Genomic DNA, 144,179 nt, shown 5'->3' on the forward strand with positions numbered 1-144,179 from the left:
TATATATTGTCAAAACTCAACAAATTGTATATTCAAATTTGGTGAAATTTCTTGAATGTAAATTATACCTCAGAAAAGCTGATTCAAGTTTTAAAAGCTATGGTAGCATCTATATGCAGTAAGAGTATATTAGGTATTTACGATTAACCTCTCTATCAGAAAAAAAAAAACAAATTAAGTACTCAAAACATATGAAATGAGCTTTTGTCCTGAAGGCATTTAGCAATCCAGAAAAATAGAATTTTAGTCTTTCCAGTCGTAGAGGAGTAGATATGAAATCCCATGCCCTACATAATATGGGGGTCTAACAGGAGCACCCATCCCACCTTCCACAATAAACTGGATTCCCAAAGGGCTGCATATCAGAGTGAAAGGATATACTGAGTAGAATCCCCATGTAGCCATTTTCAAGTCTTCCTGAACTAAGCATTTTTTCAGAATATAGAGGGTTTTGAAATGTAAATAACAAGAAAAAAAAAGGATGAATCAAGTAACTTAAATGATGAAGATATTTATCATTTCAATCTGCATGTACAACCATGGAATCTCTCATAAGGACACTTTGAAATTTGCTTGTAAAATACTTAATACTGTCAATGAGGATCTAAGTATTTTCCCATTTCTGTCTGTTGACTTCAGAGTGTTGGTTTTGTTTTCAGGATTAATCCTCCTGCAGTCCCAAAATGGGCCCAACATTTCCAGAGTTCATATTCAGAATTGACAACTTCCCTGTCTTCAGAAGTGGGATAAGTATTCCCTTACAAATGGAAGGAGAATTGCATGGAGGCAGAAGTGTGGGTCTATATATCTGACACCTGAAAGCTTCCATTTGCTTTGTAAAATAGGAGATTAAGTCACCTGCTGAACGTGAGGAGGGAGTTTATGCCAGCTAGGTTCAGAGTCTTCTCTGAACTTTTGAGTTACATCTGACTTTTGAAATAGCCATTGCAGTGAGTAGGAATAAAGCTGAATAAAGAAACACAGTAAAACTGTTGGTGGGCCACTATGGAGAACAGTATGGAGGTTCCTTAAGAAACTAAAAATAGAACTACCATATGATCCAGTAATCCCACTCCCAGGCATATATCCAGATAAAAACATGGTTCGAAAGGATACATGCACCCCAATGTTCACTGCAGCACTGTAGACTATAGCCAAGACATGAATGCAACCTAAATGTCCATTGACAGAAGAATGGATAAAAAAGATGTGGTACATATATACAATGGAATATTACTCAGCCATTAAAAAGAATGAAATAATGCCATTTGCAGCAACATGGATGGACCTGGAGATTATCATACTACATGAAGTAAGTCAGACAGAGAAAGACAAACATCATATGATATAGCTTATATGCGGAATCTAAAAAAAATGATACAAACTTATTTACAAAACAGAAACAGACTCACAGACTTAGAGAGCAAACTTATGGTTACCAGGGGGGAAGGGTGCAGGGGAGGTATAGATTGGGAGTTTGGGATTGACATGTACAAACTGCTATATCTAAAATACATAACCAACAAGGACCTACTGTATAGCACAGGGAACTCTGCTCAATACTCTGTAATAAACTAAATGGGAAAAGAATTTGGAAAAGAATAGATACTTGTATATGTATAACTGAATCACTTTGCTGTACACCTGAAACTAACACAACATTGTTAATCAACTACACTCCAATATAAAATAAAAATTTTAAAAATAAATTAAAAAAATAAAGAAACACAGTAGAATAACTGTGAGGTGAGGACCAAGTTGAGGTGAGTGATTATGAAGTTACTGAGAACAATTTGTCATGTTCAGTAATTCTGTCTTCCAACAGCAATCAGTACTCAGGTGTGAATACTGAGAAAATAAACAGTTGTAATTGTCCACATTGAGGGCATTAGAGGCACATGCAAAAGAAGAAAAAAGGGGCGAGAGGACTGATTACTAGAATGACTGAAATGAAGGACCAGGAAATCTAAGCTGAATGGTGCTGTATTAGAGAGAAGTAAAGAGAACACTAACCTGATGGCTGAGTGAGACACAAGAATGGTCATGGAATAGTTGAAAGAATAAGCTAGAATAATAGAAGATTGTGCTCAGGAAGCACAATGTTTTAACTAGTGTTTTGGTGGCAGAGCAGCTTTTTAAAAAATTAATTCTTTAAGGGGAAAGTGGGGGAGTGAAAATTAGGAGTTTGGGATTAACAGATACACACTACTATATACAAAATAGATAACCAACAAGGACCTACTGTATAGCACAGGGAGCTACAGTCAATATCTTGTAATAACCTATAATGGAAAAGAATCTGAAAAAGAATATGTGTGTGTGTGTGTGTATATATATATATATATATATATACACACACATACACACACATATATATACATACACACATATATATGTATAACCAAATCACTTTGCTGTATACCTGAAACTAACACAACATTGTAAATCAAACATACTTCAATAAAATGTTTTGTTTTGAAAAAAATTAATTCCTTATAAAGCATGAAAACATGAATGCATTCTTCTTTAAATTTTAGAGAAAAGCCAAAATTCTTAGATGCTCTTGAGTAAAAGCTAAAGTTGCTTTTGGCCACCCATATTCTCTCTCCCTCTCTGCAAAGGTAAACCATGATAATAGTTTGATGTCTATTTCATGTACAAACATACGAACCACAGAAAACACATTATTGGTTTGTGTACGTGTATATAGATATAGGTATACATTTGTTCTTTACCCATAGTCTGCTACTTTCTTTTTTCATTTGATACGTTATCTAACAATCATATTTGACTTTGTTGATACATGGAGCCGTTGTTCATTCCTTTAACTAGCACACATCATTTCATTTCATGAATATATCATACTTAATTTTGTCATTTCCTTATTCAATGTATGGATTTGGGGGGACACAATTCAGCCCATATTAAGTATGAAAAATTTTTATTTGCTAATTACTTATGAATTGCTTTTTTCTAATTACTATCAAATTGAACTAAATATATCAAATTCTCTAAGAAACAAAGTTTGAAAAATTTTAAAAACTGAGATCTTAGACAATTACATAGATAGAAATTGGAACTTGAGAATTTTATGTATATTTTTTATTATTGTGTTTGAGTGTTTTTTATATACTTAAAATCCATTTATATAAATTTTTTTCTGACAGACATGAGTGACTGAGTTGAAATGGCCAAGAAAACCTTCAGCGTTGAAGAAGATAAAGAACTTGGGAGTCATTATGAAGAACAGATTCAATCAGGATGACTATAGGATTTTGAATATAAGGAAAGACTGTGGACCTAAAGCCAAAAAGGTTATGTATTTAGGGGAGTGATAGAGAAGTAAGTAGATGGCATTACCAAGAATGGGAGAAGTATGCTACTATCCCAGTGCCATATGCATCAATGGCATTTGATATGCAAGTTCAACATTTCAGCAGCTAACAATACTAAAATAGTAACAATACTAACAATACTAATAGTACAATACTAATACTAATACAGACAATACTAATAGTAACAATACAACAATACTAACAATAGTTCAACAGCTAACAAATACTCTCTAGATTCTTATGAAAGATGAAATGCCAAGGTTTCTACCTTCAAAGAGTGATATAACCATTCAAAAGAGAGAGAAACATTTTTATCTGAGACTTCTACATATTAAAGTCTTCTTATCTTTAAAAAAAAAAGTTCTACTGTATAAGATCAAACATTTACATAACATGTTTGGAGCAATATTCAGTCTCATAATAATAACTGCAATTTTTTCAAAAGGATAAGGTCAAGGTTAAAATTGCTGTTTAATACTTATAAATATTCAACACTGTTGCCTCTATTCTCAAAGTATATTAATAATTCACTGCAAATTTTTCTCTTTTTCCTAAAGATATTAAATGTGGGAGTTTTAATGCACTTATTTATTTATCCCTCTTCTATATATTTATTTGGCAACATTGTTATTTATAGCCGGGGTATTTTAAAGAGTTAATTTTTTAAACAAGAACTGTTTAATTTCCATAAACTGTATCTAACATAGATCATTTAAAATATTTCTCCAGGCCAAAGTGTTGATACTAAGTTCCAGTCCTAAGGAAATTGTGTGACAAGTTTCTTTTTGAAACAAAAATGCAATTTTAATTAAGAAAAATTAAAGAAATAAAAGTTTTCCCTGGGATCACACTGCATTACAAAAATCGTATCTTCCAAGTTCTGCATCATAATGAAAAGGAGTAAAAGCTACTCTAGCTCTGAGCAATTTTCTACATGTTTTGTTATTTATAGAAAGTGAGCATTAGAGACAACTTCCAGAATGGTTGTATGAGGAGCTCCATAGAACTGCTTCCTAGTGAAACTATTGAGCCCATGTATGGATTCCATCTCTGCTACCATAGTCACTTAGTTTATGGGCCCATCAAGCAAGGAATGTGATGGCTAGGAAGAAAGGACGACTGGCATCCCCAGAGTTGGTAATTTTATTTACCTGATCATTACGAACATCCTCTGCAGTAATGGTCCTCTGGTAGACATTTAGCATTCACTAATATCTCCACAGTCTGTGCCCATTCTGAAAAGTCCATCCACATACTTCTTCTTCCTTAAGCTCCCTTTTCATCAATTTTTGAATATGGTTCCTTTCAAATCCTTCACTATTCCAACCAAACCATTTGCAACTACCCATAAATTAATATAGACCTATATTTTTGGACATTTCTCACTCCAGAGATAGTAGATGACTAAATGTCACACTTGAAGTTCTGATCACTAGCAGGATTTTCTTTTACCACTGTCCTCAGGTTCACCCTTGAGTGAGGGGGGCTATAGTGCTGCAGCTGTTACTTTCAAGCAATACTAACATATCATGAAGACCACTCGGTAAACCAGGCTCAGGAGTTTTCTTCCTCAGTCAACTGGTTCTAAGGACAGTTCCAGAATGCCATTTTTGCACATTTTTTTTTCCTGGGACCATTCCTGGTACCAATTCTGTATTGTTTGGGGTCCAGTCAGGAGATAGGACCACATAGTCATTTGAACAGGGAAAGTTTAATATAAAGCTTTATTAACAGGGGCTTGGAGTAAGGAGGAATTGGCTAGTGAGAGTTAAAAAGAATTCTAAAGAATCCAGGAATAGCAGATATAAGATGTGGTCACTACCCCTAGGGCTGAGATAAGTACCCAAGGAAAAGCCTTCCTTCTATGGCTGAGATGCAGATGCCATTGGAAAGAATACCACCTTGGCTTCCTGAATGTTGAAGTCAATGAAGTAGCTCAGTAGTGGGACCTGCTGGAAATCTACCCTCTGGGAAGTGCTGAGCCTCAGAACTTGTTAGGTACCAGGAGAATCTACTGGACACTGTTGGAACCAGGAGCTTGACCTCTCTCCTCTCCAGGAGGTTAGTGCACTTCCATGAACAGCTCAGATTGGGTCAGCTCTGGGCTGGCTGTTCAGGACAAAGGTTAGGGGATGGCTGACCTCCAGTTCCCCTGGTGTGTGTCCATGTCCTGGACTGAGGAGAGGATATGGGGTGCAGCAACCTGGGCCGGGGACAGGCCCACAATATCTGGGTCTCTAGACTATGCCTCCGTAGCTGCATGAGTTTGCTCAAACATCATAAAAAGTTGTGCCCTGCGGGAACCTTACACTAGAGAAACTATGCAAGGGCTGAACAAAGGAGAAAAAAAGAGCTTTCTGCAGGACACTAGTAAGAGAGCACACCTGAAACAGGAAAACCCGTCCTCCTCCAGTGTTCTTCCAGGCCTTCTACTGACAAGGCTTAACATCATGCTGGGTAGCAAAGGAGAAATATTTATAAGACCCAGCACAATTATTACAGAGCAGGCAACAAGAGCCAATTTGAAGTGAAAAGGCAAAATAATCAACCATCAGTACAATGATTATGTTTTTTCATTTTTGGATTTTTGGTTCTTTTTTTTTTTTGTAGCATCTTGTAGTTATTTTTATTCTTTTTATTCATTAAATAATTTATATTTTTGGCATATTGTTTAAAGTTCTTTGAGGTTCTAATCCTTTTAATAGTTTTGTATAGTAATTCTGGCATATGGTAGACCATTTCCTTCAATGTTTTTCATTTGGATTGTGATCTAATCTGCAGTATAGCTTTATCTGTAGTGGCTCTGCCAGAAGTGGGTTGAAGAGATTTTGTATTTGCTTGTGCCAGATATCCCAGGGATATATCGTTCAACTAGGGTCACTTGTAGTTTTTTGAATTGTGACTTCCTGAACCATGGTTAGGATTTTGAGGGGAGAGATCTCTCCCACTTTGAGCCTAGGCTGATCCAGAAGAGTTTTATTATTAACTGAATATTTTACAAATTTCCATTTCCATTATTCTTTCATGATAATTCAAACTCACACTTTTAGATTATTTAGGCCAATCCTACCATCCCACCCTGGGGGCCGGCAGAGTATCAGCTCAAATGTTTAGTGTCATTCTCTCACTTAAGCTTACTTTGTTTCTTGCCCCTGGAAGTCAATTAACTTCCTTGAAAGCTCATCCATGCATTTAAAAGATTCTTGATATAGTTTGTCAGTATATTTAGTGGAAGGATTGTAGAATTATCTATTCTGCTAAATTATAAGAACCAAGAATACACAAGTATCTTTATAAATCCTCTCTTCTATTTTTTTAAGGCAACATCTATAACACTTCCTTTCAGCGAGCCTTAAATTACTTACCCCTTATTACTTACCTTGGGTAAGTTATTAAACCTCAACTTGCCACAACTACTCCTGGTCCTCCTGCAGCCACATAATCTGGAGGATGTCATGATTTGTCCTTAATGGAAAAGACACACTGGGTTTGCTTTTCCTGCTCAAGAAGTTTCTGCCAACACGATCATCCATGAACTTACTGACTGGTTTATTTCCCATCAGATTTCGCACATAACATTTTTTTTTCTTATCAATTAAATCACCTCCAGCAAAGGAAATAAAGCCATTGGGCAATGCCCATGGGGTGACTTGTCTTATCATGAGTCCCATTACCAGAAACAGCTGACTTTATGGATGGTTGACTGGCATATTAAACACTCAGTTATGGTCTCAGGAGATTCTATCTGGAAAGTGTGGGAGAGAGGGAGCTTTTTGACAAGATGTGTATGCTCAGAACCAAAAATTAATATATGATATTAATCAGAATAAGAGTCCAAAAACCAAGGGACAGGACTGGGAAGGGCTTCTCTTAATATTATACCTGTACTTAAAGTTTTGGACTACGACGATTGAGAGAATTTAGCACCCAAATAAGAACTCTTCCATTAAAGAAGCCAGTGATGATCCCATTTAATGGGAATCTGGGACTGTTAGTGGCAATTTAGTATTTTTCATACGACTGAATAAGTAGGCATGGCAAGTTGGATGTTAAATTCAAAAATTTAGTCCATCGATTATAAAATATCAACAGAATTACAGCAGAACTACAGGAGGAATAGACATATTAGACTTGGAGCTGCACAAATAATGATTACGTTTGGATTTTCTTCCTTTGGGGAGCTGAGGACTATATTCCCAGGTGTTTGAGGCATAGCTGAACTATATTTAGCAGGAATGGGAAAAAAAAACAAAGTATGTGAACAAATGTGATTTTAATGTTGGGTGGCCAAAGGATTGAATAATAGTAAGGGGTTTTTTTTTTTCCTTTTTTTTGGCTGACCGGTATCAATATGGCCATTCTATGCTTAGAAATCTAATTTGCCTTCGAAATCTCTGTGGGACTTAGCCAGGTGGGTCAAGCAGATCTACCCTTCAGGGTTTTGAAACTAGAATGATTAAAACAGAGAAACAGGACTGTGGGTACTTTTGTGGTAGTGATAGCAAAGGCAGTTCTCAGAGGCAGCTGTGGTACTGATGTTGGTGTCAGCACCTGGAGTCCAGTGACATCACTATCAATGGCAGTATGTGGAAGGGGTGTGGCATCTGGTGCTCAGTAATGGTGGCAGCAATGTCTGCGCTATTAGTTCTGTGGCATGGGTGTGGCTGTGATACAAGCTCTATAGTCTTGGTTTGTTCTGCCCATTTTCTGAGCCTGTCTCTACGCTTTCTGGCAATTCTGTGAGTCACAGTATCCTTAAGAATTTCCTGGTTCAGACTGCAATTCGAAAAACTTGAATCTTCCTCTCTAGGCAGAATGAGCTTAGAGAGAAAAAAATAGCCTTTTAATAACTTGTATTTTTTGTATACCCTAGCAGAGAGCCTTTTTAAGTGAGTACATCTACTACTGTGGTTTATTAATAAATAATGTGATCCCTAAGCTTAAAATGTTATAATTTACTAAGGAATGTAAGGCATTTACATGAAATAAATACAATCTATAGCATGGAATAAAATTAAATGCTAAATTGGGAACAGACTGTGTCAATCAGAAAGTCTTCCTGAAAGACATGGGATTATAGTTAATTCCTGAAGGACAGGCAGAAGATGGCATTTTGGGTACAGGAACTATAAAGCATAGGAAGGAGCCTGGATATTCACCCCGCAGAGAGACCAGCTTGACTGAATAAGTGCGTTCAGGAACTGAAACCAGTATGAACAGTTAAGAGGGAACATATTATTAAGGCCTTGTCCTCTAATTGGAAAGAGAAATTCTCTTACATACGTCTTTTTTCCCCAAAGGTAATAGCTTTAAACATCAGGCTAAACATTTTGCCAGGAGAGGTTTTGGAAATCAAGTCTGAATTAGCCTCTTCTCTATGTGCAAAGTTCTTAGATGTTCTTTCCTGGCTGATGGGAGAAAAGAGCTGGGGCTGAGGCGAGTAAGTAATAAAACCTGAAGATAGTTCCAAATATATCAATTTGCATTCAATTATCCATTATTTTTGGAATTTAGTTTTTTTTTTTAAATAATAAGCAGTGAACAACTAAATAATTAGTTTTGCATTGGCAGCGTAAGGACTGAAGATTATTTCTTGGTGTCAATGTCCAGTCCTGCTCGCTGTCCTCGACTCTTAGTAACATTCTTGCTCATTAACTTCAGGATGACCTCCAGGAATAAAGATACATTTGAAAGTGGCTGAAAATAGTTTTTAAATCCAACTTCCCTGGCTTGACAGTGAAATGACCACACAGTCCGGTCACTGGGTCAAAAATCAATTACAAAACAGAGGAGGTTTTGCATTGGCCTTAGTAAAAGACGGACTCGAAATCCACAACCAAGAAAAAAAGGCAACCATTAAAATACAGGAAATACAGTATTGGCTTTTTCTCTTGGCGAGATGGGTCGGCTGCTTTCCAGCCCCGCTGTGGATGCTCTGAAGTTCATGGTTCGCTCCGTCGCTTCTGCCCAGACCCCCGCCCGCGTGGAAGCGCTCGCAGGGTAGCCCCGCAGCCAGGTCCGCACGAGGACGCCCCCTTCCTACCTTCAGGGGACAGCGTCCCTGGCCCCACCCTAGCCAGAGTCCGAGAGTCCCACCCCTCCGCCTCCGGCAGGCCCCAAGCCAAGTGGGGATGAGCCCGGGCCCCGCGTTCGCCCTGGCAGTTCCGCGTCTGCGCAGCGGACGTGGGGCTGGAGCGGGGCTGGCCTGGGAGGCGCAGGATGCGCGGGAGCCAATGGGCACGCTCGGGGGAGCCGGGCTGGCTGCGGCGGCCGGCGGGGCGCGCACTCTCGGGATGGAGGGCGAGTGCCGGGCACCTCAGGCGCGCTCCTCGGGCCTCCCGGCTGGGGGCGCCGGCGGGGAGAGTCCGGGGGGCGACGCCCCCCTCTCCGGCAGCAGCGGCTCCTCCGCCCTCCTGCAGGCCGAGGTGCTGGATCTGGACGAAGACGAGGACGACCTGGAGGTGTTCAGTAAGGTGAGGGCGGCGCGGCGGCGCGTCCCGGGAAAGTTCCAAGTCAACTCCCGGAGATGGCCCCGCCGTGCGGCGGCCGCCCCAGCGCGCTCGCTCGGCCCCGCTGGAGATTCGGAGCCGGGGCAGGGTGGGTCTCCCCCAGCTGCCCGACCCCGCCTGGCGGCTCGCCGGCTCCGGGACTGCGTCCCGGCGGGTCCAGAATAGCAGCCGCTCCCTCGTCTGCACTTTGACCTTATGTTTGGCAGGGCCGTGGCTTCGTGGAGTCCGCAAAGTTGTGCTATTTCCCCCTTTTCTCCTCTTACCTTCTTTGACGTGGACATTTCCAGTGACAGTGCCCGAACCTGGGAGGCAGTGGCCCAAAAGTGCCCCCGCCCCTGGCAGCTTCTTTTCAGGCGCAGCCAGCCCTGAACTCTGGGAGCGAAATCACCCGAGTCTAGAAAAATTATTCTTGATTTAGTGTTGTTGCTGGTTGTGGATTGGAGACTTGGGTGTCGCCGGAGGTGAGTCTCAAAGTCTAGTGAGAAGAGGCGTGAGGGAATCCCTCTTCAGGAGAAAACGTTTCGTGTGTCCAACGGGGAAGCTGCTGCGCTGCGGAGCTCAGGATTTTTCAGATAGTCAGCTCCTGCTACCCAACCCACAGACAGCGCTTTCGTTTTTAAACGTTACCTGGGGAAATCGAGGACCAAAGGGCCCTCTGAACTTGTAGGATAGTTGGAGAGAAATTGACAAGTGTTACTGGTAGACTTGTGCGTGTAGGCTGGTGGTTGTAATTTTTTTTTTTTTTTTTGGAAAAGAAAAATACCATTCTTGCGGGGCCGTTCAATGCCACTGCATTTTCTCTCGTTGCTGTTGGCAGAAGCGTTGAGTTGAGATGGGAACATTGTATTAATTACTAAGAAGCCTGTACAGTAGGTAAATGTTATCTTGAGCTGTTAAGTAAAGCCAACAAACTTCACCACTGCTTTATTCTGGGAAAGGAGTTGGAAAGTGAACAAGCATACTCTGACCCCAAAGAGGAATATGTAAAACTCCCCTTTTTTTTTCCTTCAGGATTAAATGAAATGGTAGGAACAGTTGTATTTGGGAGGTTCAGAGAGAGTATCAGTTTTGTACTCTTGATGAAGTCACTTGACCTTTCAATGTGTTTAAATTGTAAAACAATGGAATTATTTTATTTTATGTTCACTTGTAAAAAGTTTACACTTTTATGTTCCACACATATTTTATGTTCAGATCAAGGACAATTGGCCAGTTCTTGTTTATATTGCCTTCTAAGATACCATTAGGCTATGGTATTAGTGTATGGGACTCTGCACTGTGAATCTTCGGGCCGGGGGGGTACGGGGAGAATGTAGGGAGTGGCAATTGCATATCAGAATCATCTGGGATGGTTTAAATTTGTCATGTGGTTTCTCTTTCCCCAGATTCTCAGTGTCCCAGCCTCAACTGAGAATCACTGTTTTAATGAGCCTCTTTAGTCAGAGGCGGATTTTAGGTGAAGTTAATGAAATTTAAGCTTGGGCTGTTTGTTGGCTTAGGCCTCTGTAAAATGTTTTAAGTTACTGGGAGTTGTACAGGTTCTAGGTGGAAAGGGAATGACAGGTTGTAGCCAGAAGCATTTCTAAGTAGGCGTTTCTGGTGAATTGCCTAAAGCTATCTCAGAAGAAAGGAATCTAGAACTCTATGGCTCCAATCAGTTGTTGAGATTTCTTTTCTCATTCTAAATAAAAAAATTGTTTTTCCACCTAATTTTGTGTTTGTAATTTTGTGTCCTGTTTTAAAAGGATGTAAGCTGTAGCACCATACTTAACCTCTGCTTTATTACGCAGGGCATATAATAATGTGCAATATTGTATCTTTACCTTAATCTGTATGGCTGGTTTCTATAGAATAGGGTCTTAACTTTTTCTAAGTGTCCGACACATGTAGTTATACAGCACTAGCAAGCAGGGTGGATCCAAGTGTATGGGCCCTGCCTGATTCTATTTCAGTAAGTTGAATTTTTCAACCATTAACCACAGGTAGACAAGCAAATTTAAGAAAGTTGTCTTCATTTGGCCTACTCTCTCTACTACTCCCTTTTTAGTCTGCTCCTCTGTAGAACCCTGCCACCGTCCAGCCTACCCTAAGATGGTATCAACCATTACTACCAAAGTGTACTAACTTTACCCTTTAGTACTTTGAGGTTGACCATTTTCATATTCAGTTTATATTTACAATTGTAGTTTCTTATTTCCTTAGATTATTTATGAATATATATACCGTGCCCCCGTCCAGAAGCTCTTTCTTTTTCTCTTTTTTTAATGGAAATATAGTTGATATACAATATTATATTAGTTTCAGGTGTATGGCATAGTGATTTGACATTTATATACATTATGAATTGATCACCATGATAAGTCTAGTAACCACCTGTCACCAATATAAAGTTACTGCAATATTATTGACTATATTCTCTACACTGTACATTACATACCTGTGACTTAGTTGTTTTATAACTGGAAGTTTGCACTTCTTAATCCCCCCAACCTATTTCCTCCTCCCTCCCCCAAACTACCAGTTTGTATCTGTGAGTTTTGCTTCTGTTTTGTTTTGTTTGTTCATTTGTTCTGTTTTTTTAGATTCTACATATAAATGAAATCATAAAGTATTTGTCTTTTTCTGTCTGACTTATTTCACTTAGCATAATATCCTTTGGGTCCATCCATGTTGTTGCAGGTGGCAAGATTTTATTCTTTTTTATGGCCGAGTAATACTCAATTGTGTACATATACACAACATCTCTTTGTCTATTCATCTATCAATGGACACTTAGGTTGCTTCCATATCTTGGCTGTTGTAAATAATGCTGCAGTGAACATAGGGTGCATACATCTTTTCAAATTAGTGTTTTCACTTCTTCAGATAAATACTCAGAAGAGGGATTGCTGGATCATATGGCAGTTCTATTCTTAATTTTTTGAGAAACTTTCATACTGTTTTCCATAGTGACTGCACCAATTTACATTCCCATCAGCAGTGCACAAGGGTTCCCCTTTCTCCACATTTTCACCAACACTTGTTTTTTGTTGTTCATTTGATAATAGCCATTTGGATAGGTTTGAGGTGATATCATATTATGGTTTTGATTTGCATTTCCCTAGTGATTAGTGATGTTGAGCATTCTTTTCATTTGTCTTCTGGCCATCTGTATGTCTTCCTTGGAAAATTGTCTATTCAGTTCTTCTACCCATTTTTTAATTGGATTGTTTGTTCTTTTTTGTTTTGTTTACTTTCTTTTCTGTGATTGTTAATTTTTTATTGAGTTGTATGAGTTCTTTATATATTTTTGATATTAACACCCTTATCAGATGTATCACTTGCAAATAACTTGTCCCATTCAATAGGTTGCCTTTTCATTTTGTTGATGGCTTTCTTTACTGTGCAGAAGCTTCTTAGTTTGATGTAGTTCCATTTGTTTAGTTTTGCTTTTGTTGCCCTTGCCTGAGGAGACGGAGCCCCCAAAATATTGCTAAGACTGATGTCAAAGAGCAACTGCTTTTATTTTCTTTTAGGAGTTTATGGTTTCAGATCTTACATTTAAGTCTTTAATCCATTTTGAGTTTACTTCTTTTTTTGGTATAAGAAAGTGGTCCAGTTTCATTCTTTTGCATGTAGCTGTCCAGTTTTCCCATCACCATCTATTGAACAGACTCTCTTTTCCCCACTATATATTCTTGGCCCCCTTTTCATAAATTAATTGACCATATAAGCATGGGTTTATTCCTGGGCTTTCTGTTCTTTTCCATTGATATATATGTCTGTTTTTGTGCCAGTACCATACTATTTTGATTACTGTAGCTTTGTAGCATAGTTTGAAACCATGGAGCATGATACCTCCAGCTTTGTTCTTCTTTCTTACGATTGAATTGCCTATTCAAGGTCTTTTGTGGTTCCATACAAATTTTAGGATTATTTGTTCCAGTTCTGTGGAGAATGCCATTGGTATTTTGATAGGGCTTGCCCTGAACCTGTAGATTGCTTTGGATAGTATGGAAATTTTAACAATATTAATTCTTCCAACCCATGAGCATGGTATTGTCTTCAATTTCTTTAATCAGTGTCATATACTTTTCAAAGTGTAGTTCTTTCATCTCTTTGGTTAAATTTATTCCTAGGTATTTTTTTTTGTAGTAATTGTAAGTGGAATTATCTTCTTAATTTCTCTAATAGTTCATTATTAGTGTATAGAAACACAACAGATTTCTGTATGTTGATTTTTGTATCCTGCAACTTTAATGAGTTCATTTATTAGTTCTAATAGTTTTTTTTGGGGGGGCATCTTTAGGGTTCTCTATATATAGTATCCTGTCATCTACAAACAGTGATAGTTTTACTCCTTCCTTTTCAATTTGGATGACTTTTACCTCTTTTTGTCTGATTGCTATGGCTAAGACTCTCAATACTGTGTTGAATAAGGGCAACCTTGTATTGTTCTTGATTTTAGAGGAAAAGCTTTCAGTTTTTCACCACTGTATATGTTAGCTATGGCTTTGTTATGGCCTTTATTATGTTGAGGTATGTTCCCTCTATGTTCTACCCACTTTGTTGAGAGTTTTTATCATAAATCGATGTTAAATTTTATCACATGCTTTTTCTGTATCTTTTGAGATGATCATATGATCTTTATCCTTCATTTTGTTAATGTGGTTTATCAGTATACATTTGCAGGTCAGAAGCTTTTTAAAGAGTAGGCTCTTTGGCTTATAATTATTCCTTTTTTTCTCACAGTACTTTACAAGTACCTGGTAAATACATGTTAAGTATTTTTGTGTAAGATTCTGTGCTAAGGATTCTTTGGAAAAAAGAAATGCAAGATTCAGTTGTTGTTATCACAGTCTTGGAGTCCGGTTGGAAGATGTGACAGAAACTCTAAATGACAGTATAAATCAAGAGAGATGGAAAGTAAAACAAAGTATTGTTCTGAGTTTTCAGATAATCCAGTTAAGAGAAAATGATGCCAACTCTCAATAGAGCACAGGGAATGCAGAGGATATTGACTTAAAAGAACAAGAACAGATGTGGAAGGTAGGAGAACATAACTGATAATTTGAAAAAAGGAAAAGAAAAAGGATAAAAAGTGTAACAATAGTGTAATAATTGTTTTAGAACTGGGCCAAAATGAGATGAGGCTTGCAAAAAATTTACCTAGAGAAAAGGAGCAAACTTGTCTACATTTAAAAGAAAAAGTTCTTCCTTTTGGGGAAAAATAATATATTAAAATAAATTGCCTTTTTAAAAATTAAATACTGTAATGTGTAGAAGAAACAGCCGTTGAAACAGAGCGTAGGTAAACAGGTCATAGTGAAACACTGAGATGCTTATTTGTTACTCAGTAAAGTATAGCTCTTATTATTGGTCTTTTAAATGGTATTCAGGACCATAAAGTGAGATCTATATCATTTAGGATAATCAGGGAATTTACAGATGTAATTATCCTCATCACCACTAGTCGACTTCGAGAAGTCATGGTATGCAGGCTTGGTGCTCAAAAGCTAGAAATAGGTAAAAATTCTTTTCAAAAATAATGGGGAAGAAAGGAAGTTCTGGAAGGTATAGACAAGTAGGCTTAATTTCAAGCTCTGGTAAAGCTATCAAAGCAACAGAACTACTTCGTATATTTAGTATAAACACTTTGAAAAGAAGGAGGTGATCATTTTTAATAAGAATGGTGGAAAACTAAGATTGTTTTTATGGTAAATCAGAAATATAACAATGTATATGTTTATTTGAACAAGCTTTTGAAGGAATCACTTATATTTTTGTGGAAAAGGATATTTTTGAAAGAATAATGAGCTATGGTTGTGGAGACAACCAGCTCATATATATATCAATATGTAGAGATATATATATATATATATATATATATATATATATATATATATATAAAATCTCTATCAATCTGGCAATTCAGTGTAGTGATGGAGGGACAATTATACTATTCAACAATTCTCTCAAATACTTAGAAGATATTGGAAGTCTGGTTATTAATTTTTCACATTTGTTGTCTGAACCATCTTTATTTAGTTCCTATTGTTTGCATCTATTATTCATGGCCATGATAAGAATCAGAATTCTCTTCCATGATTTAAATGAAGAGAGTTTAATGCAAGGACTATTTATTTATAGCATTTTGGGCAAGTTTCAGGAACAAAGAAAGGATACTGAAGCACTTAGAGACTTGCTGTAGCAAAAAGCCTTTAGCACCCCTAGTTCTAAAGGGAAGAGAGATGGAAATAGTGTTGCTGGAACCCAGTGAGAGTTGGAGCTGTGGAGAAGGGGCCATTTCCACATGAGCTGTGTTTACACAGAGATGTAGCTAGAAATGTGCCACTGCCTGAAGTGTGGCGCCAAAGCAGGGAGGAAATGGGGGTGTATTCCCTGAGCTCCTCTTCTCCTGTTCTTGGATCTCTGCTTTTGGCCCCCACTAAGCAAGCAGCTCAGGTGATGGCATCCATAGGGGTCAGTCTCATAAGGGACAGAGAATACATGGATGAGAGCTGGAAGGGTGGGGGTGAAAAGAGAGAATAACCAGCATAATACATAATACTACAAAAGTGTGGAGAATAACTGGTTAAAGACAGCCACATCACCACCTCCCATCCTATATGCTCTTCTATAATGTGACCTGCCACCTACCTATCAAGAGGTGGGATCTATGCCCCACTCATTGAATCTGGCTAGGATTGTGACTGCTTTGACCAGTAGGGTATGGTAGAAATGGTGCTTTGCAACTTCCAGGGCCAAATCATAAAAGGAAATTCAGGCTCTGATTTTTTTCAGTGGGACAGTGTGCTTTTTGCCATGTAAGACATGCAACCTAAGGCCTCCATATTGTGAGGAAGCCCAGGCTACATTGAGAGACTACACGTAAATATTCCAATCAGCAGCCTCAGCTGAAGTCTCAGGCACCACCAGCATTAAATGACTAACTTGTGAGTGAAGATGTCTAACATGATGTCAGCCCCCAGCATTGAGGCATCAGATCTCAGCTGAGGCCACACATATAATGGAGGAGAAACAACCCATTTCTGCTGTATCCTGTCAGAATTCTTGACCCAGTAAACCAATGTTCATAATAAAATATAAAAACAAATTGTCCTGGGATGGTTTGTTATACAACAGTGGAAACTGTACCAAAAGCTACTAGTCTGTATAACATAATCAGTCTTCCAGAGTTTTGATAAATTGGAATACTGGGTTTAAAAGCAGACTATGAAATTTAATTGGGATAAATGTAAAGTCTTGAGGGAAGCTCTACTCATTACTGTAAATTAAAATATAGCAAGACATAAGCTTAGTATTTAGGAGCAGAGACTCTGTAGCTACACTGCCTGTGTGTGAAATCCTGTCTCCACTGCTTACTAGCTTTATTTCCTTTGGCAAGTTACTTAACCTCTCAATGCCTCAGACTTTTCATCCATAAAATGAGGGCAAATAATAAATATGAGGATTAAATGACTTACTAAATGTAAAGAGCTTATAAACAGTGCCTGGCCCTTAGTAAACCCTCTTGAATGTTGATCAGTTATGCACAGCCCTTGTAGGATCCTGCTGTACAAAAAGAACAACAGTGATGGACATGTTCCAGCTCTGTCTGCTTAACGTGGCAGCCACTGGCCACATGTGCCGTTTGAGCACTTGAATTGTAAACTAGTACATCTGAGGAACTGAACATTTAATTGTGTTTAACTTGAATTAATTTACATTTAAATTTAAGTAGCCACCTGTGGCTAGTGGCTACCAGTTTGAGGAGTACAGTTCTAACCAAATTAATATTTTATTACTAGCTTGGATTATGATTACTCAAGAAATATCCTTGAATCAATGAGTGGTTTCCTACCTTGGTAATCTGTACAGAAATATATAAAACACACACACAGTATTTACATATGTACGCATGTGTGTAGTGTGGGCATATATGAATGTGTATGTATACACACACATGTATGTGTGTGCATGTAGAGTGTGTAAGCATAGTGAATGTTTCTGTGTATGTATATATGTAGTGTATGTGTATATGCATTCTCAGTTGTCTCACTTAAAACCTAGAATACAGGATTAAAGCAGGCAAGTCATGTGTTCCCCTTTCTCTGACCTTCATACTGATCCTACCTCAGTGGGTTTTACCATTTCGATGGTTAAAGAAAAGAGGAACCGATAAAGTAAAGGAAAATAGGGCTGATCCAGGATTCCTCCCACTAGAAGCTCCACTACCATCACAGCCCTCTTAGATGTTAAGTATTCTTATATTCCTCCCAGAGGAGGAAGAGTAGGTGAGTGAAGTAGAAAGAAGATGAAAAATCCTCAAGTTCTCCTGATGAATGAGCATATATGGTCAACAATAGAATTAAAACCAACAAGAAGGAACTTCCCTCGTGGCGCATTGGTTGGGAATCTGCCTGCCAGTGCAGGGGACGCGGGTTCGGGTTCGGGCCCTGGCCCGGGAGGATCCCACATGCTGCGGAGCGGCTGAGCCCCTGCGCCACAACTGCTGAGCAACCCCCGGTCGCCACAACTAGAGAAAGCCCGCACACAACAACGAAGACCCAGTGCAGCCAAAAATAAATACATAAAAATAAATTTATAAAAAAACAAAAAACAAAAAACAAAAAAACAACAAGGAACTTGCAGGATAAGTTTGGAGAGACCTTGTATAAGACCATTTTATGTACAAACATTCCTAGTGATTTTCAGTGAATGAATGAGCAATATACCCAAATGACAAGGTACCTATTGAATCTGAACAAACAACATATTTTCAAGATCATATGGAGTATTAATTGTACTATAATTTGAACTGTTCGTGCAACTTAAGTTCCATTCCACCCTCTGTATTTTAAAGGGGGAGTTGATAGTCTGTGTCAGAAAATGGCAAAGGGATATTATATCATCTATGGATACCAGTGCCCTGATCCTTGGAATGCTGTTTTGAGATAGAGCCTTAGATCTAGTCTGGGCTTAGCAGAAAGAGGGCTTGGATCTATCAGCACTGTCTTCCATTGGCACAAGGAGTGGGGAGGGCTGCAATAGTAACAGTCTTGCCATGCATTTGCTATCATGAAGGAGAATAAACTAAGGGATTCACTGATGATATGTCCTGGCAACTGTGAAGAAAGGCTAGGAAGAACAAAATGTAGTTTAGCTTGGAAAAGACTTGGGCTGATTCTTTTAACAACCTTTACGAAGAGTTGTTATGATCTAGGTGGATTAAATGTTTATAGTTTTGAAGGGCAAAAGTAGAACCACTAGGTTAAGAGTATGTGGAGATCAGTTTTAGGTCAATTTATGGAATAGTTTTCTAATTGAAGGTTCCAAAATGAAAGGGATTACTCAGCTAGGCCATAAATTTTGTCACTAAAAATGCTCTGGCACAAGCTGGATGACTAACTGTCCCAGAGGAGAAGAGGGTGTGACAGTTGCACTGTCCCTTCCCGCTATTAAGAGGGAAATGAAATTTTAGCATGCTAAACTTAATCACAGGAGCAATGGAAAGCCTTAATTAGGTGGTCCTACTCATCCCCTCAACTCATCCCTACAGTTTCATTCCCAAACTGAACTATGTTTCTCCATTCCCTAATTCTTATATTTCTCTTCCCACACCTGTTATCTTTTCCATCTGATTCTCTGCTAATGATGTGACGATTTCTTAGATATCTAGGATAAAATACTAGGTCTTACCTTCTGTTTATCCCTTTCACTCACTTTCCCTGCCCCCTGCATATCTGAAATGTCCCAGTTGTTTTTATCTTCTTGGTATCTCTAGAATTAGTGCCTTCTTCTCGTTCCCACTGCTCCAACCCCAAACCCCAAATGTGTTTACATTTGAGAACCATTAAAATAGCCACACAAGGTCTTCTTTCTTGTGATGTTTTGCCTGTAGTCTGTCCTGTGTGCTCACAGAAAACTGATGTTTCCAGAGCACCCAGCTCTGAACATAAAGAACATATTGTCACATTGTGTCATGGAAGGATCTTGGTGATGAGACTACACCGTGTTTCCCCTCACCTCTCTCTGGCGCGCGCGCCTTAGTACTCAAAGTATGTTCCATGAATCTATTGGATCACCTGGGAGCTTGTTAGAAATGCAGTTTCAGAATCCACTCCAGAACCAATGAATCAGAATCTGTATTTTAACAGGATTCCTCAGTGATTTATTTGCACCTTACAATATACTGTTGGGTCAACAAAACAAAATCCTTTCTGTTATTTACGGCCCGTTGTAAAGCGACTTCTCCCCTAAGAGCTTCTTCATTCTCCAGCTAGAATTAATTTCTTCCCACTCTGTGCTCCCCATAATACTGTTTTGAATCTCAGAATACTTAATACAATTTGCCTTATAAAGAGGTATTTGTTTCTCGTCTCTAAAATCTTAATTGCTTGTTTATCTCCAATAAATTAAACTCCTTGAAGGTAGAAGAGTAGGAACTCTAAATGTTAATGGAATAAAAACATTAATGAATGATATGGCCTGTGCCTTTTTTCATATATATGGACACAGTTATTGCAGTAATTTTCCAATCATCTGTTTTCAGTAAATTCAGTTTGTATTGTATTGGTCTTTCCAATCAGGTTACTAGACCAAATAGAATTTAAAACAAATTTGTCTTGACAAATGGTGAGTAAATATTATTGATGGATGACACAGAGCTATGTTAAGCGTCAATTCTGGACAAAAGCTCCTATTTAGATTTCATTAGAAGAAATAAACACAAATCATAAGAAAACCCAAGGGAATCATTTAGAAACCTTCTTACTTGGGAAAAATAAATCCTTTGAAGCCAATAGCACCTGTCTCAATCAGGGGGCTTGGTTGCAAGCAATGGAAATCAACTCTGGCAGGAAAGGAGTGAAATAGTAGCTCACAAAGCAGATTTGAAGGCTGGAAATGCAGATGCAGAAAGGGGCAGGCACTAGCAGAAACTATACCCGGTGTTATGGTTGGAAACAAGATTGGATGTTGTATAGCCAAAAGAAGAAAAAATCCATGAGAACCTATAGGAAGAAGAACTATAGAGTTCTTTTGTGCAGATGGCAGTATTTTATTTATTTGTTGGTCAGTGGCAATGGGGAAAATTATTACAAGTATTTAGGGAAAATAATGTTAAAAGACTTCAGATTTGAACTTAATAAAATATGTTCTGTTGGGTTTTGAAGGTGGAGTTTTATTTTCGCATTTTGGGGGTTCTGATAGGATGCTCTAGTATAACTCTGAGAGCCTGCTGGTTTTGCAAGTGGCTAGTGTGATCAAAAGGAAACACAGATTCAACAGTTATGCAGTTGTAATGTTCATATTTATTTTATTCATGTATTTTTTAATTGTATCCCACACTTTTCAAAGAGGATATTAGACTAAAAGTTAAAATAAACATTTTTACTCATGTTAAGAATATACTGGGCTTCCCTGGTGGCGCAGTGGTTGGGAATCTGCCTGCCGGTGCGGGGGACATGGGTTCGGGCCCTGGTCTGGGGGGATCCCGCATGCCGCGGAGCAACTGGGCCCGTGAGCCACAATTGCTGAGCCTGCGCGTCTGGAGCCTGTGCTCCGCAACAGGAGAGGCCGCGGTGGTGAGAGGCCCGCGCACCGCAATGAAGAGTGGCCCCCACTCGCCGCAACTAGAGAAAGCCCTCGCACAGAAACGAAGACCCAACACAGCCATAAATAAACATAATAAATAAATAATAAATTAAAAAAATTAAAATAAAGAATATACTTTAAAGTTGTCTCAATAAACAAATGAAGAGTTATGTGCTTGACAGTTTTGTCTATTTTAAACAGAATATTTGATTAACTCTGACACTTCATATATCCAATCATGCTTGATAATGCAGTGCTACTTATAGTATTAATAAAAAAGGATGTAGTTAGACAATCAAAATTATTAGCAAATACTGATATAAAAATCAGTAAAACACATCTGTGATAAAACAGAACAGAAGGTTAAATCAGTAGTTTCTAAAATTGAAACTGAAATAATTTTTTTTGACCTTGAGAAATGCTTTGGTATAACATACCCCTTTTTAATTGTTTTTAACTAACTTTATTGAGGTGTAATTATATACCACAAAATTCACCCATTTTGGGTAGATGATTTTTTGTAAGTAAATTTACTGAATTGTACAACCATCACTGTTAACCAGTTTTAGAACATTTTCATCTTCCACCCCAAATCCGTCATGCCATTTCCAGTTAATATCCATTCTTACTCCCAGCCTTAGACAACTACTAATCTACTATTTTCTGTCTTTATAAATTTGCCTTTTTAGGACACTTCATATAAATGGAATTGCAGTTTTTGTGTGTCTAGCTTCTTTCATTTAGCATAATATTTTATTTTTTTAAATCATTGTTCAAAAATTGTTGCTAGGGCTTCCCTGGTGGCGCAGTGGTTGAGAATCTGCCTGCCAATGCAAGGGACACGGGTTCGAGCCCCGGTCTGGGAAGATCCCATATGCCGTGGAGCAACTAGGCCCGTGAGCCACAATTACTGAGCCTGCGCGTCTGGAGCCTGTGCTCCGCAACAAGAGAGGCCATGATAGTGAGAGGCCCGCGCACCGCGATGAAGAGTGGCCCCCGCTTGCCACAACTAGAGAAAGCCCTCGCACAGAAACGAAGACCCAACACACCCATAAATAATAAATAAATAAATTTTAAAAAAGAAAGAGAGAGAAATTTAAACAAAAACTCCTAAAGAAACTCAACATTAAAAAAAATTTTTTTTTGATATAAGAAATAAAAATTTCATTTTAAAATGAAAAACAGAGATTACTCATTTACAATGAAACATTAGGAATAGAAATTCTGTTTACAGTTAAAATGGAAACCTTATTATGTGTGACCAAAGACAAAAGGTAAACTCTTGGTTTGTGAGTTTTCAGAATTGGGGGGAAAAAATTCCTATTTTATTCTTTTGTATTAACTCTGAGAAGGTTATGTGTGTGTATCTGGGTGCATGCATACATAATACATATGTACATATATACTTATATGTATTTAACCTGGTTGAAAGTTGAATGGTATTTTTTTGTTAGGTTTCACTAGATAATGCGGTAGTACAAACAGCCTCAAGATCTTAGTGGCTTACCTGCAATAAAGACTTCTTTCTCAGGTATGTACCGGTCAACTGTGACTGAACTGAGAGTCTGGTCCAGGCTTTGAGTCTGCTTCTTGTGTTTTCTTCATTTTGGGATCAAGATTAAAGGAGTGATGCGAATTGGGACGTGTCATTCCTGTGGCAGAGGGAAAAGAATATGAGCACTGGTGGACACAGGCAATGGCTTCCAAATCTTCTGCCCAGACACATGACACCATGCAAAGCAAGTCACTGGTCAAATTAACTGGGGTGGGAAACTTATTTTCCTTCCATAAGGAGGCACTGAAAGTTACCTGGTAACTGACCAGGAGGTGTATTCCTTTCATAGAAAGACAAGGGGTCATTGGGAACAATCATACCGGCTCCCACAGTGGTTTTGTGGCAAAATCATATGCAAATGGCATGTTGAACCTTTCTGAATAAGGAAAACTAATTTTTTTTCTATAGAGTGTTAAATACAAAAAAGAAAAATTTCCACCAGATGAGAAATTACCCAAGCATAATTGAGATAAATGGAAAGGCATTAGTCATGATTAATAACCTCTTATTGGTTAATGCTCGTGAATAGTCTGAGTAGGATCATACAGATCCTTAAATACCTCTAGCTGTGCAGCAGATATCTTACTTCGGATTTCAGGTGCAACGTTCATTTATCATGGAGTTCTCCCTTCCCTTTTTTCAAGACCTATAAGGTAAAAATGTGAATACTTAAAATTCTGCCACAGTAAATGTCAAAATGAGTTTCATTGGTTATATCTTCATCAAAGCCTGTGTTCTACCCATTTGCCTCCTTTCTGGTCTCCCAACATCCTAAGTCCTTTCCTGCCTTAGGCATTATTGGTTCCCCTGACTGGAATGCTCTTCCGTCAGTGTTTTTCATGGCTGGCTCCTTCCCACATCACCTCCTTAAAGACACCTTCCCTGACAGCTCTCTCAAAAGCATTCGTCTCACTTCCTGCCTTAACCACTTACTCCAGCAATTCACTCCACTTTATCTGGAATTTACTCCCCTGTTTATCAACACTCATTTATATCTGGACTTACCTTGTTTTTCTATACTTTTATCTGTTTATCATCTGTTACCCTCCCCCCTAACTATTGTGTAAGCTTCATGAGAGAAGGCACCATGCCAGCCAGTCTTGGCCACTGTTGTATCCCAGCCTAGTGCTTGATACATAGTTGACATTCAATGAACTTTTGTTAAATGAAATAAAGGTGCTATACTAGGTGCTTTTTGTGTGTGTGCATGGGTGGTGGTGATGGTAGTGGTGGCTGAGTCTTGGCTCTTCCAATTAAGAAAGAAGTGATTTGGGGAGAATTATTATTATCCCTATGGTACAAGCTTATTTATCTGTAAAATTCAGGTGATGATCATTGAGCTTTCTTTCATCAGATTGTTGAGAGCATTAAATGAAATAATGCAAGTGTATGGTGCTAAGGTGCAGTCCTTGGCACTTAGAAATGTTGGTAGCTGCTAACTGATCAGGGAGGTGGTTTCTTTGCCGAAGGTTGGAGCGGCTGTGGCAGTTTCTTAAAATAAGGCAACAAAATGAGGTTTTCTGCATCAGTTGACTCTTCCTTTCACAAATGATTTCTCTGTAGCGTGTAATGCAGTTTGATAGCATTTTACCCCCAGTAGAACTTCTTTCAAAGTTGGAGTGAGTCCTTTCAAACCCTCCTGCTGGTTCATCAACTAAGTATATCAGTTTATGTAATATTCTAAATCCTTTGTTGTCATTTCAACAATCTTCACAGCATTTTCACCAGGAGTAGATTCCATCTCAGGAAACCACTTCTTTGCTTCTCATCCATTCAAGTTTTATCATGAGACTGCAGCAATTCACTTCATCTTCACACTTCTTATTCCAGTTTTCTTGCTATTTCCACCACATTTGCATTTACTTCCTCCACTGAAGTCTTGAACCCCTCAAAGTCATCCATGAGGGTTGGAATCAGCTTCTTCCAAATTCCTGTGAATGTTGATATTTTCACCTCTTCCCATGAATCACAAATGTTCTCAGTGACATCTAGACTGGTGAAATCCTTCCAGAAGATTTTCAATTTCCTTTGCCCGGATCCATCAGAGAAATCACTGTCTATGGCAGCCATAGCCTTGTGAAATGTATTTCTTCAATAATAAGTCTTGAAAGTCCTTAATCCATGGGCTTCAGAATGGATGTTGTATTAGTAAGCATGAAAACATCAGTCTCACTGTATATCTCCATCAGAGCTCTTGGGTAACCAGGTGCATTGTCAATGAGCAGGAATATTTTGAAAGGAATTTTTTTTTTTTTTTCTGAGCAGTAGGTCTCAACAGTGGGCTTAAAATATTCAGTAAACCATGTTGTAGACAGATGTGCTGTCAGCCAGGCTTTGTTGTTCCATTTATAGAGCACAGGCAGGGTCAATTTAGCATAATTCTTAAGGGCCCTAAGATTTTCAGAATAGTAAATAAGCATTGACCTCAAAGTCACCAGCAGCATTAGCCACTAAGAAGAGCTTTGAAGCCAGATATTGACTTCTCCTCTCTAGCTATGAAAGTCTTAGATGGCATCTTCCAATATAAGGCTATTTCATCTTCATTGAAAATCTGTTGTTTAGTGTAGCAACCGTCATTAATGATCTTAGCTGGAGCTTCTGGATAGTTTGCTGCGGCTTCTACATGAGCAGTTGCTGCTTCACCTTGTACTTTTATGTTGTAGATATGGCTTTTTTCCTTAAATCTCGTAAACCAGCCTCTGCTAACTTCAGACTTTTCTTCTACAGCTTCCTCACCTCTCTCAGACTTCATAGAATTGAACAGAGTTAGAGCCTTGCTCTGCATTAGTTTTTGGCTTAAGGGAATGTTGTGACTGGTTTGATCTTCTATCCAGACCACTAACACTTTCTCCATATCAGCAATAAGGCTGTTTCACATTCCTATCATTTGTGTGTTCACTGGAGTAGCACTTTAAATTCCCTTCAAGAGCTTTTCGTTTGCATTCACAGCTTGGCTAACTGTTTGGCACACAAGACCTAGCTTTCAGCCTATCTTGACTTTTAGCATGCCTTCCTCATTAAGCTTAATCATTTCTAGCTTTTGATGTAAAGTGAGAGTCTTGAGACTTCCTTTCACTTGAACGCTTAGTGGCCATGGTAGGGTTATTACTTGGCCTAATTTCAATATTGTTGTATCTCAGGAAACAGCGAGGCTCAGGAAGAGGGAGAGAGATGGGGGAACAACCAGTAGGTGGAGCAGTCAGAACACAAACATTTATCAGGTTCACCATCTTCTATGGGCGTGGTTCGTGATGTCCCAAAACAATCACAGTGTAACATCAAAGATCACTGATCACAGATCACCATAACAAATATAGTAATAATGAAAAAGTTTGAAGTCATATTGCAAAAATTACCAAAATGTGACACAGAGACATGAAGTGAGTAAATGCTGTTGGAAAAATGGCACCTATAGACTTGTTCGATGCCAAGTTGCCACAAACCTTGTAAAAAACATGGTATCTGTGGAGTGCAATAAAGTGAAGCATGATAAAATGAGGTATGCCTGCATTCCCTGTGTGGCCCTCTCCCAGATTCTCTCTCTCTCCTGCTTAAAAGAAGATAATAATTTGAATTTTGTTTTTATCATTCATTTGGTTTTCATAAAAGTGATGGTCCTTAACTTAAAATGGTTTGACTTATGATATTTAGACTTTATGGTGCAAAAGCAATACACATTCAGTAGAAACCATACTTTGAATTGTGAATTTTGATCTGTTCTCGAGCAGTGGTAGATAAGCTTTCCTGGTGCTGGGCAGCAGCAGTGAGCCACAGCTCCCAGTCAGCCACGCGATCACGAGGGGAAGCAACCGATACGCTTGCCACCGTTCTGTACCCATACAACCATTTGTTTCTCACTTTCAGACAACATTCAATAAAGTACATGAGATATTCAACACTATATTGTAAAATTGGCTTTGTGTTAGATAATTTTGTCCAACTGTAGGCTAATGTAAGTGTTCTGATCACATTTAAGATAGTCTAGACTAAGCTATGATGTTTGGTAGGTTAGGTGTATTAAATAAATTTTTGACTTATGATATTTTCAATTTACAATGGGTTTATTGGGATGTAAACCCACTGTAAGTCAAGGGAGATCTGTATATGTATCTTGAAGCACTATTTGTTAAGGATTTATGTGAATTTGGACCTTGTATGTTTTAGGACTTTAAAAAATGATGTTGTCCTTTGTGAATTCTTCTCTGATTTGATCTTTTTTCTTCTAATATTTAGTTTGTGATATTTATCAATGGCCTTACATGAAGTTGTAATTGATTTTCATTGCTGTGTTTTATATATATATATATATATATATATATATAAAGCCTTGTATGCATATACCACAATTTATCTATCCATTCTTATGGGCTGCCTTGAATGCTTTTGTACTTCCTTAGGTTTTGTCCACTACATGACAATATTTTAACCATAGAAATTGATTTATTCTTGCTTTAGATTTCTATTTAATTTTGTGGGAAACTGAAAAGTGAATTCAGTGACAACTCCCAATACGTTTGACTTACTGGCAGTTAGGTGGTGGTCAAATGCTGGTTCCTCTACTTAATAGCAGTTAAGAGTTTGAACAAGTGGTTTAACCTATTTCCTCATTTGAAAACAAGAGGTAAAAGAGTACCTACTCAATAGTATTGCTAGCTGGTTTAAAAAAGGGAAAGAAATAGAACATACTCTATGGGGTTGTGGTAAGGTTTATATAACTCACGTCAAGGTTTCAAGGAGACAATGTATACCCCACATTTATTCATCTGTTTTTATCCTCTGTGATCCAAGGTGAGATACAACCTCTCTGATGTTACTGAATCTCAGAAAAGTAACGTGACTTGACCAGGTTCACACAGCTGTATATATATGTAAACTTGAATTAAGTTTAGCTCTGCCTAACTACAGAGACTTTTTCTTTTAATATACCAGGTTTTTTTTTTTTTTTCGGTCAGAGTGGAAAATTATGTCAAATAAAATTATGTGAAACATTTCTGTGGTCAGTATATAACTTCATAGTGCACAAAACCTGAACAAGTCCAAGTATATTCAAAGTAACACTGTTAGAAAATAGAAACAGAAAAATGAATAAATAGATTATGATATATGCATACAAGGGTATATATACTACATAGCACTGGAAATTATGTCAAACAAGATTATTGAGTGTTGTATGCCCCTTGATAGAACACGACATAGGCTGGCTTTTCCCCCAATCACATTTTCAACAGTGTTCCACAGAAGGCCTTTCTAATTTTTTATTATTATTATAAGCAGGCAGATTGGAAGGAGTTGTAAACCAAAACACAGCTGGTAAGTCTAAATTTAGGCCCATCAAGATGAGTGTCCCTCATAACAACATGATTTCTCAAACTCCTTCCACTTTAAGTTGCTTTTTACCAGATGTCTCTTGGTGTACATGTTTCTTGTACATCAGCAATTTTATTTGCATGGCCTTTTCATGCCAGTATTCTGATTTATCACACTTCTCACATTGATTTTTTTCCCTCTACTTGTAAAAAGAAAATAGCTGTTTGTGCACAGATGGTGGTTGCAATTTAGCATTATCAGAGTAATTCATGTTATATTCATGAGATGTTCCCGAGTAGCATCTTAGTGCTTCCTATGTTAAGGAAGGACACCTCTTAGAGAGGTCATATCTCACCTTTTAACCTGTTTCTTTTGGAGTTTATCTCCTGAGCACTCAAATATTGGCAAGTCATTGTTTGTTTTAAATTTCAGCTCTGTATTTTATTTATTTCAATAGTAGAACTTTGGAACCATCTAATAGCATTAAAAGTGGGAGGCAAAAAACATTTCTTAGAAATTACTGAAGTTGATTGTTAACCTGTAAAAAAATTTATGGAGCAAGGATGAAATATTTTAATTATAATTCCTTCCTTCCTTTCTATCCTTGTTTCCTTCCTTAAATATTTATTGTGTACCACTCTATACACAGAAATGCTGTTCATTGCTAGGGCTACCGTAGCGAAGTACCACAGACTAGGTGTCTCAAACAGCCAGAAATTTATTTTCTCACAGTTCTGGAAGCTAGAATCTGAAATTAAGGTGTCAGCAGGATTGGTTCCTTCTGAGGGCAGTGAGGGAAGGATCTGTTCCCAGTCTCTCCACTTGGCTTGTAGATGGCTGTCTTCTCCCTGTGTCTCATGTTTTCCCTCTATGAACGTCTATGTCCAAATTTCCCCTTTTTTATACAGATGCCAGTATATTGCATCAGGACCCACTCCAGTGACCTCATTTGAACTTGGTTACCTCTGTAAAGACCTTGTCACCAAATAAGGTCGCATTCTGAGGTACTGGTGTTGGGACCTCAGCATATGACTTTTGGGAGGACATGATTCAACCCAGAACAGATGCTTATAATAAACCAAAAATAAGAACAAGGAAAACTTACCCTTAATTTGTAAGTGACTTTGTCAATAAATTTCAGTATTATGCTAGCACAGTGCTAATGTCCATTCATTTCAGGAGAGTCACTTAAATGGTTTCTCTTAAAGTGAATGTGTTGGTTTGGAGTAAGGATAAAAGACAATGACTTCCTGCAACAATTTGGCTTACTTCTCTATTATACATATTCAAATCTCAGCCTGAAACCATCCCAAGATTTTTTGGTGCGTGCCTGTGTGAGTGTGTGTTTTCACTATGCTAGCTATAAGAGAGGTATTCAATGTTATTTAAGAAGTGGAGATTTACCATGCAAATAATTTCCCTTCTGCTTTAATCTCTTGAAGAAAAAAAATGAAAAGATGTATTTCCATTGTGTGAAATATCATAGGATAATGGATGTATAGCCAAATGCTAAGAATGAATGAATGTAAAAATAAGGTTGAGGACGGGGAGAAAGACAGAGAGAACTAGCAGGAGAAAGAGGCATGCGTTATTGTGGAGGTAAGAACTTTGTTTGGAAAGAACAAATTTTAACGATCCATTTCTCCTGCAAAGTATCAACCACAAAAAGTTAAATGAAGTTCTTTTTGGTCAGTTACTTCTTTGGATCTTCTCAAACACTTATTTTCTTTACTTATTCGTGTCCAAATGTCAATCTTTTAAGTATTGTCAGTATATTTTCTTTCCTTTTTTTGAAGCGAATATAAAACTCTTTGGATAGTCACTTTTATTGAGGTTTTAAGAATGTTTTAGAGTGATTCATAGTAATTTACATCCTTCTACTGAAATCTTGGATGTTGCTAAATTTCAGCCTGTAATTTTCTTCCTTTGCTAGATATTGAAGCATATTTTTATGACACCACACTACACTCATTGGAATTGTGAGCCTTTATAAATTCAGGCAGATCTTTTCCACTCTACAAAAGGATGCATTTTAAGCAGAAGAAATAGAATGCTAAATTATGTAGTAGGTAAAGGAAGTGGGTTGTGGTGGGTTAAGAGGGTGACTACAAAGAACGCCAAAGCACATGGTTGTATGCACTGTCAGTGAAATTTAAAGCACATTTGCCCATCAACTTAAAAAACTACTGTTTATATGAAACGATAATTGAGAGAGATTTTTGTACTTGCTGATTGCACATTTATTTGAAACCTCTAAATTCTGTTTTTAATGGCTGCTTAGTATTCCATTGTGTTAGCATCCCATAATTTATTTTGACAATCCCATTTTCATGTGATTCCGGACATATTTTTAAATTTCCTATTTAACTATACAACTTTGAATTAAGAAAAAAAACACAAATAATCAAATATGTAATCCAAGGTCTTCTGCCAAAATGGCCCTAGACAGCTCTTTTCACTTACTGGGTTTTTTTTACAGTAGTTTTTTCAGTAGTTTTTACTGTTTTTTTTTTTTTTTTTTTTACAGTAGTTCTTACTGTTTCTGAACACGTTAGATACAGTGTTGACTCTAAACAATTAAAAATCTTTTTTCAAAATGATACACGTTTATTTTAGAATATTTGGAAATACAGCCACTCAGATAGGAAAATATTAAACTCAACAGCAATCCCAACACCTGGAATAACTTCTGTTAACTGTTTGGTATAGCTTCTAAGTTCATGAGTGCACACATATCATGAGTGCGCTATTTCTTACTTTTTCTCTCCTACCCTCTGGCCCCCCTCTGTCATACACACACATAAATAAATGTACATGCATTAGAATCTAGTTGAATACAAATTTTATAAGCTAATATTTTCTCTTAATACCATACTGTGAATCTTTTTCCAAGTTACTATATATTCTTCTAATATATTAATCACTTTATTATATTCTAGTATATGGATAGACTTTATTGTATCCTATTGTAGGTATATACCATAATTTGTTTCACTAAACTTTTGTTGCAAGACATTTATTGTCTCCATGTTTTTGTGTGTCTGGTCAACTCAGCTGTAATTTGTCCTCTATTCCTTGGTCTAAATCATGCCTAATATACATATATTTTCTAGCATTTATATCTTGTTTTCTAAATACCAGTCTCCTCTAAAAGAAACCAGAGCTCCTTGAAGAAATGTCTGATTCCATAACTGGGGCAGGGAAAATATAACGTAAATCTGAAACATCTTGCTATGCCAGAAAATAAAGTGCTCAAGGAATAATGAAGACATATCAAAAACACACAGATGCCAGCTTTAAGGAGCTCCTACTAGGCAAATTTTGGACACTTAGAACATCAAAATAAATTATATTAATGGATTATAACCCATTGAGTAAAATAGGACTCTGAGTCTATACTCATATAATTAATTGGCTTAAATAAATACTCTTCATCCTCCTTAGTAGGAAACCTACTGATAATATGAAAATTGAAAAATTAAAAAAAAAAAGAATATATATATTATTTTGAAATAAGGAAGGTAACAAGGAACAAAAATAGCTAATAGAGTCCTGAATTTGCTTCTGAGGAGCATGAACTGGTAATAGCAATAGTGGAGCACGTGATGCTGCTTTTTTATTTTTAATTTGTTTCGTTTTATTTTAAGCCTTGTTGGATGATTTGACTTTTGAAAACTATAAATATACTTTTTATTTTGAAATAATTGCAAACTTGGAGAAGAGTTGCAAGAATACCACAAAGAATCTAGATTTCCCAGTTATTACCATTTCACAACATTTGTTTTCTCTGTGTGTGTGCAAGTTGAGTAAATTAGAGACATGTTTTATTACTCCTAATTAAATCTGTGTATATTTTTTGAAAACAAGGACACTGTCCTACATAATCACAGTATAAGTATGCAAATCAGGAAATTAACATTGACATAATACTATATTCTTTCTAATCCACAGACCCTTTCACAATTTTCAGTTATCCCAATAATATCATTTAGAGAGAAAAAACAAAGGTTCTTCTCCTTTGGAACAGAATTCAATGCCAGATCATATGTTGCTTTGGCTCTTGTGTCTCTTTGGTCTTCATCAGTCTGGAACAGTTCCTCATCTTCCTTTTCCATCATGGTATTGGCATTTTTGAAACTGTTTTATAGGCAATGTCTCCTCCCCTCAAACATATACATATGTTTTTCCCCCTATTATCTTAATATAACTATATCACCATTTTTAGTTAAATTCAGTATTAAGAACAATTTATTTTTATTCACAGTCAAGCCATGTAATGAACTACATCTTTCATTCTTGTACCTTTTGTTTTCTTTAGAGTTCATCATTCATTCATTCCTTTATTTTAGGCCCTCCCTTTCTCCCTCTCTTGTTTTCTCTGCCTCTTGGCTTTTTTGCACCAATTCATCTACCAAATCTAACATAGCATGCTTCCTTTCATTATGCTTAAATGTATCAGGTATTCTGTCAGCCTCCCTCCCTCCCCACTTCCCTCCTCCCTTCCTTCCTTTCTCCCTCCCTCATTCTCTTTCCCTTTTTCCTTTGCTCTTTCTCTTTCCTTCCTCCCTCTCTTCCTTTATTCTTTCCTTCTTCATCTCCTTGCCCCCCAGAGTCTTTCTGCTCTAGTCTGTATAGGTTGTTCTCTAAGTCTGTTGCAAAGCTGTCAACCTGGAACATTCTTCCACTGTCATCCAAGGAATTTCCTTTAGTTCTCTGCTATGTTGAATCTCTTACTTTCAGATCATATTTCTTCTTTCTTGGCATATGCCCTTATTTTGGAAAAATGAAGCGTCTTCCAAAGAATGTGTAAGAATGGGTACATGGAAAGTCAGTTTTTGAAATCTTTCCTATCTGAAATGGCTTCATTCTACCTGTATACTTGAATGACAGTTTGGCTATGTATAATTCTAGGTAGGAAATATTTTCCTCTAAAAATTTTGAAGATAATATTTTATTATCATCTAGTTTCCAGTGTTACCACTGAGAAATCTGAAGCCATTCCTATTGTATTTTGCCTGTTTATAGTCTCTCTGGAAGCTTTTAGGAATTTAAAATCCCTACTGTTATGAAATGGCACGGTGATAGATGCTTGTAGGGGTACTACCCACCCCACTACTGTCCTGTTCATTTTGAGGAGGCCTGCTAGGCCCTGTCAACCTGGAAATACTTCAATTCAGAGGACATTTTCCTTCTTCATTTTCTGGAATTCTGTTCATTCAGGTACTATCTACCTGGATCCTTAAATTTTTAAAAATACTTCTCTCTCCTTTTCCATCCCATGTTCTTTTGGTTCAGCTTAGTTCTCAAGTTAAATCTTTTGAACTTCCTGTTGAGTTTTTATCCTTCCATCATACTTCAACTTTCATGAGCCTCCTTTTTCATTGGTTTTCCTGTTGTTCTCTGAATTTTTTTGAAAAATAACACCTGTTTTATTCATGAATTTGATATCATTCTTATCACTAATGATTTCACCTATTTTTAAAGCATTATATTCTCTATTCTGTCTGCTTCCTGTATTCTCTTTGTTTATTTGTGACTCTTTCACATCAGAGGCTTTCCACACGTTGAGATGTTCGGTAGTTCCCGCACCAGGTACTGACATTCAACATCTTGCTGCCCACGTTCTTGGGGCCAAATGAGGGGAAAGGGCTGGATATCTTTTCATCTAGTATGTAGGACTTTCCCTTGATAACTGTATTTCCATAGGGCCTCTCTCTCCCTCCATCCTGCCTGGTGCCCTTGAGTTCAGAGACACTCCAGAAAGCAAATTTCCAGGTTTTTTGCAAAATTGAGGAAGAAAAGTCACCTGATTGCATGGGGTAGGTGAGGGAATCTGAGGTACTAACTCCTTTTTTGTTTTATGAGCTTTTTAACCAGTCCTCCGGTTTAACTCTTCCAGCATTCTATGTCCACAGGTTTCTGACACCTCTAACTCTTGAGTGTCTCTGTGATCCTGTGTCATAAATGTGCCTTCTTTTTCCTGGTCTGCCATTCTCTCCTATGTTTACTTTAGCTCTTTCTGCACTGCTTTTCAGTTACCACTCAACCATCAGATTTCCAGTTTCCAAAAAAGTAGTTAACTTTGTTTGCTTAGTATCTTCTTTTTACCTTGAGGGTTTATGGCTTTTTATGACTTTTTGTCTTGTTTTGTCTTTGTTTCTTTACTGTCATTTTTAAAGTGGGATTTTGAGATGAAGCAGAGATAAAAATACATGTTCCACATACCTTATTTAAGCAGGAGTCCAGTTATCCTTTTTGTTCTTGACATATTTGATTAGTATTTGTCATGCCTAAGAAAAAGAGGATTTTAACTTTTTTTTCCCTATAGATATTAATTTTTGATTGTTTTATTCCTAGGATGCCTCATTGATGGACATGAATTCCTTCAGCCCTATGATGCCAACATCTCCTTTATCAATGATAAACCAAGTCAAGTTTGAAGATGAGCCAGATTTGAAAGATCTTTTCATTACAGTTGATGAACCTGAAAGCCATGTTACTACAATTGAAACGTTCATTACTTATAGGATTATTACTAAGGTAAGTATTCAATGAACATTTTCTTGAATATAGTTGCTTCTTTGAACTTTTGGAACTGCTTCTTGTTCACTTTGACTCTCAACTTAGAGAATCTTAACTGAATTGTTCACTTTGACACTCAACTTAGAGAATCTTAACTGAATTGACTTCTAGTTTTTCAGCCATTTTGAGTAAGACATTGCATCTTATCTATCCTTCACTTGTTCTGTATGAATTCAATTTAACCTGAGTACCAGTCACTTGTATTTTAGCAGTTGTGCTTCTTAAAATAGGAATATTTTAGGTTTTTAGTTTAAAAATTATAAAGAAATATATTTGGAAAAGAAGAGCCTCAGTTTGCTAATAAAGAAAACAACTAATTAAAAACATGATACAGTAATTTGTGTTCACATTTCTTCTGAAGATTCCAAAAAAATAATTTCATTTGTTTTCCAAATAAGAGCAAATGGCCACTTTATCTTATATCAATATATGAGATACTGTTAATTGTTTAATGATGCAAGGACAGATCTAGAATCCGAGTCTCCTGACTCCTAGGACAAGGCTCTGCAAAAAGACAGTTTACTCTGAAAAAGTAAAAAAAAAACAAATAGTATAATCTTTTTTTAAAGTCCTTTGTGTAATAGCAGCCTTCAAGAATTCTATTTATAAGTTATAATATTTTGTTTATGAAGCCTCACTCTACATCTCTTGTAGTGCATCTCTTTTGTAGCTGCAAAGTTTTTGGACCCTGTGCATATAATCACTTCTTCCAGTGCAGCCTCCACACTGCTGCTAATTATGTTGCATAAAGATGTATATATCAGATCTCTTTACTCAAATTCTTAAGATCCTTCCTTGGCTCCTCACTTCCTACAGAACAAAGTGCAGACTCCTTTGTATGATATATAGACAACTTCTCAGTCTGGGGCCAGCATACCATATATGACTCACCTCTTACTCCTGACTTTTAATAGCCCTGCTCTACACTTGCATAGAACTACCTCTTTTATCTGAATATTCTAGGCTATTTCTTGCTCTCATGACTTTGCATATGCTTTTTCTTCTGTCTGGTATGCCCTTCCCGCTTTCAGACAGAAGAGTTACTGTTTGTTTTTCAAGATACAATTCAAAATGATGCCCACCACCTCTGCCCCACAAGCTGAGTCCTCTTTCTTCTGTTTGCTCACAGTGTTCTAACTGAACTCTTAAAGAATATAAGATACCACAGTCAGTGTAGCAAAGAAATCAAAAGGCTATATTTAGTCCTTCTAAGCCTCAGGGTTTTTTTTGTTTTTTAATTTATAAGACTGAAATGATAATAGAACCTGGTTCTGTAGAGTTGCTGTAAGAATTAAGCTAGGGTAACTAATCAATGCAAAACACTTAGCAAAGTGCCTAACATATAATAAGTATTCAGTAATTGTCACCTACCTGTGTGTAGGTCATTAGCTGTGTGTTTATTTGTATTTATTCCCAATGAGTCTGTGAGCTTCTCAAGGAAGGTAAATGTATCTTAAGTTATCCATAATTCTAAACAAAATCCTTGGGATATAGCAAGTTAGCAATTTAACCTTTTCGGTGAGTCAGTGAGTAAAGAAATTTATAGTATCATAGTCATATCAAGAGGCTGTAGAGCAAGAGAGCATGGAGTTGAATCTTGATCGCCCCCCTTCCTTGCTATTTAATTAACCTCTCTATACTTAGTTTCCTCATTTGTAAATAAGATAACAGTACTAACCTCGTACGGTCTTTGTGAATATTTAGTGTGTTAATACAGACACATTGCTAAGAATAGAGCCAGATTTCTCCTATTACTACTGTTATGATTATAATCATCCATTTTCATTACCCTTTCTAGCAAAGATTTTGTGAAACTGAATTATTTTCCCCTCATTTGTTTCTTTCAGAAAGACACTTTATAAGCCACCCTATGGACTTCATTCTAATCATAGACATACAGTTCTTATGAGTTATCCATATTACATCATATTTTAAATGTACTGCTCTTGTAGTAGTAGTAGTAATAGTGATAGTGATAATATTATAGTGTGTTAAACTAACTTTTATTGTGGGACTAATTTGTGCCAGGCAATGTTCTAACCACTTTATATGTTTTAACTCATCTGAAGCTCACAATAATCCTGGATCTTATGATTTACCCTCATTTTGTGAATGAGCCCACTGAAACTCAAAACTTGCCAAAGGTTATAAAACACAGTCATTAGCTGAGCTAAGATTTAAATCTAGACAGTTTGCTTTACTTCCTTACTATATAGATTTTCATTATACTTTTGTGCATCTGTATACGATTATGGCAAACTATCTTTTGGCTTAACTTTTGTAAACTAAGTCCCTTTATTCTACATCTGATTACTTTTACTGCATCCTAGTATATAGACTATACCTATATATACTAAAATATGCATTGCAGAACAAATTTATAAACATTTAGTAGATGTATATTGTGTTATCAAACATAATATTTTCTTTGTTATTCACTTATTATCACTTATTCATTTACTCATATATTCAATAAATTTCTGTTGAGTGCCACTTATGTCCCAAGCACCAGACTGGTATGTTGAGACTACACCAGCAATCAAGACAGACATACCCCCTGCCTTCCTGGAGTTTTCAGTATAGGGGGGTGATGGATCTTAAATAGTTATATATTTAATTAATTAATTATAGTTATAAATACCGTGACAGAAAAATACAGAATTTTATGAGCGTGGGTACTCCATCAAATTAGGGGGTTCAAAGATGGCTACCCTGGGAAAGTTTTAGTTTTATAAAAATTTATGGACTTCCCTTGTGGTGCAGTGGTTAAGAATCTGCCTGCCAATACAGGGGACGTGGGTTCGAGCCCTGGTCCAGGAAGATCCCACATGCTGCAGAGCAGCTAAGTCCGTGAGCCACAACTACTAAGCCTGTGCTCTAGAGCCCACGGGCCACAACTACGGAGCCCGTGTGCCATGAGTACTGAGGCCCGTGCACCTAGAGGCCATGGTCCACAAGAGAAGCCACGGCAATGAGAAACCTGCGCACTGCAGCAAAGAGTAGCCCCCGCTCGCCGCAACTAGAGAAAGCCCGTGCGCAACAATGAAGATCCAATGCAGCCAAACATAAATAAATAAATAAATAAATTTTTTTTTTAAAAATTTACATTCATGGACACCAAGATTATAAGGATAAATGCAGGAGGAGCTTCAAGATGGCGGAGGAGTAAAACGTGCAGATCACCTTCCTCCCCACAAATACATCAGAAATACATCTACATGTGGAACAACTCCTACAGAACACCTACTGAACGCTGGCAGAAGACCTCAGACCTCCCAAAAGGCAAGAAACTCCCCACGTACCTGGGTAGGGCAAAAGTAAAAAGAAAAAACAGAGACAAAAGAATAGGGACAGGACCTGCACCAGTGGGAGGGAGCTGTGAAGGAGGAAAGCTTTCCACACACTAGGAAGGCCCTTCGTGGGCAGAGACAGGGGGTGGCAGGGGGGGAAGCTTCGGAGCCATGGAGGACAGCGCAGCAGCAGGGAGGCAGAGGGCAAAGCGGAGAGATTCCCACACAGAGGATTGGTGCTAACCAGCACTCACTAGCCTCAGAGGCTTGTCTGCTCACCCGCCGGGACAGATGGGGGCTGGGAGCTGAGGCTTGGGCTTCTGAAGTCAGATCCCAGGGAGAGGACTGGGGTTGGCTGCGTGAACACAGCCTGAAGGGAGCTACTGCGCCACAGCTAGCCGGGAGGGAGTCCGGGAAAAAGTCTGGAGCTGCTGAAGAGGCAAGAGACTTTTCCTTGCCTCTTTGTTTCCTGGTGCACGAGGAGAGGGAATTAAGAGCACCGCCTAAACGAGCCCCAGAGATGGGCGCGAGCTGCGGCTATCAGCGCGGACCCCAGAGACAGGCAAGAGACGCTAAGGCTGCTGCTGCAGCCACCAAGAAGCCTGTGTGCAAGCACAGGTCACTATCCACAACTCCCCTCCCGGGAGCCTGTGCAGCCCGCCACCGCCAGGGTCCCATGACCCAGGGACAACTTCCCCGGGAGAACACATGGCACCTCAGGCTGTTGTAATGTCACACTGGCCTCTGCCGCTGCAGGCTCGCCCCACACTCCGTACCCCTCCCTCCCCCTGGCCTGAGTGAGCCAGAACCCCCGAATCAGCTGCTCCTTTAACCCTGTCCTGTCTGAGCGAAGAACAGATGCCCTCAGGCGACCTACACACAGAGGCGGGGCCAAATCCAAAGCTGAACCCCAGGAGCTGTGCGAACAAAGAAGAGAAAGGGAAATCTCTCCCAGCAGCCTCAGGAGCAGTGGATTAAATCTCCACAATCAACTTGATGTACCCTGCATCTGTGGAATACCTGAATAGACAACGAATCATCCCAAATTGAGGAGGTGGACTTTGGGATCAACGATATATATATATTTTTTTTACCTTCTTCTCTTTTTGTGAGTGTGTATGTATATGTTTTTGTATGTGATTTTGTCTGTATAGCTTTGCTTTTACCATTTGTCCTAGGATTCTGTCTGTCCGTTTTTTTTTTTGTTTGTTTTTTTTAGTATAGTTTTTAGCACCTGTTATCATTGGTAGATTTTTTTTTTTGGTTTGGTTGCTCTCGTCTTTCTTTTTTTTATTAAAAATTTTTTAAAAATTATTCTTTATTTTAATAACTTTATTTTATTTTATTTTATTTCATTTTATCTTCTTTTTTCTTTCTTTTTTTTTTTCTCCCTTTTATTCTGAGCCGTGTGGATGACAGGCTCTTGGTGCTCCAGCCAGGCGTCAGGGCTGTGACTCTGAGGTGGGAGAGACAAGTTCAGGACATTGGTCCACAAGAGACCTCCCAGCTCCACATAACATCAAATGGTGAAAATCTCCCAGAGATCTCCATATCAACATCAAAACCCAGCTCCACTCAACGACCAGCAGGCTACAGTGCTGGGCACCCTATGCCAAACAACTAGCAAGACAGGAACACAACCCCACCCATTAGCAGAGAGGCTGCCTAAAATCATAAGGCCACAGACACCCCAAAACACACCATCAGACGTGGACCTGCCCACCAGAAAGAGAAGATCCAGCCTCATCCACCAGAACACAGGCACTAGTCCCCACCACCAGGAAGCCTACACAACCCACTGAACCAACCTTAGCCACTAGGGGCAGACACCAAAAACAACGGGAACTGCGAACCTGCAGCCTGTGAAAAGGAGACCCCAAACACAGTAAGTTAAGCAAAATGAGAAGACAGAGAAACACACAGATGAAGGAGCAAGGCAAAAACGCAGCAGACCTAACAAATGAACAGGAAATAGGCAGTCTACCTGAAAAAGAATTCAGAATAATGATAGTAAAGATGATCCAAAATCTTGGAAATAGAATGGAGAAAATACAAGAAACGTTTAACAAGGACCTAGAAGAACTAAAGAGCAAACAAACAGTATGAACAACACAATAAATGAAATTAAAAATTCTCTAGAAGGGATCAATAGCAGAATAACTGAGGCAGAGGAAAGGATAAGTGACCTGGAAGATAAAATAGTGGAAATAACTACTGCAGAGCAGAATAAAGAAAAAAGAATGAAAAGAATTGAGGACAGTCTCAGAGACCTCTGGGACAACATTAAACACACCAACATTTGAATTATAGGGGTCCCAGAATAAGAAGAGAAAAAGAAGGGGACTGAGAAAATATTTGAAGAGATTATAGTTGAAAACTTCCCTAATATGGTAAAGGAAATAGTTAATCACGTCCAGGAAGCACAGAAAATCCCATAGAGGATAAATCCAAGGAGAAACACGCCAAGACACATATTAATCAAACTATCAAAAATTAAATACAAAGAAAAAATATTAAAAGCAGCAAGGGAAAAACAACAAATAACACACAAGGGAATCCCCTTAAGGTTAACAGCTGATCTTTCAGCAGAAACTCTGCAAGCCAGAAGGGAGAGGCAGGACATATTTAAAGTGATGAAAGGGAAAAACCTACAACCAAGATTACTCTACCCAGCAAGTATCTCATTCAGATTTGATGGAGAAATTAAAACCTTTACAGTGAAGCAAAAGTTAAGAGAGTTCAGCACCACCAAACCAGCTTTACAATAAATGCTAAAGAAACTTCTCTAGGCAGGAAACACAACAGAAGGAAAAGACCTACAATAACAAACCCAAAACAATTAAGAAAACGGTAATAGGAACATACATATCAATAACTACTTTAGATGTAAATGGATTAAATTCTCCAACCAAAACCCATAGACTGGCTGAATGGATGCAAAAACAAGACCCGTATATACGCTGTCTACAAGATACCCACTTCAGACCTAGGGACACATACAGACTGAAAGTGAGGGGATGAAAAAAGATATTCCATGCAAATGGAAATCAGAAGAAAGCTGGAGTAGCAACTCTCATATCAGACAAAATAGACTTTAAAACAAAGACTATTACAAGAGACAAAGAAGGACACTACATAATGATCAAGGGATCAATCCAAGAAGAAATAACAGTTGTAAATATTTATGCACCCAACATAGGAGCACCTCAATACATAAGGCAAATACTAACAGCCATAAAAGGGGAAATTGACAGTAACACAATCATAGTAGGAGACTTCAACACCCCACTTTCACCAATGGACAGATCATCCAAAATGAAAATCAATAAGGAAACACAAGCTTTAAATGATACATTAAACAAGATGGACTTAATTGATATTTATAGGACATTCCATCCAAACACAACAGAATATTTCTTCTCGAGTGCTCATGGAACATTCTCCAGGATAGATCATATCTTGTATCACAAATAAAGCCTTGGTAAATTTAAGACAATTGAAATCATATCAAGTATCTTTTCTGACCACAATGCTATGAGACTAGATATCAATTACAGGGAAAAATCTGTAAAAAATACAAACACATGGAGGCTACACAATACACTACTTAATAACGAAGTGATCACTGAAGAAATCAAAGAGGAAATCAAAAAATACCTAGAAACAAATGACAATGAAAACACGATGACCCAAAACCTATGGGATGCAGCAAAAGCAGTTCTAAGAGGGATGTTTATAGCAATAATATCCTACCTTAAGAAACAAGAAACATCTCAAATAAACAACCTAACCTTACACCTAAAGGAATTAGAAAAGAAGAATAAAAAACCCCCAACGTTACCAGAAGGAAAGAAATCATAAAGATCAGATCAGAAGTAAATGAAAAAGAAATGAAAGAATTGATAGCAAAGATCAATAAAAGTAAAAACTGGTTCTTTGAGAAGATAAACAAAATTGATAAACCATTAGCCAGACTCATTAAGAAAAAAAAAGGAGAAGAGTCAAATCAATAGAATTAGAAATGAAAAAGGAGAAGTAACAACTGACACTGCAGAAATACAAAGGATCATGAGAGATTACTACAAGCAATTGTATGCCAGTAAAATGGACAACCTGGAAGAAATGGAAAAATTCTTAGAAATGCACAACCTTCTGAGACTGAACCAGGAAGAAATAGAAAATATGAACAGACCAATCACAAGCACTGAAATAGAAACTGTGATTTAAAACCTTCCAACAAACAAAAGCCCAGGACCAGATGGCTTCACAGGTGAATTCTATCAGACATTTAGAGAAGAGCTAACACCTATCCTTCTCAAACTCTTCCAAAATATAGCAGAGGGAGGAACACTCCCAAACTCATTCTACGAGGCCACCATCACCCTGATACCAAAACCAGACAAAGATGTCACAAAGAAAGAAAACTATAGGCTAATATCACTGATGAACGTAGATGCAAAAATCCTCAACAAAATACTAGCAAACAGAATCCAACAGCACATTAAAAGGATCATACACCATGATCAAGTGGGGTTTATCCCAGGAATGCAAGGATTCTTCAGTATACGCAAATCAATCAATGTGATACACCATATTAACAAATTGAAGGAGAAAAACCATATGATCATCTCAATAGATGCAGAGAAAGCTTTTGACAAAATTCAACACCCATTTATGATAAAAACTCTCCAGAAAGTAGGCATAGAAGGAACTTACCTCAACATAATAAAGGCCATATATGACAAACCCACAGCCAACATCATCCTCAATGGTGAAAACCTGAAACCATTTCCACTGTCAGGAACAAGACAAGGTTGCCCACTCTCACCACTATTATTCAACATACTTTTGGAAATCTTAGCCACAGCAATCAGAGAAGAAAAAGAAATAAAAGGAATCCAAATTGGAAAAGAAGTAAAGCTGTCACTGTTTCCAGATGACATGGTACTATACATAGAGATTCCTAAAGATGCTACCAGAAAACTACTAGAGCTAATCAATGAATTTGGTAAAGTAGCAGGATACAAAATTAATGCACAGAAATCTCTTCCTTTCCTATACACTAATGATGAAAAATCTGAAAGTGAAATTACGAAAACACTCCCATTTACCATTACAATGAAAAGAATGAAATACCTAGGAACAAACCTACCTAAGGAGACAAAAGACCTATATGTAGAAAAGTATAAGACACTGATGAAAGAAATTAAAGATGATACAAACAGATGGAGAGATATACCATGTTCTTGGATTGGAAGAATTAACATTGTGAAAATGACTATACTACCCAAAGCAATATACAGATTCAATGCAATCCCTATCAAACTACCACTGGCATTTTTCACAGAACTAGGACAAAAAATTTCACAATTTGTATGGAAACACAAAAGACCCCAAATAGCCAAAGCAATCTTGAGAAAGAAAAATGGAGCTGGAGGAATCAGACTCCCTGACTTCAGACTATACTACAAAGCTACAGTAATCAAGACAGTATTGTACTGGCACAAAAACAGAAATATAGATCAATGGAACAGGATAGAAAGCCCAGAGATAAACCCATGCACGTATGGTCACGTTATCTTTGATAAAGGAGGCAAGAATATACAGTGGAGAAAAGACAGCCTCTTCAATAAGTGGTGCTGGGAAAACTGGACAGCTACATGTAAAAGAATGAAATTAGAACACTCTCTAACACCATACACAAAAATAAACTCAAAATGGATTAAAGACCTAAATGTAAGGCCAGACACTATAAAACTCTGAGAGGAAAACATAGGCAGAACACTCTATGACATAAATCACAGCAAGATCCTTTTTGACCCACCTCCTAGAGAAATGGAAATAAAAACAAAAATAAACAAATGGAACCTAATGAAGCTTAAAAGGTTTTCACAGCAAAGTAAACCATAAACAAGACGAAAAGACAGCCCTCAGAATGGAAGAAAATATTTGCAAATGAAGCAACTGACAAAGGATTAATCTCCAAAATTTACAAGCAACTCATGCAGCTCAATATAGAAAAACAAACAACCCAATCCAAAAATGGGCAGAACAGCTAAATAGACATTTCTCCAAAGAAGATATACAGATTGCCAACAAACACATGAAAGAATGCTCAACATCATTAATCATTAGAGAAATGCAAATCAAAACTACAATGTGACATCATCTTACACCGGTCAGAATGGCCATCATCAAAAAATCTAGAAACAGGGCTTCCCTGGTGGTGCAGTGGTTGAGAATCTGCCTGCCAATGCAGGGGACATGGGTTCGAGCCCTGGTCTGGGAATATCCCACATGCCGTGGAGCAACTAGGCCTGTCAGCCACAATTACTGAGCCTGCGCATCTGGAGCCTGTGCTCTGCAACAAGAGAGGCCGCGATAGTGAGAGGCCCACGCACCGCAATGAAGAGTGGCACCCGATTGCCACAACTAGAGAGAAAGCCCTCGCACAGAAACGAAGACCCAACACAGCCATAAATAAAAAACAAAACAAAACAAAAAATCTAGAAACAATGAATGCTGGAGAGGGTGTGGAGAAAAGGGAACCCTCTTGCACTGTTGGTGGGAATGTAAATTGATACAGCCACTATGGAGAACAGTATGGAGATTCCTTCAAAAACTAAAAATAGAACTACCATACGACCCAACAATCACACTACTGGGCATATACCCTGAGAAAACCATAATTCTAAAAGAGTCGTGTACCACAATGTTCATTGCAGCTCTATTTACAGTAGCCAGGACATGGAAGCAACCTAAGTGTCCATCGACAGATGAATGGATAAAGAAGATGTGGCACATATATACAGTGGAATATCACTCAGCCATAAAAAGAAACGAATTTGAGTTATTTGTAGTGAGGTGGATGGACCTAGACTCTGTCATACAGAGTGAAGTAAGTCAGAAAGAGAAAAACAATTACCATATGCTAACACATATATATGGAATCTAAAAAACAAACAAAAAAATGGTCATGAAGAACCTAGGGGCAAGACGTGAATCAAGACGCAGACCTACTAGAGAATGAACTTGAGGATATGGGGAGGGGGAAGGGTAAGCTGCCACAAAGTGAGAGAGTGGCGTGGACATATATACACTACGAAATGTAAAGTAGATAGCTAGTGGGAAGCAGCCGCATAGCACAGGGAGATCAGCTCGGTGCTTTGTGACCACCTAGAGGGGTGGGATATGGAGGGTGGGAGGGAGGAAGACGCAAGAGGGAAGAGATATGGGGATATATGTATATGTATAACTGATTCACTTTGTTATAAAGCAGAAACTAACACACCATTGTAAAGCAATTATACTCCAATAAAGATGTTAAAAATAATAATAATAAAATAAAAAATAAAGATACACATTCATAAAAAGAAAAAAAAAGGATAAATGCACATGCTCATATACCTACATGTACACTGGCAATCTCCTACTTAGAAATACTTAAGGGTAACCTGATTGTAAATAATTATATCAGGAAGCCCACATTCCTGGCATCTGTTCCCCTTATGGGAAATTACTCTTTATTCTCCAGGTTAGAATATCTGAGGTGACTGATCTAAAGAAGTACTTTCTGTTTCAGAGATTAGAGATGTGCCTTGACTTAGGACATGTAGGAGTAAGAACTCAGAGGTTTAATAAGGGTCTGTCCTCTTACATCCTCATCATGAAGACAAACTCATAAATGCCTGCCTGTATGTAGTTGGGGGTTAAAGTATATTCTTGATTCTGAGATTCATTTTCCCTCAAAAACAGTTTTCTAAATCCTCCAATTTAGAGTAACTGTTTGCCCTTGACCAAAGGTCAGTATTTGTTAAATAAATGCATTTTGAGGTATAGATCACATGAGTCCATTAGTCCTAAACTTCAAGTATGCAAGCTCTTATGGTCAGACATGAAACACCATTCACAATTTACTTTCCATGGGAAACTGTGTTCTAGATTAGAAGATAGAGATAAAGCTTCCAAACAGTAGGAATAACAGGGTTTGATGACAAATTTCCAACTTAGAAAGAACTTGTGTTCTAAAAAGTTATTTTGGAGCACAGATAATATATAACTCATAACCCTTTAGAAGTCCAATGAAGTCTTAGAGTAGGAAGAAAGAATGCACTATCCTTAAGGTTTGTACTTATCCTCTGTTTTCTTCTGTTATTGTAGTATGTTAGGGAACTCTTCTAAGTCAGTGGCAGAGTGATGAGGACAGAATCAACCAATTATTTGACTTGATTTTATATCTTTCTGTTGATGGAATTTATACAAGTTTCTTTTGTGTTTACTTGAAGTTTTGGGAATTCTTGAAGACATGTAAAGCTCAATCTTACTTTAACTTCCCAGTGTTTGAGTGTTTTTATTGTTAGTTATGCCATTTTATTTTCTTGGAAATGGGTAGTGAACCTATACGTATGTGCCAGGTATGAGGAGGTGTCAGTAAGTGTTGTTTAATGAGTGACTCTAAACATGTTTTGTGTGCATATGTATGTATGCATGTTTATGTATTTGCATATATATATATACACATACCAACTTGTATATATATTTGTTAAACTGTGTTTCTACTAGATTTAGTTTGCCTATTTTTACCATTTCCACAACTTGTACCATTTGGCATAATAGTTAGATTTTGTAGTGTTTTTTGAACATGTAGTTCCTTAGACTTCTGCATCTCATTTACCTCCACTTTTTCCCGCTAAAAAGGGAATGTTTTGCTAAGATATATTTTATGGTATTCTAAACATTCATTTTAAAAGAATAAACTTTGTCAAGTATAGCTTTTGTGAGCCTTATTTTATGACAATTAAGATTGCATCTTATTTTGACTTGAACTGCTTAATTTTACAATTGTGTTCGTCTGTGTGGGTGATTGATATTTCTGGTGAATGTGAAATATGTATTGTGTTATTTATTCCATGTTTACTTCTCCAGGAAAATCTCAAACTTAATATTACTGTGTATAATTTTTTTAAAAAATTATATAAATGACTTTTCGTCTTATGATAGGTGAGGGCGCATTATCTAAGCTATTTTTGTATCTGGCTTGGGATTCAGGTAATAGAAGTGAGGTTGATATTTTACCCATGTTCTTCTTGTCATGTGTGTTGGAATAGATTTTTAGTTTGTTAAGAACAGATATTTTAATATATTTGCTTAGTTTTTAGGAGTTTAGGCATATAGCTCAGAATTCCTTGAGAAATGATAGGAAGATTTTCTTTTCACATTAAATTTCCATTAATGACATTTTTAAAAAGCGGTAAAATCACTCTGTATAATGTTACAATTTTCAAATACTAAAAGCAAATTTTAGCAAAGCAATTCATTTGAGCAAATTCCAGGAAAACATTTTTTTCTCAGTTATGTTCAGGTTATTTTCCAAGTTGCAAAAATAGGACTTTCCTCAAATTCTGAATTCTGATCATCTTGAAAAATGAAATATATTTGAAACCTAAATTCAGAACACACTTTCTTGTTAGCAAGAAAGTCATGCCAAAGATAATAGTAGTTAAAATCTTGTGGGAGACAGATGGTTGCTCTAAGACAGATTTTTTCAGTTTGGATTTTAAATTTGAGCATGATGTTTGCTTTCTTGCTGGGAATACTGGAAAGTTTGCTTTGTTTCATCTGCTACATGAATTGATGTCTGCAAAAAAAAAAAAAAAAAAGACAGGCTGACAAACACTGAATAATTAGAATTTGTTAGTTTTTCTTAGAGACCCATTTATTTCAGAATGTCTAAAATAACATTAGGCAAATGTCTTCTGTCTTATATTGCATGTGCTGTTATTTTCTCCTACTTTCTTCAGACGTCTCGTGGGGAATTTGACTCCAGTGAATTTGAAGTTAGGAGACGTTATCAAGATTTCCTTTGGTTGAAAGAAAGACTTGAAGAAGCACACCCCACTCTGATTATTCCAGTAAGTTTACATTTTTTTTTTCACAGAATAACTGCCATTTTGTCTTGTGAATCGTTAGAATGCCTAACACCCAATTTCAGACCTTTTAATTCAGTATAATTCATTTATCTTAGGAACATTTGTTTTTAAACTTTTCAATCTATGTACAGATTTGTTTTTTTTAAACTATTGTAATGTGTTAAGATTTTACAGTGTTTGGCTCTAGCGTTGTGAATTTTGAAAAATTATTTTTATAAGAAATGATCACACGTTCAAATAATCTTCCAAAAAGAAAAAGTGTAGAATTCCTTATAATCCTGTGCCACATAATGCTCAGATACCTTTTTAAATTTTTTTGCCCTAGCCGTTGCCAGAAAAGTTTATAGTGAAAGGAATGGTGGAACGCTTTAACGATGACTTCATTGAGACACGCAGGAAGGCATTGCATAAATTTTTGAACCGAATTGCTGATCATCCAACTCTAACATTTAATGAAGACTTTAAAGTTTTTCTTACTGCACAAGCTTGGGTAAAGGATTTTAATTTATACTCATATAATCCTTTAGTATCTATACGTGTAGTAGGTTGTATGCTTCCTCTTATTTACCTTTATAGATCAGGTAGCAGTGGCCTTGAATTAATATGTGTTTTTAAACATTGGAGAGAGATCCTTCAGATACAACCCTGTGTCAGGTCTACGTATAAACATTATGAAAATCTTGTACCTTTCTCACATATACATCCTCATATTTCTCTTGGTAGCTGATTTTTTATTTTTTTTAATGCCTGGGTACTCCTTGCATATATTGCCAATACTGAAAATATATAAACATTTAAAAATTGACACTGTTTTGAGTAGTAATTGGTCAGGGCTTTTCAAGTTAGGATAAAAGATTTTAATAAATAGATGGATGGATGGATGGAGAGGTAGGTAAATAATACAATTTCCTTACTTTCCCTTCAATTACCTAATTGAAGGGGGTCTAATTTCTAATACAGAAACCTTATATGTTCCTTTTCTTTTCTTCTATGACGATATAACTCACCAAGAAAGATGATAGGTAGAACAATGGTCAGTATTAAATACTTACTGACCAGTGCTGAGTTTTCTATCTCTCGGTTGTTGCTAAAGTGATCGAAGCTAAAAAGTGATTCATCTCAATCTTGACGGTACTTGCTGTCTGGAAGCCCTATGTGACTTATGTGAGATGAATTTGTGGCCTGACTCCAGACCCTTAGAAGCTGTTAGAAACATTATCTGCAGTCAGCAGTTGCAGTAACAGCTTGCCAGTTGTGACTTGTGCCGTTTCTGATCATGTTTACTCTATCGAATGATGTGGTAGCACTCCTCGATAGACGTGTTGCCTGGTCAAGAATAGCATCTGTTATTATTTGCACACAAAATCATATTGACATGGAAATAAACAAGTTTATATATTATTTTGTGTAAGACCTTTAGGAAAGAAGATCTGGAGAAAGATAATATGTTATTTAATATTTGGGTAAATAATACATAATAATATTTTTATCTGTGGATTTGGTAGTCAGCATTGTTATAGATTTTTTTGTGTGTGTATGCTACTCTTCATCTTTTATTTGATCTCAAACCTATGTTTCAGTAAGTGCTACAACCATCCTCAGAATCCCTTGTCCTCCTTCTTGGTGTTCTTTTTTAGTATGCCATACTTCTGAAGGAATACTTTAGTGTATCCTTTTATAGCATTTCTACTTTGCAAGTCTGTAGCTGACCCTCCTAAGTTAACTAGAACTAGAAACAGCTAGTTATATATCTTATTAAAAACCTTTCTCCAAAGACAGTCAGCCAGTGGAGATGGTGTCACAGTTTATCCAGTTAAGTTAGTTGCAGAGCTATGGTCAGGGAGTATCTGTTTACCAATTATTCTAGTGACTTTAAGTAGACAAAGCAGGTTAGTGCTTAGCAGTGAAGCCCCTAAGGATTCCAATCCTTATCCACTAATTCGTTGCTCTTGGAACTTGAGCACACCTTCCTTTGCTTCTATTTTCTTCTGTACAGTGAGGATAATAATAGAACCTACTTCATAGTGTTATTGTGAGTTATGTATATAAGAATGCAAGTATAGTACCTGCAACATTAAGCTCTTAATAAATGCTAGCTATTATTATAACTAAAGAATTAATGAAGTTTTCCAGTTTTTTTTTCCAGGGAGTAGTTATACTTAGACCCTAAGAAATCTTTTTCTCAATCATTTTTCTATTAAATTCCTGTTTTAAAATATGGATTTCATCTCATATCATCCTTCTTATCTTCTCCAGTAATCTCCTTAAGTGTGATTCCCTCTGTTAAACCTTGTTCTTTGAAAGATCCATGCTCTGAGGAAACATGTTTTACATGAGCACTTTGAAAAGGAATGTTATCAAGGAGACTGAGATTTAGAGAAAGAACTGTACCCTAAACTCATCTGCTTCAAATTAACATGAAAAAAAAAAGACGTATATGAAACATTTTTATTATCTTTATTTTATTCTTCTAATTAGATTTCTTTTTTGTTGTTGGGGCTTGGAATATCATTGTCTGCTTCATCATGAATATTTTATTTTTTTGTTTGTAGGAACTCTCTTCTCACAAGAAGCAAGGGCCTGGATTACTCAGCAGGATGGGGCAGACGGTCAGAGCGGTTGCATTATCAATGAGAGGAGTTAAAAGCCGCCCCGAGGAGTTCATGGAAATGAATAACTTTATTGAAATATTTAGCCAGAAAATAAATTTGATAGATAAAATATCTCAGAGAATTTACAAGGAGGAAAGGGGTATGTAGAATCACTGAAATGTGATTTCGAAGTTGTTTGATTTCTGATGGATCTTTACATTTGCTGGTGTGGTAAGGCAACATCAACTTAGCATTTCTTTTTGGTCATTCTTAGGATTTCTGTCTCTGCTTACCGTGTCTGTCTGTTATTGCATGCTGTTTACTTTATCTATTAGAGCCCTTAGCATATTAATCAGAGTTGTTTTAAAATCCTGGTCTGATAATTCCAACATCTCTACCACATCTGTTTCTGATGCTTGCTCTCTCTTCAAATTGTGTTTTTTTGCCTTTTAGTATGTCTTGTAATTTTTTTCTTGGTAGCCGGACATGATGTACTCATAAAAGTAAACAGGCCTTTAGTAATGTGGTGGTGAGGTGTTGGGGAGAGGAAGTGTTCTAGAGGCCTGTGATTAGGGCTCAGTCCTTTAGTGAGTCTGTGCCTCTGGACCGTGAGCTTCACAAAAGTTCAGTTTTTTTTCCTCCCCGCTCTTAGTTGGGTCAGGATGGCCAGAGTGGGCTCAGGTTGGGTCTTTCCCTTCCAGGTCAGTTAGGCTCTGACAATACCCCAGCACTTAACCCCTGGTTAACTAGTTTCCCACGAGGGCAGGCCTTGTTAAGAAGGCTATTTCAAAATGGTTCATTTTCCCACCCCCTGCAGGAAGCAGAAGTAGTTTTTATCTGATATTTACTGTGTAAGCTTTTGGGGGTAAATCTCACAATATTGTGGGGTCCCCTGGTGACTGGGTTCCTCTGGAGTTTTTAACTCTGAATTATCCACACTGAGCCTCCAGCAATTCATCATTGACAGTTTCAGTCTCCCTACCGCCCGGCACTGGTTGCAGAAGTGATTTCCCCTCTTGAGTCCCTGCTCCAGGAAGCCAAGATTCCTTGTGTCTTTCTTTCCAGTCTTGCAGGCAGTGGTTTGTCCTGTGTCCTCCCCTCTCTCACAGATCCAAAAAAAAGTTGGCTTTTCAATCTGCTTGGCATTTTTCTTGTTAAGACCAAGTGGCGACTTCCAAGCTCCTTACAGAGGAATCACACAACATTAAGTTAGAATTTCACCTTCAGAGTGTGGTTTCTTCCCAGATCTATTGTGAAAATTTCTGATTCGTAAATGATTTTGAATGTAGTCATGGCCGGTTTCCATTTGCTTTAATTAATCAGTAGCTGTCTTGTTCCCATTTATAGATAATAGTGATAAAGAGCTTAATATTTTGGATGTAGTTGGTCTCAAATGTTCAACATATAGTTTTAATCAAAGAAGTGATGTTTCAGGAAATAGGGTTTTCACAGTTTCTAGTGATTTTTATATGGGGGGACAAGTACTCATTAGGCCTGTCCAAGCAATGTCAGAGATTTATAAATGGGAAAATAGGTCCTGTTTCCTATTTTCAAGTTAGAATTTATTCCATGATGGGACTTCCCTGGTGGTCTAGTGGCTAAGACTCCACGCTACCAATCCAGGGGTCCTGGGTTCAATCCCTGGTCAGGGAATCAGATCCCACATGCCACAACTCAAGATTCCGCAACTAAAGATCCCGCATGCCGCAACTAAGACCCAATGCAGCCAAACAAATAAATAAATAAATATTAAAAAAAAAGAATTTATTCCATGATGATTTTTTCTAATTCCATGATGAGGTTTTGCTAATTTTCTGATTGCATTTACCTACATTAAAAATAGATGACTAATTCAGAAAATATATTTCCTAATATAAATCAGTTTTAGAGGTGAACTACTTAAAGTCCCTACATTGATGGTTTATTTCTTTATTGTCCGTGTCCCGCATTAAACTGTAAATTCCATCAGGACAAAAAGGGAAAAGGATTGATTTATTTCTGGTATCTAGATAGCGCCTAACACATTGTAAATGCTCAATTAAAATCTGTTCAATGATTGAAAAAATAAATGAATAAACATAAGATTTGGTAGTAGGAAAATCTGCTATATCAAGAATTGATTGGTTATTAAAAGAGATATAGAAAAAATTGTTATGTCTGAGTGTGTATTGCCCTTTCTCTAACTTCCTTTCCTATGTATTGACTTGGTGAGGTCATTGTGGTGACTAAATATAGTTTAATAATTTGTTTTATGCCTTCTTGGTCTGCCATTGTATTTACCATTTGTCATTTTTTCTTTTAATGTCAAGAAGCCAGTTGTTTTAACTAGGTTCTGTGATTCCAAGTCTATTAAGTAGATTCTTGATGCATAGTTAAGTGGTATAGCAATTCATAGAGGCCCCTGGAAACTCTTGACACTTAAGATTTCTGTAGAATATCAATATGCTTTATATTTGCCAGCGCAAGGGACTAGTTTTAAAATATTTGATATACTCTAATATTTGTGAAATGCTCAAAATGAAAAGTGGGTTTTGTGGTAGACTTTATAAATTTGAGCTCTCATTTTCAAGGAGTGAATATATAGGGCTATATCGGGCATTTCATTCATATTTAAATCATAAAGAATTTGATGATCATAACGAGTCATTTCTCTTTTGATTTACTTTTATTCAGTTTTTTTCTGTGATTTTGATTTGTGTTCCCCAATTTATTAGGCAAATTTGTATTGACCACATGTTGTGCTACTGCTTTGTGCTAAAGATTGAAGGAGGGTTAAGATAGTACCTGTCCTTGAGCTCACAGTTTAGTTGGGGAAACAGATATATTAATGGACAAATTACAGTGCAGCTCATTAAGTGTTTGCATACAGATGTGATTTGAGAGCTGTATAAGCACAGTTTTAGAATTTCAGGGAAGCTCTATATATAAAAATAAATACTACACAGGGTTAATGACACACTTTGATATATACACAAATTGAGAAAAGAAGTAAAGGAGAATATTTTCTAGAAATATTAGTTTAGTATGGCGATTATTTAAAATAAAAGATAGGCCTAGATCAGGAGGATGCAATTTGGAAGGGCTCTAGTGGTCATTAAACGGAATATCTTCCTTAGGTGACAACTAATATTTCTGTTTTTTCAAATTTTTAAAGTCTTTTTTAGTTTACTTGATCATATAAACTTTTGAAATTGTAATAGTTTAGTAAAAAGTTTAATTTAGAGCAATATGACATATTTCAGCTAACCCCAGTGACTAGTAAGATGATTAAATATAGAGAATTTAATTGTATTTATATGGATATTAGACCAAAAACACTCACTACTCATGCATTCTCTACCATAAAAAGCCATCTGTCATTAAAAGTTGATAGTGTGAAAGCAAACATATAAAAATATTCAGATTTTAAAATGAAATCCAAATTTTTGGATAAATTTTTGGCTTATCAAGCATTGAATAGTCTTTTGTTATTCATTCTTTCATTGATATGAAAATATTTATTGAATACATTATGTATTAGGCTTTGAGATTAAAAAAATAATAAGACTGCCCAGTTGAGTCTTGGAGCATATGGCCTAGGAGTGTGTGAGTTATGCAAGCAGTTATAATAAAGTGGGGTAATAGAAGTATTAAATTATGATAGGCTTTAATAGAAGTATAAAATTATAATAGACTCATTGAGGACAAAGCATCTAAGAAGCCTTTGGAACAGAAACAGAAGAGATTTGTTTGTGTTAGGACTTAAAAGATTAGAAGTAGTTTGTCAGAAATGGTAGAGGGCAAGACTAAAAGATACATGCAGTGTTTAAGTTAGGAGAAATCATGAGATATTCATGAATGAGCAGTTATTTTGGCTTGAATTAAAATATCTTTGGGGGAGAATCTGAGGAGTTAGACCTGGAGAGGCAAGGTAGGGGCTGATCATAAAGGACTTTCTAATTCAGCTAAGAAACTTCAATGTTCATATACTGTGACAAAAGTTGAAAGAGGGAGAATTGTTAGAAGTCCCTTGCAGTAGTGCAGGTTAGAGATGCTGATGACAGTGGAAGTGAGGAGAGGTGGGTGGGTGGGTAGGCAAGTGGGTAGATGGGTGGGTGGGTAGATTGGTGGGTGAGTAAATGGATGGATGGTTAGATAGATAGATAGATAGATAGATAGATAGATAGATAGATAGAGATTTAGAAATATTGGAATTGCTGACTGGCTCTGTGCAGGTATGAGTCTAGGGTCTAGGATGACCCCACATTTTTTGCTTAGATCTCTGGAAGCAATTACCATTAAGAGGATATGTAAACAGGATAAGAGGAAAAAGAAGACGTTTTGTTTAGGTCATGTTGCCTATGAGATATTCAGGTATAGTTTGTTTGGTAGGCAGAAGTCTGTGATAGATACAGTGATCGTATAATTTATCTTTATCTCCCAAGCCAGGGCACTTTTGAGAATGAAAAAGCATGTTATTATTGATTACACTTGGAAAGTTTTCATTCAAGGACCAGTTAAGCAGTTTGGGATGACAGGTCAATTTAATGAAAGATGATATCCATATTCTTATGTTCATGTACGGAACATGTGCACAATGAGAAAATAAGGTCCTTTTTTATTGTCTGTAATACAGGGATTTTGAAAACTCCTGTAAATTGAAGAACTTATTATTTTTTTAGAATATTTTGATGAAATGAAAGAATATGGCCCAATTCATATTCTGTGGTCAGCATCAGAAGAAGATCTGGCTGATACTCTAAAAGGTGTTGCCAGCTGCATTGACAAATGCTGTAAGGCCACTGAAAAACGGATGTCTGGACTCTCAGAGGCCCTGCTTCCTGTCGTACATGAGTATGTACTTTATAGTGAAATGTTAATGGTAAGAACACCTAATTTTACTTCTACCTTAGTTCCTGACCTGATTATACGCTTTATAAAGGCAGTTTCTATTTCTTTTTGTTCACCAATATCTTCCCATCCTAGAGGGATGCTTTGCGTGTAGATGCTCATAAATATTTGTTCACTGCTTGAATGAATTGATGAGTGGAAGAATATGTTAATAAAAGGCAGGAATTTTCAACAGTAGCAACAACAGTTTATAAGATAGATTTGAAGCATCCTCAGTCAAGATTTACATAGGGAGTATGATTACTTTTCCAGCCTTTTAAAATTTTACTTTAAAATTTTTCAGCACTTTAGAAATTTCTTTTCATGAAAGAGTTGCTTTCTTGCTTCTAGGTACATTTGATTTAGCAATATATTTAGTATCATTATGTAGAAAGTACTTGAGTAGGATCTTGATGTTTGTTCTGTCTTCTGGGTGCTTCTGAAAAGAAATCCTTCAAATTAACATGTTTCTTTCACTATTTGAAAAGGCTTTTATTCCTCTTGTATCAGAATTTTGCATTTAACCTCCTCAGTTCAAGTTACGGTTTCCAGATATTTGGGATTTAGCAATCCTATCTGCAAAGCTAATGTTTTTCATCCAGTATTATTCTCTGCTCACAATACCTTGCGCAGTTGAACTGATACCCTCAGCTTTCCGGTGTTGCAGGGTGACAGTAGGGGAAGGAGTCAGCTTGCATTCAATTATAGTCCATTTTTTCTGCCATTTAGACTTGAATCCATGTCTGGTTTCTGTTTTCATGTACTCTTGATTTGGGAGGATTTAAATTTTTTTTTTACTTTGTCTTGTTAGGAAAAGCTCCCTTAGCCTTTCAGCATGATATCTGCCTCTTTCGTGTTTATCATGTTTAGGTTTTCCTTTCACAGAATCATTAAATATTTTGTAGGTATTTCAGATTTCTGCTGTTACTTGACTTTGTTGTGATCCTCCCATAAACACACACTCCCTGCTTCCCTGGTGGCGCAGTGGTTGAGAATCTGCCTGCCAATGCAGGGGACACAGGTTCAAGCCCTGATCTGGGAAGATCCTACATGCCGCGGAGCAACTAGGCCCGTGAGCCACAATTACTGAGCCTGCGTGTCTAGAGCCTGTGCTCCGCAACAAGAGAGGCCGCGATAGTGAGAGGCCCGTGCATCGCGATGAAGAGTGGCCCACTCTTAGAGGAAGAGTCCTCTAATGTTTCACTGCTGAGGTGCTTCCTCCTTGCCTCCATCAATTTCCTTGGCTACATTCCATTGGTTTACTTCATTATTGATCTCTCTCTTGTGTGGCTATTCAAAGAGATCTGATTTTTATCATTAAAAATATTATATTCTTTTTCCCTTAATTAGATGTTTTGCTCTTTATGTCAAGATGGAAATTATGCAATTTAAATCATGTATTATTAAAGGTGTGGAAAAATTATAATAGCAACCGGAATTGAATTATTTTATAGGTACTCATTTGATTGTATTATTTTGTAGGTTTCTAGGGTATAATCAATAGCACTTATATTGAAGTTGTGCTTCTGTTTTATATTGGAATGTTTTCTTCAATGTAGCTAAAATAATGAAAAATACATGCCTTGACAAAATGATGAAATTTGTGCAGTTTTTACTAGTTGTCTTCTGAAGCCACCTCTTACTTAAAATATTTCTACCTATATGAAGCACAATATTTCATATTTATGGAAACATACCTAAAATTAATGGGACTAAATTATAGTATGTGTCATTTGAGTTAGAGAAAGGAAGGGGTTCCTGACATTAATGGCCATTAAACATTGAAGTAAATATAAAAGAATTTGTGATAATTAGTTGAATTTTCTATTCATTTCTTTGAAAACAAAAGAAATGTTCATCTCTTTTGAATGTTTTAAGAGTGATTCCACCAGGCACAAAACCAGGGTGAGTCATTTTCAGGATGATTTTTATCCTTAATTCCTCTCGATACTCTCTCAAATACTATAGAGCCAGCTTATCTGGTTTCATTTAACTGATTTGTGGTTAAGGTTCTTCCCTTCCTCTGAAAACACCCAAAAGACCTGTACCTCACTAAGGCCCTTCTCTTGTATGTCCTGTAACTCTGCTCTCCCTGGTTGAACTGTTTGCTTACCCAGAGTTAGTTTTATTTTTGCCTTGAACTGTTTAGGCCACTTGTGTTCATTATTACAATTTCATTATTTAATTAATACTATGGAAACCAGTGAAAGATGAGTACAAATAAAAAGAATCTTGGTGTCTACAAAGACTGTCTTGGAAGAAAAGTGAGTCACCAAGGGAAAGACATTGAAAAAGACTAGAAAACATTTTAAAAGATGTAGATGAATTCTGCACTCAAATTCCTTCACCAGGGTGTTTTAATTGAAACATGAAATCATGGTTATTCAAGAAAACAAGATGGAACTCCTCTCAGTCAGAGCAGAGGCCATGCTTTCTCCTCAGAGTCTTGACTAAGTGGTTAATACTTATATATTTTAAGCTAAAATAAAATCTTAAGATGTGAATGCACACTTCAATATTGATTCCCCACTGTAATTGACTTTGATTAACTATGCCTTTGGAGTCCAATAAGAGGGCTGATTGTAGATACTTTCAGATGTGTAGCCCATGTGCCCTCCCAACTGCAGCCAGTTTATACCATAGCATGTATTTTCAGTGCTCCTATTGACTTTTTTATTCCTTTGTTTTGTTCTTTGCTCTTTTTGAAGAACTGTACATGCCTAGAGTGCACCATCAAAACATATGTATTTTGTACATAAAGTACTTAAACCAGTAAGATGTACATTGGGAAAACTAATAAAAGATTATGAAAAAGTTTCTTTTAAATACTTGCTATCAGTTTAGCTTTTAGAGATTAAAAAATGTTTTTAAGTCATTACACCCCTAGATGACTGATGGCTTGGGGAAGAGATGGTATTTATATTCTCAAATGTATATTTTTGTTATGCAAAGATTATTAAAACTAAGTACAACCTATTTCATTCCTGTGTTTTAATATGAAGGGTGTCATGAAAAGAAGAGATCAAATACAGGCAGAACTGGATTCCAAAGTTGAAGCTTTGACCTCTAAAAAGGCAGATACTGATCTGGTAAGTTTTTAAATTTCTTGTTATAATCACGTAGAATTGATTGTCTAAAATTTGTATTAGCTCCATTACATGCTTGTTTTTAAGCATTCAATAAATGATACTAGAATTTCTTCCAAAAATCGATTATACATTGAGTACCAGGTGAGTCTGTAAGCTTACGATGCTTTTCTGCCTTTCTGTCTTATATTTTTTCTTACAATGAGTAAAGTATGAAGTTAATTTTTTTTAATTAGAGTGCTTGAATTCAGAAAGTATGGAAAAAAGTACCTAACATTGTTCCAGAAGGTTAGTAAATACTCAGTAAATAAATCTACTTTTTACTAGTTTTATAAGAAATTTGTACAAGGTAAGTTGGTGTTCCTATACATTTTTTTCTAGTTATTGTAAAAATCTTTACAAAGGAAGTATCTTTGTTTTCAAATTTAATCCTTTTCTTAAAATACTTTTTTCATGGAAATTTTCAAACATAAAAAAGATCTAATAATATAATGAACTCATTTACCCACCACTGGGCTTCATTAATGCCCAGCATTTTGCCCAGTTTTTTTCACCTGGCTATTTCTCACTTTTTTTTTTCTGAAGTATTCTAAAGCAATTTTCAGACATTATATTTTCACCCACAGTAGTTTAGCATTTACATTTTATTGTCTTTGCATGTTGTCATGATACTATCAGATCAGAATTGTTATCATTTTAAAACTGAGGAAGAGGCTTGAAAGGTAGAGTAACTTGCCCAAATTTATATAGTTCTTGAAACAGAAGTAGGACTGGAGGTAATAGTATCACTTGGCTTCCTCAGACCATGCTGCCTCTCAGAGAGCAAGTATAAAAGTTGGAGAAATCACTCATTACTTTGTTAACTTTTATTACATTTTCTATGAAAGAGACTTTCCTAATTTTATTTTTAATTTAAGGGTTTAGAGTACACTTATGTCAGGTGAATGGGGGAGTCCTTGAAACACCCCCTCTCCTGGCCCCCACCCCGTTAATCCATAGTATTATTGCTGCCCATCCCAACTTGGCTTGGGAGCTAACCTCCCTCCTCCCTTCTTTGATTTTCTCTCTAGCTTTAATAATTTTCTAACACAAAAGATGATATTCTTACTGGTTTTCTTTGTATTATCTTTCTTTCTCTTTCTCTCCCTGTCGCTAATCTAAACACCTTGAGGGTAGGAATTTTTTAATTGTTTCCTGAATGTTCTCAGCCCAGAGAACAGCACCTGGTACATGGTGGTCACTCAATAAATATTGTGAATGAATGAAACTTGCAGTGATTGCTTAGCTTCATAAAAACATATGGAACGTTTGAAGCAGTATGTCTCTACAAAATCAGACTTTGTGTAAAATATTGAGATTTCACTAAAAAGTGATTATGAATTATCCTCACCTTTCTTAACTATGCTTATTTTTCAAACTCAAATTTATTCTGCGTGGAGTGTGAGTGGGGAGTGGTGGGCTGCTGTGGACAGAGTAGGAGAATGGAATCTGTGAGAGAGACTAACAGAAAATGTAGAACAAATGGAACTAGTGGTCGAGGGGGAGCTCTTGCTTTTACCTCAAAATGAGGAGAAAAAAGAGGAAATCCAAGATTAACCTTCTCAATACAGTAAGGGATAAATATATATACACGTATATATATTATATTTATATATTATATATTTATATAATATATACACACACACATATGTACGTATATATATATTTTTAACTTAAAAAGTCAACTGGAATGAATGGAGATGGGTGAGCACATGTACAACAATTATAATTGTATCATTGGAACTGTAGCATATTTTTATTTGTTAAATAATTTCTAAAGATATTTAAATTTGTGGGATATTGAAATTTGTGATTAGATAAAATATTGCCCTTGACTAAATACTAGGAAAAGTACAGTATTTTAAAGTTTTAGGAGAATAGTAAAATGGCTTAAAAACCAAGCATCTGTTCAGAATGGCTTATATTCGTATTTTAAATGGAAAGGAAGAGTAGTTGGGATTGTTCCAACCACAAAAACACAGGAAAAAATAGCTTAGGCCCAAATATGGCTAGGCTTTCCCAACTCAACTAAAAAACACATTTTTTCTTTTCATTTGACTTGCAAATATTTTGTCTTTTGCTCTATAAAAATTTCCTTGATATCTCATTATAACCTGATGATCCATCTGTATTTTGGATTTCATTTTGTGTCTGTGTGTGTGTGTGTGTGTGACATGTCCACTGTAAAGTATTTTTTACCTAGTTAGCTGCTATGTTGTAAGATTGGAGAAATTTGAAACTTTATCTGCATTATGTTCTGCAAGATAATTTTTATTAAGGTTTGAAACAGAGACAAGTATTTTTTTGTTACCCATCAAAAACAGATCCTAAAATGCATAGGAACTAATTTAATGATTTGTGAATGGTACCATTTACATTTTCAAGCAGTTTGTTTACAGACCTCACTTCCAAATACCTGTGTGTTACAATGATATCTTTGGGAGCAACCTTCCAGGGTTACTCTCAAAATGAACCTGCTCTGATTGGTTGCAGAACAACCGAAGGGAAGTTGCTTAGAAATATGCAGGATAGGGTCACCATGGAAACGTGCCCTTGTGAGGTCCTTCTAAGGAGCCCTCCTTTGCAGTCACCATGGAGACCCTGGCAGAGAACTGAATAGAGCAATCTAGCCTGGTTGTTTACCATGGCAACTCAAGCAGGGCACTTTGGAGACAACCCTGGGGCCATTTCTATGGAGACCTGCTGGGGCTGCCTTCAGAAGCTCCATCAAAGGCACCTTTGGGTGGGAAGTTGTATGCAAACTAGGCAAAACAACTCATAATGCAAAGGTCAGTGAAATGAAGCTCTACCAAGAAGGGCAAACACTAGTGTAGTTACAATTATTGGGTAGAAGTAGAGCACTGATGTAACATTCCGGAGGTCATGTTAGACATATCAGGTGATCTTTATCAGGTGGGCTACGTGGCATGCAAATACAAGGCTCTTGTCTTTGACCGTGCCTGTGTGCCTGTAACTTTATATATGCTGTAAATTGGCAATTATGACATTATTATTACTTTTTTCTTATCACACAAATATGCCCACAAAAATTATGTGTTTTCCTGCAAACTAAAATAATGTTTTATAGCGAATTCCTTGATTTATTATCTGGGTAGCTGTAAAATGCCTGCTTCTTAGAGTTTGTGGTTTGTACTTCTTATCCCACAACAATAAAATCAGTTGTTTCGAAGTGAGCTAAACTCAGTAAAGACTTGTAGAATACTCATTTGAAGGTCAGTTCAGCTGTTCATTTAGGGTTTTGTCATTTAGGCTTTGGAATTAGATAGACCTAGGATCAAATCTTAGCTTATCTGTTTATTAAGTCTTAAGACACATTTCCTAACATTTTTAAGCCTCATTTTATCATGTATATATAAAGGGGGACATTGTTAGTACCTTTCTAATAGGCTTGTTTAAGGATCAAATGATACAATGCAAGTCAATTATTTGGATCATAGAAAGCACTCAGTGGTTGTTAGCTGCTGTTATTTTGATGGCTTCACAGAAGTAATACTTGAGATGAGTCCTGTAAATGAGTAAGGAATTGTTCCTTGAAGACTAGTGAGTGGATATTATGAAAAGTAGTAAAGACTCAAAAAACGTGCTAAACTGAGGAGCCCTGGTTGATGTGTAGAGAGCAGGGTGCAGGAGAATTGAGGGACGTGGCTCTAAAGGTGGGCCGCAGTCAGATGGGAAAGGAGCCTTATTTGTCAGGATGAGGAATATGGGCTTTTTCCTTTGGACTGTGTGGATTCAGCGAGCGCCTGAACTGAAGAGGTGGTAGTGGAGTTGCAGAGAAGAGAAATTTGAGAGAGACGTAGGTGGAAGATAGAATCTGAAGCACTTAGAGAATGAGGGTGGCCCTTGTTTCAAGTTCTTAGTGACCCTTGACATTTCTAGATTGTAAGGAAAGCAGATTGTGGCTTTACAAATTGAACTATAGCATATAAGAGGAAGAAGAAAATTGGAGATGTGTGACTTTATGTCATGATGAGATGGCATTTAAGGTAGAAGTATTCAACGAAAACCTTTTAACAAATGTTTTTAGGTACCTAACATATAAAAGACGCTATTCTAAGCACTGGGGAGACAGTGGTCAAGAAAGGCCCTCATGAGTCTTATATTCTAGTGATAGAGACAATAAGCAGCAGCTGAAATTTATAGTGTATTGTCATATAGTGATAAGTGTGGAGAAGAGGTAGTGTTGGGGAGCAGTGCAATTTAAAATTAGGGGTTAGGAAAGGTCTTACCGAGAAGGTGATTATGTAAAACCCAAAAGAGGTGAGGTCTTGAGCTACATGAATACCCGGCAGAAGAAATTTCAGGCAGTGGGGACAGTAATTGCAAAGTGGAAGTATGCCTGCATGTTTCATGAAAAGCAAGGAGACCAGTGTTGCTGGAATGGAATGAGGAAGCAGAAGAGTTGTGGGAAATGAGGTCGGAGAGGTCGCCAGGGGTCAGATCATGTAGAGCCTTATAAGATTTGGTCTCAGCGAGATAGGAAGACAACAGTTGAACAGAGGAGTGACATGTTCAGAATTGTTCTAAATCGATGACTCTGCTTGGGAAGGACAAAAGATAATGTCTCTGTGGAGTGTGTATGGACTGGGAGAAGGCCAGAGCTGGAGACTAGCTCTTCCAATCCCAGTGAGACATCATAGTTTGGACCAGGGCAGAAGTGGTATGGAGTGGTCAGATTCTGAGGATATTTTGAAGACAGAGAGCTGTTTGCTATTTGGTAGACTATGAATTGTGAGTGAACAAGGATTATACCAAGGTTTTTGAACTGAGCAACTGGAAGTTAAGTGTTGGCATTGAGATGGCAAAGACTTTGGGAAGAACAGGTTTGGGAAGAACATAGAGAAGATGAAGAAATCAGATTTGAATGTGTAAAGTTGCTGTGCCTATCAGATACCCACGTGAGGTGTTGAGTAGGGAGTCACATATGAAAATGAATATAAAAATCCAAAGGTCAGGGGAGAGATCCAGCTGGAGATATATATGTGGGAGTTTTTAGCAGATAGGTTGTATTTAAAGCCATGACATTTGTTGAGGTCACTAAAGGATGAAAAAAAGAGGTCCCAGGACTTAATAGGACTGAGCCTTGGCATATTCCAACAATAGAAATCAAAGAAGGGATGGCTAGTGAGGAGAAGGAAAGAGAATTTATATAGCTTCGGCTGGTGGTAAATAATTGGACCAATAAGATGAACTAAACTGATTTATTTAGGGTCATTCAACTTTTTAAACCACTTCTCCATTTATGAGGTATTTATAAAAACAGCTTGATACAGAATAATTAAGGTAACTGTAGATAATAAAACATTTTAAGAGAGATTGAGTGTTAGATGCTCTGATAAAGAAGAGATTCAATAAAGTAGATATTCAATCAAAGTAAGGAAATTTCTGTCTGTGGAGATGAAGGTATAACAATAACTGAGATTTTGAGGAAAACTCAGATACTTGGAGGAACTTGTGGTTTTTACAGTTTAGTTATAAGTTTTCAGAGTCAGAGCTTCTGTTTGAAAATGCTTATTCACTTCACTGTTTAACTGTAAGATAAATAAAGTTCATCTGTGGTGCTAAATAATGCTGCATATCCATTTTATTTGTATTTTTATTTTTGAATGGATGATTTATAGTTTGCCACTCAAAGCAGCATTCAAATATAAATGAATATGAATACATTTGACATTTAGCAATATGTGCATGGAATCTGAGAGTTGGATCTGGATATAATGCCATAGCTGTTTAACAGTATATTTATGTGAACAAAAATAAAAAATGCATTTTCATAAGATCATTATAGTCTGGATTTGCATATAGCCACATTCAGAAGATACAAACAGATACCAAATTTATTTAATCTGGTCCTTGCTCTATGTGAGTTGCTATTTTTGAACCAGTTTTTTACTCCCATCCTCAAATTGTGGTTATTAATCTTCAAGTGTTCTTGATAGTGTACTAAATGATGTATAGAGCAAGAGTGCCTTCTCTTTAAGCTTTAAAGAAATGGTAATATTGACATAGCTTTTTTTTTTGTGGTGGCAGCAGAGGTTGGCTCTACCTTTTCTCAGATATTTGTTGTCTCACCTCTCCCCTGACTTTTTAACAAATTTATTCCTTTCTATGTGCCTCATTTTCTAGTATCTGTTTTTATTTCTCTCCTTCTTTTTTGCCTGTTTGCATCTATATGTGTTTCTCACACACACAGATACATACATGTACATATACACACACTCACACAGCAGTGAAGGACATGCTGCTATCCAGTGGAAGGAGAAAGGACTTTCTTCTTGTATGTTTCCTTTTATCAGTTTATCTTAGAAGGTATCAGCAGACTTTTCCTCACATCTCATTGGCCAGAGTCCTGAAAAGTCCATGATCAAGCCAGTTGCTTGGAGTGGGAATGTGACCATAAGAATTGACTTGGACCAGCTACAAACTGCCTTCTGATGCAAATACCTAAAAAAACTGGAGCTCTTTCATGTAGTAAGAAGGAGAGTGGGGAATGGATTTTGGGTAAACAGCTAATAAATATGTGCCTCACATACACAGTGTACCTGTGTATTGGAGTTGTAGATGCACCACTGGGTGGGGATCTGGGTGAATGAGTGACGCTTAATCAATAAAGCCCTCAGCAGCCTCTCGTTCCAGAACAAAGATCCAGGCAGTGCCTAGAATTCCTCTCCCTCCGTACCATCAGTCAGGCCTCTCATTCAGGGCATCATTCATTCAAGTGGTTGGAAAAAAATCCATGTGCTGCTATTTATATAAACTTGTAAAGGATAATAATTTTTGATTAAATAGCAACAAATCATGTCTACCTTATGAATAAGTCTGTTGAGCCTGGGGTGTTTATTTTTATTTATTTTTTGGGGAGGAGGTCTTTACTTGGGATTTTACCAGGTTACTTTTTCCCTCTGTTATTTGTCTCATGGCATTGCAAGTAGAGTAGTATCTGAAAAGTATTTAGTATAAGGTCTTAAACCCAATTGCAGAGTTGCGTGTAATTTCAACCACAGTATTGTGTGCCTTTGTAGTTTGGGACAAGTTACTTACATTCTCCTTGCTTTAGTTTCCTCAACTATAATGTTTGTGGGTAATATCTTCCTTAGAATGTTGTTAAATCAGCCTATGAAAACTCTTAGCGCAGTACCTAACCAGTGTTAGATTGTAAATATTTTGTATTTGAAGTATATATTGGATGTCTCATTTTTCTAGATTAAGGTTTGGAAAATGGTAACTGTAATCCTGCTTGTTAGACTTTCACATTGTTAAAAGAAAAAAAAGAGGCATCAATTATCTTGAGTTGACTAGTGACCACTCCCACTTGCCCCACCTGGTCACTTTAGGCAATTGAATAGATAATTTAAAATGTATATGAATGTATACTGACTATTAAAAACTTATTTTTTGGACTCTAAACAATTATTTTAACTAAACAACACTTGGTATTGTACCATTGATTTGTAATAAGGGACATTTTAAGGAAGAGAACCATAAATCCCCTTATGATAAGCATCAATAGCACAGACTACATTCTGGTTTTCCTTTATGAGGACCCCTGAGAAAAGTTTCATTTATGTCTCAGCACCAACAATGGGATTTAATTTCTCCTGAGCCGTTAGCTTGTTTCCACCGTGTACACATCTTGGGTTTTATACCTGTTCCTATCCCACTGTTTATACCACTCTTTACATTAGTTTCTAGACTGTTGCGAACCCCAATTCTGATCCACTTCTATCTGGCAAATGTCTTTTATGTGTCAAACTCACCACTGGCTTTACCTTGTTATTCCCCTATTCTTATTTTCCTTTGTGCTAATGTCTTTATCCATTTAATACCTTTAAACTAGTTGTAGAGTATAAGTTTGGAAGCCATCTTAAATCTAATATGAAACAAGGAACAAATTAATAAATAAGGACTAGAGGTAAAATATTCCAAATAATTTCAAACATCAACACATTTTTTTATAATGTATTTTTGACCCAAAAAATGTGTTTTTAGTTATTTCTTTTGGAATCCTCCAAGGCCAGCATATCTGATGTGAGCACAAACTTGAACACCAAATTACTCTTGTTAACTGTTACCCAGAAAATTAGTCAGGAGATGTTTGAGGGTGAGGTGAAAAAAATTGTGCTACTTCCAAAATTTTTACCCATGAAATTTGCTTAGGGAAATTACTGCATATTAAGGCTTACTGATTTGAAAAAGGAACACATAAACTTACAGTCTTGATGAATAAGGCCTGTGTATGTTTGTGGTGGGTGAGGGTGGACGGGGCAGGGGGGAGACAATGAAATACTGAAGAAGAGAGGCAGTGTAACATCGGTGTAGGTGATTTTCTAAGGGAAGATTGTAAGCTCTGTGTCTTTCTCGAGGAACATTTTTCCCCACTGTCTTGACTGCAACAGAAAAAGTAACAGATGGATAAGTAAAAGGGGTAGTTTAAAATTCCAGTCATTTCTTCTCAGGATTTAAGAAATTCTACTTATAGTGTCCTTGTGGATTCGTGGTTTGGTTTGTGGAGTTCTGCCTACCATAGATATAATAGTTTAAACAGCTTTCCCATATAGAAACTCAAAATAGATTCAATTTCCTTTTAATTTAGACTTTTCGTTAATAAGAAATGTGTCCTAAGGGTCTGTCTTACATATCTCTTTCACTGCCGGCCCTGCCTGGGCACTCGATAAATATATGATTATGCTTAGAGCAGGAACACGCTGGGAGTCTGAAGCCTGGAGAGGGCTTTGATTCACTTTTACTTAACTTGTGGCCTTAATCAGACATTAACTATTCTTTATCCACGAACAGGCAGAAATAATGCTTACTTTGAAGAAACTTTTTTGAAGATGAATTAATGTTTATAAATCTAGAGCTTGTGCCAGTAAAAATTTTGGTAAGTTAGAAGAAGAAAGTATAAAAGACTAATATATTAGAAAACATGTAATGGTATCATAAAACATTATTTAAAGTATGAATCATTTTTAAATAGTATTTCTAAAAATAAAAAATTATATTTCTACAAAGAACAGAACCAGTAGTTTTTCTTCTAGTATAGTGCCATATCACAAATTAACTGCATTTTGATTTATTATATTTCTGGGTTTTGGAGAGTAAACTTTTTTTCTCTACTGAAGCTTAGTCAATAGCGGAGCAGACTTAAGGGGAAATGCCCCAATCAAAGCTCCGTTCAACTTTCAAAGAGGTTCTAGACCCAAACTAGTGCTTTCCTTTCTGAAGCATAGTTAGTATCTGTATAGTACCTGTTGTATGCCAGGCACTGTTTTAATAATTTACATATACTATCCAATGAATAATACTACACGGTAGGCATACTTTATTCCCACTTTTGTAGATGAGAAAACTGAGGCCTAGCTTGTCAGTCAGCCAAGAGTTATGAGTTCCCTCCCCGTCTAAGCACTTCATGGTGGGGACACTACAGTGACCAAGACTGACATAGCCCCTCTCCCCAAGGAAATTATGGTCTAGTGTGTGTGTGGGGGGGTGATACTGAAAATAAAGGAAAAAATAATAAATGACTCTGATAATTTTAGATAGTGCTTAGTGCTATGAAGAAAATAAAACACGGTAATGTGATGGAGAACACCAGGAGGGGAAGAGAAGGCCTTTCTGAGGAGGTGACATTGAGAGGAGAGCTGAGTGCTGATAAGGAGCAGTGATTCCAAAATCTGGCACAAGTGTTCTAAGAAGAATCCATGCAAAGCTCTGAAATGGGAATTAGCTTCCTGTGTTCCAGGAGCTTTAGTTATATCTGGTGTAGCTAGAGTATAGGGAATGAAGTACCCCTTCATTAGCAGCTGGGGCACGAGGACTGAGCAAGCAGATGAGAACATGTAGGCCATGGGTTCCATCCTAGTTACTATGGGGAGCTACTGAAGAGTTCAAGCAGGGAAGAATTCTGATTTGGTATATTAAAGGCTTAAAAAATTTTTTTTTAATCTTGAAGTGACAAAGCTATAGAAAAGTTGCAAGTACAGCTCAAAAATCTTTTTTTTTTTCCTTGAATCATTGGAAAGTAAACTGCAAACCTTATACTCATGACCCCTTAAAGGTGTATGTTTCCTATGAACAAGGACATTCTCCCATATAACCATAATACAACTATCAGTATCGATCAGTTATCATTGAAACAATACTATTATCTAACACACAGACCCCTGAATGATTTTGCCAGTGTTCTGTAATGTTCTTGACAATGGTTAGTTAGATGTCTCCTTCAGTCTAGAATAGTTTTTCATCTTCCCTTGACTTATGACCATTACACTGAAGATTGCAGGCCAGGTATTGTGTAGAATACCTCCAATATTAACTTATTTGATACTTCCTTATGATTAGATTTAAACTGTCAATCTTTGACAGGAATATTACTCAAGTGATGCTGCAATCTACCTGTTAGGTAGCACATGATTTTTATTTGTCCCATTAACGATATACTCTTTGATCTCACTTGATTGAGGTGATGTCTGCCAAGCTTCTCCACTGTAAAATCACTCCTTTCCCTTTGTAATTAAAAAGCATTTTGTGGGGAGCTACTTTGAGACTGTATAATTATATCATTCCTTACCTTACTTTAAACTTTAAATTGATTTGTGTGTGTGTGTGTGTGTGTGTGTGTGTGCGCGCTTTTCTATTTCAGTCAGTTCGTTTTAGTCCATTACTATCACTATGTATTTTGATATATAAATTGCCTCCAATTTGGCTAGTAGGACCATCTTCAAGCTGTCTTTTTTTCCCTCCTTTTAACACGTTCCCATCATTCTTTACTTCTTTCTGCTACAACAAGACTTTCTAGGCTCTTCTTATACTTCTCTTGCTCCAGCCCTGGAATCAGCCATTTTCCTAACAAGCCTTCATTAGTTTTAGTGGAAAAAATTATGTTTAGAATATAGTATCTTGGCATTAGATATGTTCATTGCTATTTAGGTATCATTATTCCAAGATCTGAGTGGACATAGATAGGAAACATATCTATGGATATATAGATAGGAATATAATGTATAACCACACATTTTTATATCTATATTGATTTGTCTGTTTATATATATTAAAAATAACAATTTCATACCAACACCTCCAACTTAAATCCAATATCATCAGGGTTCTTTCTAGTTTTCTTTCTTTCAATATTTGTGGTTCTCTTTCTGCCAGTGAGAAACAGGCTCCCATTATCCTTTACATATCTATTTATTTGATTGATTCCCTGTTTGCAAACAATCTTGCATAGCTCATGTCATCTTCTTTCCTAAGTGGAGGTACTCCTCACCCCACTCAAGTTTCCACACCCTGCGCTGGACCACACCCATGCAAGAGCACCCTCTTTACCACTCTAGGAGTCTGTTTTCCATGCTAGTCTCAGCTCCCCCCATGCTGCCCACACGCAATACACACCCTTCTCACCCTGCTTGTGCTGTTACTTCCCATTCTGGACCACTCTTTGCAGGGAAGACCTCATCATCTTGCTAATGCCTTCATATCCTGCTCTGGGCCACCATGACTTTGCCTTCCTTCCTCCACCAGAATGGACACCAGCCTTGCTCTGCATTACCAAATAAGCTTTAGGACTGAATTGTTCAAGAAGAGAAAGGGAAAAGGAAGAACGGACAGTTGCTTTCAAGTGCTCACTCTGTTTCCTGCATGGGAAACAAAAAGACTGTTGAGTCCAGTGCAGTAAGGTGGTAGTAGTGGAGATTTTGATAAGAAAGGTTAAGTGATTTGTCCACAGTTATACAGTTAGTTAAATAGTAGAACCAGAACTCTAACCTGGCACTATACTCCCTGGTCTCTTATACTTTTTTTTTTTCCTGATAGGTGGGTTTGAAGTCTAGAAGGGTGTGAGACTTCGAAGATAGATAACAATTATATTCTACTAAGATCAAAACAAAAAAGGAATTTTTAGAATTCAGTGCTTTTTTTTTTCAATCGCTTCCAAAAATATATATATTTAGAATTCACTGTAATTTGGGAATTGCAACTTGGAAACACTTTAGAACATGTAGAGTTGTGATCTGGGAAAGTTGAAATTCTTTTTGCCTTCTTTCAAGGAATTACTATATAGAATTTTATTTTAACCAGATCAGTATGTTATGCTAAAATTAACTGATGATGATGATAATAATAACAGCTAACATTCTTTAAGCACTTATCATGTGCCAGGCAGAGTACTAAATGCTCTACATGTATTGTCTCATTTAAGTGTCACACAATACAGTGAGGTAGGTACTATAATTTTCTTCATTTTACGAATGTGAAAACTTAGGTACAGAGAAAAGTTACTGGCTCAATATTGCACATGTAGAGGTTTTTCGAAGCAGGACTCCAGAAATTGTGCCAGTAACTTAAAAACTGTATTCTAGGGTAACATCTGAAAAGATACATATCAACATGCTTCATATGACTGATACCGATCAGTTAGAGTTGGCACGCATGATAAAATCTTTTTGCCATTCTTGCCACAGAACATTATTGGTGATTTGAAATATTCTGTGACAGTGAACTGGCAGTTTTAATAGTATGAATTTTAGAGTAAATTGACCTGCCTTGCTTATCTCTCAGTAAAAAAGAAAATGTGAAATGAATTAAGGAGGCATGATGTATGTCAGTAGTTCTCAGTAGCTGTGTGGCTGGGGAAGAGGGGAAGAATTTTTTGAAAATGCACCTGGCGATCCAAAACCTGGTGATCACCAGGTGCATTTTCAAAATAAACTACAAACTTGCAGAAGTTCTGTACTTCCCAGGAGGCAGGTTCTGTTGCTGCTGGCACCCTCTGATATAGAAGCTTTTAATCTAAAATGAATAAGAGAAAGGACAAAGAAATGCATTCAGAACAAATATTTAACGCATTAAAAGATCTATCACAGACCCTCACAGCAGGAAAATGCTGGACACATTCTGCATTAACGAGGATATGAAAGGCGCATGCACATATGCCAGATGTGGTCATCACTGTCACATGTAGAAATGCAAATGTAAGGACACCCTGACACAAGTTTCCCAAAGAAGATTCCACACCAAAAAACAAGGTTTTTGTCCAGCGTCAAATTTTTAGTTATGATATTTAGATTAACTTACTCATGCACATTTAAGATCACACACATATATGAATGTGTGGTTCTTTAATATACACATTAAATAATATATTAATGTAGAAATATCACCTTTTGCACTCCCACATGCATCTTCAGCACTTCTTTTGAGTCATCTGATTCTCTTTTCATTGGAAGAGGTTATATACTCATACAGTTCAACAACCAGGAAAAAGGAGCTCAGAGTCTCTGTGTCTGTGCCTCATTTTTAGTCCCTATATGATATGTCTCTTCAAATGTTATCTCCAACCACCAGTGCTCATGTATAGAACATTAGGAATGTCAACATTTCATTTGTCCCCAAAAATATATTTCTTGATCTCTAACGTAAGCAATTAGCATGTTGCTTAAAAAAAAAAACCAACCAAAATGATTTATTTAAATATGTAATATATTCACATGATTCAAAATTCATAAATTTTAAAACACACATTTAATGAAAAGTCTCCTTCCCATCCCCATATCCTATCTTCCCAATTCCCACCACCCACTTTACAAGTACGTACTGTTGTTAGTTACTTTTGTAGCCTTCCAGGTTTCTTTATGGATGTACCACAAATTCAAATATACATTCTGATTTTACTTTTTTATGAATGTAGTAATATGCTATAAAGTTTTCTATAGTTAGCTTTATTAATATAATAACATATCTTGGCTATCCTTCCAGTTATTGGTCTTTTACAGCTACATGGTCTTCTGATGTATGGATGTACCAGAATTTATTTAATCTGACTCCAACTGGTGAACAGTTATTTCTAACCTTTTGCTACTATAAACAATGCTTCAGTGAATAACCTTGTACATGTATTATTTTGTGAATGTACCAGTAGATCTGCAGAATAAATACCTAGAATTGAAATTGCTGAACCAGAGACTATTCAGTTTTGATAGCTCATTATTAATTGTTCAACCTTGGACAAGTTACCAACTTCTCGTCAACTTTGTTTCACAGTTTGTAGAATAGAAGAAATACAGTACCTAGCTCATAGGGCTAAATGTGTAACGCACATAAGTGCTTAGAATAGTGCCTGGTACAAAGGAAAAGCTAAAAGAATTAGCTGATGTTATTGTTGATGTTATTAGAACTACCACCAAATTACTTTCTGCTGGGAGAGCTATTTACAGCCTCATCAACATGTTTGATTGCTTGTTTACTCCTGTACCCTCCACCCCAGCCTTGTTGGTGTTATCAAACTATAGAATCGTTGCCATCCGTTAAGTGAAGATAGTATCCCTTCGTAGTTTTAATTTGTATTTTTCTTATGATGAACAAGGTTAAGCATTTTTTATGTTTAAGTAAAATTTGTCTTTCTTTTTTTGTAATTGTCTGTTTTTTGCTCATTAGATTTTACCTATTCTTGATCTTTCCTGATTTTTAAGAAATTCTTGTTAGAGAAATGAGTCCTTTTTGTCATTTGTACTGTATTTTAATTTTCGTTATAGTGATTTTTCCTGTACAGAAAAGTTTAGTTTTTATAAAGTCAGATTTATCTATCTTTTTCTAAAGGATTTTACTTTTTTTTTTTTTTTTTTTTTTTTTTTTTTATTTATGGCTGTGTTGGGTCTTCGTTTCTGTGCGAGGGCCTTCTTCTAGTTGCGGCAAGTGGGGGCCACTCTTCATCGCGGTGCGCGGGCCTCTCACTATCGCGGCCTCTCTTGTTGCGGAGCACAGGCTCCAGACGCGCAGGCTCAGCAATTGTGGCTCACGGGCCCAGCTGCTCCGCGGCACGCGGGATCCTCCCAGACCAGGGCTCGAACCCGTGTCCCCTGCATTGGCAGGCGGATTCTCAACCACTGCGCCACCAGGGAAGCCCAAGGATTTTACTTTTAAGTACAAGTTAAGGTGACAAAAGAATTGTATCACACTTCTTTTATTAACTTTTGGGGTTTTCTTTTTCACATTTGAATCTTTGAGCCATTTGGAATTAATTCTATTTATAAATGTGAGGTGTGGATTCAACTATATATTTTTTCAGGTAACTATCCTGCTGTGCCAAAGCTATCTATTGAGTAGTCATGTTTTCCCCATACTTTGCAACGCTACCTTTGAAGTATACTCAGTTTTTGTTGTCACATGCAACTGTTTTAAGGCTTTCTATATGTTCCCTTGATTGGCCTGTTAATTAAGCACCAGAACTGTACTGTTTCAGTAATGGATGTTTTAAAATATGTTTTATATGTGGTGGAACTTGTCTACCCCCACTTGTCCTTCTTATTTGTCGATTTGCAGTGCTTTTAAAAGTAAACTTTAAAATACTTATTTGTAATGATAATAAACACTTGAATTATGAAGTTATTTCCTAAAAATAATTAGTGTGCTGTCTCCCTTAAAAAAGAATACTAAACTAAACTAATTCTATTAGTAAACTACTATATATATCCAAAAGTACCAAAAATTGAATTTGTTTCAAGCTAATATTCTAAAATACCGTCATGTCTTTAGAATGAAGTAATTGAGAAAATATTCATTAATATTAGAGGATTTCTGGGAAACCATGTAAAAGCAGGTTTACTAAAGGATTTTTTTTGGGGGGGAGCCCCTAAAATTTATATACTTGAGTACATATGCTATTCCAGTTATATTGATCACAGCTCTCTAGATCTTTGCTATGCAGTATTGTACCCAGTAATCACATGGGGATATTTACATTTAAATATGAATTAATTTAAATTAAATACAAGTAAAACTTCAGTTCTTCAGTTGGACTAGCACATTTCAAAGGCACATGTGGCTATTGCTACTATTTTGGGCACTCCAAAGTTGAACATTTCTCTCATTCCAGAAAGTTCTATTGGCTAGCTCTGTTTTAGAATATGCTGCAACTTTAAGAGCTGTATTTTTTATATATGGTAGTTTGGTTGATTGAGTCAAAGAGGAAAGACCATATCTAATGAAGGTTTTAGCTTTGGTAGGGATTCAGATAGAAAAGAGATGAATGTCTGAAAAAAACATCAAGAGAAATCACTTGATTAAAAGTCTAATGTACACAGTACTTCAGCAAAGATAACATTTCAGTCACCAGACTTTTTGATAACGTACTCTATCACCTAAATATTTTTGAGCACACCTCCCAGTATGTGTACATTTTAAATTTACAAATTATCTACTTGTACTACTTTACTCATATATTTTATCTGTATTATAAACTATGCATGTAAAACATTACATGAGGGTTAAATATAAGGTGATCAAAGGGTACAAACTTTCAGTTATTAAATAAGTGATGGGATTGTAATGTATAGGGTGGTGACTGTAGTTCATAACACTGTATTGTATACTTGAGACTTGCTAAGAGAGTAGATCTGAAAAGTTTGATAGTTCTCATCACAAGAAAAAAAAATTTGTAACTATGTGTGGTGCTGGATGTTAACTAGACATATTGTGGTGATCATTTCTCCATATATACATATATCAAATAACTTTGTTGTACACTTGAAACTAGTATAATGTTTTATGTCAATTAAAAAGAGTTAAATATAAATGGGAGTTCCTTCATGCAGCCTGTGAGCTGTCTTATATATGTCTTGAGGTTCATGAGCCGCATTATGGAATTGTGTAATATGGTGGGGTTGGATCACAAATTAGAGAACCTGGATTCTGGAAAAAAGTTACAAAAAAGTAACTTAAACCTCAATAAGCATTCCTTTTTCTTGTTAGTAAAACAATATTTACGTTATAGGTGTATAGTGAGAATTAAATGAGATAATACGTGGCGTACTGTTTGGTTAAATAGTGAATAAAAATATTTAATGGAAGAAAATTGTATGGCCTGTGAAGGTCTGTAAAATAAATGTTTAGATTTGGCTTTGAAATAATTTTTATAACTTTATTAAAACCTAATGATAGTATAGCATATAGCTTTTCTAGGCTTGGATTATGCTCTTCAGAAACAAATATAGGAAATTATATCAAAAGAGTTAAAAGACCTTGATTAAAAATTTTTTTTCTTAGGAACCACATCATTCCTTTTTAAAAGGAATTTATATTAATTGGACTCATGGAAGCACCTGGAAAAAATGAATCCTCTTCTGTCCTATATATTTTTACTGTGCCTCTGTTGTACAGAGGATGCAAAAGAGATCACTACATTTCCTAAAATGGGGCTGTTTAAATAATTGGCTTTCTGTTGCTTCCAGTGTCACAGGAAATTATGATTATTCCTTATTCAAAGGACGTTAATGGTGTTGGAGGTACTGACTTGAAAGGTGATGCATCAGCTGTATTTGTGGGTGTTTTATGACTTAATTTATCATTTTTAGAAAATACATTGTGCTTTACTGAACAAGCTACAGTTGGATAACAGAATTGGCAGTGGATTTCAGGAAGAGAGGTTTCTACTTTTTAAGAAAAGTGTGTATTGTAAAGTATATAAAAAAGGCACTCACATGTAGTAATCACATGGATGCCTGAGCAGCATTGTATAATCAAGCATCTAATTTTTCAGGCACATCTTACCCCTCTCACAAATCAGAAAATAATATAATTTTATTGTTAAGAGCCCTCTTCTCTCTCCCCTGCAATTTAATTAATACTTGTTAAGAAGAAGTAGCTGTCAGATTAGAATTGAATCTTTGAATTTTCTATTGTCTTATGATGGAGTGGCAATCTAAATCTTTTTATTTAGGTATATTATTTTCAAGAACTTTCAAAATGATAATTTCTCAGCTTTTCTGATTATGAAGAGAAAGTTTTAGCACTTGAATAAATAGATTGAATGGTTAATTATTTCCATAAAAGGCAATAATAGAGAAGCCATTTTAAAAAGAAAACAATGAAGATATTTTTAAGTAAGAATAGCTGTTATCCTCAAATTGTATTGTTTTGCTCAAAAATTTTGGTGATATATACCTTTAGGTTTAGGTACAGGCAGCTTGTAAGTTTCTGTGGTATTTCAAAGTGTGGTAAAACAATCCTTGGAAAGGCAATAGTAAAACAAGCCTAGATTCATTACTAATATTTTACTTTTCTGAAATCATTCATTTATTCTACAAATATTTATCACATTTCTACATAGTAAGTACTGAGGATATAATGACCAAAATGTAGACACATGGCCCATGTTAGAACTTATATTCTAACAGGAAAGTACATAAACTTACAAAAAATAATTGTTCTAATGAATGTTAAGGAGATGAACAGTGGACTGAGATGGAGAGAGTAGTGAAAAAGTGCCTACTTTGAACATAAATGCTGTTCTGAAAAGGACTATCTGAGGAACTGGTACTTAAACTGGAATTAAAAGAAAGAGAACTAGCTAGAAGATTTAAAACGGAATAATTTTTAGAAACCTCACCATTTATTTGTCTTCTTTGATATCTCTCAATAAGTTTTAAAATGTTTTTTTCCAAAACGGTCTTCTATATCTTTTCATAAATTTATTCCTAAGTACCTTATGTTTTGTTTGTATTTATCATAAATTATATATTTAAAATTTTTTATTTTATAACTTTTTTTGGGCCAGAGTATAGAAATGTAATTCACTTTTGCATATTTATCTTATATCCAGCAATCTTCTAAATTATTTTTAGTTTTAATAATTTCTTTGTACACTCTTTGGGATTTTCTATGTAGAAAACCTTATGGGTATATATTGATAGTTTTGTCTCATTTATTCAATCTTTATACCTTGTATTTATTTTTTCATTTCTTATTGAGCTGGCTAAAAAATGTATTGTAAAGTTATTAGTGATGGGTCATCCTTGTATTATCCCTGATGCTAAAGTAAATGCTTTCAGGATTTTTTCCATTAGTATTGATGTTTGCTAAACGTTTTAAAGTGTATATATTTTAATCAAGTTAAGGCAATTTTTATTTACTCCTGTGTGATGAGAAGTTGATTCATAAGTGGGTGTTGAAATTTATTGTGTGGTTTCCTGTACCAACTCATGTAAGTGTATGATTTTTCTTCGTCATTCACTTAATGTGGTGATTTACACTAAGAGATTTTCTCATTTTAGCCATCCTTGGATCCCTGGGATAAATTCAACTTGGCCCTTACTGGATTTGGCTACCTCAACTTTTAGGACTTTTGTGTTTATATTTCTGAATAAGAATGATTTGTCATCATGTTGTATATTTCAAACATATACAATTTTTTGGGGGGGTCAGTTATACCTCGATAAAGCTGGGGGCAGGGGGAGAATGATTTGTAATTACCATTGCTTGTACCAGAAATGTCAGTTTTTGTATCCAGGTCATGCTATCCTTATAAATTCTACATGCTAGACTAATTTGTGTGAGATTGCTATCATTCATTAGGAAAATAACTCTTCCAATAATGCGTTAGGAGCAGACCCTTGTAAGTTGTTCAGATGTTAGGAGCTCAGTCATGATATCGGAGAGACTCTAAATTTTAATCGTGCTGCCCACATGAACTTACTGCTGTACTTGTAAATAGAGACAGTCATAGGGTGAGGAAAAGGGGTGCTTACTTGCCACTAGTTCTAGATTATAATGTCAGGGATAAGCGATGAAGGATGGGATGATTAAATAGTCAGAGACAGTGGTTCTTTCTTAGAGAGGTAAGTGAAATTTTCCCTAGACTGCTGTTTAGCAGTGATAGATCAAAGTGGTTGAAAAAAGTTTGACTTTCCTTCTATCATCCTGGCAGCTATTCCTGGAGAAATAGACTATGGGGAAGCTGCTTTCTCAATCTGTAATTTTTATAAATGATACTTTGATAAAACCTGGTAATCATGGCAATTAACTCACCTAGAATTATCATGCCAAAGTGTATTAATTCTTTATTAAATATGTAGTTCAGCAGTCAAGCAGATTTCCTTCTAACACATTGTAATGCAGTGTGTAGTTCAAACATTTTTATGAAGAGTTTACTTTCTTTGGTATAGGAAAGTTGGAATGTATACCTCAGTAGTCTGAGAGACCCATTCATGGCCAGTGCAAGATCAAAATTTCATTAAGGTCTCCTGTTTTAAAGTTTCATATGAATATCACTACTCCATAATATATTTATGTTTATGTTAATTTAAAAATATTTTTCTCTGATCTCCATAAAATATCTATGACAAGATTATGCCACATTTATTTATGACATTGGCAATCCTCTATGTTATCACTGAGTATTGATGTGGATATAGAAATCCCAATTTAAGAAACACACATTAAGTCATTCTGTACTGGTCTCATCATGAAACTGTATCAGAATTAGGAGGACATTTTGATTTAAGTAAAGATGTACCTCTGTGACATCAGTATGCCAAAAATTGAGTGAGAAAAGAAGGAACATATTTCACATAGGGGCACTGTGTCTAGCGTGGTACTCTTGGCACATAGTAGGTGCTCAACATATAGTTCTTGAATGAACTAATATGTTTTCTAAAAACTAATCTCTGGTAAATAAGAAAAACTAAAGGCGTAGGAGAATGTTTGGAAGTATAGGGGGTCTTCTTAAGTTGCTGGACAGGTTTTTTTTAGTTACTAGGAAGTATATTTTAAGGAACTTTCAGAATCAGTGGGGGAAGATCCATCTGCATTGTTTGTCTTAGGATTTTATCATTCCATAAATTAGCAAGATACTAATATTTCTTGTATTAGAGTGGAATAATTTATTGACATAATGTGGTAACCTAGTTCCTCAAAATGGAGGTAATTTCTGGACTTCTTGGACTTGCCCATCTGATTTGGAGGAGGGCCTGATGGAATGGCCTTACATAGACCTTTTGGCATGGCCACATTGTCCATTCAGCCACCAATACTCTCAGGCACATTGGAGCATTTGGGGAGCTTTCTGAGCTATTAAGGTCTCTTTGTTTCCCCTATGGCTGTTCCTTTTATATGCACGTCCTCAGTAAGTATTCCCTAACATAGTAGAAGTGAGTGAGCTGGCAGATTCAGTCAGGACATTTCTGAGACCCTAACAATTGTCCTTTCATAATCACTTTGGAGTGCCACTCTAACCCTAACATATATTAAATGCTTAAGTCCCAGGCACTTTGCTAACATGTTATTCCAAAACAATCCTATGAAGTAGGTACTTTCTTTTTCCTCATTTTACAGATGAGGAAACTGCAACCTATCACAGAACTGAATTTAGTTAGCTAAGGTCACACGGTCAGGATTCTCACCCATGGACTTCAGAGCGCAGGCTCTAGATCACTGACCTATAAATGTGTGTGATTATGAAATTTTTAAAATTCAGGGAAAAAAGAGAGGAGGAGCCAAATACAACTTATTAATACCATAAGGCAACTGAGGAAGATGCAGTAAGGATATTTATTAGATATAAAGATACATTTCCTTTTTTAGGGAAATTTTTGAATCTAGATGTTCTGGATTTCTTAAAATTTAGTTTGGGAGGTACTTCCTTTTTTTATGAAAAAAGAACAAGCTCATTGATAGACTCTAAGGTAGTTGGTAAGGTGACATAAAGGGAATGCCCAATGCAGTGTGGATCTGAAACCCCTACTAGGTTGTAAGCTCCCAGCAACAGGGACCTTCCCTCTTGTATTCACCCCTGTGCTCTTGGTCATGTTCCTGGGCCAATGCCTGGGACATAGTAAGCACTTAAAGATTTGTTGAATGAATGTTTACTTTTATTCTCAATTTATTCTTTCATCTTCTTGAAGGTAATAAGGAACTGTATTTTGGAGGAGAACAGAGGTTTAAGGAGCACAAATAAATAAAATTAAAGTGGGGGGGGCAGGAAATTTTTTTTTTTTTAAATAAACTTAGATGAGTTTGCCAGATAATTCTGGAGAAGAAAAGCATAATTGAGAGCTGGTGGAAGGATGTTGAAAGTGCACTGTTACATGGACCCACATTCATCATGTGCAAAGTCTACTTTGTAAGACTTGGACCAGCTAGACTGGGGGGAAGAAAGCTACCTCTAAGAGTTATAGAGAAAGTTAAATGAGATGCCACATGTGACATGCAGCTCAGGACCTGATCATAGTAAGGACTCAGCATTGTTAAGTGAGCAGGCAGATGTTAAGAATGTGCAACATGCATGCACAGACACAGCTCCTTTTCCTAACTCTATCCCTCACCATAGCTTCCAGACACCTCTTGTAAATTCCTCTTTTTCTTACTATCAGATCATTCTTGATAACGTTAGAGACAAAGAAAACAAAGATAATCAGAAGGCTATCCAGCAAGAATGTGAAGGACATCAGGGCTGTTTGTCATCTCCTCCTAAGTAGTAAAGGTGATTTCACTCATCTGACTGGCTAGGTAGTTACCCATATCTTGTGCTATCCCTCCAACAGTTAATTGCTCTCTTTCATGGTCCTTGCCAAATCTAAAGCTATTCTAAAGTAATTCCTAAATACCTGCACTTTTCTGCCAGAAAGTCCAGATAAGCTCTCAGAGTCCATTTGCAGAAGGACATAGTATAGCCAAGCAAATCCAGTGGAATAATTCTTGTCTCTATTAGTAAATGTAAAAGTTCTTGCCTCTTTATTGAAAATATATTGAGAGAAATAGCATCAAAAGATCAACCTTAAATCTTAAGAGCAAAAGGCCTACCTAATCATCTTTAAGCACACTTTAATCTCTAAGAAGAAAAACCCAATTATTTTTTAATGTTTAGTATTAGATCAAATATACGTACTCTAGATACATTGTATTTACCTCTTACATACTTTGTGAGTATACAGGTAATCCCATTTTTGTCTCCAAACTTTATTTATTATAAAATATTTTTGGAGATGTATATTTGTGGAGTATGTTCTTTTAAAAAATATTTTTCATATTTTATTCACTACCCTATTTTATTTGCTACCCTAACTTTGTGATTATACAGTTCACATCTGTAATATTTTAATTATAAATAAATAGATGTTTCTGATATAATTTCCAGGACATTTTGTCACAAAGGAAAAAACTTATCTTTATTATGGGATTCTAAAATGTTCTATCACTTATATCTTTTTTATTGTTAATAAAATACAAATTTTCTGTGAGAAAAAATTTTATATTTTAGTTAATCATTTGCTTAAAGAAAGGTAGCAAATAAACTGTATTTGCATGGATTTATCTAACTTTTCTATAAAAATCCATCTATTTCTGATGGTTGTACTTATGGGAAAATATGTTCTTACAAATTTAAATGTATAAAAGTCATAGAAAATTAAAATCTATAAAAGCCCTGTTTTAATAAAAATTATTAAAATGTTATAGGGTTTCTGGATTGGTTTCGCTTTCTAAAGTCAGCTTTGAGGGAATAAGGAGGAAAACCTCCAAGGTGATTGAATGGGTTTGAGGGATTCAGTGCACCTGTGGTTGTCTTAGCAGACATGTGCTTCAAAAATTGAGTAACTGTTAAAAATAGTGTAATGGTGTATAATCGTAGAAATGGTCCACAGGGCTATTCCATTAGAATGTAGGCTTTATTTCGTAGCAGTAACGAATGATCTGTGTGGATTCATCCAAATTATTTTACCCACCTTCCCACATGACCTGTGACAAACATTCATAACATGATATAACCAGGGTTCAGAGCTGCAACTGACGTGGATGGAGCCAGTATGTCAGTTCTTGGCCCTTTAGCCATCAGGCCATTCTCTAGATAACCTTGAACTGAATCAAAGAAACAAAACAAGCTCAATCTAACAAGGAAAGGAAGGGGCACCCTTCAGCTGAATCTAGGATACATCCAAGTTGATGGGATATGACATGAACCTCATGCATCTTTTATTCTTTGATCTGACACCCACCTTCTAGACTGTACTTTTCATGGATGAGAAATAATGAAGCATAGTAATTAAATATTACTTTAACATTTAATATGTTGTTGTTAGTGGTGGACTGTTTTTAGCATGATCATATTTTTCTTTTTTTTTCATTGTTATTTCCTTTATTTTTTTTCTCCGTGACCCTGTTCCTTCTCAGGGATGAGTACTTTTTTTTTTTCACTTTGTAAGAATTATAGTAAGAATTTTTAGTGAAACATGTCACAAGGTTGACCTCCAAAAGTTGTTTGATGTATACCTCACCCTGCAAGACTATTACTGTTGCCTTTAGGCCTTCATTTCCTATCTCACCCTACCCCACCTGTTCTTCCAGTGAATGCTATCCAGTTAAAAATATCAGATAATCTTATCTTTTCTTCCAGTGCCCACCCACACTTAGTCAATTGCCAGCCACTACTGATTCTGTGTCTCAGGATCTCCTCCTCTCAGTATCCCCTGTATCAGGAATCTCATTGTTACTGTTGCCTTCCTGGTCCTCTTCCCTAAACGCCCTCAGTGATTCCACTTGATTTTTATTGAAAATCCAAACACCCCCCAGGGAAATCCCTTTAGTACCTGGCAGCTGCCTCTCTTTCCTCTTTTGCTATTCCCCTACTCACACTCTAGGTACCAACCTTGACAAACCACCTGCAATTTTTAGAAACTTCAAAGTAAACATGCTTCTAGGACTGTACACCTTATTTGCTTCACATGAACTGCATTTCACATTTTCTGTATCCAGTTTTTTTTTTTTTTTATTTCTCCCCTTAGGCATGAGTCCATTAGGGCAAGGTCTGTTTTTGCACCCTTCATCTTAGTTCCTAACAGAGACTAGATGGATGCTGAGTGAATGCTGCAGGATGAGTGAGTGGGAATGAACCAAATCCTCAGCATTTTTATTGCTGTCTCCATAGTCCCAGGGCAGGTTAATTGGTTTCCTTTCTTCCCCGCCTCCTCCCTTTCTCTTTTTAGCATCCTTGCATATCTCTGACTCAGGAATCTATCTGAAGTATACTTCAGCCCTGGTCAAAAACTTTCCGTAGCTTACCTTTTCCTACAGAATCCATTTCATGCTCAATATCATTTACACCCTCTAGTGGTCAATCTTCAATCAGCCTGTCCAGCTGCCTTTCCCATGTTTCTCCTTGCCCACCTCCAGCCTCCAAACCTATCTCTTATCCATTCTTTTGTCACACTCTATAGCATAACATCCCTGTGGTTTTATTTATGCCATACCCTCATCCAGGTGTTTTCTTCCCCACTCACTGCCTAGCAAATTAACACTTGGAATGTCCCCTACCCAAGTTGGAATTAATCCTCCATGCTGTATCTTTCTATATACTACTTTAATTTTTTTCCTCCATTATGATATATATCACATTCTGCTTTGTATTATAGCCTTTGGTTTTTGTTTTATTTTTGCATATCTGCATTCTAATAGATAACAAGCTCCTTAAGGTAAGAGCTGAATCAGTTTAACCTTGAAAGCCACAGGCAAGCTAGCTTGGGGCTATTCACTCACTATGGAAAGAGCATGTATTTTCACTTGAATCTCCATGATGCCACAAAAAGCTGTGTGATCTCTTTTCTTCCTTTCTCCCAGTTTCCCAGCTTGTAAAAGGAAGATAATATTACCAAATTTGCAATATTATTATGCAGATTAAATGAAATAATATATGTAAAGTATATAGCTTAATACAGTGGCCCATGGCAGAAATACAATAAGTGGTCATTATTATTGCTGCTGTTCCTGGTGCTATAGTAGGTACTCGCTATTGAAGAAGGATATTTTTTTTGTTTGCCTGAGCTCTTAGTATTAATGGTTTTCATTTAATTGTGTGGCTCATTTCTAGGTGAATATAACTGAAGCTAGAGATTACCCATTAGCCTTGCAGTTAAATCTAAATCTTTATTTTTCACTATATTACAATCTTTTATTACTTATTCTGATATTACAACATTTTCCTGGCAAAAAGGATTGCTTCCTTCTTCAGTTTTTCCACCAACAGAGGGCCAAGTCGTTTCCAGTATTTGTGAAATGAATGATTCAAGATTTAATCCTTTTAAACTCAGTCTTTTGTATGCTGTTTTCCGGTAGAAACTATAATTCCCTACTTTTAGAGTAATTGAAACCTGCTCTGTGGTTAGAGGGGTGCTGAAGCACTAGAGGGGCTTCTTTGGCCTGCCAGGTGCCTAACACGTTACTCTCCCACTTTGGTGAAATTTTGTTCAGTGTTTATGTTCAGAGCCTGGACTGCACCATCTAAATGCACAGCTCCTTGTACCAAAGAACTTGCTAAAAGTGCAGTCAACTAAGGGAAGGGAAATCTAATAATATGCCTTTGTAAATTGGTAGGAAAGATATAGTCCAGGTCATTCCTAATTTGAATTAAGTGTTTTGTGCTTATTATCAATTAGAGTTTCTTCAGGTCAAAATTAGGGGAAGATGATTCAGTGTGAGGAAATACCTAATGTCTCTCTTTTCCTTTTCTAACTAAAATAATGATGGAATCATCAAAGAAATAAAAAGTGGTCAGTATATACATATATGTGTGTGTGTGTGTGTGTATATATATATATGTATATATATATAGCCTCCAAAAAAATGACAAGAACTGATCATGTATATTTAGAACATATGTATCCTCTTCTACACGGGTGAGAATAAATCAAGAAATAGCACTAGAAATTAAGACCTAGACCCTGGCAAAGGAATGGTATATTTCCAGAGACCAAAATACTGGAAGAGGAGAGGGAATCAGTTTCCATTTCACCAACTGATGATGATGGTGGTAATGGTGGTGGTACTGGTGGTAATGGTGGTAATGGTGGTGCTAATGATGATAGTAATAGATATCGTTTAGTAGAAAAATTGTCAGGCACTGTGCACATCAGTGAATGTGTTCATTATCTCAGGCAATTTTTAATAAAAATCCCTTCAAGATAGGTACTGTCATTTTTATATTCATTTTACAGATGAAGAAACTAGGGCTTCAAAAAGTACTCTTACCCAGTGTCACACAGCTTGTGAAAGACAGACATGGGGTCTGCGATCAGTCTAACCTATCATTAGTCGTCTTCATCCCAGAGCCATGCTGATCAGGCTACAAAGCTTCTTTCTGTAGGTGGGCGTGAAGTCAGAGAACAGGGCAGGACTTCTTTAGGAATGCAGTAGCTCTGGGCCAGAGCAGAGGCACCAACCAGCCTGACTACCACTAACGAGGGCTTTTAGGAGAGGGAGTTGCAGATTGAAAAGGGGAAGACTTTGTTTCAATCCCTTACGGCAGTGACACCATTTTAAGCTCCATCAGGAGGGGAAGGAAGATAGAATATATGATTTAGATACTGTGTTTCCTGAAGCCACTTTCAGTAAAGAACTTTGCCAGTAATCCCACTCCACTCCAGTGCATGGCAGTTTCAGACTGCAAAACCTAAGCAGAGGAGAAAAACAGTGCAGTTACAGTTGGTGTAGGTACCTCTTGATCCTAGATATAAAAAAAAGACACTTTTCTAATCATCTCCATCTGGCTGTGAAAATGGCAAGATTCCATCCAACAACCCAGAGGAGCGAGGTTTTGTAACCGGCCCCTGAGCTTTCTCTGGATCCTGAGTTTGACCTGTCAGTAAAATTTTACCTTAGCTTATTCCCCAGCATCCACAGCCCACCATGAGAAATCCCATTAACATCCTTTTAGACAAATTCTCTGTGATTAAGCAAAATAATTACCCCAAAGAGTCATACATACCCATAAAGTAATAAATGGCCTCACTGAGATAGTTTACAAACAAAATAAGAAAGTGAAAAAAGAAAGCACATTTTCCTGCCACACACAAAACATGAAAACCAACCTTACTACTGAAATAGATCTCCCATAGGTAATAAAAGATTTATATAATACCAAGTGTCTATTCTTAGGGAAACAAAAGCAAATATGGCTGCAATGAAATAAAGTCAGCAGTGAAATTTCACAGCAAAATATTGACAAATGAATAAAAAAGAATATTTCAAACAAGCATTGGAAGTAAAATAACATTTTTTGATTCTAAGACATACATTTTCACATTTTAGCATGTCTGTAATGGGGACCTTCTTACATGATAGCCTCCTTCAAATACTTGGAGCCAAGGAATAGTGGTGACGCATAATGCCCCTTTTAAAACATGGGAGAGGTGGTGTCATTTCTGCTTGAATCTCCCTGGCTTTGGGTCTCACTCAATAAAACCTAAGATCCTTACCATGGACTCCATGGCTCAGTAAGATCTGGTCACCCACTGCTTCTCTGACCTCATCTCCTAAGAGCGTCCCTCTTTTTTAACTCTGCCACCTGCTACAGCCATGCTGGTCTCCTTATTCTTCTTGGACCATCCAGGCATGCTTCCACCTGTAGGCCATTGTCCTGTTTCTTCCTCTGCCAGGAATGCTTTTCTTACTAAGAACCCCATGGTTCACTCTCACATCAACTTCAGATATTTATTCAAATGACAGTTTCTTATTTAGGCTTTCCCCAGCCATCTTATCTAAAATTGCATCATTCTTACACTCCCTATCTACCTTTCTGCTTCATTTTTCTTTTTGACACTTATTATCAAATGATAGTTCATATTTCATTTATCTTGCTTATGGTTTGTCTCTCCCCAGTTGAATATCAACTCTGGTAAAAACAGGGGTTTTTGTCTATTGTCTTCACTGTTGAATCTCCAAGTCCTAGAATAATGCCTGGTATGGAGAAGGAACTTAATAAATGTATGCTGACTATATGAATAAATATGTGTGTATAAAATATGCATAAATATATAAAAATTTATATAAATATAAATGTGCTAAATATAAAGCAATAAATGGATGGGTTCCATGCTCAAAGGTTGGTGGGTAAGTTGGGGAGGAGGTGTGACTGTCACACTCAGCCTGTCTAATGGAGCGTGGGCTAGGTGTCAGGTGTCTTGTGATATAAACCTGCCTCTGTTACCAGCTGAGTGGAATGTGGCAAGTTAATCCCCTGGGCCTCCAGGTTGGACTACATAATCTATACGGATGTTATAACATGTCAGTTAATTGAGCATTCTGCTAAAAACAGCTGAAAAATGAGGAGTAGGAAGGGGAAGCTGAAGATGTGAAACCATATCTTTTAACATAAGTATTTTCACCGCAAACAGTGGTAATGAGAGAGTTACTGCATAAGAATTTTGAAATAACTTGTAGTCCAGTTTCCTTTGCTTTATAAATAGTGGAACTGAAGCCCAAGATTAGAGAGATTTAGGTAAAGTCAAGTGCTAATTGGTGGCAGACCTTAGAACTCTACTTGACATCTCTGAATCCAGTGTTCTCTTTACTTTAACTAGTTAGTATACAGGGTAAATACTGGTGACTTTTCAAAAAAAGTATCCTTCTTAAACTGTTTTTTATAATATTCAGCTTAGATTTTAAGAATTCACTTAGTGGCAGGAATACATAGATCAATTGATCTCTCTTTGTGATCTAATTCAGCTTACGGAAGAGATTGGAAAACTGGAAGATAAAGTGGAGTGCGCTAATAATGCCTTGAAAGCAGATTGGGAAAGATGGAAACAAAACATGCAAAATGATATCAAGTCAGCATTTACAGATATGGCTGAGGAGAATATCCACTATTATGAACAGGTAATTAGTGATATGTGGTATTGCTTCATTTTTAAAAAGTTATCCTCTCTCTTACTTTCTGTCTTGTGTTGAAAGAGTCTGTTCAGGAACCAAGTGTCACATTCAGAAGCCTCTTTGGTGGCTCAGTGCCAGTGGAGTTGCCAGTCAATATAGTAACGCTAAACCCACCCACTGACACAAATGTGTTTAGGTGGAGGAAGGGTGATAAGTTTTCCTTCCTACACAGCATACCCAAGTACCTAATTTGAGCTGAGCTTGATGTGAGAAAGAATTATGCTACCATTTTGTTGTGTCTGTTTTCCCCTCAGTTTCTTGTTTTGGAAGGATTTGAATTCTTCAAAAGCACTTGATCATGCTTCCTAATGATTCTCCTATCTTATTTCCTTTTCCTCTCTTTTTCTTGTATTAAAAAGAGTTTGCAAAATGAGGAAAGGACCAAAGGTTTGAATGAGCAGAAAATTAGTTCAGGGCTTATACGTTATGTCCCTGCCATCCCTACCATGCCTTCTGTAGCTATTCAAAAAATCAAAAAAGGAGCATTAGTTCAGTTTAGTTTATAGTTCAGTTGTTTTTTTTGTTTGTTTTTTAATTCAGGAAAGAGCCTAGTCAACATTTTGCTTTTCAAATGATTACCTTTTTTGAACAACTAACAATTCCACAAAGTAGTTATTATTTTAAATGAATTTTATGCTATCACTTTCTTCATCTAGCATATTCGGAGAGTTTTATAGTTTTAATTCTTACATCGAGGTATTTGACCCATTTTGAGTTAATTTTTTTTTTATATAGTATGAGGTAGGGGTACAACTTCATTCTTTTTATTTTCTTTCCTTTTTTTTAATATTTACTTATTTATTTTGGCTGCGCTGGGTCTTGGTTGTGGCATGTGGACTCTCAGTTGCAGCATACATGCAGAATCTAGTTCCCCGACCAGGGGTCAATCACCAGCCCCCTGCACTGAGAGTGCAGAGTCTTACCCACTGGACCACCAGGGAAGTTCCTATTCATCTAGCGTATTCTGAACATACTTTTCCTGGAAGGTATATTTTAAACATACATCTTTAACCTTATCTCTGACTGAATTAATGACTATATAAAATTGATACATTAAGAGAATTATTTTATACTTTGTAGTCTATAGTGCTTGCTAGTTTAAAGGTACTTTAAACTAAAATATTTTATATTTTGCAAGATTATCTAACTGATACTGATATTTTCATTCAACAAGAATTACTTGAGCCCCTACTACCACCAGACACTGTTCTGGGCCCTGGAGAGACCACAGTATGCAAGACAAACACGGTCCCTTTCTCATGTAGTTACAGTCAATGAGAGAAACAGTCAATTAAAACAAAACGTTGTAATAATAAAGTATAATAAGTTCCAGGATAGAAAGACATTGCAGGGAAAAAGGCAGATTCCTCAGAGGATGTGTTTAAGCTGAGACCTTAATGAATGATGAATGAAAGGTAGCCAGATAAAGATGTGAGTAAGAGAGTTCCAGGCAGAGAAAAGACGAGAAGTGAGAGAGTACATGTTCAGACTACTGAGGTTCTTTTTGAAGGATGGTGGTGTGGAGGTAGTGTTGAGTTGAGAAAGGAGGCTTGTAGAGGAGGAAAAACTTTCCTCAGCCCTCTTAGGATCCCTGGCTGGGTCTGAAAATGAAACTGACAAAGATAAATTAACAGGAGAAAAGTATATATGTTGATTTAATGTAAGTTCTTTGTGGTACAGGAGCTTCATGAGCAAATCTAGACCAGAAGAAACAGATCTGAGTATTTCTATGCTAGGTTTGATAAAGAGTGGGCTGTCGTGTAGAAATAGGGTAGGTTAAGGAGTATGAGTTAAGGGAAATAAACTGGAGGGAATTTAGCAAGTCCTTTTTGTTAGGAGTCTTCTCGGTGTCCCTTTGTCTTTGGAGTAAAGATGCTTCTTTTTTCCTCTGGGCATAAGGAGGCCACCTCTTGTATGAGGGTTTTATGACCTGCTTCGTGAGATAAGGGTTGGAAGAAGGTCAAAGTGACCTTTCTGCTTCTGCCATATTCTCAAACTCATTCATCTTAATATGCCAACATGTCATATTTTGCATTAGTATGTCCTGAACGCTCTTAGGCTGAAGGGGGCCTTATAAGCTTTGTCTTTTATTTTTCATTCTAAGGGAAATGGGGAATGCCATTGAAGACTTTTCAGCAGGGAAGAGACAATATCTATTGCACTTGCCTTTTAGAAAGATCACACTGGCTATATGGGTCAGAGTGGAACAAAACTAAACATGTTGAGCCTAGTTAGAAAACGTAGCAACGAAGACAGAGATGTGAACTGACATAGAGGTTTCATGGCAGTGGGCTAGAGATTAGTGGACAGATTCAAGTGATTTTCTTTTTAGCAGGTGGGATTGGAAAGATCATTTTCTACCTCTCCTATTTTTTTATTCTACTAACAACCTTAAGTAAATTCAAGTCTCTAAAAGGAATTTCCCATAAATCTCAGATTTTGCAATGATTTAAAATATTTCTGTTGGATAAAGTACATTTATCAACATAGGCTTTTTTTTACCACTTAACTCTTTAAATCCACAGGAATAACTTTCTCTCTCCTTTACAGTGGAACCGGTCCACACTGACCTTATAGGAGTGTTATGACAATTAATTGAAATAATTTTTAAGAAAATGCCTTGAAAATTAGGATATACAATATACTATAAGTGATTGTGATTATAAAACATAAGTATATTAGGTTATAAAAGTCATGTGACAAATGCACCTCCTATGTTTTCCTTTCAATGATAAAATCTGCAAAACTTTTCTAAGTTTGTTTTTTTAATTTTTTTAAGAGAAAATGTTCACGGCAATTCCATTGAACTCGAAGTGAAATGTTTGAGTGTTGACTATACCTGTCACATAAATACATATTTTTGTCATGCTCATAGGTTGCACGCAGTTTATACAAAATACAGTTTTATTAGAAATAGTTAAATTAGCATCACTGTGCCGTATTGCAAATTTTGTTCTTCACAGCAGTTTATATCAGTATATTTTTCACCCTTTCCTCCAAATGAATTATATTTCTACATGTTGCTAAAATTATATCAAGTGTACTGCATCTTAGATGTACATATTTGGAGGAATCGCTGGTTTTCTTTATTACAACTTCACAAGACCCCCTACAGCTCCAGTTACTTATTGGCTTTTTTCCGAAGTGAATAACTCTTAACTGATTTGTCACATCAGTCCAAGCATAATCAGGAAATTGGGGCCCTTATATAATCAAGGCTTCCTAGCTAACACACAAACTGTGTGGCCTGAAACAGCAACAGTCTGCTGTTATCTGTTAACTTCAGAATATCTCAGATATACAAGGAAGTGAAATGTTGCAGAATCTTTCCAGTCCCTTTTTAATTTAATCATATTATTATGGAAATACTTCTGTTTTCATCAACAGTTGTAAAAATAAATCACCAAAGGGGTTTGTTCCTAGTGTGATAGAAGAAATGGGGTATAAACATTTGCCTTTGGACTTTTATGAAGTAAAATGGTCACAGTTTGTTTACAACTTAAAATTTAAATATTAAAATGACAGAGGAAAATCAGTTTGTAAGTATGAGGTATAGGTCTGTATCAGAAACCAATTATTGTCATATTGAAGTGTTATACTTAGATGTGTGAATTTACTTGGAGACAGTTGACACCAAATATAAAACAGGTATCTCCAAATAAACTCTGAGTAGGTGAAATGAAGCTATTCCCAATTTTGTTCTATATGACCAATAACTAAGAATAAATTTGAGTCTTTTTATAAAAACAAGAATAATGAAACAATAAAACAAAAATCCAATTGAACATAGGTGAATAATTTCAAAGTATCTTGGTATCCAAATAACCAAAGAAAATTATTTCTTGCTAAAATGTGAAGGGATGCTAAAACCATAAAATATGACATGCTGGATAAAGTACATGGACATTTTCTAATTGTTCTTTAGTAGGTACAAAAGAGTGTAAGTTTCTATTGTTGTTGATGATACTGATGCTGATGATTATGATGATGGTGAAGAGATTTGAAAGGAAGTAATCCTTGGTAGGTATTATAAACTAAAAGAATATACCCTTTGAAAGTTTAATTTTAATATCATAATCATGAAAAGATCACATAATGTTAATTTTTGCCAAGTAAAACTGTAGTTAAGTGAATATAATACTTGAAGTAATAAAATTTGTTTCTTTGCACAGTTTATTTTAGAATTATTAGTTAATGTATGGAAGTCGTTGTTTCAGAGCCTCATTTTCTGGTTTTAAAATTAATACATGCACATGAAAAACAAAAAAACAACAAGAGCTAAGTACACAAATGTATAAAGAGGAAATAAAGAATGCCCATAACCTTATCCCCTAGAGAAGGCTACACTTAAATGCAATTATAGAAAAATAATTTGCTATATGCAGATAAAAATATTTTAAAATTTCTGATGGTTCTTTTCAAATGTGTCAACATAAAAACATATGGTTACTTATTTGTGTCATGATGATTACAGTGGATATGTATTATTTTGAGTCCTGTATTTTTTATTTGTTTAAACACTTTTCTATGTAACGACATAATCTTTTAGTACATCATGTTAATATACCTTTATTAGTGAAGAGAACTACTGATAATTAAGCATTTATGTAAATTTTTTGCTCTCATAAATAATACTATTTATGAGAAAAAGTAATTATGAACACTAGACTTAAAATCTTTTTTGATAAGAATTTCAAGAAATAACCAGGTTAGAGGTCTCTTCATTTCAAATGCTATCAGTCTTATTTAAGAATGTCAATTGCCTCATGTAGAATCATTCATTTAAGATTCAATTAACATCAAAACCTTATGCTAAGCAACATTCAAATTCAAAATTAAATCTTGCCCTTAGGGAAGAATAATAAATATATGTATTTTTCACTTGATTGATACAGCTTTACAATGTATTACTTTTTTTAATGGAAGAATATTTAAATTAGGTTTTTTTTATGTGAATGGTAATGAACTGACTTAATAGAAGGGTTCTATCATTACTGAATAATAAAAATATATGTATCTACATGGACATGTAGGAAGCAGAAAAACAATTATAGTATAGGACATTTTCTCTAAGATAAATGAAGAAAAAAAATCATTACAAGCGTTCACCATCAAGCCAAATCAATAGTACAACTAATGCTTTCCTAAATTCCAAGTCCGGCTATATATGGACCATTTAAAAAGTAGAGAAATTTTTAAAAATAGGTATCATAGCAGTTCTTCTACAAAGTAAGTAATAGATAAGCATTGAATGTCCTAGAAGTTCTTCAAGTATAGTTGTTCTTATTTAGAAATGTATTCCTTATTACGGTGGGGAATGGTAAAAGAAACTCTAGCAAAAGAGTTGCTTGTTTTAAATTAAGTGGTGCACTACATACTTTGGAACATTGTTAAAATTTTTGTGAATATGTAAAACACCCTGGCCCAAGTAAAGATACCTCCCAAGCATTGTGACTTTAAGAGGTTAATCTATATTGGTAATGATTATAAAACTGCCAGCTAAGCAAGATTCTGATGAGTGGCATTTAGGTTTCTGTCTGAAATTTCATTCTTTTTTAAAAAATTGGGACTCAGATAAATGATGGACTTTCTGTTCATCTACATGAATTAAAAGGAGCAGTTAGAGGGAGTAGCTTCTCTAGATCTAATTCCATCCAACAAAGAGTAACTGTTATGTAACATGACAGAAACTTGGGGAGAAAGTACCATTTTCAAAATCTGGGAGGTCAAAGGAAAGCAAAGGAAGGAAACCCTGGCCATTCTCAGTCATATTGCCTAGAATTTAGTGAAGTGATTTGAAAAAAATACAGAAAAGTATAATTTCAACATCACAGACTCAAAAAGAGAATATGACATAAGAGGAATGAACAATTCTAAAAAGTAATAAAAGGAGTGAAGCAGTTAAAGAATCAGATACAATTACATCTGTGGACCATGGACTATGAAACACAAAGATGTAAAGAGATACAGTCAGAGATGAATACAGAGAAACAGTGTCAGGGAGGGCACATTTCAGGAAGAAGTGAGGTTTTGGAAAAAAATGGAATGACTTCCAAATAGTACCAAAGTCAAATGGAAGTGGGTGTGAGGAGCCTCTTTTGGAAGCAAGAAAATTAGGAATTAATAAACTCTAATAAAATTAGTAAAGTGAATCTCTAATGGAAACCACGTTATGGAAACTGAGAAAACGGAACTACTTCATTTCTATTTCACTCCTGTTTTCTCCATCAAGGAGAATGAAAATATAAGTTGCAAGATTTAGGCAAATACAAATAAAAGGTAACTAAAATTCAGTATATTTGAAGAGATAATAAAGCATTAGCTATCCATTGCCACAAAAAGAGAAGGCTGGCATGTTCTTTTTACAATGACCCTTGCAAAGCCTTTCCTTTATCAGCCCAAAAGCAGTGCTTACAAAGCCCTAGATGAAGCCTTTAATTCTAAACTGATTTACGTAGAGAAAGATTGACTGACTTCTGCTCACCCAGGAGAAATGCGGGCTACTTTTCTTTCCTAGGTGAATACTCAGATTAGTTCCAGAGAAGATTTTGGGAAATACTGAGACAATGACACCTGTTTCCAAAATAGTTAACCTCTGTAATTTCTATGAACCATACACAATCACCTCCTACTGCTCAACTCTTTGTAACAGCCTTTCTTGTAAAGAGAAGGATGGAAGTGATTAAGGATTTAACCAGCTGTAGTTGCTTAGTATCATTTTGGTCCTAAGGAATGACCTGTAGTTTTTGAGTTTTCCTTTTAAATGTTGGGAGAGAGGCATAAAAGTTGATCTATGTTGAACCATTTAAATTATATTTTTATATTGACAGTCTCTTAGGATGACACAGAGTAAACAGATACTTTCTTTAAGGTTAATGTGTCTCAATTCCCTTTCCAAATCGTAAGAATAAAGAATTTAGCTAGAGCTGGAATAATTCAAAGTTATCTAGGACAGGGATTTTTGAATCCATATCAGGGTACTTTTCTTTTTACAGTCATGCCTCATAACATTTACTAAAGCTGGTACCTGACCTAATCCCTAGGACCCAGGAAGACAGATCTGATGGTGCTAAAACAGCCCTTCAGAAAATAACAGTCTATCTTTGGAACTATTTGAAGAATGTTTCAGAACTACATTATATACCCTAGGGGATTCAGTAGGTTTCCATTAATGGGTAGGATAGATTTCCTGGAAAGTAAACACAACACCAGCTTGAGAGGCTAAGATGCTTAGATATTTACTCAACCTGACCATTTTTATGCCAGCTGAATTTTCCAATTCATTACGTTCTTGTGTCCACATTATTTACTTTTTTCCTCAATGGGAGGCACTCATTAGAAGCCTGAATGTCTGGATTAGCAAATTCCGGCTGCATTACACTACTCTTCAATGCACCATCCAATTCATTTAGGGATGGTCATCTTCATCAAAAGAAAAACACCAAGTTTGCATCTTCTTAATGCTGTTAAATGACAATCCATTGAATACCTAGGAGATTTTCCCTGTGTATTTTAAGTAAAGAGACCAACACTACTGATTATTTAATGATTAATCTTGTCCTCTTTACCATTTATCCTATGGAGATCATTGTTTTGGTGAGCAGTCAATTCCTATTTCAAATAGAATCTAAAGGTACACAGTCATAATGATTAGAACAAGGGAAACAGAGATGGAATAACCTTGTGTCATCCTAAGGCTAAAACTTTTTATTCTCACTGTCTGATAAGAAGCTTCACCATCGATTATGGAAACGAAATCATCAATAAAACACTTGCTTGGATTGCTCATGGGAGGCTTTTATGGTCCTCTGTTATTGGTTGATTGGTTGCGGGGGAGGCATCTATGGAGAATAGTTATCACAGAGGCTGCAGAGCTGCCTTCTCAGTTTGATAGATTGTACCAGGAATCCTGGATGAGTGAAGAGGTGAGAATTAAAAATTGAGCTGAGGGAACTCTACATTGAAGACATTTTATAAATTTTTTAAATCAACTATTACAAGTGGCAGAGGAAGTCCCAGGGCATAGTTCTTTGGGTCTCTAATTGTTGTATATTTAAGGACATACTTGATCACACAATCATTTGCTTCCATTGATTTTACTTTGGCTGTCATTGGGTATGACAGCTTCATAGCCAAGTGCCTTCCTTTTAGGTCATACTGTTTGACTTTATGGAGAAGTTTGGCAATGCATCTTAGCACATTTAAGTTTCTAAGAAACTCCCTAGGAAAAACATCTGTTCACCTTTGTTTAAGATCTCAGATTTATTTGTTCACCGAAGGCATTTATGGAATTAATGTCTGAAATAGTCTCTAGAAAATACTTAGGAAACTGATAAAAATGTTCATTAGAGCTTTTATTGTTAAACCATCTGAAGAAGTTTAGGTAAATATGAGCTCTTGACAGTAAATTTCAGTTCCACTTGGCTTAAAAAACTTCTGTTGTAGCCAACTACCTTTTAAACTTACACCTCAATAATTTGATACAGCTTTTCAGTGATACAAATGAATGCTCCTCTGTCATAGCAGATAAGGTTAATTGTTATCCTCTACATTGATGATAAGGTCTTGCTTTCATATTCCAAGTAGTAAATCTACTTCTAACTAGTTCTACCACCACCCCCCCCAAGGAATCCTTATACTCAAGCCAAAATCACTTTGCAATAAGATTATCTTCAGCATGTAGAATGATAGTATACTTTGCAGAGGTTAAGTCATTTAATTTACTAGGTCTTTATCTTGGTGACCACATTGAAATTTGCTTTTTTCAAACTTAAGTTTCATAAGAGTCATATTGAGGTCTTTTTATATTAGAAGATACTTTTGACTTAAAAAAAATTAGAACAAAATAATGATCTCCATTCTTTAGTAGCTATTCAAAATACTGAATTCAGACCTGATGATGCATTTTGATAGTAATATTGGCAAACTAAGATATAATCAGAATAAGGTTATCATGGTGATAGTGGTCTAAGAAATGCATCTTCATTGAAGGAATTGGAAAAGAAGAAAGGTATTTGGAGGGCAGTCGTGGAAGGAGTACATGTTTTATTGTTGCTTCAGAAAACATATCTAGCACCAACTTTTGGAAATTGTATAATTTGAATTCACAAAAGGAATTATTTCCTATGTATTAAAATTCTCTAAATTACATTAAATTGCATTGCAAAGAAGTTCTCTGCCACTGGGAGTTTTTAAGCAATTGTTGAATAATGTACATCAGCAATTCTGTCTATACTAGAATTTCTCAATGCATTTTATAGGAAATTAGTTTTTGTAATGTTAATGGGTGTTAATCATGAAAGAAAAGATAGATTCTGTAGTCAAATAAGTTTGAATTAGAGTTAAACAGGCATTTTTACTAAAGTTCTCAGAGTCTTTTATGTGCTTATATGGTTTATGAATCTGAAGACATAATTTCTTTGACTAGATCAGCATTTCTTCTTATAGGATTAGCCTGTCATGGAACACAGTTTAGGAAATTTTGGGTAATTATGTTGATCTCTAAAGTGATGCTACTTAAAGTATGGACTAATGCCCAATTCATAAATTGTTAATTACAGATTTATAACATGATAGATTCAGAACCTAAAAGTAATCAGTTGAAATCGTCTATAGCAATTAGACATTGTCATGGCATCCAAGTAGGTGATTATTAGACTCTTGTTGAATAAGATGTAGGCCAATTAGAGTATTATCCAGCTTTTGTGGTGATTTCTTGTGGCATGAAGTACAAACTAGTCAGCTCAGTAGGATCACTTAATGGTCCTCAGCAGATTGAAAGAAAAAGACTTATTCATCATCGCAGATAGTCTGAGAAGCGCTGCTCTAAAGTTCCTTCTGTTTTCTAAGAGTCTGTTCATCTCTTACACTTAACATAGGTAGTGTCTTTTCTCATTTAAACATTTATAATCTGATTAATATTCAAGTATTATAATGTATATAAAGCACAGTTAATTATAGAATTCAGTTTAAATGCACCAAGGTCTGACTTTTATTTACTTCTAAGGAAATCTTAAAAATCGAGTGTTTATCATTTTTAGAATTCTAAAGTATTATGTAATTAACTATTTTGTTGTTTTATTAAGTGATGATTTCTATTCTGAATTGCATATTCCAAAGCCATAGCTATAGCTCATGTTTCCACATAACTGTGTACATCTTTTATTATAGTTCATGTAATTTTAAAGATTTTGTTGTTTTGCAGGTTTCTGCTTTCTTAAAAACTTCTATTAAAAACATTTTCACCAGTCTCTCATATTCTGTGAGATAGTTATTTCTCAATTAGCTGTACAAGCGAAGTTGAGCTTAATTGTAAAAAGGACAGTTATGCCATAGCATAGACAGTCTGTGCCTCTTCCCACCCTTTGGATTAGATAACTTTTTCTGTAGTTAAGTTTATCAAATACTTGAATAGGTGATTACATATGATAATGAAATAATTTCTAAAATTATCTAGATTCTGAATCAAGAATTTTCTTCTTATTGTTCTTCATAAATGACAGACTATATACTATGGACCAATATATAGTTCCTGTAAAGAAAAGGAAGAAATGATTTAAAACACACATGCGCACACTGCATGATACAACATCTTGAAAAAAGAAGGTGGGTTTACTAATGAAAAAAATTAAAGTTGGATATCAGAGTGCCTGCCACTAATTGTAAAATCTTCATCATATCTTCTCTATACCCAGTTTTCTAATCTGTCAAAAAGTGGTACTGATGGTCCTCCTCTTCCTCCACCCCCTATCCACACACATCCCTCACAGGTCCTTAGAAGAATAAAATTAGAAAACATGTGTGAAATGCTTTAAAATAATGTAGTTAAACATCATAGCTGTGCCTTGATAATTTTCCAGTAATCCGAAAGTAAATGTGCTCTTCTTTTTAGTTTGTTGTCTTTCCATGTATGATAAACAAACACAGATAAGCTTGGTGTTTGAAGTGTCTGGGGTACTAAACTGGACAAACTTCATGTAATTGGTTTGTTATTGCTAAAAAACAATGGTGATATGGTATAGAAAAGTATGAGTTGAAAAGATACGAAAATTTGGCTCTCGTATTAATTCTTTCTATAAAGATTTCCAATGTATTAGATCTTTTGGAGCCCCAATTTTTCCACATGTAAAAATGACAGGAATGGAGTTATTCGTATCTAAGGCTTTTTCTATCTTTAGCAGATCTTGAGTTAGAGATCTACAGACTAATACTACAAAATTATTTTTTAAATGGACCACAAGATGGCGTTTGTAGCTAATGAGTTTTTTGCGTTAACTCTGTTGCAGTCAGTGAAGTATTTGCAGTATTTACAAATCTAAACTTATTACTTATGTTCTTGAGAGATATGTAAAAGTAATTTTAGAAAAAAATATACAAATCTTGTTATTTTGAAGTTATTGACATTTCTCAAATTATAAGTTGGCAGGTTATTCTGAATTTAGATTTTTTCAAAAATGAAATTTAATGAATAATTTTGAGCCATTGCAAAATAATAGAAGTTGCTTTCCCTTTGTAACATAATCTCTAATTTCTTTCTGGATTGATTACGTTTCAGAAAAATGTTTAAATATGCAGCTCCTGAAAGTTTTCATTACTGTTTGGATCTTAGGTTTAGATGATAAAAAAAACAACTACTAAAATGTTACACACTCCGTTGCCCTCATTTTAGGCATGGCCTACAATTTTTATAATGTAATTTATTTTGCAGTGATATTGGCCTAGTATGGAGATGTTTACATATTTGAGCTTCAGTGTTTCCTCAAATGTAGGTGATGTCGTCTGTGCCCAAGATCATTTGAGATAGCATTAAAGTACGTAAAGGACACTCAGTCATATTTCTCAGTTTTAGTTTATTAAGAAGAGATGCAATTATTATGGCACTGTCTAAAAGATACTTTTAGATTAGTAGGAAAACTAGAAGCACAACAACTTTGACTTAATATGGAAATTTCTGGTTTAAAAATGGGTGCATGGTAAGGTTTGGCTTTTATTACATTTTACAATAATAGATATCATTGTTATTGTTTTAGGCAAATATATGGTTATTTTACTTTATTAGCAGAGATATATAGATAATATTTTATTAATTTGACTTATGTGATAATTTGGATGAGACTAGGTTTTCTATTAGCTGTTCCATGAACAGGGTGGTAGCATTACCTATGGAGATATCAAACTTTATGTTGGCATTACCACCTGGTGGCTAAGAGCTTTGGACAGGCGTAACTTGTGACTTTAAGCACAGAGACCTTGAAGACTTTTTGTTATTTCAGTGGACCTCAGCATCCTTATCTGTAAAGTGCTAAAAATAATAGTATATACATCAGTTTTATTTGGTATTAAAATATATATGTACACATATGTATGTATGTATATAATGGAATAAAGAAAGATGAAAGGAAAGTCTTAGAAGCAAAATTTAATATTCCCAGTAAGTCACTAAAAGTAAATCATTTTGAAGCTTTTATACTCATAAATACCTTTCCAGGAGTCTCAACTAGTTTATCCCTTAAGCCACTACTTATTTTACTTGAGCCCGAAATAGCCAATATAGAAAATATGTTTGAAAGCTGCTGGATAGATAAGTAAATAAATAGGTAAAATATATGTTAAGTTCTTAATGCAGTGCCTAGCACATAATAAGGTTTTGATAAATGTAAACTATTAGTAGTAATAGTAGCAGTAGTACTAATTGAAAATTATTTCTCATGTATTTCTGAATCTTACCTTTGGAAATTATTTATAGTGACAATTACCTTATAAATATCAAATACAGAGGGGAGTGGTAAAATGTTATGTTTGATGCCTTTCCACACTGTGTCAAGCCAAATAGAGCAAGACATATTTACAAATTGTATGTGATCTCATTTGCCAACTTTTTTTTTCATTTTTAAAATTTTTATTTAAGTATAGTTGATTTATAATGTTGTATTAGTTTCAGGTGCACAGCAAAGTGATTCAGTTATACATACGTATATATCTATTTTTTTCAGAGTCTTTTCCATTACAGGCTGTTACAAAATATTGAGTATAGTTCCCTGTGCTATGCAGTAGGTCCTTGGTGGTTATCTATTTTATATATGGTAATGTGTGTATGTTATTCCCAAACTCCTAATTTATCCAACCCCCCCACCGCTTTCCCCTTTGGTAACCATAAGTTGGTCTTCTATGTCTGTGGGTCTATTTCTGTTTTGTATATAAGTTTATTTGTATCTTTTTTTTAAGATTCCATATATAAGCAATGTCATATGATATTTGTCTTTCTCTGTCTGGCTTATTTCACTTAGTATGATAGTCTCTAGGCCCATCCATGTTGCTGCATATGGCATTATTTCATTCTTTTTTATGGCTGAGTAATATTCCATTGTGTATATATACCACATCTTCTTTATCTGTTCGTCTGTCAGTGGACACTTAGGTTGCTTCCATGTCTTAGCTCTTGTAAATAGTGCTGCAGTGAACATTAGGGTGCATGTATCTTTTTGAATTATGGCTTTCTCCAAATATATGCCCAGGAGTGGGATTGCAGGATCATATGGTAGCTCTATTTTTAGTTTTTTAAGGAACCTCCATACTGTTCTCCATAGTGGCTATACCAATTTACATTCCCACCAACAGTGTAGGAGGGTTCCCTTTTCTCCACACCCTCTCCAGCATTTATTATTTGTAGACTTTTTGATGACAGCCATTCTGATCAGTGTGAGGTGATATCTCACTGTAGTTTTGATTTGCGTTTCTCTAATTATAATTAGTGATAATGAGCATCTTTTCATGTGCCTTTTGGCCATCTGTATGTCTTCTTTAGGGAAATGTCTATTTAGATCTTCGGTCTGCCCCTTTTTTGATTGGGTTGTTTGTTTTTTTGATACCGAGCTGTATGAGCTGTTTGTATATTTTGGAGATTATTCCCTTGTCGGTTGCATCATTTGCAAATATTTTCTCCCATTCTGTAGGTTGTCTTTTTGTTTTGTTTATGGTTTCCTTTGCTGTGCAAAAGCTTTTAAGTTAATAATTAGGTTGCATTTGTTTATTTTTGTGTTGGCCACTTTAGGTTCTAGGATGAAAGTTAACGGACATACATGGTCCAACCCCCCTATTCTATGAATGGGCGAATAGGCCCAGAGAAATGAAAAGATTTGCCTGAAGTCAGACTGTGGAATAGAACCTCTTCATAGCCCACCATCTTGAGAAAATATTGATTCTTAAATGTGGAAGTTTTCATTGGAAGCTATATCTACAGAAACACCATTTTTGTTATCATTCATTCTTTAGAAAACTTGATCACATCTGCTTGTGGGATCACTACCTACTTATGAGAACTAAAGAGACATTTACCTTTTCTAATGGCAAAATGTCATCACTACTTTACTGGGGTAGCAAGAGATTTACTTTCAAGAAGAGTTTTGGAATTAAAACTTATTTTCTAAATATTCTGTCTGGGTATTTGAGAAGTTTTTAAGAATGTGTTTTGGGACAAAAGGGCTTTTGTTTACCTGTCAGGCCTGTTTGCCCTAGTTCTGGCTCACTTTTCTAACTGTACAGCCTTTTTCCCAGTCCTGCCCTTCATAGAGAAGCTACAGTTTTTGGTCTTTGTCTACAAACTGGAGCCACCTGGAAAAAAGTGTGCACTGCATTCTCAGTTAACGAGGATTTGTGATCGACTTGCTTTCTGGTCACCCAACATCCTGCCAATAAATATGTTCAACATATTTATGGACTTACTTTTACTGCAGTGGAAACGTGGGGCACTAGAAAAGAGTGCTGGACTCAGTGGATCATGGTTTCCTTAACTATAAGATGCAATTACTTGAGTTTGTCAAAGTATTGTTGTATCAAATAAAATAATGTGTATGGAAAATTATGACACATTATTCAACTAAAAGTGGAATTGTTGCTGATTCTCTTATGACAATATGAGAGTCTAAAACTAGAATGAGCTGATGGGTATGATTAAAGGTCAGGCCACCCGTGACACTGGGTATTTTTGATTGTTACTCTAATTTTGATATTAGTTTGCTTTACTAATTGTAATGATTTAAAAGTGGGAAAAAAGTCAATTCCTTGATAGAAAACAGTGAGAAGCCAAATAACAGAAATACATTTTTTTCAAATAATTGTTTTAACATCTTTTTCTTCTTCTTTTTTTAAAATAAATTTATTTATTTTATTTATTTATTTTTGGCTGCGTTGGGTCTTCATTGCTGCACGCAGGCTTTCTCTAGTTGCAGTGAGCAAGGGCTACTCTTCGTTGTGGTGTGTGGGCTTCTCACTGGGTGGCTTCTCTTGTTGCAGAGCATGGGCTCTATGCACACGGGCTTCAGTAGTTGTGGCAAGTGGGCTCAGTAGTTGTGGCTCGCGGGCTCTAGAGCGCAGGCTCAGTAGTTGTGGCACCCGGACTTAGTTGCTCCATGGCATGAGAGATCTTCCCAGACCAGGGATTGAACCCATGTCCCCTGCATTGGCAGGCAGATTCTTAACCACTGCACCACCAGGGAAGTCTGCAGAAATACATTTTTTAAAAATATAATTTACAATTATAAGGAAATTTCACACTAGATTTTGAGATTTTTTTTTGTTGTCATTTTGATGATTCTTTATATCCTCCAATTATCACAGTCCTGGACGCAGTGAATACTGAACTAAACTATTTATGTGGTATAAACAATCCATTTCTTGAGTTTTTACTTAGTTTTTCATACTCAAAAATCCAAGAAAAGCAAGAAAGAATAAAAAGATTTAAGGAGTTGTAGAGATTATCGTTCATTATTTTAAAATAGATATATGTACATTAACTGGGTAAATGAGCAACATATCAGGTAATAGGTTAATATTAAACATTGGCAGGAGGAGGCAGTTAACATATTTAGTTAGTAAGAAAATCTGCTATCAAAATTCCAAAAAAGGATTGGTAGCTTCAGGAGCTACACAGTTGAAAGCATGTCCTCAGTTTTGTAGATCCAGAAATCTGATGGTCAGCAACCTGAGTGGGGATCAGGCTTTTATAGCAAAACTTAACATTAACAAATTTAGAGATCAATAGAAGCCAGGATGTCAATTGATTAATATTCAGATTGAAAAATGCAGTGTTTATGATGAGCAGCATATTTGCATCAGTAGTAAAGTACATTTCTTCTCTATGGTCTCTGCATTTACTGAGCACTTACTATATTCCTGGCATGTATTAACTCAGTCATCTTCAAAGGGTATACATACTCCTGGAAATACATACAAATTTCTAAGAGGTATGTAAGGAATCAATTTCTACACACTCAACCTGCGTATATACTCTTTCCTAAAAGTTGATCCCCCTGGGACTTCCCTGGTGGTGCAGTGGTTAAGAATCTGCCTGCCAGTGCAGGGGACACGGGTTCGAGCCCTGGTACGAAAGATCCCACATGCCGCAGAGCAACTAAGCCTGTGCGCTACAACCACTGAGCCCACATGCCACAACTACTGAAGCCCATGCACCTAGAGCCCCTGCTTCGCAACAAGAGAAGCCACTGCAATGAGAAGCCCACGCACCTCAACGAAAAGTAGCCCCTGCTCGCCGCAACTAGAGAAAGCCCGCGTGCAGCAACAAAGACCCAATGCAACCAAAATAAATAAGTGAATTTATTTTTTTTAAAAAAAGTTGATCCCCCTGCAATTATGCATTTTTTTTACTCACCTGCCCTCCAAAATGGTCCTTCTTCCACTCTGTAAAAGAAAGGTGTCTCATCTTGATGGGCCAGTGACTTATTAAATGTATCCTGGTGGTCATTCAAGAGACTGGTTATTTTCCATTTGCTGATGAATGGCTATACCTCTTATCAGGTTTGTAATATCACAGACGCACTTAACCATTTGATCCTCAGCTTTCTCATCTATAAAGTAAGATTCATAGTAGTCATTGTGAGGTTTAAAGAAGGTAATATGCGATAAAACAACCATTATAATGCCTGACCAAGTATTCATATAGATATTCAGCCGTTGTCATGATACTTCTCTTGATTTTCTGTGCTAGTGTTCTATAATCTGTATTTCAGAATACATAAATTGTTTTTCTACCTTTCGTATGGTGGATGGTAGGGAGATAGTTAAGTAGCTAATTTTTTTCTTTTACCATGTCTCACTGTCATTTTTAGGATTTGCTTTAGAAATGAAAATGTTACTTCACAACACTAATCAGCATGGAGGGCTGATCTTCCTTAGACATTTATTGAACTAGGAGAGTTGAAGAATATGACAATGATAGAAGTTTCATCACATTAGGATTAATACCATCTTTGGTGCAATTTGGATCCCTTATTTGACAGGAATTCTAAATAGAGCAGACCGCTCAGATTTTTATTTTGAATTTTACCTTGAATATGTTCAAAGATTTTTTAAATGATAGTTTGGCAGAGTTATCAAAAAGATATGATATCTCCTGAAAGCAGTAATTGCTTTGGGCTGCCCTGCAGGGTTACCAGATAGTAGATAACGTATGGATTTGCAGAAGAGGCCAGAAATCAGGTTCACAAGGGAAACGGGGCTCCTTCCAAAGGTGAACCATGGTTTTCTATCAGCCCTTCAATCCCAGTTCATAGTTTTCATTGTTTTGTAAATGTTGTGGATAGATTTTTAAATATTATCTGTATTTAGGTATTTTTGTATTTCCTTCTTTTTTATACTCAAAATTTGGTGAAGGAGATTTTTGAGTATCTATAAAGCTGAATTAAAAATTTTTTTCTTGGCATTGAAAAGAAATAAAATACTAATAACTGCTAATATTTAATACATTTCTCCATATGATGTCAATTGTAGGTATTTTGTAGATGTTCTTCCTCAAACTGTGGAAATTCCCATCTGTTCCTAATTTGTTGAGATTTTTTTTTTTTTTAAGTAAGAAATGGACATTGTAATTTGACAAATGTCTTTCCATGTCTATTGAGATGATAATAAATTACATTTAATACAGTCAGTTACATTGATTGATAGTTGAACATTAATCCAATCTTACACTCCTGGGATAAACTCCATTTGGTCATGAAATATAACTCTTTCTATAGATTGCTGGATTTGATTTGCTAAAATTTTGTTTATAATTTTTGCATCTATGTTTATGAGGGATAGTGGTCTGTAGTTTTGTTCTTTTGTAATGTCTTTGGTAAGTTGGAAAGCATTCCTTTCTCTTCAGTTCTCTGGAAGAGTTTGTGTAGAATTAATATGATTCTTCCTTGGGTTTTTGGTAGAATTCACTGGTGAAGCCATTTGGGCCTGAAGTGTTCTTTGTGGAAAGATATTTAACAACAAATTCAAATTCATTTGAATTATCTATTTTTTCTAGAGTGAGTTTTGGTAGTTTGTATCTTTTCATTGGTTTCATTTAAATTCTCAAATGTATAGGTATAAAGTTTTCAATAATATTTTCTTTTTTTCCTTCAGTAGAATTTAAACGGATGTCACCTCTCTCATTCCTAACAGTTGGTAATTTGTGTCATCTTTCTTCTTTTATGAACAGTCTGGCTAAAAGTTTATCAATTTTATTAATCTTCTCAAAGATTCAATGTTTGGTTTCATTGTTTTTCTCTTTCATTGATTCACACTTCTATCTTTTCTGGGTTTTTTCTTCTGCTGCTTACTTTGGTTATAATTTGTTCTTTTTTAGATTTTAAGATGGAAACTGAAGTCATTTAAGACCCTTTCTTCTTTTCTAATGAAGGTGTTTAGTGGTATAAATTTCTCTTTATGTACTACTTCAGTGGCATTCCAAAATTTTTTATACATTGTATTTTCATTTTCATTCAGTTTAAAATAAAATACTTTCTAGATTACCTTTTGATTTCTTCTTTGACACAGGGCTTATTTATAAGTGTCCTGTTTAGATCTCAAATATTTGGGGATTTTTCAGATATCTTTCAGTTGCTGATTTCTAAGCTAATTTCATTATGTTCAGAGAACAAACCTCATATGACTTGATTCTTTTTAAATTTATTGAGATGTCTTGTATAACCTGGAATATGGTGTGTTTTGGTAAATGTTTTATATGCACATGGAAAAAAATACATATTCTCTTTTGTTCTGTAGATATCAATTAGGTCACCTTGATTCGTTTCCTGGGCACATTAATGACTATCTCACCACCTAGTCCCAGCAGACCATCATAATATAATCATTGCTAATTTTTTGAATACTTACTTTAAGCCAGACATTCTGCATAGAGATTTATACAGGTTTTGTAAATTTAATTTTCACGATTGCTTTAGTGGTAAGTATTGTCATTAACCTAATTTATAGCTGAAGAAACTATAATAGAGATTAATCAACTTGCACAAACTCACACTTGTTATAGTAGGATTCAAATCTGATTAAGCCATGCTTGTATCACTACTCCTCTGTCTAGATGCTTAATGCCTGCCCCCTCAGATCCAAATGGTCCATCTTTCCCTCTACAATTTATTATAGATCTGTTTTCTATCCTGACAATGGGGGAATAGTGGATTATTTCAGCAAACTAATCCTTGCTAATTTTTTAACCTTTTTTGTTTTCCTCTTATTTAGCAACAGTTTCCCTCATTAAGAATTAAAATATGTAGAAAATGACAGGGATCCTGGCAAGCCTATGGGAGAGAGGAGTAGGGCAGATTGCTATAGGAACAGATACGTAAGGATTTATTAATCCTTCTAACAGTAAAAGTGAACTACTGTTGACCTCCTCATGGTGTGTTTCCATCATTTAGTGCCTTGCTACATGGGAATCCTTCCTTACATCACAGACAGATCTCCACTTGGAAGAAGGCTCTGAAGATAAATTGTAATCGCATTGAAGACTTCTCTGTGATCTTTGGGAGATAACCAAGGTTAACCAAAGTTATTCTTTCTGGATGGGCTGGGTCCTTTCTAAAGTGGACGAAAAGTGTTTCACACTATCTGGAAAACCAACAACTTAAAACTCAGGTGTTCCAGAGCATTCATATGAATTTGGATATATATCTACATATATATACATATAAATATTTAGCTTAGTTTTAACTATGTTCTTAAATTTGTATGCCAATAATTATACATTAAAAAGTTTTTTTCTTAAATATTTGTCTGTGGAACATGTCATTTTTAAATATATTGTAAAGACTCAGTTTTAATAAAAAGTTTAATATGAAATGACTTGTGTGTGTTCATTTTCTACTAGTAGCTCAAGCCTCTGAAGCAGATTCTAATATGAATCCAGTGTATGTTAACAAGTATACTATGTATTCACCTTTATTTCATCATAATTTTCTCTGAAATGCTATTTACTTTGATATTAGGAATTCAAAGTAAATATGCAAAAAATGATTAAATATTATTAAACATTAATGATAACTTCAAAAGTTGGTTTATTAAAAGTTAAGTAACTGTTTAAAGATTACCAAGATAAATTTAAATTATTTTTTGAGTTACTATTTAGAATTCCTTATACAGTCATTTTCCCACTAGTAAATTTATTCTTTTTTTGGTATTTTTTTTTTACATACTCTTCACAATTCACATCTAGCTTTATTTATTTTTTTTTAATTATTTATTTATTTATGGCTGTGTTGGGTCTTCGTTTCTGTGCTAGGGCTTTCTCTAGCTGCGGCAAGCGGGGGCCACTCTTCATCGCGGTGCGCAGACCTCTCACTGTCGCGGCCTCTCTTGTTGCGGAGCACAGGCTCCAGATGCGCAGGCTCAGTAATTGTGGCTCACGGGCCTAGTTGCTCCGCGGCATGTGGGATCTCCCCAGACCAGGGCTCGAACCCGTGTCCTCTACATTGGCAGGCAGATTCTCAACCACTGCGCCACCAGGGAAGCCCCTAGCTTTATTTTTTAATGCACACAGTGTTTATCAAATTTGTTCTCCCATTTATTTGTTAAGGGTCTACTCTTTATAAGGCACAATTGCAGGTGCTTATGATGATAATGATAAAGACACATTACACTCATTTCCTTCTCCAGGCTTACATTCTAGTAATATTTATCATACAGAGTAATTTTATATTCATTTTATGGCTATATTTAAGAATTGAATATATTGGTTATCCTAATATTTGGCAATTTTTGGACATATATTTCTCAAGACTTTGAGTAAAGTTTGAGGTATTTAGTCATGCCTGTTACCTTACACGTATGACTTTAAGTACCATTTGGTTATTAGCACTTAAATAAGTGTCTCACACACACAAACAAACTAGACATTTAAATTATCTTAACTAAAACAAGAGATACACAAACACCTATATAAATATAAAACTAAACATTTTTCTTAAATACTGGCATGTACAATTTTTAAACGGTTCGTAATAAAGAATCTGGCTTCATTTTTTGATGTTTGACTGCTGACAGCTTTTAAGCCTCACCTCCCTTTTCCTCTCCTGCCCCGGGTCTGGACAAGCTGCTGAGGCCAAAAGAGCGCTCCCTCTTTCGGCACTCACAGGAAGTTCAAACCATACAGCCTCCTCCCAGCATGCTGGGACTCACCCTCTAACCATCATAAAAACCCCAAGCCAGTCTCCTTTCCCAGGTCTCAAGACATTTTCAAACAGCCTGAGAGGCCAGCCCTGCTCTCCCCAGGAAGCCTCATGATATGAGTGATAAACCTTTTCATACCCTGTTGGTGTGTTCATGGCATCACCGGTCTTGACATACAAAACAAATTTTGGATGAGAGTCCTTCCTATCAGGATGGCCCCAACCGTATTGTGTTGCAAGCCATTTAACCACCCCAAACTTCATTTCCCCATCCGGAGATAATAATCTTGAACTCAAATGGAGATAATAAGTAGAGATAATCTCCAACTCACAGGTTGTTAAATGATACAGAAACTTAGAACACCTGCCAGAGGGAAGTGGTGGTGGGAGTAGAGGAATTAGGTGAAGGTGGTCAAAAGGTACAAACTTACAGTTATGATACATAAGGCCTGGGGATGTAATGTGCAACATGATGACGATAGCTAATACTGTTGCATGTTTGAAGTTGACAAGAGAATAGATCTTAAAAGTTCTTGTCAAGGCTTTGGTTGTATCTGTGAGGTGTTGGATGTTAACTAATCTTATTATAGTAATCATTTTGCGATACATAAACCAGATCGTTATGTTGTGCACCTTAAACGTTTAAATGTTATATATCAATTATATCTCAACAAAACTTCAGCTTTGTATGCCTTTCCTCCCTTCTCTCCCCCTTTCTATCCACGACTGCTATCCCACATATACACCACACGCACACACAGGCTACACATGTTAACTAATACGTATCCTTTCTTACATTGCTCTGTGCTCATAGTATCCTGTACAGACTTACACACACACATACACACTCCCTCACACACAGTTGTTAGCTTTGTTTTATAAAAATGAGGTCATATTGGGCTTCCCTGGTGGCGCAGTGGTTGAGAATCTGCCTGCTAATGCAGGGGACACGGGTTCGAGCCCTGGTCTGGGAAGATCCCACATGCCGCGGCGCAACTGGGCCCGTGAGCCACAGCTACTGAGCCTGCGCGTCTGGAGCCTGTGCTCCGCAACAAGAGAGGCCGCGACAGTGAGAGGCCCGCACACCGCGATGAAGAGTGGCCCCCACTTGCCACAACTAGAGAAAGCCCTCGCACAGAAACGAAGACCCAACACAGCCAAAAATAAATAAATAAATAAATTTAAAATTACCTTTCAAAAAAAAAAATGAGGTCATATTATACATACTATTTTGCCTTTTGTTTCCTCACTTCACAATATCTTGTGGAAATCCTTCGAAGTCAAGAATTGCTCTTACACATTTTTAAAATGGCTGCACAGTACTTCATAGTCTGAATCTGTAGTGATTTGTGCAGCCATTTTCTTGTTTATAGTTACTTACTTTGCTTCTGGTTTTTCATCATCTCACCTCATAAAGAAACCCCATACCTTTTGGTTAACACTCCACATCCATAACCGCTTCCCCCATGTCCCCAGGCCTAAGGAACCACTAATCAGCTTTCTGTCTCTATAGATTTGCCTATTCTAGATAGTAGTTCATGTTAATGGAATCATATAATATGTGATTTTTTGTGACTGGCTTCTATCACTTAACATAATGTTTTCAAGGTTCATTCCTGTTGTAGCATTTGTCAGTACTGTATTCTTTTTTATGGCCAAAAATATTGTATGTGTGTGTGTATGTGTGTATGTGTCCATTTATCTGTTTATTCTTTCACTGATAGACATTTGGGTTGTTTTCAGCTTTGGCTATTATAAATAATGCTGCTATAAAAATTGGTATGTAAATTTTTGTGTGAACATGTGTTTTAATTTCTCTTGGGCCTAGGAGTGGTATTGCTGGGTCATATCACCACTGTATTTGACCATTTAAGGAGCTGCCAGATTGTTTTCCAAAGTGGCTGCACCATTTTACATTCCTACCAGCAGTGTATGAGAGTTCTAATTTCTTCACATCCTCACCAGCACTTATTATTTTTTTAATTAAATTTTATTTTATTGTAGTCATCCTAATGGGTGAAGTGGTGTCTTGTTTTGATTTGCATTTCCTGTTGCATCTTTTGTTGTGGGTGTGTTGGCCATTTATATATATCCTTTGGAGAAATGTCTGTTCAGATCCTTTGCCCATTTTTAATAATTGAGTTGTAAAAGTTATTTATATGTTCTACATACAAATCCCTTATCAGATTATGATTTGCAAATATTTCTTTTTACTTTCTTGTAATGCACTTGGAAGCATAGAAGTTTTAAATTTTGGTGAAGTTTAGTGTATTTTTTCTTTTGTTGCTTATCCTTTTGGTATCATATCTAAGAAGCCATTGCCAAATCAGAGGTTATGCAGATCCATGTTTTCTTCTAAAGAGAGTTTTAACTTTTAGATGTAGGCCTTTGATGCCAATTTCAGTCAATTACTGCATATGATGTGTGGAAAGGGCCCAATTTCATTCTTTTACATGAGGATATATGGTTGTCTTAGTACTATTTGCTGAAGAGACTATGTCTTATAATTTTCACTGCTGGGGAACAGGTCCTCAGAGCTCCTTATATTGTCATCCTGGAAGTGGAACTCCTGGTGTAGCTTTCTTGAACTGGTTGTTGTGATGTGTGCTGAGGTGGTGGTTGTTAGTGATACGGAAATATGATTACTGGATACCTTAGCATAAAAAAAGATTTAACAACAACAAAGTAACATGTTTGACTTTTACTTAAAGGAAAGATCTACCCTAAAGTTTATAGGTACTTTTTATTCCACACGTGCCTTCTTTCAATAACTGCTTCCCAAAAAAACAGATTTCCTGCTGTTCAGTTACCTTCCCCCCAGGTACATAGCCTTCACAAAAAGACAAGGATTTCAAGTGGGACAGGCCAGTAGCTGTTACATGGAATTGGTGATAGACTTGGCACATTTTGAAAATGGTTCAAATCCATCTTGTACAATTGCTTCTAAACAGGTAATACTGTTTCTTTCTTTCTAAGGATTCCACTCCCTCCTTTCATTCCAGTTACCTGGAGGGGAATTTGAAATCTTTTTACCTCAACTGGCTATTCAAAGGGGAAACATTAATGATGAATTTCTCTGTTGTTTTGACCTTAAAGTCCTAGGAAGAAAGAAACTTATTTCCTGTGTTGTACTTGGATGAAAGTCATCATCATAGACGTTGACTCGTGAATTTTAGAGTCAATGGGTTCAGGTTTAAGATATTTTGGGGGAATGTTACTTAACGTGTCTGGTTCACAGTTTGTACTTTCCCTTCTCTCTTTTTATTATTGGCAGTTGATTGACTAGAAAACAGTATGTGCTCCTTTTTTAGAGAACCACACACAGACACACACTTTAAATAGGAAATTATCACTGGACATGTGTGTAATCTCAAGAAGATGCAAATAAAAGTGTTTTTCCCGTTTCTTATGCCTCATCCCAAGACTACTACCTTGAAGATAATTTTATATTACTCTGGAACTCTTAGGATTCTACTCATGCTGTTGACCATCTATTTCATAATCAATTTCTTTGTCTGCTTTAAACAGGTTTATAAGTTCTTTTTTTTTTTTTTCAAAACTCACAGTTAAATCTATGCCTTGATCAAACCCTATTATTGATTGACTATTTTTATTGCCTTTGGCCCAGTTTTCCCATCTCTTTTTCTGATATTGTTTCAGAATTCTTATTCCACTTGACAAAAGATAGAAACTGCTTTAGAAAAATGGGAAATGATGGACTTATATAACCAAAAAGGAAAAGGGTACATTTGGGCATACCTGCTTCTGAACAGGTTTATTTCTCCTTCTGTCTTTATCTCCTACCTTGCTCGAATAGGTTGACCTCACTTCCACCTAGTCCTGCTTTTACATGAGGCTCATTCTGTGGTTCTCAGATGGGGGCCATTTAATAGAGTCTGGAGATATTTTTTGAAACCACATTATGGGTAAAGGTACCACTGGCATCTAGTTGATAAAGGTCAGGGATGCTGCTAAATATCTTACAATAAACAGGACAGCCCCCCATGACAAAGGACTGTCTGACCCAAAATGCAAGGTTGCTGAAGTTGGGAAATCATGGGCTAGATTAATGTCTCCTAGTAACTCCTGGCTCACGAGTCCCCAGTTCTGCTGCTAGGAAGGAAAAAGCTCTTCCCTTCCAGCTTCAATTCAGTTGAAAAACCCCAGGAAAGTGGTTTGGGATACAGCCAACTCCTCCCTCTTCCCCACATCCCTGCCCCAGGCCAATCTTTGCAGCTGGGAGCCAGGGTGCTATTATCAGTATATTCTAGGTCAGGTTCTCACTTTTATACAAATTACAGCAGGCAGGGAGGTTACAGCCAAAGGAAGATGGCAGCTTTCATTCAGACCCCATGTTAGATGTTCATCCTCCAAAAACAGAGGGCTGCTTTATGCAAAAGAAAGAAGAGGTTGGGGAAAGACAGAGTAATTATGTCCACACTATAATTTTAAAATGAGCATACATTTTTATTCATTTAGATTGTATAAGTTCTATACACTTATATAATTAACAATATTCTGTTCTTATGCCTAGAATTCTTCAACAAGAAAGGACTAACATAAAAATAGCTCTTCAAGGAACATGATTAGAGATTACAAGTATAAATAAACCATTAGTCCAGCACATATAATTGCATAGGAAGTCAATCATAATTTTATTGGCTAAGAAATAGCACAAGACTGTGAAATTAGAGTTGATAGTACACACATCTGTATTGAAAATACAACCTTTACATTAGATTTGATTGAGCCCAGTGTATAAAATATATTCCTATATTGAAATACTACATTGAGATTCCATCAAAGCACACGGATTTGAAGGATATATTGAATGACAGAGCTGTGATCCTTTCTTTTACGAATATGTTTAACCAACGATATGATCACTGGAATGTGAATGGAGTAATGAGGGACTGCTGCACCCAGTTTCATTAAAGATCAAGTTCAATATTCTCACTGTTTCCTGAAGATTTGAAAGTTAAGAATAATGAACTTAGTCTATTATGTGGAGATTTCCAGGTCTCTTAGGCCAGGTTAGCATGGAAAAATGGCATTTAAACACCTTTAATTTAAATTGAAGTTCCCATGCCCGTAATTATTTTTTTGACACTTCAATAAAAATTTATTGAAATTTCAATGATATTTTAAAGAGAGGGGGCAAAAATACAGAAAACCAAAGAACTCATCAACAATTATAACACAAAATATACCTTCATGAATTTTTGTCTTTAAACCAGCTCTCAGCACCTGACTTTTGAACTGTGAATATATATCTCTATAGGCACCAATTCAATACACCATCAACATTGAAGGCAGTAAGTAGTCAATTCCACTTCGTTTTGAAGAAATCAGAGGCTAGCAAATACAAATACAAAAGAAAAATTAGAAAGTCCAACCACAGCCTCTGCACTCACCACCATCTGCCCCCAAGCAATCTCAGAACCACTCTTAAGAATTCAGCCCCACCTCCCCAGGTTTTGGGAAAATAGGCAATAGCACTTTTCCCCACTGTTGGACGTTAAAAAAGAAAAAAAATTTTCTTTGCAGACAACTCTTTTGAAAAGTGTGTTGATGTCGGTGCAGAAAGTGTGTTTTCTACTTTTAAAAGTGATCCTGTGACTTTGAAATAAAACTGACTATAGAAAAACAAAACCACAAAACCTGACAGCTGCAATCCTATTTACACAGAGCGATGTACAATGTCAATAAATTAAAGTTTAATTTTCCGAGCATTCATATTCCACCTATTTACAAGAGTTATCAAATAATTACATAAATACTTTGTCTAATAGTCTCACTTCTTTATTATTATTTTTTTAAAACCTTGTTATTGCATATACAGGAAAGAGAAAGAACTGCCAGAGGGACAACATGAATCCTGCTACAGAGCTTAGATAAAATAAATTCATTTTTGGTGTTTCCCCGCCCCTTCCCTTTAAATCATCCCCCTTGGGGTTGTCGAGAATCGAGGAAAAAGGTAAGGGGTAATGTCCTTTTCTCTCTAAAAGCAAGCATTCAAAAGTAAAACCCACAAACACATTACTGTGGAACATGCAAGAAGAGACCTATAGCTCTTAAAACATCACAAGAATATTAAAAAGACACAGATTTCCTTAATAGAGACTAAACAAGGATGGCAGGGACTTCCCTCCCCAAGCAATGCTACCCAGTAATTTATTTAGAACTGATACACAGGTCACTAGAAAGTTTTTAATCTTCACAAACAGAATCATATTAATGCATCCATTTGTCCCCAGTATTTTCTTTTCAATTTTGTGTTTCCACTTGACACAGTGAAGGAAAAAATATATATATAAATCTGCACTGGGGGAGAAGCTTTTCAACCACTCCCTCCTGGGGCCTGGCTACCTTGATCTTCCCACAGCTCCCAGACCAGCCTTGAAGGAGGTGCTCTGGATGCCAACATGCCCTTAATTGATCTTGTAGTTAATCAGTCTGTTCCTGGACTCCTCTACCATGTTATATGCTGACTCACTTTAGCAGTGCACCTCTTAATTCTGACACCTGTGACAGAGAATGTTCATTTGAAAGGCAGCTACTTTTTTCATAACCTCTCAAGTGAAACTTTCACATACAAACAGTACCGAAAAAGCATTCACAGTTAAAGCAGTAGAATTAGGCCCATTTGTTCCCTTCTCCACAGGTATTTTACAAAGGATTTAATTTGCTGTTTTATTTTATGTTGCTTTGTTTTTAAATAGGATTAGTCCTTTTCTTCTTCTGAAAATGAAAGGAACGAATCATGAAATTCATACAACTGCAGAATGACTAGAGCCACCTGGTAAGCATGGTATGACTTCCAAATTTTCTGTCCACGGCACCTTACTGCACCAGATCTCTGAGGTTTAAGCTCTTGACAAATTGTTTTATTTCTGTCATTTCACAGATCTACTTAGGTTGAACATCTAGAATCAGGGCATCTGACAACCAGTTCTTAATAGTATCTCAGTCAGCCTTTGTCATGTGAGAAAAGACAAGTTCAAAGGGGCGTAATGACTCTTAGTTGGTTGCCCTCTCCATTTCATCACTCCTTTTGTACTCTCAACTGCAGAAAAGCAGGTCTTTGTCACAGCAGCCCTGGATTTCAGTGGACACCCCCCTCAATATTTCACTCCCTTGCATACTCTCTCCCTGTAGCCTCCAAATCTCGATTTTCTGACTCATCTCATCTTGGCAGTTTTATTTGGTCCACATTAAAATGAGAAAATGAAGGATAATTACTGTAGTCTTTATATTGCCAAACTTAATTCTCTTTATGAATTGTTTTGAAATTGTGTCCTATTTAAAGTCATTTTTAAAGTCATGAATATGCTTCCTTTATGAGGTAATGATAATTGCAATGTCTGTACTTATTAAAATAAAATGTAATTGTATTTTATGTGTCAACTTGACTGGGCCACAGGGTGGCCAGATAGATATTTGGTCAAACATTATTCTGGGTGTTTTCATGAGGGTGTTTCAGATGAGATTAGCGTTTAAATCCATACACTGAGTAAAGCAGATTGCCCTTCCTAATGTGGGTGACCTCATGCAATCAGCTGAATGCCTGGCTAGAACAAAAAGTGGAAACTCCTGCTGCCTCATTGCCTTTGAACTAGGACACTGGCTATTATTCTAGCTTTGGACTTGAACTGAAACACTAGCTCTTCCTTGGTCTATAGCTTTCCCAGATTTTGAGACTGGTGAAGTTGAGCCTGCTGGCCTTCAAATTGGAACTATACCATCAGTTCTCCTGGATCTCCAGGTTGCTGACTGAAGATCTTGGGACTTGTCAGCCTCCATAATTGTGTGAGCCAATTCCTTATAATAATTGTATATTTATTATATATAATATATATGATATAATATAAATTTTATGATACCTTTATTATATATAATAAATTATACACACACACATCCTATTGGTTATGTTTCGCTGGAGAGCCCTGACTAATACGCCATCATTTTGTCTCCCCGTATTTCTTTTGAAATTGCACTGGTTGGTGAAAACCAGAAGTCCAGAATCTGTGCCCTGATCCACCCTGCTTTACCTGTTCTATAAAAAGACTAATAATAGTACTTTACTAATATAGTGCTGCATAAAATAATTTATGTAAAGGTCTGTACATATTAAGTGCACGTGTTAAACATAAAAGGTAGAAACCGGATCTTAGGAGTTTTCCCAGAGAGACCTACCTTACAGCATAGGCTTCTTTCCTAAACGGAAGAATCAGTTTGATCGCTACATAATGTGAAATAGAAACATGCAACTATTAGGTACTGATCAACTCATAGATAATATAATGATCAAGAATAGTTTCCTAATTTCTAGCTTTTTACACATCAGATGTAGGGGTATAGCAAAGTGAACCATGAACAGCCTAACTTCAGAGAGAAATAGAAGCTGTCTGGAAACAGATTTTTTTCTGGCAACCCAATTCTGACGTCTAGCTTATAAATGTAGAAATAATGTTCTTTTGTGTTTAATAATGGCTTTGGATAAACTCTTAGAGTTGTTAGAGGTAGAATTAAGTACTGAGCATACTGTAAAAAAGAAAAATAAAGGAGAAGCAGCAGCATTTTAGCATTTAAAATTCTGAGCTTGTTAGTTAAGTATTCTAGGCCCCAGTTTCCCATCTGTGGAAAGGGGGAATTAACGTGCCAGATCTACATTGCTGGGAAGTACTAGAATAAATTATACACAGCTGACTTTGACTGCTTACTTAAAAAAATACTAAATTCTACATCAGCTTTCCTTTGTTACTTGCCCAAATACTTGAAACTTTCAGTCCATCCATGAATTCAGGATATCCTGAGATAAAGCATGCTAATGGTCATAGTTACTACGGTGTATTAAGAAAGGTTCAGAATATGATGTAGGTGTGTGAATATAGATAGATATGGATACACATTTAAGGTCGTACTTATGTACACGGATGTGTGTGTGTGTGAATGTGTATAGTAATTAGTGGAAAGACATATGAATTAAAAATCATTGGAGCAGAAGCCAACTGCATGCATACTATTGCTTATCTTCCTCCCTTCTTTTCATGTATTACAGTTTCCCCAGGTTTGAAAATGTATTTATGTTCATGTCCAAAAGGTTCTTGAGCAGTGAGATCCTTTAAAATAGGACAGGTATTTGTGTGTGTTTACCACCACTTTGGCTAGTGCAGTTCTTTAAGGCTATAATTACATATGTTCAAAACAGAAAAATTGAACTTCTGCAGTTCCTGTTTATATTTCTCTTAATGTAAGTCATGGAGATCGAAGACACTGTTCGTATTTTTTATTCTAAACATGACAGTTAGGGTAATCTTTCGGTAAGATCAGAAGAACAATGCTTTCTCATTTTAAGGCAAATCATCCCAGAACATGCAATTAAAGAGCTAATCAGAGCTGGTTAAGTTAGGCAATTGTTAATTATGCAAAAACAATTTTCTCTTCCTACTTGAAGTATTATGATTACTGATTTTAAGGTTAAATTATTATTGCTTCTAAGTGGTTTATTTAAGCAATCTGAGATTCTTAAATCTTTTGAAACACTTTGCATTCAAATATCCATCATCCGTGTATCCAGTCATAACAGTAATTCATTAATTCCACAAATATTCTACTGTTCATAGGTGCCAGATACCATCATCTGTGCTGCTGTAAATGGTAATGCTAAATAAAATAAACATAACCTGCCTTCAGTAAGCTAAAAGTCTAATGAGGAGGTGGATGTCATACATAAATAAAAATTAAATCTCCATTTAATGCATGTGTTAGGCTCTAGGGCTGCCATAATAAAGCATCAAAAACTAGGTGGCTTAAAACAATAGAAATTGATAGTCTTTCAGTTCTAGAGGGTGGAAGTCTGAAATCAAGGTGTCACCAGGGCCGTCCTCTCCCTGATGGCTCTAGTGGAGAATCCTTCCTTGCCTCTTCTAGCTTCTGCTGTTTGCTGGCCATCCTTGGTGTTCCTGGGATTGTAGATATGCCACTGCAGTCACTGGGCTATCTTCTTTCTGTGTGTCTTCATATAGTTTTCCCTCATTAGTGTCTCTGAGTCCAAATTTCCTCTTTTCACAAGTACGCTAGTCATAATGGATTAGGGCCCACCCTAATGACCTCATTTTAATTTGATTACCTCTATAATGACCCTATTTTTAAATAAGAGCACAGTCTGAGGTACTGGGGGTTAGGACTTCAACATATCTTCTTTGGTGGGGGACAAAATTCAACCCATAACAATGCACAATTACAAACAGTGACAAGTGCTATGATGTAGTCTAACCACCAACAGAAAGAATAACATGGAGCCTCTATTTTAAGTTGAGTAAACAGGGAAGGACTACTGAGGACCCAGAAAATAAGAATTAGCCAAATAGGCAAAGGGGAGTAGATGCAGCTGAGTGAAGCAGCACATGCAAAGGTCCTGAGGTGGGAAAAAGCTTGATGCACAAAAAGAAGTGAAAGACAGCCAGGGTGTCTGGAGTGCAGTGAATGAGAGAAAAGGGGTCTCAAGATAAGTAGTTTAACTTTATCCAAATTTTTTATTTTTTAGGAACTGTGAGCCATTACCAGAAAAGACTGAGGTTAGATAGCATGAACTTATTAAGGATGTAATCAGTATGGTTTTATGACTTCCTTGATAGTAAGTGAAAAAGGTGAGGACACTGGAGGATATTTGCAAGCTAGGAACAGCAGAAGAACAGGGAGAAGGAAAAGGCTGGAGTATAAAGAACAACATCAGTGGAATTGTTAACAACTTGAAGAAAAGCCTGCAAATGGTCATAACCGGTGTTGATATTCAGGATGATTTGAACTAATCCAGCCATACTGACCATTATAATATTTGATTACTTTGATAACAATTGGTAAATAGCCCCTGCCATAGGCCTCCAATCACCTTGCTGGCCTCTCTTCTGGAACCTTTCCTAGATTGCCCCCAAATTTCAGAAATGAAAGTGTTAGCTCAAGAGATAGTTGTAGCCTGGAAGTTACCTGCATTCACTCTGTTGCTTGCTGTTCTCCATTCTGATTGGTCTACCCGTAACGTACTGGGCATATCCTAGTAAGAAAGGTTCACATATGATAAATATAGAGAGATACATATTTATGTGCATATATAGAGAGGTTGCATAATATGTGTTTGTGCACAACTATATATTTGTGAAAATTACCTAGGAGAATAAGGCTAAAAGTTACTTATTTTATATGCCTGTTGGAGCCATAATCTCTGAAATCTTAGCCATCCACTGAAACTCAAGGGGTTGGCTGATTTGGAAGTTGTAGAGGCTAGAGACAGGTGTAGCTGGGGAAATGAACTCTGCAGCAGAAAATCCAGCAGACAGTCACTAAGTTGGCTTTGATTCAGGCTGGTATCCACATCCAAATTGGTCTCATTCTATAGAAAAAGATTAGAAGTGGGAGGCTTCAGACAGAGGCAGTGCCCAAAGGCTAGAAAAATAACTGCATGCCATTTTCAGGAGAGCAGCCCAAGGAACTGGGGATGAGGAACAGTATCCACTCCACGTGGGAGGGAACTGGCCCACATTGGATTCAGGACAGGTTCCAGTGTAAGTAGAGGAATGGGAGGCTAATATTGACAAAGGAAGTAAGACACATTGATGATAATACATAGGAAAATTAACCCTAAGAGGTTTAAACAGAGAGGAAATATATCCTCCCTTAATTAGGAGGTCCAGAAGAAGGGGAGGGCTTTAGGATCAACTTACTTATTCAGATCACCCCACCTCTGCCCCCCTGCAGTTCCCTTGTTCGTGAGCACTTCGCTTGCTGGCCTTTCCTCTGCTTGCTTCCCTCACGGAGTAAAAATGATGATTTTTGGTTTCATATCCACATACAGAGTATCCAGAGGATACTAGGAGCTGTCTTCCAGTGGTTATCTATTTTTAAGAACAGGAAAACTCTTTCCCAGCCTACCCAACAAACTTCTCCTTGTGTATCGTTTCTCCAGATTGGAATGTATGCCCATCTTGAACCAATCCCTGTGTCTGTTTAGTTATGCAACAATTGGCCTTGGTCTGAATTCCTGAATTCATCCCAAACGGGGTATGAGATTACTCTTAACTCCGATAGGCCCAATCCCAGATTTATTACGCAAATTTATTTTTCATTTATTTGGGAGTGGATAATTTGATTAGGTCCTCTCTCAATTTTTTTTTGAAAGCAAAGAATCTGAAAAGGATTTGATGCCCTAGTATTAGAGTTGGTCAGATAGGGACACAGACACCAAGACAACATTAGAAACGTCAAAGATTTATATAGGATATACCTACAAGAGATAAAGGAGCGAGGAACAGAGAAAGGCTTCAGACTACAACGCAGATCTAAACCAAAGAGGTGGAAGGAAAGGAAACTGGGTTTGAAGGGCCTCAGGATACAGCACAGCCCTGAAAATGTCTTAGGCCAGAAGGCAGCCCCAGAGCAAAGATGACTGTTGGGAGAGTCTGGTGTTGGCAGAAATGGCCCAGCTCTAGTCACTCTGCCAGGCTCAGTCACTGGCTGTGAGCAGCCTAGGGAAAGCATGACCTCCTTGTGAACATCACGGTGGAACTGGAGATGTGGCAGCTGGAGACATCTGCTACCTACACTGCTCACAGCAGGTCCGCTCTTGGAAGGAGATCTACACGGCACACTTAGCTGCTGTTTACATAGCTATCACACAGAGTCCTTCGTCACTTTTCAGTTTCTGGAACATATGAAAAATAGATTTTACCCAAACTTATTCAGTGACAATTACTAATTCTCTTACTCTTTCACCTAAAGGCACTTAGTTAAACAGAAAGGTTTGGGAAAATTTAGCTATTGCTAATTTTAATAAAACTTGGCCCTTACAATAAATTTTGATAAAGTGCTTTAATCTAATGTATCTTAAATATGTCTTTGTCAGAACTTTGGAGTTACAGACTTAGCTCATTCAGTTTATGGTAAATGTCTACCATATGACGTAATTAGCAAAGCCAGCCCTCATTGTCAAATCAGACTTTCTGTAAGAAATCCTGTCTTTATTTTTCAATTCAAAAAAACATATAAATTTGTATTTTTATCGTAATCATCTCCCTTCTGAATTCTAAGATAGTTGCCTGAGAGATAAGTGATAAATGGAAGGATAAGTGGACAGATAGATAAATAGATCAGTCTTGCTACCAGTGTGTCATTTGGATAAAATAAAGCATCACAACCTTCAGCATTTCTTATAATAAAATCTTTGCTTTACTCTCATGAGACACAGTCTCTGGAGCCATGCTTTCTTTCATAATCATCCAGAGATGGATAAGATGAGGTAATTAAATAAACATTAAGTAATCCTGCCTCACCCAAAATGCTGAACATCTCAGCATTGACAAGAATACAGCATTTTTAATTACACACACACATCATATATATATATAGTCTCTTTGTTCAGTGACCGGGGGATTTGTACCCCTGGGAAGTTAGCCACAGTAAAATTCAGTTTACTGTTTAAACTGAAGTAAACTGTGTAAGAGATATGCCTCTCCTTTGTAAAGTGGGGGAAGGTCTATTGTAAAAGGAAGATGAGAAAGAAAATTAGACATGACTCCTAGAAAACAGAGACATTCTGAAGGAGTTTTAGAAGAGTATGTTTAGGAGTTAAGTATCTAGAAATTGGGACTTCCTTGGAGGTCCAATGGTTAAGACTCTGCATTCCCACTGCAGGGGGTGCGAGTTCGATCCCTGGTCGGGGAACTAGGATCCCACATGCCACGTCACTTGGCCAAAAAAAAAAAAATACTTAGGCTAAAATGGCAAGTAATTAAAAAGACGTTAGCAAAAAAGTATCTAGAAATTGATTACCAAAAAGGTCACCCATGCCAGTTCACCTTCGGGAAATTTTCTTCTGTAGCCACGGGCTAGTTTGAAGACTGCCAGCCTATATGACCTTCCGTGCTTTTCTCCCTACCCACTGAAAATTCCAATCCCATGGACTTGCTTGGCATTCTCCAAATACTGGTACGCGTTAACGCCTCTGCAATTTTGCTCGTTTTTCTTTCTACTGATGAGTTCTTCCCTTCTGCTTTTCAAACTCATATGCATCCTTTAAGACTGACCTTAACGTTATTCAATCTTTGATGAATTTTCCTATCATCTCCAAGAGTCACTCTTCCCTCCATCCTCCCATGGCATATTATAGCTAGGTTTATTTATTTATTCATTTAAATTTTTTCAGCTTTATTAAGATATAATTTACACATAATATTTGTACGATATTTAAAGTGTACATGATGATTTGATATATGTGTACCTTTGAAAGGATTCCCTCCATTACGTTAATTAACACATTCATCATCTCACATGTTTACCTTTTTTTTTTTTTTTTTTTTTTGGTGAGAACATGTAAGTTCTACTCTCTTAGCAAATTTCAGTTATACAATATAATGTTATCACTACAGTCACCACACTTTACATTATATCCTCAAACCTTATTCATCTTATAACTGAAAGTTTGTACGCTTTCATTAACCTCTATTTCCCCCACCCTTCAGGCTCAGCAACTACTTTCTACTCTCTGTTTCTATGAGCTCAGCTACTTTAGATTCCACGTATAAGTGATACCATGCAGTATTTGTCTTTCTTTATCTGGCTTACTTCACTTAGCACACTGCCCTCAAGATTCATCCTTGTTTTCACAAATGGCAGGATTTCCTATTTTTTTTTAAGGCTGAGTAATATTCTATTGTATATCCATTCAGCCGTCGATGGACACTTAGTTTGTTTCCATATATTGGCTATTGTGAGTAATGCTGCAATGAACACAGGGGTACACATATCTCTTCCAGATAGTGATTTTGCTTTCTATGGATATATACCCAGAAGTGGAATTGCTGGATCATATGGCAGTTATATTTTTAATTTTTTGAGGAACTTCCATACTGTTTTCCATAGTGGCTGCACCAGTTTATGTTCCCACCAACAGTACAGACATTTACTTTTCTCCTTACCAGCAGTAGTTATCGTTTGTCTTTTTGATTTGACATCCTAACAGGTGGGAAGTGATATCTCATTGTGGTTTTGATTTGCATTTCCCTGATGATTAGTGAGATTGAGCATCTTTTCATATACCTGTTGGCCATCTGTATATCTTCTTTGGAAAAATTTCTATTCAGGTCCTTTGCCCATTTTTTAATCAGATTGTTTGGATTTTGGCTGTTGAGTTGTATGAGTTTCTATTTTGGGATATTAACAATTTATCAGATATGTGGCTTGCAAATATTTTCTCTTATTCTGTAGGTTGTCATTTTGTGTTTTCTTTTGCTGTGCAGAAGCTTTTTAGTTTGATGTAATCCCATTTGATTATTTTTGCTTTTGTTGTCTTTGCTTTTGATGTCAGATCCAAAAAATCATTGCCAAGACCAATGGCAAGGAACTCACGCCTCATGTTTTCTTCTAGGAGTTTTACTGTCTCGGGTCTTATGTTCAATTCTTTAATCTATTTTCAGTTGATTTTTGTGTATGGTATAAGATAGGGGTCCAGTGTCATTCTTTTCCATGTGGCTCTCCAGTTTTCCCAACACCGTATATTGGAGAGACTATTTGACTTCAAATTAATTGACCACATATGCATGAGTTTAAATGTTTATTTCTTGTCATGTCCCACTGTTCCTGAAATCTACTTGTCTATGTCATCCTGAGAATACAGTCACAGTAATAATAATTATTCTCTAACTCTCTGCCTCATAGTCTCAGCCTCAAACTGTGCTAGTTTAAAGTGATTAGAGAAAATAAGGTGATTCTGTGCATAACAAACTGAAGTTACATTTGAATTGGAGGCTGCGAGATTAATTAAGAATTCGTTGCTATAGTACAGATTAGCAATTACTCAGATCTTAACTAAAGTAGTGGCAGTAGAAGTTGAAAGGTGTTGCTAAAATGTTTGTTAGGGAAGAAAATACAGAATTTTGTTTTGAAAGCAAAGGAAGGACAGAGTTTCAGGATAAATAAAAAACAAAATAAAGTGAATTGCTTCAGAGGCAACATATAGGAAATGGACCTACTGAACTTGGCAATTAGGAAATTACTAGTAACAAACAGGTCTGCTTATAACTCAATGGCCGGAATTTACCACAATTCAGTGGCTGGTCAAGTACCATACTTGGCTGCAAGGAAGACTGGAGAATTTAATATTTATTTGTATGTGCAGCTTCCATAGAATAAAATCAAAGTTCCATTACTAAGAAAAAGAGAAGGCTAGATATGGGGTGGAAAACTAGCTGTATCTGCAATAAGTCAGAACCCTGGGTGAACAGTATAGAAATTCCATTTCCCATCACCACAAGTCTGCTGCAGTGGACAACAGACGGAAGACTGAGGGTTCTGAGATGTCTTCAAGCTTGATCCCAGACTTAGTAACCTTGCCCAGAGCTGCTCTTGAAGGCCATATCGTTTCTTTCCCCATTATTTGTTTCCTCTAAATTATCATTGCAGTCAATTTTGCTTTTTGAAATTATTATAAAATATAAATATTTCTTAGAGTAGCATCATAGTAACTCACCTTTTCCCCTTTCCTTCTTCCTCTTTTTCCCTTTATTATCATTCTTTCTTACACTCATTATTTTTTTGAAGTTTCATGCTCATGTATTTCTATCATATTGGAATACATTCTGACCTAAGGAATTCAGATTCTAACATTTGAAGGAAGGGAGAATTGTACTATAATCAATATGTTTTTGGAAAGAAACCTTTTTTGTTTAATTATTTTATCACAAAGCCCTAAAGAGCACAAGATGGCTTGATGGAATAATTTGCATCCTCCAGTAAACTTTAAAGAGCTAAAATGGAAAACGCAAGCCAAAGAACTATAATTACCCACTTCTAAACTTTAAGGTTGAACATATATAATAGCTTCATTTCTTTTTTTTTTTTTTTTTCTGAAGGTCTTATACTGATCCTTTCTCTGTAAAAGGTGAGATTAGTTGAATGTTCCATTAATAATGTGATGAAAATAATTGAGAATTCCATTTAGGAAGTCAATATTTTTCTCCTCTTAAGGCAAGGCTGCAAATACTTGAAGATTTGGGGGTAATTCCTTTTAAAGAAAAAAGATCCCAAAATTCTTCTATAACAAGTAAACATTATAATCTTTTTAATCTAAGAAGCATGAAGTATAATACAGTCATGATATAGGACCCTAAAAGCTGTAAGTTACAATGGGGATAATTTAACTTAGTCTCTGAGTTTATGAAAAAATTGTGAAACAGGGTCTCAGTCAGGACCAGCCTCACAGGAGGCTGTATATGCTCTGAATTAGTATCCAATGCAGGGTGCTATTTCACTCATAGCCAGGATTCACAGGTCCAAAAATCAAGTGACAGAAATGGGAATGGCACCCCTCACTATTACTCCTAGTGAAACACAAGCAAAATTTTTGCCTTCTGGTCTCATGACTTTATGCTCTACTGGCTTAGAGGGATTAGTTCCAAAGGGAGGAATATTTCCATCAGGAGACACAACGATTCCATTGAACTGCAAGTTTAGATTGTTGCCTGACCACTTTGGGCTCCTCATGCCTTTGAATCAATAGGCAAAGAAGGGAGTTACTATGCTGGCTGATCCTGACTACGAAGGGGAAAGTGGACTGCTATTCCACAATGGAGGTAAGTAAGAGTACGTCTGGAATTAGGGCATCTTAATATTGCCATGCCCTGTGACTAAGGTCAATGGAAAACTATGCCAACCCAATTCAGTGAGGGATTCCAATGGCCTTGACCCTTTAAGAATGAAGGTTTTGGTCACCCACCAGGTGAAGAACCACAACCAGCTAAGGTGCTTGCTGAAGGCAAAGGGAATACAGAGTGGGTAATGGAAGAAGGTAGTTGTAAATACCAGCTACAACCACAGCCATGTAACCAGTTACCAAAATGAGGACTGTCATTGTCATGAGTAATACTTCCTTATTTTGTTATCAATATTTTGTTTGTGTGTGTTTAAAGCAAATATTGTTGTTTTCTTCACTCTTTTAACCCTTATCATGTCACATCAGATATATTGAATTTATATCATAGTATTTAAGTATTGTTAGCTTTACATTATGTTTGTTACAAGATATCAAGGAGAAGAGTAAACATTATCCAATGACTTTGCATCTTCTTCTGGGGAAAAGATAAATGTGCTTTTCGTTGTACATGGGATAGTTGTATCATGATAGGTAAAAGTAGGACCTAGTTATTGTCTTTATTGGGAGATTAAATGTGGTTTAAGGAGATGCATGAGGGTGTCAAGATGATAAGGAGTGGACTTGTGATGGTTAATTTTGAGTCAACTTGGTTGAACCACAGAAACACAAAAGATTATAAGAGAATATTATGACCAGCTATACAACAAATTGGACAACCTAGAAGAAATAGACAAATCTTAGAATCACACAACTTTTCAAGACTGGAGAAATAGAAAATCTAAATTAAACACTAGTACAGAGGTTGAAACAGTAATCAAAAAGCTCCCCCAGGGCTTCCCTGGTGGCGCAGTCGTTGAGGGTCTGCCTGCCGATGCAGGGGACACGGGTTTGAGCCCTGGTCTGGGAAGATCCCACATGCCGTGGAGCGGCTGGGCCCATGAGCCACAACTGCTGAGCCTGCGCGTCTGGAGCCTGTGCTCCGCAGCAGGAGAGGCTGCGATAGTGAGAGGCCCGTGCGCACCGCGATGAAGAGTGGCCCCCGCTTGCCACAGCTAGAGAGGGCCCTCGCACAGAAACGAAGACGCAACACAGCCATAAATAAATAAATAAGTAAATAAAAATTAAAAAAAAAAAAAAAAGCTCCCCCAAACCAAAAATTCAGGACCAGATGGCTTTACCATTGAATACTACCAAACATTCAAAGAAGACTTAATACCTATACTTCTCAAGCCATTCCAAAAGATTGAAGAGGAAGGAATACTTCCTAACTCATTTTATGAGGCCAACGTCACCCTCATGCCAAAACCAGACAAGGACAACACACACACACACAAATTACAGGCCAATGTCTCTGATGAACACAGATGCAAAAATCCTCAACAAAATATTAGCAAACCAAATTCAGCAATACATCAAAAGGATCATACACCATGATCAAGGAGGATTTATTCCAGGGATGCAAGGATGGTTCAATGTCTACAATTCAATCAACATGAAACCCTACATTAAAAAAATAAATGATAAAAAACATACCATAATCTCAAAAGATACAGAAAAAAACATTTGACAAGATTCATTATCCATTTATGATCAAAACTTTCAATAAAGAGAGAATAGAAGGAACATACCTCCACATAATAAAGGCCATGTATGAAAACCAACAGCTAACATCACACTCAATGGTGAAAAATTGAAAGCTATTTCTTTAAGATCAGGAACAAGACAAGGATGCCCACTCTTGCTGCTCCTATTCAGCATAGTATTGGAAGTCCTAGTCAGAGCAATTAGGCAAGAAAAATAAATAAAAGGCATCCATACTGAAAAAGAAAATGAAAAACTGTCACTGTTTGCAGATAAGATTTTATAAATAGAAAACCCTAAAGTCTCCACCAAAAAAACTATTAGAAATAAAAAACAAATACAGTAAAGTTGTAGGACACAAAATCAATATACAAAAATCTGTAGCATTTTTATATGCTAACAGTGAGCTATCAGAGAAATTAAGAAAACAATCCCATTTACAACTGCAACAAAAAGAATAAAATATCTAGAATTAAATATAACCAAGAAGGTGAAAGACCTGTACACTGAAAATTATGAGACATTGTTGAAAGAAATTGAAGAAGACACAAATAAATGGAAAGATATTCTGTGCTCATGGATTGGAAGAATTAACATTGTCAAATGTCCATATTACCTAAAACAGTCTACTGATTCAATGAAATCCTTATCAAAATACCAAGGACATTTTTCACAGAAATAGAACCAAAAATCCTAAAATGTATATGGAACCACAGGAGATACTGAATAGCCAAAGCAACTTTGAGAAAAAAGAACAAAACCGCAGGTATCACATTTCCTACTTCAAACTACATCACAAAGCCATAGTAATCAAAACAGCACAGGATTGACAGAAAAACAGATACATACATCAGTGGAACTGAATTGACAGCCCAGAAGTAAACCCACCCTTATATGGACAATTAATTTATAATAAAGGAGCAAAGACCATACAATGGAGAAAGGATATTCTCATCAAAAAATGGTGCTGGAAAAACTGGACAGCTGCAGGCAAAAAAATGAAACTGGGCCACTATCTCACACCATACACAAAAATTCACTCCAAATGGGTTAAAGACTTGAATGTAAGACCAGAAACCATAAAATTCTTAGAAGAAAACATTGGCAGTACACTCTGACATTGGTCTTAGCAATAGCTTTCTAGAAATGTCTCCTCAGACAAGGGAAACAAAAGCAAAAATAAACAAATGGGATTACATCAAAATAAAATCTTCTTCCCAGCAAAGGAAACCACCAATAAAATGAAAAGACAACCTACTGAATGGCAGAAGATATTTGCAAATAATATATCTGATAAGGGATTAATATCCAAAATAGCTAAAGAACTCATATAACCCCCTAATAAAACCACAAACAACCCAATTAGAAAATGGGCAGAGGAGCTGGATAGATATTTTTTCCAAAGAAGACATACAGATGGCTAACAGGCACATGAAAAGATGTTCAATGTTACTAATTATTAGAGAAATACAAATCAAAACTAAAATAAGATATCACCTCACACCTCTCAGAATGGCTATTATCAAAACTCTTGTGCACTGTTGGTGGGAATGTAAATTGGTCCAGCCACTATGGAAGACAGTATGGAGATGCCTCCCCAAATTAACAACAGAACTACCATATGACCCTGCTATCCCACTTCTGGGTATTTATCCAAAGAATATGAAAACACTAATCCAAAAAGATATCTGCACCCCCATGTTCATTGAGGCAGTATTTATAATAGCCAAGATATAAAAACAACCTAAGTGCCCATTATGGGATGAAAGGATATATATATATATATACATGGCCATAAAAAAAGATGAAATCTTGCCATTTGTCACAACATGGATGGACCTTGAGGGTATTATACTATGTGAAATAAGTCAGATGGAGAAAGACAATTACCGTATGATTTCACTCATATGTGGAATACAAAAACTAATAAACAAACAAACAAAACAAAATAAATGAATAAACCAAACCAAATAAAAACAAACAAGTAGATACAGAGAACAGAGTAGTGGCAGAGAGTAACCACTAGTAAATGGGTAAAGGAATTCAACTCTATGGTGACAGATGGAAACTAAATTTTGGATGGTAAGCATGTTGTAGGGTATACAGAAGTAGAAATATAATGTTGTATACATAATATATATAATATAGTTTATATAATGTTATAAGTCAATATTACCTCAATAAAAATTAATTAATTAAAAAATAAAATATACATTATTGTACATGTTCCACAGTTTCTGATATGTACTGTTTATTTAATAATAAATAGGTATCTTTTGAGTATCTTTGTGCCAGCCATTTTCCTCAGTGCTGAAGTTAATGGTGAAAAAGACAGACAACATCTCTACTCCCAAGCATTCACCAGCTTATACATTTCTACAAAGTATGGACACAGAAGTGTTAACACTAAAATACCACTCAGAGGAAAACAGGCATTAGATTGTTAAAATCTGAGAAATCTAAATAAAAATGCTATACTTGGTCTTGCATTGTTGGTTTGTGTTTACATTGCATTCAAAAAGATTTACTCTAATAGTTATTTTACAGCTTACTATTAGATACTACCACAATATCTAGTCCAGAGCAAATATGACTATATAGCCCCAAGAATCAAATGTATGTTATATAACTTTCAGTGTCTGCCTTTTAAGATACTGTAAATGGTCTTTTCCTTGATGGGTATTAACTGTACAGTCATGGAAATATTATTAACAATCAGAGAAAGAAACTTTATCACAGATTTGGCAGAGTTAATTTATTCCTTTTAGCTTTCAGAAATCTTTCATAAAAATAGATAGCACAGAGTCTAATGTATAATCTTGTTGTGAGTGGGTGGTTATACATTGAGATATCTGACACCCAGTTGTTAGAAGATCAGAAAAATGCAGAGCCCAACTGAAAAGCTAATTGTGTTTTGTGTCACATGCGGCATCACAGCAAAAGAGAGGCACACCGTGGGGGAAGAACACACTTTCTGAAGGCTGAGAGCCATTCATTTTGCAGCATGTCCAAACACATCTTATAGACAAGAATAAATTTGTTCCATCTTCCTTACCTTCATTCAGGAATTTAATAATTCATTCATCAAAATATCTTTAAAACATATAGCTGATTCATTTTGTTATACAGTAGAAACTAACACAATATTGTAAAGCAATTATACTCCAATAAAGATGTTAAAAAAAAGATTAAAAAAAGATATTTAAAAATACATGAAGGAAAATAATTTATTTATATAATATTCCAACATAACATTTCTCTGGTTTCAGTACAGGAAGCAAAGATACTTGACATTGATTGATTCAGTGATTATCAGACTTTTCTCTCTTACCACCTCACTTTTCCTGATCCAGCTGTTACATTGAGTCTTCAAGAGCCGTTAATGAGACATATGGCTCTCAGTCCTTTGAATCCAGCTTGCTTGAAAAAACAAACAAGCAAACAAAATGGTGTACAGAAGGGTGAAGAGGTGGAAAAAGCCATCTCACTAACTTCAGATACTTATGGGTCGCTGCCATCACCAACATACAGGCTGTGTAGCTCCATTGCTGTTATTTTTCAAGCCCATAATTCTTTGAGAAGCTTGTGGCCCCATATAAATTAGACACAGAACTTGGATAACAATATGGTATTGATTCTGAAATGATGTTTTTTAAATACTTTATATTTGATGCATGAAAACCTGGTTGCCTCAACAAATTTGTTAGCTGTACAAATATCCTTTTTTTTTTTTTTTCCATTGTGAATCAGTAAAATGAAAGGCTATCAGGTCACAGGTTCGGTAAAGAAAAAAAACATTGAGGTGGGGTAATCCTATTTGATTATATAGTAACAATGGATAATATTTTTTAACAGATACTATGTCAAGTAATTTACACACAGAAAAGTCTTTACTTGATATTTATGAGACCAAACCAATTATTACTTTAAAAATAGCTTGAACGATCTCACACAACAATCCATGTGATTCACACCAAAGTCTGTGCTCTTAACCCCTCCCCTAAACTGCCTTCCCTATCTGAGAACTCCAGGTCTTTGTTTTTGATAAGTACAAGTTACTCTGTGTTTCCCTGAAGCACTGGCTCTACACTGGTGGGGAGCCGTGGAATTCTCCCAGCAAAATCCCTTGGAAAAGGAAGAGAGTGTCATGCAGAGGGAAGAAGAGACACTGCTGCCAGCCACAGCCAGTATCTTTCCCCTTTAGAAAGCCTTCTGAGTGGCAGAGAGGAGGAAATATCAGTGTCAACCAGTCTGGTGATCTACCAGGTAAGACTGAGAACTAACAGTAGACCTGCTTGGATAGGCTTTTATCTTGTCTCTGTGCAGAGTGACTTCACTTCCCAGAATATCTGTACAATTAGGAAATGTATTAGCTGACTGTTAAACTATTTTCTAACTCAAATTATGTGAGCCTAAGAAACATGGCATTTAGATCATAATTTCCTCTTACTTTTACCCCAGCCCCTGTCTTAGAACATGTTACTTCCTTTCTAATGCTCACTTCAGCCAGTATTGTTTCTTTCTTAACAAAAACATGCAGAGTTAGGAGAGAAAGTGGAATAGTGACGGTGCAATTGTCAATGCCACTTTAAACTACAAGATTTAAAAGAAACTGTGCTGTTCTTCCAAGTTAGTTTGTCAAAGTCTCAAACCACAAAATAACATTCTGAGCAAAAACCTCAATTCTAGCTATTAGGAAGAAGTTTGAAGCACGCCTATTGGTACTGTAGTGCTTACTGACATTTCAATGACAAGGAGTGCCAAGATATACTTTGTAAATCCAGAACAAACATACTAATCCATTCATTGAATGTCATACGGAATTTCTACTCCAGCTTTGCAGTGGTCTTTCGGTAAATATTAGACCAGTTTCTTACAAGTGTATGTTTAACTTAGTTAATATGAGTGCTCTGTTTATGATGCCAAGAGGGGGTTATTCTAAGTTCTAGGTGTGATTTCCTCACTTGGTACCATGATGCAAAATGCATGCTATATCATTCTCAATGGAGAAAAACTGAAAGCATTTCCTCTAAGATCAGGAACAAGACAAGGTTGCCCACTCTCACCACTATTATTCAACATAGTTTTGGAAGTCCTAGCCATGGCAATCAGAGAAGAAAAAGAAATAAAAGGAATCCAACTTGGAAAGCAATAAGTAAAACTGTCACTGTTTGCAGATGACATGATGCTATACATAGAAAATCCTAAAGATGCCACCAGAAAACTACTAGAGTTAATCAATGAATTTGGTAAAGTATCATGATACAAAACTAATGCACAGAAATCTCTTGCTCTCTTATACACTAACAACGAAAAATTTGAAAAAGAAATTAAGGAAACACTCCCATTTACCATTGCGATGAAAAGAATAAAATACCTAGGAATAAACCTACCTAAGGAGGCAAAAGAACTGTATGCAGAAAACTATAAGACACTGATGAAAGAAATCAAAGATGATGCAAACAGATGGAAAGATAGACCATGGTCTTAGATTGGAAGAATCAACATTGTGAAAATGACTATCCTACTGAAAGCAATCTGCAGACTCAGGGCAATCCCTATCAAGCTACCAATGGCATTTTTCACAGAACTAGAACAAAAAATTTTACAATTTGTATGGAAACACAAAAGACCCCAAATAGCCAAAACAATCTTGAGAAAGAAAAATGGAGCTGGAAGAATCAAGCTCCTAGACTTCAGACTATACTACAAAGCTACAGTAATCAAGACAGTATGGTACTGGCACAAAAACAGAAATATAGATCAATGGAACAGGATTGAAAGCCCAGAGATAAACCCACGCACCTATGGTCACCTTATCTTTGATAAAGGAGGCAAGAATATACAATTGAGAAAAGACAGCCTCTTCAATAAGTGGTGCTGGGGAAACTGGACAGCCACATGTACAAGAATGAAATTAGAGCACTTCCTAACACCATACACAAAAATAAACTCAAAATGGATTAAAGACCTAAATGTAAGGCCAGACACTATAAAACTCTCAGAGGAAAACAAAGGCAGAACACTCTATGACATAAATCACGGCAAGATCTTTTTGGACACACCTCCTAGAGAAATGGAAATAAAACCAAAAATAAACAAATGGGGCCTAATGAAACTTAAAAGATTTGGCACAGCAAAGGAAACCATAAACAACATGAAAAGACAACACTCAGAATGGTAGAAAATACTTGCAAACGAAGCAACTGACAAAGGATTAATCTCCAAAATATACAAGCAGCTCATGCAGCTCAATATCAAAAAAACAAACAGCCCAATCCAAAAATGGGCAGAAGACCTAAATAGACATTTCCCCAAAGAAGACATACAGATAGCAAGAGGCACATGAAAAGTTGCTCAACATCACTAATTATTAGAGAAATGCAAATCAAAACTACAATGAGGTATCACCTCACACCGGTTAGAATGGGCATCATCAGAAAATCTACAAACAAGAAATGCTGGAGAGGGTGTGGAGAAAAGGGAACCCTCTTGCATCATTGGTGGGAATGTAAATTGATACAGCCACTATGGAGAACAATACAGAGGCTCCTTAAAAAACTAAAAATAGAACTACCGTATGACCCAGCAATCCCACTACTGGGCATATACCCTGAGGAAACCATAATTCAAAAAGATACATGTACAATGTTCACTGCAGCTCTATTTACAAGAGCCAGGACATGGAAGCAACCTAAATGTCCATCAACAGATGAATGGATAAAGAAGATGTGGCACATATATACAATGGAATATTAGTCGGCCATAAAAAGGAAAGAAATTGAGTTATTTGTAATGAGGTGGGTGGACCTAGAGTCTATCATGCAGAGTGAAGTAAGTCAGAAAGAGAAAAACAAATACTGTATTCTAATGCACATATATGGAATCTAAAAAAACAGTACTGATGAACCTAGTGTCAGGACAGGAATAAAGACTCAGGCATAGAGAATGGACTTGAAAACACAATGGGGGAAGGGCAAGGTGGGAAAAGGTGAGAGTGTAGCATTGACATATATACACTATCAAATGTGAAATGGATACCTAGTGGGAAGCTACTGTATAGCACAGGGAGATCAGCTTGATGCTTTGTGATGACCTAGAGGGGTAAGATAGGGAAGGTGGGAGGGAGGCTCAAGAGGGAGGGGATATGGGGATATATGTATACATATAGCTGATTCACCTTGTTGTACAACAGAAACTAACACAACAATATCTCCAATAAAGATATTTTTAAAATGCATGTTATAGACTATTTGCAATCATGACTATATTTCTTCAGATAACAAAGACAGCTTAGCTCTAAGGAGCTTTAATACTGTTGTATCTTCAAAATCCTTTGATAAAAACATCACAGGAAAAGAAAGGATTCACATATTTTTTTTTTAGTGCTCTCCAAGCCCCACAGCACCCAATATGAGACTATTCCCAGATTGTCTAATGGCTCCATATACAACCAGTTCAACTTTTGGTTGACTTGGTGAGTCAGTTCAGTGAAACAACCTGTCAGTTTCATATTGTATAATGGTCTAACCAATTTAACTGAATTGCCAGGGAGTTTGAAACAGCAAGCAATCAACTCAGGCAAAGCAGTTAAAGTGATTTTTACCTGTAGGTATAGTCTAAGCGTTTAATATGAAGTTCTATAAGTTAGTATGTTTTATCTACACAAAAATTATGTTTTCTTTATTATAAAATATTCCTATTGTTTTGGCCTGTTCCTTCTTCTTTTTTTATTATTTAAAAATTGTTTACATGTATTTATTGAGTGTCTATAAAAAGTAAAATCTGTGCAGGGAAGAATAAAACCCAGAATGGTCTGAAATTCATAGAAAAGGTTAAAGGAAAAAATGCCTTTTCTCTATTAGCTATCTCTATTTCAGAGAAGTAGACCAGAAAGGGCAATGCTGGGAAAAGGTTGAAGTTATTGAGAGTGGGGCTGTGGGAATCCTTGACCCCCATGACATGCTTGAAAAGAACAGAGAAACTATCACATGTGAAAATATAGTAGGATAAAATCTGAACGTTTATAATGAAGACCATTTGCCAGACCTGGGTGAACTCCATTCAAGAGAATGACAGAACCTCCTCAAAGTCATGAAGATCAGAGTTGCCTCAAGCCTAGTAAATAGCAGTTGTCAAATTTTCAAAATGGTAGAAATAATATATTTTAATATATATAGAAGAGTACATTTTATTTTGATCTTTTTCAAACTAAGAATGGATTGGTATTGATTAGATGACATGTAAGCACATAGAAAAGATGGGCACTGATAAGCAGAATGAGTTCACCAAGAGCAAGTTAAGCCATATTAATAACTTAGCAGATCAGCGGAATGCCCAGAGAGCTGAGTCAAGGATAAAATTTCGGCTCATGTTCTCTATGTTCGTCATGGCATAACTCTTTTTTTTTCTTAACATCTTTACTGGAGTATAATTGTATAATTGCTTTACAATGTTGTGTTAGTTTCTGCTGTATAACAAAGTGAATCAGCTATATGTATACATATATCCCTATATCCTCTCCCTCTTTAGCCTCCCTCCCACCCTCCCTATGCCACCCAGGTGGTCACAAATCACAGAGCTGACCTCCCTGTGCTATGCAGCTGCTCCCCACTAGCTATCTGTTTTACATTTGGTAGTGTATATATGTCCATGCCACTCTCTCACTTCGTCCCAGCTTGCCATTCCCCCTCCCCATGTCTTCAAGTCCATTCTCTACATCTGAGTCTTTATTCCTGTCCTGCCCCTAGGTTCATCAGAACCTCCGTTTTTTTTTTTTAGATTCCATATATATGTGTTAGAATATGGTGTTTTTCTCTTTCTGACTTACTTCACTTTGTATGACAGACTCTAGTTCCATCCATCTCTACGAATAACTCAGTTTCATTTCTTTTTATGGCTGAGTGATATTTTATTGTATATATGTGCCACATCTTCTTTATCCATTCATCTGTCGATGGACACTTAGGTTGCTTCCATGTCCTGGCTATTGTAAATAGTGTTGCAATGAACATTGTGGTACATGTATCTTTTTGAATTATGGTTGTCTCAGGGTATATGTCCAGTAGTGGGATTGCTGGGTCATATGGCAGTTCTATTTTTAGTTTTTTAAGGAACCTCCATATTGTTCTCCATAGTGGCTGTATCAATTTACATTCCCACCAACAGTGCAGGAGGGTTCCCTTTTCTCCACACCCTCTCCAGAATTTATTGTCCCTAGATTTTTTAATGATGGCCATTCTGACTGGTGTGAGGTGATACCTCATTGTGGTTTTGATTTGCATTTCTCTAATGATTAGTGATGTTGAGCAACTTTTCATGTGTTTGTGAGCAATCTGTATGTCTACTTTGGAGAAATGTCTATTTAGGTCTTCCGCCATTTTTGGATTGGGTAGCTTATTTTTTTTGATATTGAGTTGCATGAGCTGCTTGTATATTTTGGAGATTAATCCTTTGTCAGTTGCTTCATTTGTAAATATTTCATCCCATTCTGAGGGTTGTCTTTTCATCTTGTTTATGGTTTCCTTTACTGTGCCAAAGCTTTTAAGTTTCATTAGGTCCCATTTGTTTATTTTTGTTTTTATTTCCATTTCTCTAGGAGGTGAGTCAAAAAGGAACTTGCTGTGATTTATGTCATAGAGTGTTCTGCCTATGTGTTCCTCTAAGAGTTTTATAGTGTCTGGTCTTACATTTAGGTCTTTAATCCATTTTGAGTTTATTTTTGTGTATGGTGTTAGGAAGTGTTCTAGTTTCATTCTTTTACATGTAGCTGTCCAGTTTTCCCAGCACCACTTATCGAAGGGGCTGTCTTCTCTCTATTGTATATTCTTGCCTTCTTTGTCAAAGATAAGGTGACCAAGGTGCATGGGTTTATCTCTGGGCTTTCAATCCTGTTCCATTGATCTATATTTCTGTTTTTGTGCCAGTACCATACTGTCTTGATTACAGTAGCTTTGTAGTATGGTCTGAAGTCAGGGAGCCTGATTCCTCCAGCTCTGTTTTTCTCTCTCAAGGTTGCGTTGGCTATTCGGGGTCTTTGTGTTTCCATACAAATTGTGAAATTTTTTGTTCTAGTTCTGTGAAAAATGCCAGTGGTAGTTTGATAGGGATTGTATTGAATCTGTACATTGCTTTGGGTAGTATAGTCATTTTCACAATGTTGATTCTTCCAATCCAAGAACATGGTATATCTCTCCATCTGTTTGTATCATCTTTAATTTCTTTCCTCAGTGTCTTATACTTTTCTACATATAGGTCTTTTATCTCCTTAGGCAGGTTTATTCCTAGGTATTTTATTCTTTTTTGCTGCAGTGGTAAATGGGAGTATTTTCTTAATTTCACTTTCAGATTTTTCATCATTAGTGTATAGGAATGGAAGAGATTTCTGTGCATTAATTTTGTATCCTGCTACTTTACCGAATTCATTGATTAGCTCTAGTAGTTTTCTGGTAGCATCTTTAGGAATCTCTATGTATAAGTATCATGTCATCTGCAAACAGTGACAGCTTTACTTCTTTTCTGATTTGGATTCCTTTTATTTCTTTGTCTTCTCTGATTGCTGTGGCTAAGACTTCCAAAACTATGTTGAATAATAGAGGTGAGAGTGGGCAACCTTGTCTTCTTCCTGATCTTAGAGGAAATGGTTTCAGTTTTTCACCATTGAGAATGATGTTGGCTGTGGGTTTGTCATATATGGCCTTTATTATATTGAGGTAGTTTCCCTTTATGCCCCCTTTCTGGAGAGTTTTTTCATAAATGGGTGTTGAATTTTGTCCAAAGCTTTTTCTGCATCTATTGAGATGATCAGATGGTTTTTATCCTTCAGTTTGTTAATGTGGTGAATCACATTGATTGATTTGCGTATATTGACGAATCCCTGCATTACTGGGATAAACCCCACTTGATCATGGTGTATGATCCTTTAAATGTGCTGTTGGATTCTGTTTGCTAGTATTTTGTTGAGGGTTTTTGCATCTATGTTCATCAATGATATTGGCCTATAGTTTCCTTTTTTTGTGACATCTTTGTCTGGTTTTGGTGTCAGGGTGATGATGGCCTCGTAGAATGAGTTTGGGAGTGTTCCTCCCTCTGCTATATTTGGGAAGACATTGAGGAGGATAGGTGTTAGCTCTTCTCTAAATGTTTGAGAGAATTCACCTGTGAAGCCATCTGGTCCTGAGCTTTTGTTTGTTGGAAGATTTTTGATCACAGTTTCAATTTCATTGCTTGTGATTGGTCTGTTCATATTTTCTATTTCTTCCTGGTTAAGTCTTAGAAGGTTGTACTTTTCTAAGAATTTGTCCATTTCTTCCAGGTTGTCCATTTTATTGGCATATAGTTGCTTGTAGTAGTCTCTCATGATCCTATGTATTTCTGCAGTGTCAGTTGTTTCTTCTTCTTTTTCATTTCTAATTCTGTTGATTTGAGTCTTCTCCATTTTTTTCTTGATGAGTCTAGCTAGTGGTTTATCAATTTCGTTTATCTTCTCAAAGAACCAGCTTTTAGTTTTATTGATATTTGCTACTGTTTCCTTTATTTCAGATCTGATCTTTATGATTTCTTTCCTTCTGCTAACTTTGGGTTTTTTTTTGTTCTTCTTTCTCTAATTGCTTTAGGTGTAAGGTTAGGTTGTTTATTTGAGCTGTTTCTTGTTTCTTGAGGCAGGACTGTATTGCTCTAAACTTCCCTCTTAGAACTGCTTTTGCTGCCTCCCATAGGTTTTGGGTCGTCGTGTTTTCATTGTCATTTGTTTCTAGGTATTTTTTGATTTCTTCTTTGACTTCTTCAGCGTTCTCTTGGTTACTTAGTGGCATATTGTTTAGCCTCCATGTGTTTGTATTTTTTACAATCTTTTTCCTGTAATTGATATCTAGTCTCATAACGTTGTGGTCAGAAAAGATACTTTATATGATTTCAATTTTCTTAAATTTACCAAGGCTTGATTTGTGGCTCAAGTTATGATCTATGCTGGAGAAGGTTCCATGAGCACTTGAGAAGAAAGTGTATTCTGTTGTTTTTGGATGGAATATCCTATAAATATCAATTAAATCTATCTGGTCTATTGTGTCATTTAAACCTTGTGTTTCCTTATTTATTTTCATTTTGGGTGATCTGTCCATTGGTGAAAGTGGGGTGTTAAAGTCCTATACTATGATTTTGTTAATTGTGGATTTCCCCTTTTATGGCTGTTAATATTTGCCTTATGTATTGAGGTGCTCCTATGTTGGGTGCATAAATATTTACAATTGTTATGTCTTCTTCTTGGATTGATCCCTTGATCATTATGTAGTGCCCTTCTTTGTCTCTTGTAATAGTCTTTGTCTTAAAGTCTATTTTTTCTGATATGAGAATTGCTACTCCAGCTTTCTTTTGATTTCCATTTGCATGGAATATCTTTCTCCATCCCCTCACTTTCAGTCTGCATGTGTCCCTAGGTCTGAAGTGGGTCTCTTGTAGATGGCATATATACGGGTCTAGTTTTTGTATCCATTCAGCCAGTCTGTGTCTTTTGCTTGGAGCATTTAATCCATTTACGTTCGAGGTAATTATCGATATGTATGTTCCTGTTAGCATTTTCTTAATTGTTTTGGGTTTGTTATTGTAGGTCTTTTCCTTCTCTTGTGTTTGCTGCCAAGAGAAGTTCCTTTAGCATTTGTTGTAAAGCTGGTTTGGTGGTGCTGAATTCTCTTAGCTTTTGCTTGCCTGTAAAGGTTTTAATTTCTCCATCAGATCTGAATGAGATCCTTGCAGGGTAGAGTAATCTTGGTTGTAGGTTTTTCCTTTTCACCACTTTAAATATGTCCTGCCACTCCCTTCTGGCTTGCAGAGTTTATGCTGAAAGTTCAGCTGTTAAGCTTGTGGGGTTTCCCTTGTATGTTATTTGTTGCTTTTCCCTTGCTGCTTTTAATATTTTTCCTTTGAACTTACTTTTTGATAGTTTGATTAGTATGTGTCTAGGCATGTTTCTCCTTGGATTTATCCTGTATAGGACTCTCAGCACTTCCTGGACTTGATTATTTCCTTTCCCATGTTAAGGAAGTTTTCAACTATAATCTCTTCTAATATTTTCTCAGACCCTGTCTTTTTCTCTTCTTCTGCTGGGACCCCCATAATTCGAATGTTGGTGCATTTAATGTTGTCCCACAGGTTTCTGAGACTGTCCTCAATTCTTTCATTCTTTTTTCTTTATTCTGCTCTGTGGTAATTATTTCCACTATTTTATCTTCTAGGTCACTTATCCATTCTCCTGCCTCAGTTATCCTGCTATTGATTCCTTCTAGAGTAATTTTTAATTTCATTTATTGTGTTGTTCATCATTGTTTGTTTGGTCTTTAGTTCTTCTAGGTCCCTGTTAAAGATTTCTTGTATATTCCTCATTCTATTTCCAAGATTGTGGATCACCTTTACTATCATTACTCTGAATTCTTTTTCAGGTAGACTGCCTATTTCCTTTTCATTTGTTTGGTCTGGTGGGTTTTTACCTTGCTCCTTCATCTGCTGCATATTTCTCTGTCTTCCCATTTTCCTTAACTTACTGTGTTTGGGGTCTCCTTTCACAGGCTGCACGTTCGTATTTCCCATTATTTCCGGTGTCTGCTCCCAGTGGGTAAGCTTGATTCATTGGCTTGTGTAAACTTCCTGGTGTCGGGGACCGGTGCCTGTGTTCTGGTGGGTTGGTCTGTATCTTGTCCTTCTGGTGGGAGGGCTGCATCTGGTGGTGTGTTTTGGAATATCTGTGAACTTAGTATGACTTTTAGCTGCCTCTCTGCTAATGGGTGGGTTTGTTTTCCTGTCTTGCTAGTTGTTTGTCATGGAGTGTCCAGCACTGGAGCTTGCTGGCCGTTGGGTGGAGCTGGGTCTTAGTGTTTAGACGAAGATCTCCGGGAGAGCTTTCGCTGATTGATATTACATGGGGCTGGGAGGTCTCTGGTGGTCCAATGTCCTGGACTTGGCCCTCCCACCTCAGAGGCTCAGGCCCAACACCTGGCTGGAGCAACAGGACCTTGCCAGCCACAGGGCTCAGAAGAAAAGGAAGAAAGAAAACAAACAAAGAAACAAACAAACAGACCCTAGGACAAATGGGAAAAGCAAACCTAAACAGACAAAATCACACAAAGAAGCATATACATAGACACTCACAAAAAGGGAAAAAGGAAAAAAAAAAGAGAGCAGCCAAACCAATAAACAAATCCACCAATGATAATAAGCACTAAAAACTAAACTAAGATAAACATAAGACCAGAAACAAATTAGATGCAGAAAGCAAATCCCAAGTTGCTTTCTTTACAGTTGGTTCCAAAGTCCACCCCCTCAATTTTGGCAACATTCATTGTCTCTTCAGGTATTCTTCAGATGCGGGGTTTATCAAGTTGATTGTGGGGATTTAATCTGCTGCTCCTGAGGCTGCACAGAGAAATCTCCCTGTCTCTTCATTTTCGCACAGCTCCTGGGGTTTAGCTTTGGTTTTGGTCCTGCCTCTGTGTGTAGGCCACCCTCAGAGGTCTGTTCCCTGCCCAGACAGGAGTAGGTTAAAGCAGCAGCTGATTAGGGCTCTCTTGCTCACTCAGGCCGTGGGGAGGGAGGGGTATGGTAGTCATAACTGGAATGCAGGGCGAGCCTGCAGCAGCAGAGACCAGTGTAACATTGCAACAGCCTGAGGCATGCCATGTGTTCTACCGGGGAAGTTGTCCCTGGATCACGGGACCCTGGCAGTGGCGTGCTGCACAGGCCCTTGGGGGGAGTCTGGGTAGTGACCTGTGCTTGCACACAGGATTCTTGGTGGCTGCAGCAGCAGCTTTAGTGGTTTTGCCTGTCTCTGATGTCAGAGCTGTTAGCTGCAGCTTGTGCCCTTCTCTGGATCTCACTTAGGTGGTGCTCTGCCTTCTGTGGGCAGACGGAGAAGGAATCCCCTCTCCTCGTGCACCCTGAAACAATGGTCTCTTGCCTCTTAGGCAGGTCCAGACTTTTTCCCGGACTCCCTCCCAGCTAGCTGTGGCACACTAGCCCCCTTCAGGCTGTCTTCACACAGCCAACCCCAGTCCTCTCCCTCGGGTCTGACCTCTGAAGCCCAACCTCAGCTCCCAGCCCCCACCAGCCTCGGCAGGTGAGCCGACAAGCGTCTCAGGTTGATGAGTGCTTATTGGTAATGATCCTCTGTGCGGGAATCTCTCTGCTTTGCCCTCTGCACCCCTATTGCTGCGCTCTCCTCCGTGGCTCTGAAGCTTCCCCCTTGTCCACTGCCTGTCCCCACCAGTGAAGGGGCTTCCTAGTGCGTGGAAACCTTTCCTCCTTCACAGCTCCCTCCCACTGGTGCAGGTCCCGTCCCTATTCTTTTGTCTCTGTTTTTTCT

At 36.5% G+C, this 144,179-nt stretch overlaps 1 protein-coding gene across 5 annotated transcripts; it reads left to right on the top strand.

The window, feature by feature from the left end:
• Window positions 1-9,571: 9,571 nt before the first annotated feature.
• SNX7 (sorting nexin 7) lies at window positions 9,572-108,274 on the top strand. 5 transcript variants are annotated; one of them, XM_057526228.1, is made up of 10 exons: window positions 9,572-9,808; window positions 34,641-34,823; window positions 47,956-48,066; window positions 48,410-48,574; window positions 50,637-50,835; window positions 55,337-55,536; window positions 58,547-58,633; window positions 87,953-88,105; window positions 98,662-98,764; window positions 107,860-108,274. In XM_057526228.1, the coding sequence occupies exons 1-9, from the start codon at window positions 9,629-9,631 to the stop codon at window positions 98,716-98,718; spliced, it is 1,335 nt and encodes a 444-aa protein (XP_057382211.1). In that variant the 5' UTR covers window positions 9,572-9,628; the 3' UTR covers window positions 98,719-98,764; window positions 107,860-108,274. The 5 variants fall into 5 exon arrangements, with proteins under 5 accessions (XP_057382211.1, XP_007169608.1, XP_007169610.1 ...); XM_007169546.2 differs by lacking the exon at window positions 107,860-108,274 and adding an exon at window positions 102,210-103,345; XM_007169547.3 differs by lacking the exons at window positions 98,662-98,764; window positions 107,860-108,274 and adding an exon at window positions 102,210-103,343 and having other exon boundaries at window positions 9,573-9,808.
• Window positions 108,275-144,179: the final 35,905 nt, after the last annotated feature.

The sequence above is a fragment of the Balaenoptera acutorostrata genome, chromosome 1, assembly GCF_949987535.1.
Source record: "Balaenoptera acutorostrata chromosome 1, mBalAcu1.1, whole genome shotgun sequence".
NCBI lineage: Eukaryota > Metazoa > Chordata > Mammalia > Artiodactyla > Balaenopteridae > Balaenoptera > Balaenoptera acutorostrata.

Excerpts from the sequence above, each read along its gene's own strand:
- SNX7 (XM_007169545.2), top strand. The coding sequence starts at position 9,629 with ATGGAGGGCGAGTGCCGGGCACCTCAGGCGCGCTCCTCGGGCCTCCCG. Across the intron at positions 58,634-87,952 it reads AAAAGGCAGATACTGATCTG|CTTACGGAAGAGATTGGAAA; the intron begins GTAAGTTTTTAA and ends GATCTAATTCAG. Across the intron at positions 88,106-107,859 it reads ATATCCACTATTATGAACAG|TGCCTTGCTACATGGGAATC; the intron begins GTAATTAGTGAT and ends TCCATCATTTAG.